The following is a 144,179-nucleotide window of genomic DNA, read 5'->3' on the forward strand; positions in this document are numbered from 1 at the left end:
CCAGCCTGATATTCTACGATTGAATGATTAGTATGTTTTTTCCAGCTTCCCCATTTTAATCACTCAAGATGCTATTACTGAAGTACATCAATGTGTCCTCTTACAGAAGGCGATTTTGACAACGGTCGCTGCCTCTCTCTGCCCAAAGATCAGCAAGCGTCCTTTACCCACCCGGACAGCTCCAGCTGGAAGGTGATAACGGTGTCCGGGCTAAGGAAACGCACTGCTGCCTGTCCCGACCCCCAGAGCGCCTTCCTGCGGGCAGCACCAGCGCTGGGCTGGCAGCGGCGGGATGCGCCGGGAGCCCGCAGGCAGCGCGCCGGGATGAGGGCGGGCGGATCTGCTGGGAAGGTGCCGGCAGCCTCCCCGCCCGCCCCCCGCCACCGCCCCGCCTTCGGGGCAGGGAGGGCTCGGGGCGGGCTCGGCTCCCGGCGGCGGGAGAGCGGGAGCGGGGGCCCGGAACGCCGGCAACATGAATGCGGAGAACCAAGATGTGCTGCTGGATCTGGAGGGGGAGGAGGAGGAGGAGGGGGAGGAGGAAGATGATGATGATGGAGAGACCGGTGAGTAGGGGGCTGGCACGGGGAGGGTCCCGGGCGCCTGCAGCTTGGGGAAGTGGCCCGTGGAGCCGGTGTTGCGGTGGGGAGGGCACAAGCCCGGGGTCGGAGAGGGGTGGCGGGAAGGGTGCTCGCAGCGCAGCTCACCTCCTCCCGCTACAACTTCTGGTGATGTTCGGCGCAAGATGCGTGATCTCTTTGTCTGCGCGGGCGGTGCGTGCCAGGTGCGGCTGCCCCGTGGAGCGGCGTCTCCGCGCTCCGGCTTCCCCGACATCAGCGCTGCCCGGCGGGCAGGGAAGCACCCAAAACTTCACCTGCACCTTTCCCTCTCCCGGGGGGCAATAGCTCGAGTCGGCACAGAAGCAACGCTTGGCAGTAGCAGCGATGCTGGAGCCCTTGTGATCTTTGAGCACTGGCACAGGCTGTGCCAGGGTGCCTTGGATCTTTGGGAAGCGTCAGGAATGCCAGGGCGCCCCGGGCAGCATCCCCGGGCCGATCCTTGTGGCTGGCAGCAGCTGTTTCTCCCCGTCCTGCCGCTCTGGCGTGCCCCAGTCTGACAGCCAAGCAAAGGAGGGTAAATGAAACCACCCCCCTCCAGAAAAACATAACATAAATTGGCAAAGCATAGGAAGATGGTAGTTTTGCTGGAAAAATACAGATACTGTGTCTGCCAGAAAAGCAGACAATGAAATGACCAGAGCAGTTTAAATTCAGAGTATGTTAGTCTCGTCCCAGCAGCAAGACAATGACATTTGTATTTACTGTGGGCATTATTTCTATTAAAGTATTTCCAGAAAACAGCCCAAAAGGGGTTGGTTCTCAGCTGGTTCAGACTGAAGGGTTCTTTTCATTTCACTAAAGAGAAACAGATTTGCTTCAGTTCAGAAGCTGTTTTCAGCTGCAGTACCCAAGATATTATTTCCGAAGTCTATTATTTCCACTTAACTTGTTAAAATGGATTTAACAAACAAGGAACACAGGCAAATGTGAATTAGACAAACAAGTAGATGATAGATTTGTATATATAAATTTTATAAAATAAAAAGGTTCTTGCTCATTATTGTTCATGAGGATCATGAATGTTTTTACTGAGAAGTACAGAATTTGGGGGGGGGGGGTGTGTTTAATATTGAGGCTGAATTTCTGCAATTTTTTAAATGTTCCAGCATCATTAACTCTCTCTGACTCCTGTTGCTTCTATTTAATAACGGCCAGTATAGTTTGACTCATTTATTCGATCAGCCCACTCCAAAAGCATCTAAAGTTTGAGCCTCATCCAATGCCTGTGGAAGTCGGGGGGTGTCTTTCCTCCAACATTACTAGCCTTTGTTTCAGATGCTGTGGGAGTATCCCTTGCTTTACAGTAATAGTCCAAAGACAAATTCAGTTTTCCATATGAAGTGAGGCAGAGGAGTTGTTTGACTCCACTCCATGAATTAAAGGGAGGTTCAGCACTGCAATGTAACAATCAGCACATGCCTTTTTCTTTCCATTCTTCACCCCAGAGAACAACTAAATTGTTTCTTACTCACGACTCTATCAAATCCGTGGTTAGTTCAGCTCCTAGAGCCAGCAAATCATGAGCTGCACGTTCTGCTTGCAAGATAAAGCAGTGTGGAACAACTCATGCTATGTGGCAAAACTGACTAAAAATTGAGTAGTGATGATTTCACAAGTTCTTATGCAAAGCCTGTTGGTACATAGTGCCCAGCTCTATCGCATTTGCTATTCTGCCTTGCAAAATGCATGTGTAAGAGTCCTGAGGGTTTTACGTTAGGTATAATTACAGGAGAGCTGTTTTATTAGTCCATGAAACTTGTAAAGCATCCGTTTACTCCCAGTTTTATTGTACCACTTGCATCTGCATTTTTCCCAAGAAAGTCATCCCTGCTGTAGCAAGCAAGCAGGACTTGCGAACTCTTTCCAGTTCTGTTCAAGATCAATCCCACGTGTTTATAGCTCATTCGGAAAGCATTATTATGGCATATCAAACTTTCCAGACATGGCTCTGGCTCATGCTGGCATACAGGTGGTTTTGGTTATCCATGCTGATGACTAGCAAACCACTCAGGTCAGAAGCAGGCTTAGCCAGAGTCAAGAGAAAGAGCTGGACTCATGAGTCCCAACCCACAGGAAAGTACCACAGTTACCTGCCTGCCATGCATAGCTTTGACATGGTTTGTTTCAGTTAGACTTGTGCTTAAGGAAGAAAGGTTTCTCCTAAGGTCAGGCTTTTTGGACAAGTTGAAACCTTTTTTTTTTTTCCCCAGTGCTTAAACAAGAAGGTCAACTTTTTGTTTTGGAATCAGGCTGTTTTCAAGAGGATTGTTACCTTAGTGGCATCAATTTGTTTCTGAGATATCTTGTTACCAGGCGGGAATGGTGGGAAGGACATTGACCTGAGGTTGCCACAGCATTTAAAATTCTCCAAACCCATTATTTTCTGCGTAGAAACTGTCAGACTGTAAAGTTTTTCTTTCCCTGATGCCAAACCTCCTACCATATCTAAATTAGTTTGCTTGTGTTTTGGGATTTACAGAATATCTGAGTGTGCTTTCCAGAAAACTTAACTTCTGCAGACAATATCCAGAGGCATCATCCACTCTGGCAAACCATTCCACATGAAATACTCTTCTCTTTGTTGGGATATCTTTGCATCTTGCTCACTTTGTTGTCTAGGTTTTGCTCAAATATATCTTCTAGGTGTTCCTTCAGCCTTGAGTGGTCAGCGTATCTCCGTATTTTGATACTGCTGCAGTAATCATCAAGCCATGCTTTATAAGTGACCAACAAATGGATACTTGTCACACAGTGCAGATACTGGCCTGATGTGGATTCCAGCTCTTCTTTATGAAGAGGATTTCATGCTGTTGTTCAGCACATGTTTTTACCAGTTACAGTAAAAATGTCCAACAGTACTGGCTTATTCAAGCAACGTTATTTTGGAGCTGCATCCTAAAATAACCACTTTTGTGCAGCCCACTATACAACTGGAGCCCTGTCCTAAGAGGTGATGTAATCCAAGTGGTGCAGAGCAGGCCCAGCTACCCTTCACCTCATTACTTTTGCTCACGGTTCTCTGCTAGTTTCCTCATGGCATGTGCTGAATTTTACCATATTGCCTAGCTCGAGCTTTTATTTTTTCATATTAAGTGGCTTCGTTAACTTGACTTGCTTCTCATATGACCCTACAAATATTATTGTTACATTATATATGGTACTCTAATATGAATGGCAAGTATACCAACTGTGTTCTACACATTACGCCAGGGTTTGCCTTCATGATGCTGAGAAATGGTCAGTTCTCTATGGAAGTCTTATAAGGTCAATGGAAAGCCTTAACAGATTCCTAGGTTGAAAACTGTGGCTTTGTCCTATGATTTATTAACTGCAATTAACTGAAAATTGGCTTGTGCACTGTCGTGTGTAAAAAATAGTTAACTGTAGTTAACGGTAAAAGTGATCTACTCAGCAGTAGGTGCAGGGATCAGATCATTTTATAACATGCAAGGCTTTATAAGCAGATTCTTTCAAAAACAGTGGTTCTGTTTCTGAAAGAGCAGTATCTTGCTTTTCAGTCTGCTTACAGTAATGACTAAGACTGTCCCAGTCCACTCTTATCACAGCTGGTTGTCTTTTCCTTCTCTGTCTTGCAATCAACCTAAAAATGATTGAGCCACATTTCAGTCATGCACTGCCCTGAAGCAGATGGATGGGGATGGCTATGTCTGAGAGGCTGATAACCAAGAATTTCTGCTACTGATTCTGTGCTCTGTTTGCAACATTGTTCTTGCCTCTATGTAGGAGACAAGGAACAGGAGCAAGCCGGAATGCAGACACATGGTCTCATTTATTCTGATTTGCTACTGAGGCAACAAGAGACTTTTCATGGTGTACTGGCACTTGTACAGGTCCAGGAAACACTGGCTGTAATACTGGTCAAAATTTAAACTGCCTTTCATGCCTTCATGTCCTTCCTCTCATATCTGTTATCCTGATGGTTTACCCACATCACTTCCTCTCTTCTTCTGTATTTTTACGTTCAGCCTTTCCATCTACTTTCATCAAATCCAAGCCACGCTGGAGTAACAACCTTGTCACCAAGTGTGGTTGCATTTGAACAGTGCACTGCTGGTACCAGACACTTTTTCATTCTGATTTAATGATTTTTTTCTTCAAATCTACTAAAACATAAATAGTGGGAGTATAAATATTTAACTACAATACAATTACGGCTTTGCAGCGATTTATAATCATAAACTCTGGAGGAGGCAGAGTATCTCAAGAATCAGGCAGGAATTTATGAAACCGATAAGCTTCACAAATTTGCCTGATTTTCCTTTTTTTTTTTGAAGTTTTTCTACCACAACAGAATTCCCAGTTGTCCACTGAAAACCTCCTGTACTTTGACAGTACTCTCTGTTCTTCTATTTTGGATTTAGCTATCCTGAACATGAGGGCAGTTTACAGATAAGTCTGCAATCTGTAGGAGGACTTGTTGTTTCCCATTATATCAATTTGCACAACTTCAATAGTATTAGTTCTGGCTTTTTTCCTGGTTATCAAGTCATTAATTTGATGCTAAATACTTATCGTGGGTCATTCCTTAAAGCTTTTTCCTCCATTTATACAATCCCACAAGTTCTTCTAAAAGGAAAACCAACATACACACATTTATGCTCAACATCTTAGATTTTCTAAATTACTTTTCAAGCATTTATCATTTTAAACAAGGAATGTTATTAAAATTTATACGTACGAAACAGCCAAGCTTTTGTTACATGGTGCAGAGCACCATGCAGCAGTGCTGTAATGCTACAGTTATTGAATGTAATGCAATAAAAAACCCACAAAAAATAGGCTCGTATCAGCTGGTTTGCAATTAATGCAGTATATCAAATTGCAGACAGAGGGCTTGAATTTCAGGAGACCAGAGGCACGGAAGGGGTGATGTACACATGCCGTAACAGACACTGTATTTCCACTCGAATGGATCTTTCAAAAGTAATTAGGGAAGGATAATGAATAAGATCTGTTTCTACATGCATGGAAAATTCGCTGAAGTTGTTATCATTTAAACCACCACATCTTAGTATTTCTTCATACCTGCCATTTTCTAAGAAACGATGGGTTGCATGCTGTGGAATTAAGATCTACTTTGCGACTAGATATGTGGCAAACCCCAAGGGGGAACTGGTACTAAACCAGACATTTTAGTAAAAAAAATGAGGAAACAAACTCAAGGGTGTTTTTGTATGAGAGCAATTACTTGTCATAAATTAAATAGTCTTTATAATGCCTTCCGGCTTATCCCTTGTAAAGTACAATGGATTTTGTCGTTTATTGTGGTTGTTTGGTGTGGGTTTTTTGTTTTTTGTTTGAGATAATACACCCTAAAAAAGTCAAATAAAGAAGCATTAGCCTAAGTTTGGGATTAACTGGGCTAGGTCAGGTAAAAGGTTGCTCATTTTAGAGCACAAAATAGGACAACTAAATATCCTGTGCTTAACATGAGGTCTTTAAAAACGATGTTGAGGCCTTAAGCATATACAGCTGCTGCAGTTGTATGTTTAACAAGATAATTTATTTAACAGGGTGTGAATGTCAAGGAGGAGGCGCTGAAGAATGGTGCCAGGGGTTGGATTATGTATTGTTCTAAAATTCAGGAACAAAGCTGGGGACCGAGATATTATGTAAGTGCTGAGCTCTGTATGCTAATGAATAGAAAAAATCAGCTTGCTTTTGCTGGATTGTCACTATTGCTACAGGGCATGAGTCTGGCATGGTCCTTTCTAATAGTCTGCAGTACTGCTCTGCAGAATGCATGTTATTAAACTGATATTTGATTGATATTTTTTACATAAAAATTAAAAAATATTCACCAAGGCATGGCCTAATACCACTTCTAACTTTTTAGGGTGTTTAATTCGTATCCAGGCTCACTGTGAATGCAGGTGGAACACTTTACCCACTGAAGAGTGAGTATATGAGTTCACCTGCTGCTCTAGCCTCAATGAGAGCTTGCTAGGATCTTGTGTTAGGGTTCAGATCCGATGAACCTGGAAGTTGAAAGATACAGGCAGTAATGCCACAAACGTGTCAAGCCATCACGAAATAGCTTGGCTACCAAAAGAACTATTCCCCCTACAACCACCAGCTCAAGTTTTCATGGCATTTTGGCCTTTTTGTTCATTGGGTTATGCCAGTGGCAGCATGGTAGGAATGCAAAGCTGTAAAGGACACTGTATCCTTTATCTTCTTATTGCCAGCGTCGGTGGGAAATGAAAAGTCGCAGTCAGGCAAATTGTCAGCAAACAATAGATTTTGTGTGATAGTCAGCCTAAGGATATAAACATCTGAGCACAGAATCCTTTGTCTTCTCCACCCCTCACACTTTAGTTGGGCATCCCACATCTCTCTGAAGGCTCCGTGAACACAAGGAGTGTCTTGGGTGCCTCCTGAGGAGTTATATGGGCATCTGAAAGATATTTGTGCTTGAGTCAATGAAATTTTCTCTAATTGTCCTCACTTATCCCAAACTCAAGCATTTGATTGTAACAGCAGACATACAGACACGATTCCTCGCATGGATTTCAGAAGTGAGGTCCTGAAGCATTACTAGAACTAAATAAGAAAAAAGTCCTCAACCTCAAGATGGCCCAATTTAATCTTTGAGCAGTTCCCACTCCTCTGCAGGATTCGGAATCACTCCCCAGTCTCACTACGTACACATGGGATACCTTCTCCAAGGAAGTCAAGAGGGGTGCTCAGGCCCCACATTTGTGTATACATGGTTTCATACTCTGCCTATGATAACTCACCTAACACAGTTGTTGGTTTATCAGGAATGGACTGCTGAGTGGTGAAGGGTAGGGAAAGGAGACTTACTTGTTCCTTAACATCAGGCAGCCCAGCACATGTTCTTCCATTGTGTGGTACCATCAAATGCGACTATAATCCCTTTTTCCCATTCCTATCCTGCATCCATATGAGAGCATCTTTCTCTTCACAAGCCTTTCAGTTCCAAACCTTATAAATATAGGTGGTCCATCTTATATGGAACAATTGATCTGTTGAAAGGCGTAATATTACTGAATGTAAAATAGGCAGAGTCTAGATTGTTTTGCTAATGGAAAGAACCGTATGAATGTGTGTGTTATGTTTGTAAAAGGATAAGATTCAAACCAGCATAGACCCCCTTAGCAGGAAGAGCCATGAAGACCAAAGGGTTTTGGAAAGAGACCACATTTAAACATTTTTAATGATTACAGATTCAGATTGGAAAATTAACAAAAATATATTAAAACAAAGTGACTGAATCTTAAGAGGTGTAGTTACAAGTCTGCTGGAGCATAAACATCCTTTAACTGATCTTATGCTTCATGTGGTAGAAATTGTATTTTAGTTTCAAAATACTGTATGAAGGCTGAATAAGATTGAACCCTTCAATGTGGTGTTTACATTAAATAGTTTCCAACTAAGCCGCTATTCATCAGTATTCTTTAGACATAACTGAAAATCAAAGTTTTGTAGGAGCAGCCACTCACAGCAGATTTTGCTTTGCTTTTATAGTTTCCCTTCCTTTCAGTTTTCTGCTGATGGATTTCCCCTGACCCCATTAATCTGGTTAGTCAGGTTCTCCAGCATTTTTTTAGATGAGGTTTATCAGGGGACATTAAATATTTGCATAGGAAAGGGCTTACAGGGCAGTCATCAGAATGAGCTGCTGCGCCCCGGTTTGGCAGGAAACAGCCACCACCTCTCTTCCGTTCATGTGCTGCTTGAGAGCACCTGCTGCAGTAGGCTACATGTCTGGTAACTTGAGTGTTCACCGTGTGTTTCTGTCCTGTGGGCTTCTAGCTTGGGTTGACGTTTTGCTAAGGCGTCTGCTTTTCACAGCGTCTACAGGGAGATCTTGGTTCTTGCTCCGCTGCTGCAGCAGAGAGCTGCGACCTGAGCCTCAACCATTGCTAATTTGGGAAATTACAGTCAGATAAGGAATCTTCACTGGGTAGGGAAGAGAATTTGGAATCAAGAGAGGGAGCAAGAAGCACTTGTGTTGACATGCACTGAGTCTCCTGTGCTGTGGCAGTGCTAGTGTCTTCTGATCAGGAGAAGGGGGTTAGAGACTTCAGCAGGTGAGACTGTAGGTTCTTTCCTTTGTGGGAAGAATATTTAACCAGAAAATACCATTTGCATTGCAGATCAAGGTGGAAAGTATAGGGCACAATTCTGAAATGTTGTCTGTGTAGCAATCCTGCTAAATGCTGGGAACTGATATTAGTAATCCAAGGACATGCTGCTGTGATCAGGCACAGTGAAGGAGCTGAAGAGCCACATCCTGCCTGTGGAAAAGCTGGGGTCTGTTGCTGTCAGTGGAGGGAGCTTGAGATAAACACCAACGACTAGAACTCACATTAGTGGAGAGACTCGTGTTGCACAGACTGGGGACTTGACTGAAGGGTCTGGTAACGTAGGAAGTGTTAAAGAAATGGAAAGAGCAAGAACATGGAAGTAAAGGCAAAACACCCATTGAGATTGGGGCACAGTCTAAGAAAGGAAGTAAGTTAAAGGAAAGAGGAAGGAAGAACTCTTGACGGTATTAATTCTGGTAAAGCAGACCAGTGCAGCTGTTCACCTATTTGTCCAGTCAGGAACTCATAAGCAGTGGCATAAAGATTCTTCCAAGTCAGTTCAGCAGGTAAATGAGCTGCAGCAAGGGACCAAGGTAATATAACTGTGGGTGCAGTGAATTGAAATAATTAATCTGTGGCATTTTCATGCATGTTTTTAATATATAGTAAAAATCACAATGTGTTCATAGGTAATTTATCCAGCAGGAAATAAAATACTATATTTATACCATTAATTATTTGCAAAACATTTCCACTGCTCTAGCTTCGGCACTGCCTTTAGAGATAATAACATATAAGGAAACAAGGCTGAGATGATGATCCAGAGGGCTCTAGCATTGCCGGAGAGTTTTATTAGGTTTTGTGCAATGTTAGTAAAATTATTAGTGTCCTCTTTCTATGTGTTTTTTTCCTTAAGTACTCTAATGGAGTTTTTACAGGCATTAATGAACAAGAATGAGATCAAACAATGCACACTTTACCCTTGTGGGCAGTCCTATTGACTACAGTGGGAATCACATTATTTTTTTGTAAATGCTATTCATAGTAGAGAATGCAGAACTAGTCCCTAATGGAGGAAATATCTCTATTAAATCTTCCATCATCTCTGCATAGACTGATTTATTCTAGGAAAAATAATTAAATTCATTTAATTATTCTGCTGTCTATAAAAGACAAGAAGGAATTTGCACAAAAGCACGGTTTAATCTACAACCTTGTAGCGGTGCTTAAGACAAACAGCCCAGCAGAAACTTGAAAATATAATATATTATTTATTAAAAAAAAAGAAGAAGAACTCAATATGACCTGAAGAATAAATAAGTCAGTGCTGGATTTAAAGTTCTCTTTTTTTTTTAACCTGCTCCTTGCTGATGATAAAGTGAGGAAAGAAGACGCTTCAAGGGCAACGCAGTCCCACCAAGTAGAGCTCCAGATGCTTGTGTTAGTTTATTGGCATTTGCAAGAAAGAGCAAAGCTCTCTTTTAGACCTCTTATGCACAGGAGGAGGTGGTTTTAGTTAAAAGTTGGTTATTAAGCTGCAGCTGTGAGAAGAAAAATCTGAAGTGTCCTTCAATTGCTAAAACTACAAAGTATTTCCTGATTAGGAAACAAATGTATAGTTTATTCCTAAACTCTGGGTCCAGCACTGGCAATGTTTAAAGCCTTTGCACCCCCCCCATGCAAAGTAGCTCAAAAATGCTTGTAGGTTTTGACTTTCAACTCAGTATTTTCACGGTCAAAGAAATTAAAAGTATCTTTTTGGGACCCTCCTGTAAACACAGTGTACAACAGCTGAGTGTAGGAAATACTTTAAAGCAAACGTGCTGAGAAACTCATTACAGAAATTCAAATAAATCTCCTCTGAGACATGTAAATTTAATAGCAATGGGTATCATTTTATAAACATATTTCAAACTTAAGATTTCTAATTAGATAGCTCATTGATCCATAGGCACTGAAGTCTAACCAAACAGTGATCTGCAATTACAATTTGGTTAATCATTTCAATTCCCAATAAAAAGGCTCCACAGCTGCCTGGAGGCTTGGCATAGGTGAAGCAAAACATGGGATCAGCTTAGCTGCTAAAAAAGCTGTGTTTGTAGCTGGGGGCCACTGCTGCGTATAGGCTGACCTCCTGTAAATCACAGTTAAGGCACGGTACACCCCCTCCCATGGAACTGGGCAGTGGTTCTGACAGTATGCTTGGGGTTGATCTTGGTAAGTCTCATATCAAAAGCAAAAGTGGCTTGTTTTCTTTGTGTTTCCTGCCTGAGGGCAGCTGATTTGGGTTAGTTGCTCTGGGATTAAAAGGAAACAAACAACAACAACAGCAAAACCCTCACATTATTTTAAGCAATGAAGAAAACTCTTTCAGATTCAACAAGGTACACGGGGATTGGCAGGAGACCGGGCCACATTGCATGGGCAATGATGTGCTTCAGCACTGGAGGGTATAAAAACAGCTTATAAAAACACTTCATTCCTGACCAGAGGGTTAATTCTACAGTCCCCACCAAAGCATTAGGTCACACTCCTGCAGAAAAATCAGCTTTCAGAGATATGCATGTTTATTTGGCCAGGTTCTGGGCGTGCATGGGATCTAAGCAGGGAAGTTAAAAGAGAGCTCACAAAAATGCTAAAGAACTTGAGCTGCTTCTTGGTTTTATCATTTGTACTTGTTAAAATATCAGCAATATTGTGTTTGTTTTAATGGAGCTGATTTGAGTCAGATCTCACTAACAGCTCCTCTGAAATTTCTCAGGGAAAGAAAACACATAAAACCAATGACATTTATGCTCTTTGGACCCAAGTAGTATAGTGCTGCTGATAGCTGTTACATTGCCACGATTTCACATACTCCTCTCAGCCTACAGTAGGGATCCTGTTTTTTACAGGATTACCTGCATCTGGCTCCTGTAGTCCTCACACAACAGCATAAACCTCAGAGGCAGCAGGCTGCTGCTCACCTCTGTGCATCAGTCTGTGTAGGGACATATTACAAGCCAAACATGACACAAACATGAGAACAATCCTTTTGGGTTGAGCGGATCCATCAGCATCCCTGAAGTTATTTAAGGGTGTAAATGTTGCAGTGTCAGCCCCCAGGGACTGTATATTGCTGTTCGGGGGCAGGGGGAGGGTGTCTTTACATCTTTAGGGTCAGTGATTCTCTTGGCCTTCAGGGTTCATAGTTTGACTCCATATGACCAATCTGCCTCATGCAGAAGAGAACCGTCCGTCACTCAGAAGTGACATAAGGTACTCTTAGAGTCCAGACTGCAGTGCCGAAGTGCCAGCCAGCAGGAAACAGGGACAGAGGAATCATTTGGTGATTTAAGTTTTCTGTATTGCTCCACTTTGCAGATATTAAACTAAAACAAAGTCTGTGGCTACAGGAAAGGTGACCACTGAAATCCTAGCTGTGCAAGTTCAGCATGAACGTATATCCCTGTGTGCAGAGGAGGACTCATACAGCAAGTACTTACAGCCTTCAAGGTTTTTGTCTTTGTAGAATGCAGGTAAAAAATATGACAATAAGTAAGATTAAAAAGCTTTTCTTCTACATGATCAGGCAGCTTTCTCACTGTGCTAATGTAGGGAACTGATGTCTACAGAAGTGAGAAAATGTGTATACTTTGAAGGAGGTCAAAATATTGAATTGTACTTGTTTCTTGGGGTCAGGGCTGCCCTTTTTGTCTCTGAAAGTGTATGACCAGAATTTCCCCCTTTTCTTTTAACTAAATGTTTTTGCTTAATTTCATGATACAAGGGAAATGAAAGTGCCAATGCTCTCCTAAATGTGGGGTTTTCCATATCTGTGGATCCTTGTCTAATATGTCCCCTTGATATGGGACAATAAGTAGTCCAGAAAGGCAAATCTCAGCTAAAGGTTTCAGTCTCAACTGTATGTCCCTGCTTTTTAGAATGTACATTGCTATTTAAATCAGTGAAGATGTTTTGCATTATTCATTCTAGGCATAAAAATATGGCTTGGAATTTAGCTGTCCCACCTCAAATATTCCTCAAGCATGTGATAGTTTTGTTTTTCATTAAAGACTAGGCCATGCCTCTTGCAGAGAGCTCAGAGGTGTTTCTCCAGAGTCACCAGAGATACCCTGCCTGGGACTGCCCCTCTCAGTCCCTTCAGTGTGTACTGCAGAGTGGCCGACACAGCTCATACTGTCACCTCCTTGCTGTCACTTTTGATGTTTGCTCCTCCTGAGCCCCTCTCCTCCTCGTTCTCCATTCCACCTCCTCCATGTGAAGAGAGAGCAGCATGTAATCTGTTCACTGTTCCAGCAGAAGATACTGGGAATGATTCCTGTGCTGCAACATCTCCATCAACCTGATACTCCAATGACTTTCAAGAAAACTAATAACCAGTTAGAAGGGCCGAGTGCCGAATCTATCCAAAGTGGAGTTTGCATTTAAACTTAGAGGTCTAAATATAATGTCACTGTGAGTTTTGCTTTATAAATACAGTTAGGCCTAAAAAAAACACAACCCAGTATAGAGGAAGTGGAGATTGGTTTGTCCTTGGATTCTTCTTTTTCTGTATGTTTGCTTGCAGCATTTGTTTCACAGCTTGTGTAGTTTTTCAGGAAGTTATAAATGAGTATGGTCCATATGTCACGTTATTGATTTGTGAAGTCCATGCTTTGGATAAAGAGAAAATTGTCTTGATGGATTTACTGGATCTTAATTTGTTGTCTGTTTGAAGAAGTCTCCTTGATATTATTCTACGGGTCTGTAATCCAGTAAAGTCTTTGGAACTAAGGAGATTATTTGGTTTCAACCAGAAGTTGGAGCTGAAACAAAAGATAGTAGGCAAAATCCTCTGGCTTGTGTTTCAGTGACCAAACTGCATGACCTTGTTGGTACCTTCTTGCCTTACGATCTATGAGCAGGATTCACACATTTGAAAAGATCATTTTTGTTCCTCTCAGCACAAAAAACAGCCCATCACACTTGCCTTTTCCCTACTGTTTTAATGAGATATGTAAGTAATCTTATCTAAGATGAAATGAAAAATAACTCTGTAGAGGCTGCTTGGATTTTTCATCTGAAAACTGATGTTTTACATCCTCTCACTTCCACAGTTCTGAAGAAATGGGTTAGAATCTCAGTGGAAATGAGTTTGTGATGAGGGGTAGGTCTCTCAGCACTGGTCATACACTCATGAAGGTCTATACTGTTGTAAAAACTGAGCAAGCCCTATGTTTCTTACTGTGTTACCGCCATCTGGTATGTTCATAATGTCATAAAACAGTTTAGCAGGACTATAGACACCAAAATAAAATGTTTTTCCATGCTTTCCTAAGCAAACCTTGCATCTCCTCCTTCAAGGTCCTCTCTAAGATTTCATGGAATTACACTGTGGAACAGGTGAGACAGGAGGAAAACAAGAGAATTTCTGTCTGTCTTTTTCCTCCTTATTATCTTGCTGCTTGGTTTTGTTACAGCTGAATTGTATTTAGGATTCAAGACAGTCATTTTTCATTAGAGTCATTAATGTTTAGTCCTGACGTCTTTATTCTCCTGCCTGAGATAAGCTATCAAAATACCTATTTTCCACATTTTTATGCACATTTTATATCAAAAGGAGATTTGTACTTTAAAATTCACCTGCATTCTTTCCTGACAAGCTCTTAGACTGAATGTAGTCACTCTGGGATGGCTAAGTTTCTAGGAACAATTGTTGGAGAAATCTAGAAATGGTACTTTACACCACACTATCATGTGCTTAAATGGTGGTCTAAAGCTGCCCCCACTATTTCTACTCTGAAAGCACAATGATGATGCGTGGCCACACTGAAATCTGGAGTATGACATTACCAAGGGAATGGTCCTTTATGTGTTGCTTATAAACACAAACCTTAAGGTGACATAATATCCAGATACCCAATACATTATTATCATCATTGCGCATCACGGGCTCAAAAGGCTCACGCTATCCCATTGGCAGCACTGCTGATATTTCTCAGGCACCTGTGGTGTCTGACTCGGAGTGTGTAGTAATGTGTAATGTATCCGAGCACTTTTCTAATGTGCCACCTCATGGAGTGGAGGTGAATGACAACTTACTGCTCCTCACTCTTCCCAGCGCTAAGAAGTGTAAGAAGCAGTTAAAGGTTCAAAAGCTGTAAAGAGAAATTTATTCATTAAAAGCCCAGAAGATATGTAAACCAAAAATATCCTGCCTCTGTCTGATTGCATGCAATGGGAGCTTCCCTGCCTCTGTGCCTTCATCTTACACTTCAGGACATTGAATGGGGGTTTAGGCCCAGAGCACCATTTTTCTCCTTTGGGGACAGGAGAGATGATCCGTAAGCACATTCTTATGCACTCGTGTGCCATTGTTTTTCTTTGGCTGCACACATATGCTGTTTCTTAAAAAGCACTGGCCTTGTGAAAAACTGGGGAACAGCCTTACAGTCAAGAACAAGTAGGCATGGGCAGAGGCAAGCTATAGGCTAAAAGCTCCATTAAAACATAAATTAGAGGACTAGGAGCAGGCAGTGTATCCAAGGACAAAACCCAGGAGCGAGTGCTAAGCACTGCAGCTGAATGACCATAGGCAAGTGGTGTGTTTCCTTCTAATATCTGATAGAAAGGACAAGGCACCGGTCCAGCTCACAAGCCAGATGACAGACCATCCATTCCAGCAAGAGGCTGATTGCAGTAAAGGGTGCAGTCTGATGGCGGCCTTACCTTGAAAAGCTAATAGCATTACCAACCTTGCCTAAACTCTAGGCTTGCTCTGGCTAAATGTGCAAGGCCTGATTTGTGCATTCATGTCACCTAAAGCTGGGGGCTCTTTACCAGTAACTGAAATGACCAGGACCTTCAGCACAGCTTCCTTCTTTCCAAGGGAATCCACTACGTTTTTCCACCCTTCTCTTGCAAGAGGACTGTAACGGCTGTTGAGATCTTACCTCCTTCTACTTCCAGGTTCTCAAAGTCCATGGAAAAATGTGTGTATTCACTCTGGGGTTTGTTTTTATTGCCTTCACATTTTCCAAATGTGTTTTGGTATAAATGTCTTGTGTTGAAATTTTCACGTGTCTATTTTGTGTTTTACTTGTATAGTGGGCTTTTCAATGCCAGGCAGAGAATATATTCCTATTTCCCACTAGGCTGCCCACATCGCTGCTGCTAGAAAGCTGCGTGCACACATGCAGCCTTCTTGTTAATGCCTCTTTTCCCAGAAAGTAATTTAGAAACCTCCGTGTCTTCAAAACCACAGCTGTTTGCCATGAAGCTGTCAGACGTTGCCCAGCTGTAGTTGCTGGACATTGTGAATTGAATTGTCAGCAGAAACCAGAACTTTTTGCTCATAGTGAATGTAATAAGCTAAAACACACTGGAGGTTTTTTCCATCACGGTACTGAATTTGCACTAATTACATTATTCTGAACTGACTTTTTAAACGTAATAAATTTGATATGTGAGTTGCTAAGGAAAAGTGTCCACAGTTATTACGATTACTTTTGTTACAGTGCATTTTGAAGTTACCCAGCAGCAGAACAGAGTGCTCCTACACATGGACCACTAATCAAATTGTCTGATTAGGTGAAATTCTAGACTTTCAGCAAAGTTTTCTCATGCCAAATTGCAGTAATAATTGTTCCATCACTTCTCCTCAAGGGAATCACTCAAATGCTTCAGATATAATTTAATTTCTAAACTGACTGTATAATTAAATAATACAGTATAGCCAGAGGTAATCTTTCTCTATATTTATATGTAAATATTACCGGCAAACAGGAGCCATAGCATCCCTAATTGGCTGTGGCTAATTATATAGTATGCCTAAAAAATGTTAACATTAAGGTTAGAAAGTCAAGCACTTCGAAGTTGGGCAATGTCAGCTTTAACATTGCCCAGGCGACTTCAGTTTTCCTGCCATTTGTTTGCATGCATGCTAAGGTTTCTAATTGCACAATCACTGTTCTTTTTTCCCTCTTAAGTCCAATGCCTTATTCAGTAAACTGGTAGTAATTGCATATTTCTTTTTATCTATCATCTTCCTCATTAAGAGCATGGCTCCAAGCCTTGTTTAACTCAAATTATGCAAGCCTTGCACAGCATATATTTTTATTACTTTCCTCTTCTGTGTTTCAATGGTGCTTTTACTACTGAGCACTATATCCAACAGGGATGAGAGTGTCAGGTTGCCTAACTCCCTCTTTAGGGAGAGCTGGAGTTTCAGGAATCCAGACCCCAGTGATAGGAATGCAGGCTGCTGAAGTGATAAGATGTGGAGAATGTAAAACACTTCTGAATGGGCTGTGCAAAGATAAGATGCTGAACAGACTCATATCTCACAGGCAGGTCTCCCTAGAACACATCTACCCTAGAGCCCCTAGAAAATAATTTATTTTCAATCACTTTTGTAAAATCAGCTCTTAACACCATTCTGGGTTTCTGGTTGATGAACTCCCTGTGTTTCATATAAAGTTGTCAAAAAAACGCTCACCAATTACAAAATCTTTGGGATTGATTTTTCCAAAATAAGAGTGTTTCCCAATCTGGCTGTTCCAAGTATCACACCATACTTCTCCAGCTAACTTAGAGACAGATGCCCAGTTCTGCTGGAAAAGTACTAAGCTTCCCAGCTGTAACAAACACCCTGTGCAGTTACCTTGAAAACTCAGCCATGGAAAGCTGGCCAAAACGTCGCTCAAGCAGCTTGCTCAGCATCACGTGTATTGGATCCCAAGCTGGGGCATAGGCCACTTCTCCAAGGCCACACACAAATTATTTGACAATCAGATAATTTTTCTTCATTTCAATCTTCCTACAATCTCTGTATCTTATTCATCTTTTGCAAACACAAGATAAAGGTCTAGACAGACAAATCCTCTCCCCTGGCCAAACCTGGAGTCATCCTCTTCACAGCCCTGTCTTGTATACAAAAGGAGACAGGGTCCTGAAGAAAAAAGAATAACAGTTTGGGCTTTAGAATGAAAAATTACTTCCTTTGTTAAAATCCACCAGCATCCACCACCACTTAATGCTACATCAAGGGGTATCACTGTGTACCTTTCACCTTTTATGCAGTGGGAATCACTTCTGAATGGGAAGACCAGGATCTAATCCCTTCCTTTGTCTTCTTTAAAATAAGCATCGGTGATGACAGTCAGTCTTGAACCAGGACTATTCCAGACTTTGTGAGTTTGAGTTTGGAGTCTTACTGGTCTGATCACTTGCCAGCTAAGATAGTAAAACTCCTTGTGTTCTGCTGAATAATGACCTTGCTGAGGACATCAGAGGGACTACGCCCAGCCCAGTCCTTGGTGACCCCCGGGGGAAATGCCCACAGTGCTTGTCAGTGAGGCAGGAAGCTCCTGTTAACCAGCAGCTGTGGTTTTGGTATATACTTCTGGACCTGAGGGTTTTGGTTACTCCCAAATCCTGTTTTAGGTGCCTATATCCCTTCTTTAATTCCATAGACAGACATTCATTTCAGCAATTACGTAGCTGAGTGCATGCTTACTCTGATTTCTAATTTGTTGTTGAACTTTCTTATCTACTAGAAAATAACTATTTACTCTGAACTTGTATTTAGATACATGTATATAAAGTTAATTAACCATAGAGAAAAGCAATGTGCAAACATGTTTATTAGTTGTCTTAAATACGCTGTTTACATAAGAAAGTGTTTTTATAAACCATTATGCATTTAAAACATTTTATTAAGCAAGGAAAACATTAACAGTAATTTATTAAATTGATAAATCAATTAATTGATGGATTTGTCCTGGTTACTAAGGGCCATACACTGTGTTTGATATGATTTGGCATTAAAACTGTCAATCTTCTCGGACACATTTGTATACCTCAGCAGGAATTTATCTGTAACTTTATATGCCTAACACCCTCTGCGAATCTGCCCTAATGCCCTTTGGGTTGTCAGAATTAGTGGCTCTCATCCTCTGATACCTGGGTATTTATTTACTGCTAGCACAAAGCATCTGCCTCGTCGCCTGATCCCTTTTTCACACTTAAACAGATCATTCTAAGTAAAGAAACTTTTGTTTCGGAACTGGTTCGGAGAAAACTCCAGGAACAAACTTGCCAACAGAGTTTCAGGTTGACAAGCGGGTATTCTTTATTGCGGCGCCGGGAGACACGGGGATAGATAGCTCCTCCTAACGTGTGTCCCCGAATTGCTCTACAGGTCATCCTTTGTACGGTTACTGAGCATATTGCATCATTTTCCCAAAGGTTTCCGGCATGCATACAAAGTGTGGTGGTCTTTAAGGGTCGTTTACTTTTCCCAACAAGCTTAATTAACATTACAGACACAGCAATCATCTTGGTCGCCTACTTATCAGTTAGTTTTAACTGCTCTCATCTTGGACATCTGCTAGTCCGGGATACTCCCCATCCCCAGGTCCTGTCCTTCTATTCTGCTTTTCTCACACCTTTTGTACTGAGGCCCTGAGGGCCTGAAACTATGTCAACTACCTCCAAGCACCGCAGTTGTTTTCCATTACAAAGCCATCAAACTTAACATAACTTAGAACTGATTACATTTTGTACTTTTGGGCCTCCTTGTCTCAGAACCTAGTAGCAAAACTAAAAATCAAAGTTCTCAGTACGCTGGTGCTGGATTCAGTGACCCAGCAGATCCCGTATGCCTCATGTTCACGTTAAAGTGACCGAGGTAGTTATTTTTCTTAATCCTAGAAACTAAGACCTTGCATTTTTGACAGCAGGAAGGACAGTGTTTACAGTATTGTTAAAAAGGAAAGAAATAAAGTTTATATGCAGGACTGCCTCATTTTGTAATGATGTGGCATAGGTTGAATCAATCATGAAGCAGGCTCATTTGGCAGCCAGTATTACAGCAGTTTTCTACAGATGCCATATATGGCTAAAACAAAGCAGCCCTTAAGTGAAAAGTTCATTTGTTGCATCCTTTTAACATATGTAAATTACTTAATAGATTATAATGTGTATGTGGAGAAGAGAGTATGATTCAATCATATTCCAGCCTGAGATTAATGCCTGAAAAGATTATCTCTCTGAAGCCTTGCTATTTAATGATTTTATTCCATTATTTTATAGTCTGACAAAGCTAGCTAGCTATTTGACATGTATGCATTCATGGTAAAACAAAAAGCATATCAAATATTGTTTAAAATTATAGCAGGTAGGTGTGTTAATACATTCTAAACTCAAAAATTGTTTCTATATTTACATATATTGCCTATTGACAGATGAGAGCCAAAATAATTGTTTCTGGCAGCCGTTTCAGATGAAGGTGGGTAAATTGTTTAGCTTCAGAAAAAGCATTTAGAATAGTCTAATTAGCAGCTGAGTTTCTGCAGTGATTTGCAGTCAGCTAGTGTCTGATGTGCAGACTGGATGCAGACAGGTTGGTTCTGGCGTGCATTGCAGCAGTGAAAAACAGGAGCCAGCATTTGCATTTCAGCAGATTACTCTGAATTCACGGAATTGTAACTAAAATGTCATTAGCCCAGTGTTTGGTTTTGAAACTGAAGCTGGGGCTAGTCCAGGTCTCATTGAAATGATTTAGGGTTTTTGCTACGGGTTTTGGGCAAGTGCCCACTTCAAGCTCCAAACACATAAAAACCATTTGACAGTTTGGGTACTGAACTCCTTAAACCTTCCAGCTCAGTGCCTCTTAAATATTTAGGCACTGCTATCAGTGAAATAATTTCCATAAAGTCTTATTTCTTGCTCTATAACTGCATGCTAATTGCTTTATTGTTTTTGGTTAGCGACCCCGACTCTGAGCTGGCTGTTTCAGGACATGGGGTGTTAGACTAGCAATACCCTGTATTATATTTCCAACTGAATGTTTTCCTGTTTAGGGTTAGTCATGAAAGAGTATTTATTTTTGGAAGGCATACCACATGTTCCCAATCCTTTGTTTGCACAGCTGTAAGAGAAGATAACTTAATGGAAAGAATAGTCTTTCAAATATGAAAGAATCATCTTCCAAGACAGCCTTTGAGATGCAGCAGCGTCTATAGCTTCTTTTTGGGTATGCTTAAGCATCTGAAATTAAAATCGATGTTTTTCTTATTACGTGGCATAGATTAGGTTTGGTGTTGATAATACCTGCAGATCTGCTCTGTGTGAGCGCACAGAGAATTAAATTTATTGACAGCTTGGAAAGCCATTCGGGCATTACTAATTGTCATCAGTTTTCTCACGTACTGTAAGACTGCAAGCTACTATAAGAAGAGAACAAGGAACAAGACTTTCACACAGCAGGCAGCTGTATAAATCTCTTATTAACTATAAATAAAATCTTATGAAGTACAGTTTGTTATAAAAATAATTTGATTTCTCTTAAAATACATAACTTTCCAGAAAGTGAAGAATATGGGGTTTAGTAGCATGTATTCTTCAAATAAAGTCTACAGGTATGAAATAAAACTAATTTAAACGCATTCCAATCAAATAACTGAACTTAAAAGAATGACTGCTACTAAATGGAAGCCAGTAGCATTTTGGTGGAATGAGGTGAAACCATTTATGATTTGTGATTGTAATGGCTGCCCTCATACGCGAGTGAAGAAAAGATTGTACCCAAAAGAGCTGGTCTGGAACAGCTAGTCTGGAAAAGTAACTTCAACCCAGACAGGCCTTTACCCACCAAAAAGATCCTGATAATACTCTCTCCAGCTGGGAAGGAGCAAGATAAAAATGTTAGACTTGCATTTTGGAAGGATAACCTAAGACATTGTTTTCTTAACTCCTTGTGTTTATTCATTTACTCTGTGAAGTGAAAGCAATTAGGTTAATATATCATCCTAGCTAATGAGGATTTGGGGTGGGGGTTGTTTAAAATTATTTAGGTGATTAAACAAAACTATGTTATATGTGGCTTCATGTGTAAGGATCAAAACCATCAAGGATATTTCACATTTAATACTGATTTTTAGATTTTTTTTTTTGTTTTTTAACAAAGGAAGTAGCACCAGTAACCTAATGGCCTTGATTAATTCTGGTTTGGAGCTATGGAGCTCTTTGTTTGATTCACATCTTTATAAAGTAAAATACATATTCTTGCTTTTTCAACTCCTAAATAGTTTCTTAGCTCCAACAGTATTCTTATACAATGAACTAAACATATAAAATAAACTGCAGCAAAGAAATATTCTACACCAGCAAAAGCGATTGTGGCTGACAAAATCAGTATGTGAGTCCCAACAGTTTCTGTTTCCAGAAAAATTCAAATGTGAAATAGTTTTACTTCACTTCAGATTTGATTGTGTTACATACGACTTGGATAGTTTATGTTTAAGTGAAAAACAATTTATTCTATGATCAGCCCTTAAAATAGGTCATGATCTGTTCTGGTAGGCTTTTTTTAGTCATAATTATTAGTTAAATTTTGTTTATACAAAAATGTAATTTACATATTAATAATGTTAATACATATTAATAATACATAATTAGCATATTAATACATAAGCCTTATGTAAATTAACAGGAAAGAAAGCAGTTATTTTGTCTAGTCTAAATAGCGTCTATTCAAAGTTTTCTTTGTTCATAGCACCGGAGCTTGTAGTTATAACAATATCTTCACTTCCTGGGCGAGTGTTAAGATTTGGAAAAGCACAATCTTTGCTCAGTAGGGAAACTGCTTCCTATTGTCAGTTCTCTGCCTTTTTGGTCTGCTGGGGCATTTAAGACAGTATGACATAAATCTGTCCCCTTCTTCCCCTACTTTTCTACCCAAAAGCCAGGACAGAATCATATTTCAGTACCAGAATGTTATTATTTTTGGACCAAGAGATGGAGAGATGGATGTTCTTAAGGAAGCTGCTATCTACATAAAGTTGCTTTCAGGACAGCGGCTTTACAGCAGTGCCCTGACAGTGTTCAGGGATGACTCTGGATATTTAGACTGATTCACCAGCTAATGATGCTCTCCCCTTGTTATTATTTCTACATTTTTAATACAGTGATTGCCATTTCTTCACGTGAAACCCTGTCTTGGATATGTCAACACTCATCCTTTGTGAGAAGATGAATCTCTCTGAAATACTAGTTTTATTCCAGACAGAAGTAATGTGTTCTTTTATGAAATAAGGTGAAAGTAATTTAACTTGATTAGATGATGGGCTTTGGAGTAGTTTTCATTCATTACAGGACTCAGTTCATATCCAGTATTTTACCTCATGCCTTGTCATGGCTTCTGAGACACTACCTCAGAGGTGGGGCTTTTTGCTTGGTTGCCTCTCAGGTGCTGCGCATGATGGCATAGAATCATAGAAGAGTTAGGGTTGGAAAGGACCTTAAGATCATCTAGTTCCAACCCCCCTGCCATGAGCAGGGACACCTCACACTAAACCATGTCACCCAAGGCTCTGTCCAACCTGACCCTGGGCAACCCATTCCAGTGCCTCACCACTCACACAGTAAAGAATTTCCTCCTTATATCCAATCTAAACTTCCCCTGTTTAAGTTTTAACCCGTTACCCCTTGTCCTATCACTACAGTAGCTAATGAAGAGTCCCTCCTCAGCATCCCTACACGCCCCCTTCAGACACTGGAAGGCTGCTATGAGGTCTCCATGCAGCCTTCTCTTCTCCAGGCTGAACAGCCCCAACTTTCTCAGCCTATCTTCATACGGGAGGTGCTCCAGTCCCCTGATCATCCTCATGGCCCTCCTCTGGACTTGTTCCAACAGTTCCATGTCCTTTTTATGTTGAGGACACCAGAACTGTATACAGAGTCCAAGTGAGGTCTCATGAGAGCAGAGCAGAGGGGCAGGATCAGCTCCTTCGACCTGCTGGTCACACTCCTTTTGATGAAGCCCAGGATATGGTTGGCTTTCTGGGCTGCCAGCACACACTGCAGCCGGCTCATCAACATCTCAAGTGTGCATCTCGAAACCCATCTTCTGCTAGCATGACTGCAGCCTGCTGAGATGGGGAGATAGTACCAGAGTGTTGGTCTGTTTCCTGAGGATGTGTGTGATGCAGGATCAGCTCTACTTAGAAAGCAGTATCTGGGCAATGCCCACCATCTTTGGATCTTCTTGTTTATCCCAATAGATGGGAACAATCTGACTCCATCCAGTTCTCTGAGTCTCCCCGCGTTAGAACAGATAGACTTTACTAATGACTATTTTTCTGTTCTAATGTGGTGACAGGGCTGTCAAACAAACATTTCATTAAATGTATCTATTCAGATAAAAAATTGCATGTAAATATTTCCTGATACTTCCCAGTTGGTGACGTACTTTGTTATTGTATTAATTTTCTTCACAGTCTACTTAAGGTCCAAAAGAATTGTGTCCAGTTGTGTACTTACATTTTTACTTTTCTATATACAGTGAATGTTGTTGTCTGAGGCATGGCTACATGAGGGCAGTGCTGTGAGCTAAGACAGAGTGTGGGCTTGAAAATCTCTTCAGTTCTTTGGTAAATGCCTGCTACCCCTTCCTCCTTCCTGTATTTGTTGTGGGACAGCATTGTGAACAGCCAGGAAAAGCAGATGAAGTTGATGTGCCCCAGCACTATGGTTTAGCTTTGCAGCTCATTTTCTATAACCATACTGTAATCTTTCCTGCTTACGGAGGAGGCGCCCTGTGCAGCAGGCAGGTGCCACTGAGAGGCTGAGCAGATATTCTCGACCACATCAATTTAGTACTTAGGAGAGCACAATATTGTATTAGTTTATTTTTCACTCTGTATGATCATGATTTGGGACTCACACTTTTTAAAACACCGGTGACAGACAGTACTCTTACAAAATACTCTGAGGGAAGTGAGAGCTCATATCTATAGCAAAGCAGCAATGCCTGGGGACTCCAGACATTGCTTCCTGGCTTTACATTCATGACTGCTCATGAGATACCATGCTCAGTGCCAGTGATCATGTCCTTTGCAATGTCTCACAGGTTTGCTGGGGGAAGTGAAGAACCAGGTACTATGATTTTGGTGTTGTAAAACCTTTTTGATTTCTCAGAATAATTCTGTGTCTATTAATTCAGCTTGCGTAGGCGATTTACAAGTTTAAAGAGTGCTGCTGCCCTTATTTACCTTTGATTTTTTCCATTAGTGAGAAAATTGATGATAGCCAAGAATTTCTTTGACATAAGAAGTTTGGCAATTTCAGGCATGTTTGCCAATGTCTTTGTTTATAGAGCCAAGCCCAATGTTTTTTTCAAACATCAGTTTATCCCAAATCTGTGTGGTTTTATTGTAATTAATGATTTTTTGAATAGTGTATTTCTTTTCACTTCTGCATACTGTTTTTTCCATTCTCAGGCCTCTTAATTAACAGTCTCAAAAAAACTGCTTAATCCCTACCACCTGTGCTTTGGGCAGCTTCTATTATTTCACTATTCAGGCTCCAGGCAGAGCAGCAGCCATGCCTGTCATTGTTCTCTTGTCTCTTACCTCTGCCATAGCAATAGGCAGAGATTGCTAGTAGGAATGTTCATGAAAGCCTTTAAAATTGAATTATTCAGTGGGAAGATCACTGAACTTACAAAACCATTCACTGTCACTATCAATTAACTAATGAAAAGACTGGATGTTTTACCCTGGTTCTCAGGGAGTTTTAGGATGTTTATTCAATCCAGTCAGAAATGCTGGCCAATGTGTGAGAAAGCAACAGCATAGAGAAAGCTCATAAGACACATCTCAGGTAGTACCAACAGCAGGATTCACCTCCCATGGCCTGGCCCAAAGCATGGAATATGCACAAGTTACAAAGCAACAGCATGGGATTAACATAGACTTCTTGGCACTTGTGTGTAGGCATATTTGAGGCAAGGTGTGTAATGTTGACAGTGCAATTCAGTGTCCTGGATTGCAGAATGATCTCTGGGCAGCTGATACATCACTGGTGTATTGGCAGCTCAGATACAGTTGAGATGTTTTTGTAAAGTAGCACACACAGATTCAGTACTTACAAATTTTACAAGAGCATCTTTTGTTAGGACTAGATCAAAGACCAAAGATCACTGAGCAAGAGCTCAAAATTCATTATTACAATTCAAAGGCATTAGATAAAAGGTTCTGACAAAAGCAGTTGCCAGGATTCACTGAAGATAGAACTTGATGTACCCATCAATTAAAATCAGAGTGTGCCGGAACACATCCAGTAGATTTCTTGGTTCCCTCACACTTTTGCTTTACTTCTCTGGGTGATAGAACATAAGCATCTACACTTGATACGCTCTGACCCAAACATTAACAGGAGTAATAATGTTTCTGAAGAAGAAATAGGTAAGCAGAACTATTATTTTAGGATAAAAACCTAGCACACTGGTCTTTTTTGGATGCAACTATGAGAACACTATGACCAGACTTACACTTGGAGGAAAATCTGGAAAGGACCTCAAAGCTCATTTACGCCATCCTCTTGAGGTTCATGCCAGATTCAACTTGGCCTAGATTGTTCCAGGATATTTCATCTACACTGAAGAATCGTTGATGTTGAAGACCTCACATGGCCTCACCTCCCTTCCCAGGCATTCTCTTCTACCGGTCTCGCTGCTAGAAAGCTTTTCCTAATGTCCAGCCCCAAACTTTTGTGCTGCAGTTTTCTTTCTTGTCCTCCACACTTAAATTGCTCTTACCCTAAGGTTGGAAGGGAGATGGAAGAAATAAACGAGGTGATTTCAGGAGTAGGAAAGACACTTTTTGTGGGTGCAGCTTTTTCTGGCAAAGCTGAGTTTCTGCAGGTACCATTTTTGTATTTCTGAGAGACCAGAATGGTCACTTCCAGCTAAAAATGGCACAAATTGGCACAACTGTCCTTGCAAACCGCTGCCGGAAGAAATCTTACCTAAGTACACATTCAGGTAGTGTCAAGGGCTTGTATTTTTGCCTTTAAACAAACATTAATATGTATTTAATTTAAGTTCAGAGCTAATGTCCCATAAAAAGTAAGAGGGGAAGATACCTTATGCCTAGGTCCTTTCATTGGGCCAATGGCCCAGGGACTGCACTGAGCAGTAGAGTAAAAATTTCAAGCGAAAATGTGTTAAGAAGCTAAATATTGATAAAATGATAAAATGTGCATAACACCATGTCATGGGGAAGATACTTTGGACAGAGACACTGAGGCAGAACAAATTGGCTTCATGTATAAAATTCTCCAGAGGGTTTTCCTGGCCAGCCCCAGATCCATCAGGATTTGAAAGAACTGGAGTTATCTTTCCTGCTGTGAATGCCAAGTTTCCCTCTTCTCTTCAGTTCTGGCTGAAGGGATTTCTAGACAGCACTGATGAGGGGTGTGTAGTTACACATCGTAAGGACTTAGCAAGCAGTCTATTTTAACTCATGAGTCTCGTTACTGCAATTCTGTGGGTGGCAGATGCCTTTGTATCTGTGTCCACATCTGCTTGTTCTATATAACAGCACACAGTTTCAGAGAAAATGTTTATATTTCAAAGCAAGATGCTTATATTTCTCCTTCACTCTGCCCATTATATGTGGGCACAAACATTCCTTCTTCTGTGGGTTTTAAGAAGCACTTTATGTCTGGATATCTTTGTGTCCAGATAGCAAATAAAGAATGCCCTAAGGAATGTAGAGTGATGCCCATTACACTGATAGCAAGAACACATATTTGCCCTTCTCACACCAGCGTGAGCTGAACCATTAAAATATAACGATGCACATATACATCAATCTTGCGTTAGCTGCTAAGGTATAGTCATGTTTTCAAGTCTTCAGATTACGGTCTCACCTTGTGACTTTTGTGCTGCACTAGTCCGCATTTTCCTGCTCTATTTTTAAATGCTGGCAGACGTTTCTAAAGACATTTGTGTTTTTGAGAGCTCACCGGCTTTGATTATTCAACTGGGCCAGCCTTTGGGTTATGACTCGTATATTTCTGAAGCGATGTTGATGGAAAAATTCATGGACTTGCTTTTGTCTCCTCCCTAGAGCATACGCTATCACCATTGTAGAGATCTGGAAACTGACAGTTCAACATCTGGAACAAAGTCCCTACCAAATTCTATAAACAGTATTTAAACCAGAGAATTCAGGTGCACAGAGGCCATGAGAAGATTCTATTGATTTGTAAAGAGCACTGGTCTTATGCTCTGTTTTTAAGCATTTTGACACATCTTCAGCTGGTATAAGTGAGCATCATCAGTGAAAAACAGCTTTTTAAACATTCTTGAGAATTTGGCTATGTATCAGTTAAGCATTTAAGATAAAATAAAACAAAACAAACCAGGCATATTAGTTATGTTTGTCCTGGCATTGCATGTAATGGGTGTTTAACTATCCTAAGTATACTATAGATCAGATTATTTTACAGTTTGGGCATTTTCTTTTAGTGTTACAGTATTTTTTGATAAATTGAGGCTATCCTTTCCAGACAACACTGGCATTTAGGCATCACTGATGTCCATGACCCTTTCCTCAGTGGAAGATAGTCTTAGCTGAGACACCTCTCTATTTTAAGGGTCTAAAAATAACACATGGATGTTATCTGACTTCTTAAGAGACAAAAGTATTTGTTAAGAAACTAAAACCAGTACCTAGCAGCAATTCTAGAGCTTCCGTAACTTATTTCCAGCAGCTTTATTAGGATGAATTTGAGTGTTATTCAGTGCTTGATCTGACGGCCAGTTTTCCCAGCGTGTTTGAAAATTGCACCATGGAGTAGTATATTTCACAAGATCATTTTTATTTTATGCAATATTTTCAGGGACCCAATTCAGTTTGCACGTTGTTCATTTTTAACAGGTATTGGAGAAATGTGTGAGGAGTAACTGGGGCATCAGTACGCGTTGAACTCATCGGTGTGTTATAAGGTCACGTGAAAATAATTCCTCTTACAGAGTGAATCTAATAGCATCATTGCCTGTACCACATCTATTCCAGGATTTCTAAAGAATTCCCTGGTACTGTTATTTGTTATTGCCTGACAAGTACAGTCAGCATCAGGAAGGGCTATCTGTGCTGGTGGAGCCTGTTCTGGTAATTCATTGAAAGATAAGCATAACTACTGCTGGAGCATGCATAGAGTTTGTGGAACACCAGTTAACACATACTAGCAATGGGATGATTTACATCACTGTAGCTTGGTCAGGATGCTCTTCTAGCATTAGCTTGTCATCCTGGTGAAATTTGGCCACCTTGCTACCTGCTGATTGTAACTAACTGAAGAGTGAGACACAAGCATTCTGTTTCTACACTACTAAATAAGAGCAATAAAATGTCTTCTCCACAAACCAGTAATAAAATTAAAAGTAATAATTAAAAAAAAACCCTACCACACAAAATGCTAAAATGTTTTAATTTTTTATGTTTCTTTTTAGTCTTGGAACTGAACAAGGTGATTATTCCCACTTATGGAACTGTGCCGGATCAGCAAAACCTTCATACTCCTGAATGGGTGGGTACTTCTTTAACTATAACTATCTGTAATATTTTCTCATACAGATATGCAGCAGTCAGTAACTGTTCCAGAAAAATAGCATTCCTTTGCTTTAACATCACATGCAGTTCATCTGTGTGACTGAATCTGAGTTGCTGTATTTGTTTCCCTAATGGTACCTAAAGTCATTGATTCAGATGTGAAAGATCAGATTGACACAGGCACTGGACTCAATTAAAAGTGACCAATATATATTGACCATAAACTGATACACAAACACACACCCCCTTCCTCTCTATTTATAATTTTGTACATGCATGTATAGGATTTCTGTGTGTGTATATAAGGATAGTTATGAACACACCCTATGTATATGCACTGTAGATTAATGCATACCCAGGAATTAGTTGTCTAACCTGTGAGTTCAGGATTCATATCTACAGAAAGCTTAGAGACACCAAAAAATTCCTGACTTCAATCAGAGACTGAAAGGGGAAAGGAGAAAAAAGACCTGGAGTATCCATTCCCTTTACCCAAAGTTCAGGCTCCCCAGCTCACCTAATGTTTTCTGCAGCTAACAGGCTTCTGGCTCTAGCTCAAGATACCCTGCCTCAGATCTCACTTTATCTCTAAGGGATGGCCAGTTGACCCCAACAAGCCCTGCCATGGCTTTGCCAACCTGATGCCCAACTGGCATACTTTTTTCCCCTAGAATGGTACCGGTGTGGTCTGCAGTTGCACAAGGAGAGAGCTATAAGCCTGGATTAAAAAAGGTGTATATTTATCCTAAAGCTAAGGGAGCAACTCCATATAAATCAAAAAGCCTGTTCAATATTTCATTACTCTGACGATGGAGGTTAGTGTTGCTGGCTTTGACTGTGTGTCTTTTCTAGTCAAGCTACCTCTACAAGTGCATCAGTGTTACAGGAGAACAAGGTGTAAACAAAAAGGTTCAACAGTGTCAAGAATATCGCATTGGACCAATTAATTTGAGCACCTAAGATCCTCATGACTATTTTCACATAGAGAAATCATTCAGGAAAATACTGTAATGGTGCCACCAAGTAATGAGAGCTGGAGCTGGTTCCCAGTCAGCCAAAGCATTGACATTTAAACTCAGCTATTTACAAGTAACTGAAACTGTCTGTGCATCTCTGTTGCTGTCTACTAGACCCTATTAGGATCCCACTAGAGGATCTACTAGGTGCTCCTGGAATGCCAGCCTGCTACCACTGCTGCTGGTTATCACTTTAGCTTGCAAAGAGGAGGTCCCCTGAGACTGTGGAGGTCCAGGTCCTGCTGACTTCTCTGCCTATAAGAAAATACACTGTTTTCTTTGTATGACTGGGAGAACATATAATACAATGAATAATGAGCTAAATAGTTAAAAGATGTAAATCAAGTATTCAAATTCAGGGGTTTAATTAAGCTTGCCCTGTCTTTAATGTGGATATTATGATTGGAGCTGTTTAGATAATTTATTTTTCAGCCTGGCCACCCAACTGAACGCTATTTTTGATTCATATAAAATTGAACAGGAAAACAGACTCATAAAAGGAAGAGACAAAGGATTTCCATGTGGTAGTGCATTTTGAAAGCAGTGTAAACAGTGGGATTCAGTCTTTATTGCACTGAGATACCCCAGAGTCTTGGGGAGCTGCTCTAGCAGCTTTGTTGGCAAACTGCTTCTCACACTTATGTGTCAAGGAGGTTTGTTCCTGTTTCTGCTATAGGAAACAAATATCCAAAGTACCAGGAAATGAGTTTCTTTCTGGAGCCGGATACCCTCACCTCCCCTGCCACAGCGTTTTGCAGCGCGGTGGTTTTCGTTTGAAACTGCTTTGGTGTCTGGAAAAAAGTTAACCATTTTTTGGAACATGAGGTGGAACCAAGGGCTTCCATTTCCCAACTGACTGCCCTGACCAGGATGTTAAAAAAATCCTTCTTAGACTCTCTTTGTGATTCAATTAGTTTAATTTTTCTTATGTATTTCAATGAAGTGAAATGGCATCAAAACAGCTGCACTGTCATATACCTTGTGGTCAGGACAGTCTCCTCCAAGCAGTCTTGGCAGAATTTATTTCTACTGAAAATCAACTGTCAAAATCAAGTTTTATTTTTGGTTACTCATGTTTAGCATCAGCTGTAATTTCTGCTCGGTTTTAGCAGCATCTATTCTGCAGTGTTCCTTCCTCCTCAGGTCCTCTTTGTCAGCCACTGGGCAGTTTCAGTGGTTGGAGGGGCCAGAAAGATGAAATTGAGAATGAAACTGAGATCTACTGAGCCTGTGAAGTGGATGTAAATTGTAGCTAGAAATGGAAATGGACACTGAATAGGAAGCCTAACCTTAAACGATTGAATAAAAGGGAGGTACTGTGCCTGTTTAAACTTAGAATATGCTTTGCAGCTGGAACTTTGATTTGATTTTACAAGTTGTCCTGGAGTAGTCAAAACTGAGAAGGTTATTGGCTAATAAAACCAGTCCCACTCTTGTAGTGCTGTCTCTAAGAAGAGGAAAATATGCTAAGTTTGCAGCAAGATCCCTACCTCATTTAGCGTATGACTGGGATATTAGTCTCCAAAAGGCTCAGATTCTGTGAGGATGTTGTTTGCAGTATTTCAGTGAGCTGGAAATGTGGCAAGATGTTGCAGGGACAGAATGAAAGGCTCTTATGAATAGAGAAACTGAGTTTGGTCCTAAATAATTGGATTTTATCCCTGTTTCTGTTCTGAGGTTTCTGTGCCAGTCCTGCAAAATCACATCCATCTTTTTATTTCCTGCATGTCAGAAGGGAACGTCTGCGGCCCTGTTTGCATTAGTTCAAAATAGTCACATGCAGGCATGAAAATGAGTGTATTGCTCTTTGAACAGAGAGAATTGCTGAGCTCCCGGGAAAGATGTCACTGTCTTGGTGTCGCAAGCTGGAACTCCAAATTTAGCAGACAGTCAACAGGTTTTGGCATTGATCTCTAGATGCCTTACAACATGATCACTGTTAAAATGAGGGTTATATTGTTACTTTCTCTCCTGGGGGATCTTGTAAAATTAAATTTCTCAACATTTCTAGAACATTGAGATTCTATGAGGAGAGTACCACAGGCACAGTAAGAAGGAAATCCCCGTTTTAGGGGTTCAGGTTATTTAGATGAGGTGTAACAAGAAAAAAAAAGAAAGACATTGAATAAAGAAGATAATAAGGAATATTCCAGAACTACTACAAGGAGTATAGAAGTATGGCTTGTGGTTGTGCAATTAAGTCATGTATCATAAAGAACACATACAAGGAAGATAAAACTGCATAGACAGCATTAATTCAAGCCTTTCACAGCCCTCATGTTTCATTATACAGTCTTATCTACTTACAGGTAGATAGTTTGAATTTGGATGTAAATGTAAGGTTTCTTTTGAGAGTCAATATCTGCAGAGGGAAGGATAACTTCAAATTGTCTATTACTGCTGCCCCTCAAATATAATTTCTACAGCGAGAAGGCTTTTCAGGGAAGTCCGAAAGAGGGAATTTCCCAGCTTTCTCATCCCAAGAAAGAAGGGAGGTGCTGAAAAGCAGGTTTCCAACAGAATACTGTCTTCACCTTTCCTTAAAAGTAAGACCTTTTGTCTCTCTCTGATCAGGAGTGACTGGAATTCATCTGCAGCCAGCAGCGACCTGGCGCTCAGACAGGAAGTCAAGTGGGTGTCTGGTCCAAACTTAGCTCAGGGGACAAGGCATCCCGATGCCTGGCCGGTTACCAGCCGCTTTCTGCTGACAGAAATGTATGACTGTAATGATGCCCCGTATTTTTCTACTTCGCCTTTAGTCTCGGTTTGTTTCACTTTGTTACCTCGCAAAAATTTCTTTGCATGCTGAGGAAATGAAGGAAAGAAACCAACCCCACCTTCTTTTGATTAAGTGCTTGCTAATAACCTCATTGTTGCTTTTAGAACTAAACCAGTTCTCTGTTGGTATTAGCAAACATGAGTCACAAGGAAAAATGTTAAAGGCACAACAGTTTTATGGCCCCAGGGAGACAGACCAACATTAGTATGTGATACACAAATAAACTTGTATCATCCGGGTCTTCTACATATATCTTACATCTTCCAGAAGTAAATGCTTTGTGTTGGTCTTCATGTTAGAAAGGTGTCTCTATTGGTCACTCAGAACATAAAGTAATAAAAGATCTTGTTATATAGTTATGATAGCAAGAATATATTTCTGTAACACTTTCTTCAGTTGATCTCCAAGCACTTCACAAATAATTGTGTTTCATGATATCCTGGTAATATAATTTATTCCTTTTTATTTGCATGATTTGAAGTTTCCTGAGGCCTGTAGAGAGAAATAACTGTGCTCTTAAACAGACACTGCAATTTTCACCTACGTAAAACCCACAACTGAAGTATAACCTGCTGGTCCCCAGCAGGAGGATTTTTTGCAGGTGCCTGTCAGCAGAGGAGATGTTATACAGGCTCTGCTCCACTTTCTTGTTCTCCAGTACTGATTTATTCCCTGGCACGCTGCAGCAAGCTGTTTTGAAGCATATCTGAAAATTATGTGAGGTCGCAGACAAGTAGTTTATCCCTCCAGTAATGATTACATTTGGTGCTATTGACAGTCACACCAAAGGCTCATGCGGACAAAATAAATCACTTCTTTCCTCCTTCCAGTTAGAAAAGTCATTCCTGCAGAGTCTCTTGTTATTTAAAAGATATCAGCTTACAATGCTGTGCTTGTCCAGGGTGTAGTAAACAATAAATAACTGCAGTTCCTGTGCACATATTTTTCTTCTTGCCTTCCCCTGTGCTGCCCTTCCCACCATTATCCCTACTGAATATTTAACAGTATGATGCCCAGAGCAGTGTGGAAAAGTGCAGACAGGTTTCTTTGTAATGCCACCATTTTTCCTCCCCTGGCATGGAGCATCACTGTTACTGAAGGGAGCTCTCCGCTAGTGTGGTCTTCTTTCATCTGCTGCTGCAGGCATCACATGTAGCCATGACTACAGGAACAGTCTCAAGAGTAAGACATGGCAACTCCCCATAGATAAAACGCATGCAGAGGAGCACATGGTAGTGATTGATGTGATTGAATCAGTGCAGCACTTCCCAGCTCCAGCAGGATCCCACCAGCTGTGTGTACATCCATTGGTAGTGAGGACCCAAGCAGTGGGTCTGTAGAACAAGGCTTTTGGTGCTGAGGAGCTGGTGCCTGCATTATACACATTTCTGGGCTTTTTGTTACCACTGGCTACCTCCTGTCTCACTTCATGGAGTGAAGACCCACTTATGCTTACCTGGTCTGATCCTGCTCTGAACTAAACACCCACATGAACGTGGCCTCTCAGCTAGATCGCATAGGTGTAACCTAAGTGTTCCAAAAAGCTTTATCCATGGACAGGCTCCCCTTTCTTTCAGAATCTTTCTGTTAATAAAGCAGCTAATAGTTCCCTGTCTCTCAGTGATAGGCAAGAGGTTGATTGTACCGCACTTGGAAAGTTCAAAAGCACTGCGGAGTGCGTGCTAAATATAATTAGTATTTTCCAGCTAAATGTGTTACATTTTTTTTAATTTATTAATGATGTTAATCAGTATTAACCTGCTGTCCACTCGGGTATTATTATAACATCAGAACGCACAACCCACTGCCTCCATCAGTACTTAAAATGTGATTATGTTGAGGCTAAGAAAATTAGATAGTGCAGTAGATAGACCTCATGGTTTTTGCTTCCAAAACAAAGAGGTATCAATAGGCCTGTTCATTATTTTGGGTTATAATTTGCTACTGATGCTTAAGAAAAAATACATATTTGAATTTCAGCCCCATTAACTCATGTGCGTGCACACAAGCTTGTGTGCATTTGTATGATAATAACATTTGTAATACTGTCAAATAATATTACATATTTAAAAAAACACAAACATTGTCTCAGAGGAATTATTAACTTCAGAACACAGCACATCTTTTTGGCTTCCAGTCCTGTTTTTCCCCTGGTAATTATGTTGAATAATATATGATTTTTTATTGCAAACTCTGCAGTAGGGATTACAAGATACACCGCACATCTAAGTTAACGTGGCTGTCAGAACCTTAACTATTATATTCCCTTTTGAGTTTTACTTCTTATTTTTAATTGAGCAACATTTAATGTTGCATTAAAATTGATTTGTGCAGGTCTTAATCTTTCTCTTGTAAGTATTCAGATGTAATGAATCAATTTTTTATTATTTTATTGTTACATAAAGTGTCCATGGATAGGTCAATTGAGCAATGCCCTCTTGATTAAAAGAAATAGAGATCACATCACAGTATGAACTTCTGTGTGTCTGGATTCATGAAGTTCAATATTGATTAATCTTTCAGCTATATTCCATTATATATATGTACAGTTTTATATATATTTATATATACATATACACATAAATGAGTATGTATATCATAGCATGTACATGCTCATGTGAATGCAATCATGTATGTAAGTAAATTCATGAGTCCGAATACTGATCAACAGGCAGTCTTTCTCTCTGGTTATTAACAATCCAGTTAAGCCAGTTATCACTATTGCATATTGGTTTTATAAGCTTAAAGAAGGCTATGTTTAAAGGAAAAAGTATTCAGACAGTGGTGTAATCACAAATTATGGTCAAAGCTTGTTAGATCAAAACTTGATCTGATGTTTCCTCTCTGCCATTTCTTTCTTCTCTCTCCTGTGGACAGATCATACAGGAAAAGATGCTCAGAGGGCTGGAGCTCTCTCTTCTATGAAGAGAGGCTGAGAGAGCTGGGCTTGTTCAGCCTGGAGAAGAGAAGGTTCAGGGGAGACCTTAGAGCAGCTTCCAGTACCTAAAGGGGGCCTACAAGGAATTTGGAGAGGGACTTTTTACAAGGACATGTAATGACAGGACAAGGACAACTGACTAAAGGGTAGATTTCAATTAGATATTAGGGAGAAATTCTTTACTGTGGGGGTAGTGAGGCACTGGAGCAGGTTGACCAGAGAAGCTGTGAATGCCCCATCCCTGGAAGTGTTCAAGGCCGGATTGGATGGGGCTTTAAGCAACCTGGTCTAATGGAAGGTGTCTAATGAAAGGGGATTGGAACTAGATGATCTTAAGGTCCTTTCCAGCCCTAACTATTCTATGATTCTGTGATTCTATGAAAAAGAGCAAAAAACTGTAGGAAAAAAAAAACCACCTTTGAAGCTATTACTACTTTTATGCTTTCAAGTGCTTGAATTTCACAACTAAACTCGGTCTCTTTAAGCAGAAGTTTTTGTAATGATTCTAAGATTCAAAAGATGAAGAATAAAAAATAAAACCTTCTGCTTTACTTAGGGGCAGCATTTCCCCTCATTATTCATTATCACAAGGTTTAGGCTCTGTGTTTCCGTCATTGCAGCATGGAGTAATTTTAGCACAGACCAGAGCCTGTTGGTGTCCCAGGGGAGAGCAGAAGCAGCAGGGCTGGACTCTGCCTGGCTGGGCTCAGCTCCCATCACCCTCTCTTTGCTGCTGCCCCAGCACCAGCCAAGCTGCCTCACAACAGGGCTGTTGGCTGTTGTCGAGGCTTTTTGTGTGATGGGAATGTAGTCAACATGGAATCTTCATGATGTGTTTTAAACAAGACTGGGAATGCTCACAGCAGGACTGCATTTTACACCCATGGCTAGTCCTCAGTGGGAGGATAGCTTGTCAGGGTCAAGGGATTGCTTGATCTGACTATGCCAACTCTAGCTCTTAAGAAGTTAGAAATTCACATCTGTGACTTGCTTTGGGGGATAGACGTACTCAGGGTCATTGTGGTCTGGTGATGCCGTCTGAAACCTGAGAGTGTTTTACTCTTAAAACGTTATTCACAATGTGCAGTTTTACGTTGATTTGGTGAGTGCCTTGGTAGTTTCTGAATCCTAGTCCAGGTTGTGAAATATATGTGTATATTGGCCATATGTCAGCATATATGCATATATATGCATGCATGTATGTGTATCAGGAGCTGCTTGCTGTCAGATTTGTCACAGATCTTTAGGCACAGGTGGGATTCAAACTAAGCAAGAATCTGCTCAGACTGTTTGAAGCAACTATGTTAACAGGACCTATTTGTGTCAGGTCTCAGCCTTTGCGCATACAACGTGAAAAAACAGTGAGTTTAAACTCCCCTGAGTTTATCTAAAATACGGAAATTTTGTCATAATTATGGGGAGATACATCTTGGTCGACTGTTTTGACTCAGCCAATAAACAGTAACTAAATAGTCTGCTTGGAGAGGTTTGGAATAAAACTCTTGGGAGTTTGTTTTGGAAACACTGACACATGCAGTTCCTAAAGCACTATATGCTCCCTGGAACAGGGGTGCTCCTGACTGAAGACTGGCATTCTTCTTGGTTACATCACAGTTGAAGAACAACCGTTTCAGTCTGCACGTAAGGGGTTTCTGACACCATAATCACATTCCCATGTGCTGTCCTGTGGATCAGACATCCCAGAGTTCTTGGGAACTGGCATCCCTTATGAAGTTTGGTCTGCACTGATGGGGAAATTCCAGGCATACAACATCTGGGAATCTTTTCCATGTCCCCAGAAGCACAGCATTTTCAAGAGATTACTCTAGGTCATTTCACCTGGCCTGATCCTGCCTTGGGCCACCCTGCATGCCCAGCCATCTGGAAGCCAAGGCTTGTCTGCGGTTCTGTATGGGAGTCTTGAAGGTTTTGGAGATCTTACCATCTATAATGCAATGCAATCATTTCTGATATTTGATACCTAACAACTTCAGCATCAGTGCCCTCATTAACACCATGGATAGATTTGGCCAAGTACCGGAGAGTTCAGTGCTCATTATATAACATGACAATTCTGATGACCTGAAAGGAGGGCTTGTGGCATGTGATAGTACTCTAAGAAACTACAAAATCATTACTTGTGCATACAGGTTCCCCTGTCATCAATGTGTCTGTATCATTTAACATGTGAAATAACACATTAAGATGTTATTAGTGGATATGACAATCTGTCTTACTTTCCTCTGGGGACTAGACAATGGTTTATGGATATATTAACCCTTTTGATTTTGGCGTCTGTTATAACATGATGGATGTGTGGCATACAAAGATGTTTTTTGCTTGCTGAGATGTTTTGAATATAAAGAGAAATAAACCCACATAGAATGTGTCCATTTTGAGAGTTCATCTCCAGCCTGGCCATGTTCTTTGTTTTCGGGGCAATGGTGGGTTTGGGGATTAATAATTGTAGATATGCTAAAGCTTCTGGCAGGTAAGGGAACAGATGGGAATGCACTAATTCTGAGACTGTGGTCAGGCAACAACATATCTTGTAGACTAACAGTACCTGCGATGGCATAGAAATTACTTGACAGATACATTTTTTGGTGAAGGTGCTGAATCCCAATGCTCCTCCCATTGCCAAAAGCTAATATACTATTTTTAAAGAACAAAATTGGGTCAAAGTTCTGTTGATTTTATGTCATGCAGAGACCTGCCAAACTCCTGGATATATTTTTTTCCCTCCATTCTACTCCATGCTACTTTTGTCTATATTGTTGACATGTTGACATGTTTTAGGGGTGGACATGGCAGTCTTGGCATAATGGTTGGAATTGATGATCTTAAAGGTCTTTTCCAACCGAGTTGATTCTATGATTTCAGGCTTCTTGTTATATGAGTTCCCTATGAACTAAATTTCTCTGTTCACTGGAATATTGTGTAACAAGAAGAAAGTAAGGAACTGGTAACAGAAAGTCTGCACATTAAGCTATGTTACTTGCCTTCCAGGTGGATTTTGATGGTAAGGCTGACTCCTTGTTCTTCAGTGATGGGCAGCGAAGAATTGACTTTGTTTTGGTGTATGAAGATGAAAGTAGAAAAATGACTCATAAGAGGAGTGATCGTAAAAAGCAGAAGGTAAGTTATTTTCTGTATAAATCTAATTTGTTGCTTATGAGAGCAGGAAGGACAATGCCTCACCCAGAATAGTGATTGCATTGCCGTGTCTTCGGAGTGCTCTTGGGAGCTGGGAGACTGAAGCCCATCAAATTGAGCTGGGAAAAGGAGTGAGCTCAAGCCAGTAGGTTGCTGGGTAAACAGGCAGTATGTTGCACACTATGCTTGTCAGACTGTGCTATGTGACCTCAGAGCATCCTCCTCAGTGAACCCTTAGGAGATGTGAGCAGCAAAATGCTGGTATCAGGTTCCTAGTTAAAATTGGACACAAGGTAATCAGTCTAGGGCAGCTTTCCATACCCACAGTGATTGAATTAGGCCTTTAATCAACTTCAGTATTAAAATCATAGTATTCAGAGAACCCAAAGAAGGAGGCAACTCATCAGATGCTCCAAATCACAGTTATGAACATAGCTGCTGACGTTCTACCCAATAAAGTACCTAAGTAGTTTATGGGACATAATTGTACACCATTTTGCTACCAGAATTTCTTCCTGTATCACTCCTTCCCTTGAAACTTCAACAGCTTGCCCTTCCTGGGAACCTTGCAAAAGATTTCTGACTCATGCCAGTGCCTACTGTGCTCAAGACCACATTGGACAGAGCTTTGGGTAGCATGGTTTAGTGTGAGGTGTCCCTGCCCACGGTAGGGGGGTTGGAACTAGATGATCTTAAGGTCCTTTCCAACCCTAACCATTCTATGATTTTATGATTCTACTTGGTGCTTCTTAGCAACCATGAACAACAATCATAGGTTATTTTTAATTACTCCAGTGGACTATATTCATTATGTTGCAAGGGCCACAAAACCAAGCTTATCCATGCCACTGAGATGTTTTAATTTTGAACTGCCTGAGAAATATCCATCCACAGGATTGTAGTCCCCTTGGCATCTGCACTCTCCCACCCACATGCTTCCTTCTCTGATACAGGAATTCTAAATGTGCAGCAGCAGCCTCTGGTAGAGGCAGTGAGGACAATGGTATCACTGAAAGCATCTCATATACAAATAGTCATTTGCAGTTCAGAAAGAGAAAAACAGGAGTAAAAAGGCCTTTAGCTAAGTTGGTTGATATTCATTACACAGTGTTGTCATTGGCAATAACAGGGCAGCCATAAGGAATGTTGTTAGGAGGGTTTAAAAGAGTCCTGCAGTGAGTGGATGTTGCATTATCCCTGATCACAAGATCAGCAATAAAAAATAATTGAAAGACGTAATTAGAAACAAAAAGCTGCCCCTTTGGAAACAATTGGTTTTAGCAATTAGCATTTGACATTTATGTTTGCAATATTTGGCCATTGCCCAAATGTACTTAAAAATATAATGAGTGACTTTTCCAAGCAGTGATGGAAATTAAATGTGAACCATAGAGTAGTATTTTTAGTGCAGCATTAATGTTAGGACATTACCAGAATGAAATCACGAGTAATAAGACCTGGAGATTGTGGGTAATGCACTAGATGCTTGCAAAAAAAAACCAAACCTTGCTTCCATAGGTCTCAATCCTACAAAGATCTGCAGCCACACTGAATCTGTGGCATGCTGAGGAAGCAGTCTACTTGCATGCAAAAATGTGAGAATGCAAGTATATGTGAGAATGAGAGTGTACTAGACTAATGATGGGATACAGTGAAGACTGAGTGGCTGGGGAGCAGCTCTGTGAAGGAGGCCCTCATGGTCTTGGTGGACGTCAAGGAGCAAAGTGGCCAACAAAAGCTGTATAGACAGAAGCACAGCCAGGAGATTGAGACACGTGACTGGGGTGATATGGACTCCAAATGTGCTTTAGTCATCCCAAAGACAGAAAAGTCCTTCATCTCACTTGAGATTACTTGCTGTGCAAGTGGAGGAAGCTATCTGTGCTGCAGATGTTCACTTCCTAAGCAAATGCTGTACAGGCACTGGCAGCACTGATATTTTTCTTCCTGTATGTCCTCCTGAGTGGGATGCAGGACATTGCTTTAGGACCTACCTCACACCCACAGTAGGAGTGAAAGGACAGAAACTGAGAAGTACCAAAGAAACATATATGAATAGAATATTTGAAAAGGAGAAAGAAAATACATATACCTTATGTCTGAGATGGAAAGGAAGAGGACATTTTTGGTACAGTTTTGCATCCTTGGAATTCCATGGAAAGGAATAATTTGGCCTAGCACAGTTCCCAGAGTGGTGTGGGGATATTGTTGCCCAAGATACATACAAATTTTATCAGTCTTAGCATAAAACCAATTTGATAGCTTATCTTTACTGGTGTTTATTTGGTTGTATTTTTTTCTGGGACAAATGACTTCTACCCTTGTGACCAAATACAACCAAAATGAGCAGTATTCCCATTTACTATCAGCTTTAAATCCTGCATACATCACTGTCTGTCTGTGATCAATGATGAACTGAAAATGCCAAATTTTATAAGCACTATCTTGTATAATTCAAGGTGCTTTAAGCCTAAATCGGTTCTTCATTCATGCTACTCTTTCTTTGACACTCCTGGCATTTTTATAGAGCTATTATCCAGAGCATTATGGTTCACAGAATTTGGAATCTCGAGGTTATCAGTAATAGCAGATCCAGATCTGGTCTCATCGGGTGAAATCCTCACCTCAATGAGGTCAGCAGCAATGTCTCCACTGGCCATGTGCAACGTTGCAGGTCTGTGAAATGTAGGGATCAGCAATGTAGTCACTGGCACGAATTCTTTCTGATGCACAGTGCACCCCACCTGGTTGCATGACATGGAATTTGGGGCAGAACTTGAATTGCTAGTGGACAACTACAGATCGATGTTTCTGATGTGAAAAGTTCTGTGTGCTGGACTGAGTGGTTTTGTGTGATACCAAGAGTGAAGGAGTTCCCAGATGCTTACTGAATTCAGTCAGAACGATTTGAAATTTCTATGATTTGAAAATCAGACCTCAACCAAGTTATCCAATGTAACTGGATTCAGAGAAACAGGGCACAGATCCATCTATTCTTCTGCAGCAAGAGAAGAATCGGGTCCTGGGACCATCATTACATTTGATTTGAATGGCTTTCTTTTTCAAAAGAATTGCATAAGTGTAACTGAGAAAATGACCCAGCATTAATTTATAGTAATTAGCAGTATTCTTGGGAAAATGTCTAATACAGAAGGAATTAACTGAAAACATGGGGCTGATTTGGATAGAAGAATCAAAAATACGGAATTACAGATGCAGTGGCGCTGTGCTTCCCTCTTTTTCATGTTTCCAAAATCTGTTTTAAAGGAGGCAAAATCAGATTAAAGAAATGGCACCCTCATGGAAGTTTCTAACATAATATACAGATCCAAATGTTCGCAGATACAGTTCACATGTACAACTTAATTCAAACTCCAAACCTTTCTAAGTTGGTTTGCAATTAATTTTGCAAGCAATAGCAAAAATCGAACTGTCAGAAGCATATTCCAGAAACTGCAATGCAATCAATTAGAATTCCTACTCAAAGTATGGGTTTTGAACCTACAATTTATGTACCCTATTTGTCAGAGTAGGTTACCATCAGAACAGGAATTAAATATAACCAGTCTTCCCAGGAATGCTCCAAAATGACAGTTTTATCTGTTGGGGTCTGCAAGGAGCTCACTGTTGAAAGTTAAAGGGTCAGTGCCAGAAAGATGAATTCAAAGTAAATCGATGCAGAATGTCATTCTAGTCCATCTGCTTCCCCTCAACAGAAACTAAGAGAAAGATCATCAGTAAATTAAGTAGGAATGTAGGCAAAACCTTCATTTCCAGGATTGAAATAATTTGTGCTTCACAAAATTAGATTTTAATTTTTGTTTCAAATTAAATGCAAACTATAATTCACAGAAAATATTACACACTTTTAAGTACTGTTTTGCAGAGAGCCTCAGCAGGGTTAGAGGAGTTTGTATTCCTAAGCAAACAATGAACAGTTCCTGCTTCCAGACTTGTTTAGTTTAGATAACCAACAGCAACAAAAAACTTGGATAACTTTTCAAAAGCTAATTGTACTTTTCCCAGTGTTTAGCATGTGTCATACCTGTGGTGAGAGAACGATACTTGCATTTACAGAGAAGAAGGGTACCTCAGTGCCATTTTATGTGGTGATTTTAGGCAGTAGAGGATGGCAGGCTTTACATGCCTGTGGTATGCTCAGTCAGCAGACTGAGGAAGTCTGATAACAATCAAGAAAAGGACCTTTAGCACTGGGTGGAGGGCAATCACACCTACCCTGATGTCTACTGGATGGACTGGTTTTGAAGCAGGAACTCACTGAAATAAAATCTCTGTTCCTGAGGCAACCCCAAATCTGAATTTTACTTCTTTGACAATTGGATAAAAGGGAGAATGACAGAAGTCAAATGGAAGGAGGGAGTTACTCTGAAGTTACTGCATACATCCATAGGACCAGAAATGGTCTTTCCAAACAGGGTGACTAGAAGCCACTGTTGAGAGCAGGGCTAGACTACAGTATTGCCAGTGCTGTGTGGTCATGAATCAGGTTTCAGAAAATCACGAGGCTGCTTAAAATCAGAGGGTATCTCAGAAAATATGTATTTTGAGTTCTTTGGGTTTACTTTTTTTTTTGTTGGCCTTTATAGCATATTTTGCTTCACATTTTTATTATCTTCAAACTTAAGAAGCTTACAGAAGCAGAGCTTCTCAAGCAATTAATTTCCTAATGTTGACAACTGGGACTTTCAGGAGAGCTTTCAAAGACCACCAAAGAAACCATGAGACTTGGTAGCTAATGTTGATACAGCAATCCTCTCCACTCCCTTTACTTGATAGCCATGAGATTGGCTTCAGGCCCCGTGCTCTTTCTCTTCTTGACTGTGATTTATGTGTTGCCTGTCAGGTAATGCAGAGGTGGATATTCAAGCACTCCTTCCTTGTTAGGAGTTTTCTTCTGAAGTCACACAGATATTGTTGTAGGGAACTTTTCTGTTTGCACAAAAGAAACTAAAGATATAAGTGGGCATCCTCCTATCACTTCTGTCAATCACAGCAAGTGCTCCCTACCACTTAAGCAACACAGAGAAAAGAACTGCTAGTGGTCTGCTACCAGTTTCCAGATTCAGAGTCTTGTTAGTCTCCTCAGGGTTGGAAGACATGAGGCACTGAAAGCACTATGGTGTAAAAGCAGCTCGCAAGAGCTAGCCCTCCTACATGCCTGTAATACTTGGAATTTACTTACTTACTTGCTTTCAGTTCTTTAAGATTGTATGTTCTTATGCATCCTGTAGTGTCTTTGTCGACTGGCTAGCCATTCAGTCATCAAAATCTGTCAGGTTGCGCTTTACCATCATCACATTATCATTACAGCTTAGCCTTGCTGGTTGCTGAGCAAAATGCCAGATACTGAAATAAAGCTGGGACAGTCTCTACCTTCCAGCCTAATAAGCTATCATATCTTTATGCTGTATTCCCCAGTCAATGCAAAACCACTATAGACTCCTCTGGGTAAAAGACTAGCTCCTCCATAGATCATCATACACATAATTCAATCATTTATATAAAATAGCAAAGCCCCTAATTAGCAAAGCCTCCCAGGGGCTTTGTTCCCCAGTACTTGCATTAATGCATTATTAGAAACCTTAATATTGTCAACATTCCTCTAAGATTTTGAGGGAAAATTAATTTGGGTAACGCCTTGCCATAATAAATTATTAAAGCAATCTGAATTATAAGATAAAAAAAAAATCAGTATTAGACTTCTGTAAATGAGAATTGCCCTGCTTTGTGCTATCTAAGAAGAAACAAAGCAGTTACTTAGCCTTTTTTATTTTCTGAAACAAAGGAGAGCTTAGGTTGAATTATTTTCATGATTCGGTATTATTCACCTTACAAAAAAATCATGTGAATATGGAAGAAGCGAAGAGGTAGGATGAAAAGGCAGAAGAGTTAATAGTGGTGTAGACAAACAATTCCTGTCTTGCGCACTACATATATTAACGATCTGGTAAGGGGATTGAGTTACGACATAACAAAAATTGCAGAGAAAATCAGTACATAGTTTATTCAGAAGCTAAGACAACTGTGAACCTTTATCTTTGAAGGAAAATGGAGAGCACTATTACCTATGAAATTTGAAAAATGAAAGGAAATACGTTACCGCAAGGAAAAAACTCATTAACATTTGGGATTCTAAGTTAGTGCTGTTAGTACAAGGAAGAGACTTAGATGTCACAGGAAACAGCTATATTGTGTCCTCTTCAAGCTCAGCTACCATCAGAATTCTAGACAGTAGAAAGTATGAGGTATATATAAGTGTGCATATTACACATATATATATACACAATGTTATATACACAATGGAAAAATACGAAAAGCATGCTACTGTCACCAATAGCAAGTGGATTAATGGCACATGGAGAGAGGCCTCCATGAAGACCCCAATCAAAGTTTGGGATTGTGGTTTTATCTTGGCAAAATAGAGGAATAAGGAGAAATGTAGAAAGTATTGATGAAAGAAGAAAACAGATTGGAAGATTTGTCTCTTCCTGTCCCTAACTCAAGAAGAAGGTGATATTCACTGGAGCAAAAAGGCAGAAAGCCTGAAACAGATTTGACAAGTACCTTTGAACAAAATATGAAATTGGTCCCTCATGAACATTGCTACATGCAGGTGCTGCAGTTGAGAACTAAGGAAGTTTAGAAGGGGAAGGCTGTTTATATTATTGTTCAGGTTTGTGACTTTTAATTCCAAGACTTGCTAGAGTTTTTTGGAAAATGTTTTTTTTCTGCATGGGGACTTGCAGCAGTCTTTAAACATTAAAGAACTAGATGAAACTTATGTGGGGATACATGACCTGTGCCGGGAGAACTCCTGAGGATTTCTGCCCTTTTTGCTTAAGCATTACCCACCTAGACTGAGTGGGTCTTGGGTCTAGTCCTGAAGATCATTTGCCATGTATCTACCAAAGTTCCTAAGACTTTATGTAAAGGGTCATTCATTGACTTAGGTCCTCCACAGGCCTGCATCTTAAGCACAGATCTTAAGGCAGTTAGTCTGACTATAGAGAGCCAGGTGACAGAAAACATTGGATCATTCTCATTTTAAGTTCCTTTAGTGGTAGGTGCAGAATCCATTAAGCACAGGGCATATAAACAACAAAAATATTGGTCAGTGGAATGAAAGCAATCTGTGAGTAAGAAAGTAGTATCACCCAGTCACTCTAAGAACCTCGCTGCATGCCTAACCTACCCTGCTACCCTAGTTCACACATAAAACCATCAGTTCACAGTGTATTAATGTCATCTCCTTCTGGCAACTGCTCACAGAGGCCCCTTTCCCAGCCCAAGCCACCTGCAGGTGCTCCCCCCTAACCCATGCTGGTACTTTGACATGCAGCCAGTAGGCCAGGGAGAGCTGGCCACCCTTGACTTTCATAAACATCTCATTGTGGAAGTATCCAGTTGATGCAGATGGCTTTCAGATTTGATTAGTCCATATGAAGTTTCAAAATTTCTTGTAAATGCTTTATGGTGTTGTGTATTTTGAGGGGAGAGGGGCTGTTTGTCTGTGTGGTTTTGGGGGGAGGCCATGTGTGTGGAGAAGCAAAAAGATTGCCAAGATATTTCAGATATTTTTGTAACTCACTACCTGCCAAGTTCTGGTAACTGTGAAGTGAAATTAAAGTGATCCATGAAGGAAAACTTGCCATATCCTTCAGGAGACATCAAATGCTTGTAGAATAACACCACTGACTCTTCAAGTACTATAGCTCTCGACTACTTCCTTTGGGGATGCTTATTCATAGGTTAAAATGTAGAAGGCTACTACAATTTGAACCACTGTGTGAACTCATATGATTATTGTGAAAGAAGAATAAAGTTACAGGCTGCTGGGTCAAAAGTGGTATGAAAGCTCTTGAGATGAAGACTTTCTAAAGGACAAATTAATGCCGGGAGGGAGGCTGCCATCAAAAATTTGATTAGAGACTAAAGATGAAGGAGATCACAAGTTTCAGGGGTAATTGCTCTTCAAAATTCAAAATTTGGGACACATTTTTACCTCTGCAATGTACCAGAAACTAAGAGGGTGAATACTCTGTAGCTGCATTTGAGGACAATGTTGCATATGGGCAATGTTGCATACCAGACAAAACGCCGGATCAAGATCAGTAGGTAAGACTGTACCTATCAGCCAGTAGCTGTCAAGTGGGCTATAGAGGTAATGACCCAATGATTTTTTTGGGAGGCAATTCCATTCTTCTGTGCATACGTATTTGTGAAACTTGGAACAGATGTTTTATGGTGTTCAATACCTTTTAACAGAGGAAGAGACAAGTATATGAATCAAACCTGATAAACAACGGCTTGCAACTTGAAGCAACGAGATCGGTGAGTGCTCTTCCCTGTGTGAACGGCCGTATCTGAGAGCAAAGCTGCCCCTGTGGGAATAAGGAAACTGGATATATGAATTTACTGTAACATTTCTCTCCTCAGGAGAAAAAAGCCCATCTTTTTCCATCAGTAGTGCCTCTGTTTTCTGATGTGCAATTTTTAAACTTTGTGTCTGTTCTTTCCTCTGCAAAATGATGCAGATGGTAAGCTGGGAGATTACATGGAATTGTGTTTGTTGGATGGGAGGTTGTGTTTGTTCAGCACTTGGAAGCACTGGCTGTACTCTGAGGTTCTCCCCCTATTATGGCCATGTAGGACATGTGGGAAGCCAGTGGGTGTGCAGGGCAGAATGCCCCTGCCAGAAGAGCAATGCAGGGCTCCTACACATGACCCTGCTCTTTGCAAGGCCTGGCACCACGCAAGTGATTGAGACTATCATGCTTTGTGTATTTTTGGGCTGCGATGCTGCCTGCAGGCAGTTCAAGAGTGCTGTGATAATTCACAGCAGCTGCTGGAGCTGCTGTCTCTTGCAGGAAGGGTTAGAGGCCCTCAAAGCCCCTTTCCTTCCTGCCCTGCAGGGTTGCAGTGCTCCATATGGGTCTCCCCGTCCCAGGCAATCATTTCCAGTCTAAATTTGTTGTTGTTTGGCAGTCTACAGCGAGCTCCAGAAAAGGTCATTTTGCCCCTTTCTCCTAAATTAGACTCAGAATCTATGGCGTCATGGTATTTATTTGGTTTCTGCAGTGCAGACTCGTGCTGCACATCCAAGGATGTAGTCTTGCTCTTCGCATTCATAAGTTAACCGCTTACTGGAAGTCTGACGTGGCCCTCTTGCTATACTTACATGTCACTATATTTACATGTTGCAGTTTTCAGTAGTTCTGCCATGGTCATGACTGAAAAACTTTTGAAACTGGAAGTTTCCCCAGGCTAGATCAGATATCTGACTGATGTTCCAGAGCCAGTGAGCTATGTAATGTAATTTCAAGTGGCTGAGACCCAGTAATGCAGGGCATCAATAGAAGTTCTGCAGGTGATGTGCAGACGGGAGGTGAGGGGCTGTTAATGTCCCCACTGCATACTGGTGCTGGTTAGCACATGCAACTGGGATCAAAGTGCCCCACGCAGTCTTTCTCAGCAGTCTTAGCTGATTTCCCTTTCCCTCTCCCCATTCTCACTATGAAGCTGAGAACTGGGGTCGCCCAGGAGCATCCATGTGTGCTTAGACTACTTCCATCAAGTCACATCACATTGGGGTTGTACTTAAACTGCTGGGGAAACACTGACAGCTCCAAACCCACAGCGGCCATGCCAGGCTATATGGAGGAAGCATTGCTACTCTTAAATTGCTTTGTAAAATACTTTGCAGATATGTAAAAAGTACATTAAAAGAACATTTAGCTGTCTTTCTTAATATACCTTTATATGCCTTTATATGCCCGAGTGTTTCCACCTCGTGTCAGTGCTTTTACAGAAGTCAGTGGTATATTTCCTAAGACAGAAAATGAATGCAACTTTAAGTTGGTCTTCTATGAGCTGTAAAGAGAAAGAAAATTCTGGATAGTTTAAAAAATGTTCTGAAAAGTCCTTTGCTTTCATTTTGTTGAACATGTATTTTTAATATTCTTTCATTCCAGGTTTTGGATGAAAAACTTATTTTTGTGAAAGTGCATGCACCTTGGGAAGTGCTGTGCACATATGCTGAGGTTCTGCACATCAAATTGCCCCTGCAACCCAATGACCTGAAAACCCGAGACTCAGCTTTCAACTGGTTTAGCAGACTCTTCACAGTGGATGAAAATATCATCAAACCTGAGCAAGAGTTTTTCACTGCCCCTTTTCAAAAGGAGCTTTTGTCCAGCTTTTATGTCCAAGACAAAGACACATTTTTCAATCCTGCAACTAGAAGCCGAATTGTAAGTCCATGGAGTGTTTTTAGAATTTGATCTTAAAAAGAAAAGATGTGTTTAATCAAATCAGTGCAATTACCTTCATGAAAGCATCCTGAAAAATTATAAATATTTGGGATGCAGTAGTCCTGTATCATTTATGAGTCAGCCTGGACAATCCAGAATGAAAATATACCTTACATTTATTCCATTTCTCTTCCACCTGAATTTAAAGGAGAAATTTGAATGGTTTATGTTCTCCATGCAGTTAATTTTGTTAGCACTGCTTACCCTTTCCTAAACTGAGTATATGTTGAGACAGGTATAGCTGTGATCACTTTCAAGTTGCAAGAGACACCAAAATATTTATCAATTTCAGGTTCATTTTATCCTGTCCCGTGTGGAATATGCAACCAAAAACAATGTGAAAAAGTTTGGCATTAACAAATTACTGGACACTGGAATCTACAAAGCAGCATTTCCCCTTCATGATGTAAGTCCAGTGCTTGAAACTAAAATGTATTTTAAAATGGAGATCTGAACTATATCTGTGGGGTTTATATCGAAAAACAGAAGCACTATCGATTGCTTTACTCCTTGACTGGTCATTATATCCACATAGTTGAGTAAGACAGAGTTTGGCTGAAGAGATTTTCTTTCAGAGCACTGTTGGTTAAAAATGCAGCTCCATAACTGAAAAAAAAAACCAATATATTTCATTTAAGAGTTGTTAAACTTGTATTCACTGGGAGATGTAGTTCAGTAAAGTGCCTGGCCTAAGTGGTAATTCCCATGGCGCACAGTCTCATCAGTTCTAAATCAATTTTAACATTGTCCCCTTTTTTAGTACTCAGTTTTTCAGTATTAAAGTTCCTATCAATCAAATATCAACATTGTTAATAAAGATGTAGACTACAAATCTCATCTTAGGATGTGTGACAGTCTCACACAGCAATAAACACTCCCGCAGTGCCCAAACATTGCAACGTACGTGCAGGAAGACACAGGCCTCTACTGGCTCTGTCCAGGTAGTCCAGTACCTCACAGGTGATGTCAGAGTCATGCAGAGAGAATCTTAACAGGGATGGATTTCAGCTGGCAGTATTAAGAAATCCAGCTTTTGTAACTACACTTCTGACACTTTAAAAAGTGTCACATCTCATTTCAAGAAGAAAATTATACTGAAAATTTTTGTGTATACAAAGGCTACCAATAGAACAGAAAAAGAAAACAAAGGGAAAAAGAAATCAGATTTCAGAGTATTTGCCTAAAGAAAAACTCCATCTTAAGCTGTGCATGGGATACAGCAAGCAAAGACTGAGGGCTGGCTTTCTGCATTGTATCTATTATACACCCACACCCCACACACTTCCTCCTGAGTTCTGTGTCCGAGGTGTGTTCTGCTGTGAAGACACCGAGCACATGAGAGGTCAGGAATGGTAGCTGCTTCAGCTCTTTGGACTTGGCTTAAAATATTCAGGAGGCCTACAAGGATTTTAAGGAAATCTTTAAGGCAGAATCAAGACAAATCATGTTTCTTGTAAATAACCCGAAGCTTTACAGGATAGAATTAATACCATTCATGACTATCCATTTTAAGGTTTCCTTTTAAAGATTAAAAACCTGCCTTGCAGGCTACTTCTATCATGGCATGGGGAATTTGGACTCAGTATGACTAGTAATTACTGACTGTCTTTTTATACAATTACAATTATATATCATGGCTCCTCTGAAAATCAAGATTAGATGATAGATTTCTGTCACTTGTCTTGTTGCATCAGAGATACAGAATGGAAAAGTCCCTCAAATAAAACAGGCTTTATTGAAATAGATTTTCAAATAACCTAGTAAAACCCACAAGTATTATCTCCATGTGAACTCTCTTTTGAAATTAAAACAGAGACTAGAAGCCCTGGATTTATCCCTCAGACTTTCCAGCCTTCATTCCAGTACAGTATTATTTTGAGGCAAAGGATGTTAGCATGCTAAAGCTACTTGAAATCCATTTTAATTTAGTCCTGTTCTCTAATTAGAATGGATCCTTTTCTGTTTTCTATTCCTAAGTGCCAAGTCACTGACATGTGCTTCGATTTAATTTAATAGTGAGTCTCTGTTATTTTCACCTCACATACGTAAAGTGTTTGCTTTAGCTTTTGGTTCCTTTCTGACCTTCTATCCTGAAAGCTGGTGCTTTTCCAGAGCTGCCTTCCTGCTCCTTTTCCTGGCTTGCAGCAGATCAGACTAAAAGGCTATTCAAAGCTCTGGCTTCATGGCCAGAGCCATAGGGTCTGCTGAGATGACAACTGATCTGTGCTGGTTAGATTAATGGTATCTTCTTCTCATGCTTTTTCTGTTTTGCAGTCTAGTTTTAGGCACCTGTCAACCGATCCCAACTGCCCAAGTGAACGATACCTTCTCTACAGAGAATGGGCTCATCCCAAAAACATTTTCAAACTGCAGCCCCTGGATTTCATCAGGTTGGTGTGATTGAGGCTGGAGTAATGAACTAGGAATTTACTTAGCAGGTCTGGTTTTGGGAATGTCAAAGAGACACAGCTCAGTTCTGAGGGCAGATCCATGCACCTATATCAATTTATGCACAGGAGCATACTTTGAACTTGGTTTCATGATAAGCCACTTCCTGAAAAAACAGCCAGTTAAAATTTTTCTTTGCAAGGTATGCTTTTTCTCTCCTTTTCCATTCCCCCCCCCCCTTCCTATCCTCTTATAAAGGCATTAAAGTGGTGATAGAAATACCCAGCTGCAATACTGCAATCCCGAAGTTCAAACCGGAGGAATATGACAATATGAGTTGGTACAAAATGTATGAAATGAAGAGCCATTTGAAACAGAAATATGAATTTACTTGCATTTCAGGAAAAAAAAACAAACAAACCTTTCCCCTCCACAGGAAATACTACGGCGAGAAAATTGGAATCTACTTTGCTTGGCTGGGCTTTTATACTAACATGCTGATCATGGCTGCGATTGTAGGAGTTGGCTGTTTTCTGTATGGATGCCTGACAAAGGACAACTGCACATGGAGGTACCTGATCAGGCCTTTTTTAATATCCCATGCAATTTTGATCAGTCACCTATAGAGGGGGACTGTGCAGGGTTTGCAAGACACTGCGCAGTAAGAGGCAAAATGAAAGGGCCTGAAAACAGCAGTTCTGGATTTGAAAGTAAAGACACAAAATATAAGAAGAGTAATGGATGTCCATGGACCATTAGAGAGATAGACATCTGTGAGTTTGTTATTTCCTCATTTTATTTATATTTTGCACTAGGTTCACCACACCTAGTGTAGAAACACAAAGAAAGGAGTGGCAATCAGAAGCCATAGCATCATTTTCACTGTGGTCGTTCTGGAAGAAGGTATCCAAAGACCCCCAAAATTTCTTTCCTCTATTTTGAGGGAAGAATAGAGAATGAGCAAGCACAAGGGGCCTTATCTGCCTAGGATATATTAGGATGTGATGCATAGCCCTCATCAGAATATGACAAATTCAACTGTGGCACAATGACCTTGAGGTCATCACTGTGCTAAATCATCTACAGACCATCACACTGTATACACTCTTCTGGAATGGTGTTTATCTTTAGAAAACATGTTGAAGGGCTGTTCCAGAGCTCCACTCCTCTGGCTAATGGAGTATAAACCCATTTAGCCTTATGCTAGTATTATCATTTAGTTAAATAGTTCATCTCCCTTCCTGGTGTTTACTGATGTATTTATAGAAAGTAATTACACCACCTTTCAGCCTCCACCATACTAGGTTAGCACGTACTGGTTAGATGGCAACTCTTTTGCCATCTCTTAAGAGACAAATCTGCCATTCTTTGTATTGCCCTAGCAGCCCCCTCTGTGCTTTTTCCAACCTGATCCTTTGTAGAAGACCACAAGGACTAGGTAGCTATTTTGGTTCTGCAGCTGTTCCTTGCTCTGGTAGGCAGTGTTCCTTTCCTTCTCCCCCCAGACCTGCTATGGTAGTGCGTGTGAGTTTCCTGTTGAAATGTGAGATCTTTGAAGAGTGGTTTTAGTTTTGATGGGAGCAGTTTTGAGAATTACTACCATGTACGAGGGATGGAAACCATTTTCCTCTTATGTCATCCATTTTTGAGATGAGGATTAAGAATGGAAATGGGGATATATTGCCAGGCTGGGGTGGGGAATTCCTGAGAGCAGATGACTGGTAAATTATTTCTCAATTCCCTGAGATTATTGTGCTGTCCGTGCGTGCAAAAAAAAAAGGACTAAAGAATTTAGTGTTGGTAAGTGACTGACTAGTTTTGTTTTTAGCCAAGAAGTATGTGATCCCAACATAGGAGGTAAAATCATCATGTGCCCTCAGTGTGATAAAGTATGTACCTACTGGAACCTCACCATCACTTGTGAATCATCCAAGGTAACTACATTTACAGCTTATAGACACACTATTGAACTTTAGTTGCGCTTTCTCTAGTACTGCATATAAAAAGAAGCTGTTACTCCACTAATGATGTCCTGCAGAATTGCTAGAAATAGTCAAGTAATTGTTCCTTTTGATAGGACGACTGAACTTGGGAAAGTAAAAACAACATCGATTTCTCCAATTTGATCTAAGATGAAACAAATTGTTGGTTTGTTTGTTTTTTTTTAATTTCACAAATATTTGATACAGGACTACAGTGGATTTTTAATTGAAACACTTTGTTCCATTTGGAGATACTTCCTCATTTGGGGGATGGGAAATTCAATTCCTAAAGTCTTGATTCAGTAGCTGTGGATCAATTTTGCTAAGGAAATTTTTTAAGCATGTTTTGACATTTCTAAATTCTGCCCCTTCCCTCCCCAAAGATGTTGTCTGGATCCATACCTTGAATTTGACCTGTGTTACCAAGGAGGAGATGGGAACAAGGAGGTGTTGTTGTGGGCCATGATAGAAGTTCTGATACAGCCATGTCCTGTTAGCCATGGAGGAGGCTAACCTCACTAGGGGAGCCTCACCTTCTTTCTCCATTACCTCATCTCACTAGGCTAATGTTAGCCTTTTGTTATTCCTTTCCATAGGTTCAGTCACTCTCAAAACTGCAATTTTTCTGCTATTTGCCAAAAATATTTTGTCCAGCTTTAATGTGTTGCTTCAATGCATTTAAAGGGTAAAAGAAATAAGAATACAGGGAAAAGGCTATGATGGAAAGAAAAGGCAAATTGAGACCACAGAGGTATCTCATCACAATGTGTTTTCACTAACTGGCTTGATTTGTTGTCATCCTGCTCATGAAAACCAGATGTGTCCATTGCCTTTTTGTGGGTGTATTAAAAATACATAACTCTATACTGAGCTCCCAGACTAGAAGCACTGTTTTTCCTCTTCCTATGCAACAGATGGGAGGAAGACTGACAGCACACCATTTTACTATCCTCTTGCTGCACATTTGGCTTATACTTTTAATTCTGGGCTTTGCATTTAATTTCCTTAATTTACTGTGGAATACTGTACATTGACAGAAACTGAGGAAACACAATCAATAAAGGTTGTTTATTAAGCTACATAAAAGCTAAAAATCGACATATTCAGTAGGCAGCTTCTGTCCTGGGTTAGTGTAGAAGAAAAAAAAAAAAGGTTAATTATATTTTAAGCCTTTTTTCTTTTCCATTTTTCCAGAAACTCTGTATATTTGATAGCTTTGGAACACTGGTGTTTGCAGTATTTATGGGAATATGGGGTAAGTCGATTTCAACAACTGTGGTTTGTCATCTAATTTTGGCCAAGCCTCCAGCATCAGCCAGATAAACACAGATGAATTTGAAACAACTTTATGTTCTAGCACACAGGAATTCAGCAGTAGGTAGTTCTATGTAGCAGAAGATATCCACATTCACAGGAACTCCCTTTTAGCATCATAAGAAAACAAAGAACTGTAGAACTTAAAGTTGGTCTTTCAGTGTCTGTTTTGTTTCGTTTGACTTGGAGGAAAGTCCAGGAGAAATCGTTAGAGCTGCCTCATGTTCATGCAGCAGGAGCCACCACATGCTTAAGTATATCTGGCAGAGGAGCTGTTATTTTTCTGAAGAGCTTTGGAGCTGCCTGTGCCTATTAACAGCTGTGAGGCTGCACAAGGCAATTGGAAAACAGTCATTTATTACAGTTCCCAGGAAATTTGTTCCTCCTGTCTTTATTGAAGAAACTGACTGTAAAAAGTGTGACTAGTGGTTACAAAGCACTAGATGTGTCTTTTAGCGGAGAAAACATAGCTGAAACCAGGATGTTTCCCATGGGTGAAACCATGTGGTGCTGTATTCCAGGCATATGGCAAGGTTCATTTTCCCAGAAATGATTTTGTTTGTTCATATTAGCAACTTTGTTAACTGGCCTTTATCGCACCGTCTTACCCAGAAATTACCAAAGTAAGTTCAGTGTTAGGTCTGTACACAGGATACTTTGAATAAAATAACTCATGTAACATTTTAAACTCGTATGTATGCTGACAAGAATACATCATCTTTGCAAAACACATTTTTATTATCCTAAGATCCTAGAATCCTAGGACAGTTTGGGTCGGAAGGGACCTTGGAGGTCATCTACTTCCAACATCCCCTAAAGCGCTTCAAATAGTTACTGCTTTAAAGTAATGTAAGATGAAACATATAGTGTCAAAAGAAGACTTCTTTAAAATGCATGCTAAAATCAAAATACTAGCAGGAAATACTCTATATAAAAGTAAATTAGAAGTTTGATACTAATGTAATCTTCTCCTGTCATAGAAATAATTTATTTGCAATTTGCTTTTTAATTAAAATTGTGTTTCCTGTTTTGAAGAATGGTTTCAAAATTAATAATCACAAACTTAAGAAGCATGGTTATAGTGATGGCTGCAAGGTCTGTTAGTATTCTTGTCGTAAGTTCACTATATAAGGAGGTGAATTGCATTACAAATCCAGTCAAATTCAGATATTCAGTCAAAATTGTACCGAATCCAAATGACCCATGGTCATGGTGCAATTCCAGCTGTAATTTCCACCTTCCTCTAATACTTTTGTAGACCTCCTGGTCCAAAACAGTTAAAATATTAGTAGATTTTTAGATCTATTATTGCATAATTATCATCAATGCACTTTTAGTAATTTCTTCTTTTTTAGTGTATTCCCTTCAAAGATCTTAAAGCACCATAAAACACCAGGGAATCTTGTCTCAGGCACTCATTCTCTATACCTTTTTGCTCTGGACCAACACTTCTGCCACCTATCCCATGATGGTATGACTAGATCGGCAGCTTCCACTTCACTTGCTGCCATCACTGATCCCGTCCCTGAACATAAGCATTTCTTTTCAGTCCTTGCTGTCACAGTTTCAGAGGCAGAATACCTGGGCCACACTGAGTGGCAGTGGTGAGGGACACGTGAAAAGGGTCACCACAAATTACCGGCATGAGGTGGAATTAGTGCTTGGATGTCCTGCCTCTGAAATGTCATTTGTTTCCACTGTTAAAAAAGCCCACTGGTTGAGGAAAAAAGGAAAATGTCAAATCCAGCAGCAGCTCCTTCCCTGTTCTGAAAGATGCAGCTTGGCTGCTGGCTGATTTTGGCTAGTAGAAGTTTTCTTTGTACTGGGGCTGAAGGCTGTCCCTATGTTATGTGTCTTTCTTCCACTGTTAGCAGAAAGGCTGTCACAGAAAAAGTCCCTGCACTTCTGGGGTCTCCAGCAGCAGCTGGATTTGCAGCTGGGGCAAACCAGTATATCTTCCTGTGGTTTGGGCTGGGCAGCAGTTAGAGGTTTATGGGAAACTAATCTTGCTCTGCAGGAGAAGGCAGATGTGGTCTTATGGCCCATTGCTTGGAATGGCCTTTATGCTGCTAAGTATGAAGTAGCTGAGAAGTCCTTGTGAAAGAGGCCTGTGAATAATCTGGGGAAGAGAGTTTCCTGGGGTTCTGCCTGTGTGTAGATGCCAAGGTCCTCTTACAGCCCAGCCCATGGAATTTTCTGGTTTTCAAATTCTTCAATTTGGGGTTTTTTGGAAATAAAAATATTTTGGAAATAACCTTTAATGTTTTGAAATGTAACTGCATGCCATTGATGTTTCATCATTCAGGATGAAGTCCAAACACCACTTTTAGGGTTAATTACTCCCAGAGAATGAACAATGCAGTAATGGGATACTAACTCCTCCTGGAGTTAGTGCTGCAGAGCCACACCACTGATCTGAGGATGCACTGTCTTCAGTAACAGAGCATCCAGGGGTACCGGGGATCATGGTACTGACACCCATTGTCGTGTGCACCTCCCAGCCTTCTCAGTGGGCCTCTCATTGCCTCTGCTGCCAGACCTACCCACATAATGTCTCAGGACGAGGTAATGAGTTTGGCTGGATTCATGTCTAGCCAGTACTCCTTAGGCATCTGTGCTTCCAGTTGTAGGAGCGCGGTCCAAGGGAACTAACTGATGGCCCAGCCCAGAGAGTTTCTAAGCTTCATGCCTAGCAAAAACAGCTGCGGCCTCATCAGATTGGTGCTAGCAGAGAAGGAAAGACAGCTGTGTTTAAGCACCTTCACCTGAACCATCATTGGTTCTTGTTGCCTGCAAATGGATTATTTGTCCATGTAGAAACTGCAGATTCAATGAACGTTTTTCCCTGCGGCAATTTTTGGTGTACTGAGTTTTTCTTTTCTAGATGTCCTGCACTCTTCAGTATTTTCTCTTCACCTATCCAACCAATTTGCTTTCTTATGCATCCTGTGACAAACTTTATCAAAAGGAGTCTATAATACAAAATCCAAAGTTACCATACTCTAGGCTTAGCCAGAAAGCAAATAAACGTATATGCATTCTTTCACAGGTGCTTACAACACCATTTACCTCAGGTTTCTCTTATTAAAGTACCTATGCATCCAAAGCAATAATTGCATGAAGGAGTAGATCCAGTTATTTTCACCATTGCATTAGCCAGTTAGCCATGGGGTTTTATGCCATGTCTGTGCAAAGTTGCATGGAAAACCAAGCCAAATGTTACAGCACAGGGCGTCAAGCAGTGTCCAGTACTCACATGGCATTGTTCATTTTGTCTGTCTTCTGGATAGTTACTTTGTTTCTGGAGTTTTGGAAGCGACGGCAGGCTGAACTGGAGTATGAATGGGACACAGTTGAGTACTTAGAGCAAGAAGAACAAGTTCGCCCGGAATATGAAGCTCGGTGCACTCATGTAGTGATGAATGAAATCTCACAGGTAAGAAATATTCCGATAACTGTTGATGGCTACTGCAACAGACATGTTGTGAGAGGACACTATGAAAATGGCAAATCTGGACTGGAGCTGTGTAAATCAGCAGTGTTTCAAGGAGTTGGCCTGGAAATAGTGAATTTATAAAGTACAGATGCATGGAAGGGAATTTACACCTAACTGTAGGCATCTTAAGGTAGGAGCTTGAGGAGCTTTGAGGAGCTTGCACTGCTTAGGTTCCTGTGTCATAAATAAACAGAAGCAAGCATCATCCCCAGCTTAGGAGACTAAGTCTACCTTATTAAATTCCCCAAGAAATGCTTCAGTGTCACTGCCAGAGGCCAAGATCATAGAGAATTTGCTATCTTTGCCTAAGACTGCATCAGGAAAAAAGGGTGAAATAGAGGGAAAGATGTTACACTATATATTATGCCAAGACAGGGTTTTTTAATCTTAAGATGTTTCTGTTTGAACCCTATATAAATAGGTATTGTTGCTAAGTGCATGTGAATGCAATTATGATTAATAACAGCAAACTCACAGGGACAAGGATAATCCTCATTTTAATGAAATAGGATTCATATTTATGAGGATCTTAGTGCAGATCTCTATTTGTTATACATTTTGAGTAGCTTTAGCTTTTGTGGCTCACTTCAGCTCAGCTTCACTTTTTATTATTCTCTGTCAATATATCACCCTAGCATTTATCTGAGCATTTGCATTGCTTTCACATTCCATCCACGTCATACTAATGTTTACTAGAGGGCACTTGAAAAGTTTCAAAATTAACTGCCATAGTTGAAACTATCCTATATATGTCTTCTTTTAATATCTTGTACTACAAAAAAAATGGTTCTGTTTAAAAGCTTATAATCCTTCAGTGTATAAAGTCATAGTTGGAAAGTCCTTTTCAGACAATTCAAAGAGTGAAGAATATGCTAAGCCATAATGATTTTGATCCTCAGAGATCCTATAAAGACTCAGTGAATTTTCACACCACTATTTTGGGTAGACATTTCCTTGGAAAAGCCATTCCATTGTTCCTATGGGATAAATTGAGAACTGCAGAGATCAGGGACCGGAATTTTAGTGCCTGCTAGTTTTAGCCAATGAGGTTTGAAAGGTAATGGCCTTGGATCTTGGATCAGCCAAGAAGGATGTGTCCATTCAAAAGGACTATGTGCCCTGTCATAGCTGAAGTCAGTAAGACCTGAGGACACTCAGCCTCTATAGAAGTCATTTATGTTTTAGAATGGGCAGCCAAAAAGAAAACCCACAAAAGATACCTGTAATCAGGCAAGACTTTTGAAATCATGAGTAAATGTGAGTTTCCAGGGTAACAAAGCAGGAAAGGAAACAAAACCAGGGACTTCCTTCCCTTTTTCTGTCATTATTATAGTAAAGGGTTTGATTGAAGCATGCAAAAAAAAAGTTAAGGAAAAAAAAAAATATGGAGTGCATCCTTGATCTGTTCTTAATCTTTTACAGCAAGAAGAACACGTGCCATACACTGCCTGCGGGAAGTGCATGCGGATGACTTTCTGTACAAGTGCTGTCTTCTTCTGGGTAAAGTTCTTCTCTTTTTATTAGTTCTTCTCTTTTAATTTAGACACCTCTCTAGCAAGTGTCTTAAAAAAAAAGATCCTGAGCTGAACGAAAGGTAACAATGGGCCAGATTCAGCTGGATTGCCATCTGATTCATAAACCAAGCCCAATAGGTATAGAGCCACATGAAGAAGGTAGCCGTAGTCACCAAATGCTCATTAGCATAGAGTCAATAGAAAATGCACATCAAAATATCCTGCAGCTGTACCTTGTGAGTTATGCTTGCAAATGCGGTCCACTGACTTTTCCCTCATTATTTTAAGACAAATGTTTCTGCTTTTTGTGGGGGAGTAGGGGAAAGACTTTGGTTTATATGCTCTCCTCCTTGCCAGTTTCTATCTTGCTTGTTCCAGCCATTTGCTTCAATATCGTGTCTCACAGTCCTGGACGTCTTTCAGGTTTTTCGTTTCACTCCACAAAGCAAATCTGGGTGCTCTCTAATCTTTCAGAGCTCCTGCTTTAATTACAACTAAAACTTCAAAGCAGTCCAGTCACCCACGGAACAATATATAACATGGTGATCATGCCCAGAGAGGTCACTTTGAAAAACTCTGTGTTTTAGCATGCTTTGTGTCCTCCTTGCCTGTAGCACAAACAGCAGCTGGAAAAGATCTTGTCCTAGATGACAAGAGACAGATAGGAGATAGAGCGGTGGCTGGCAGCCAGGGGAGCCTCAACGTTAACACGTCTGTAACACAAAGGAAAGAGTAGTTTACTGTTGGATCTAAATAGGCAGGACTCCAGATTGAAGGGAAGAGATTTGGTCTGGGTTTATCATTTGTGCTACTTCACTCATTATGTGCAGGGTAAGGGGAGGCAGGTGGATTCATGGCAGTTTGCAGAGACAGTGAAAAAAGTATTCACAGATCTATGGACCTCAATCTGAATAGTAGCTAGAGAAGTAACAAGAAATAAAAGCAGGAAGAGAAGCAGAAAGAGAGGAGATGGCAAGCAAGATAGGGTGTGTGGATCATTATTACAACTCCTGCAGACCACACGACTTGACCTAAAATTTGTCTGTTCTTTTGGAGGTTATGTAATCTTTAATATTATCATGCAGAAGGAAGGAACAACCCCCTATATAATCAGTGCAGACTTGCTAGTACATTTGCCATCCTATGCCAATTGCCCAATGTCAAAAGAGGGAGATTTCTTCCATCGCATGCTTTGATGCGTAAGATTTGATTACACATCTCATTATCTTTGCTTACATCAGTACAAACCTTGTTATTAGACATAAACCAGAGCATCTCTTTTCTTTGCTGCACATTGACTACAGTGCATAAAAAAAAGGCTTCTTCTATGGATTCTATATTTAGTGCTTTCTACCATATTTGATCATCCTCTGGCAATGGAATGACAGGCACATAGCTGGTTTTCTTTTGCCTACTGTAAAAAGTAGTTTCAAACTCCCTTTTTCCTAAAACCAGTGGTTTAACATTAACGTCTTTCTTGCATTTCCTTGGCAGATTCTTTTGATTATTGCTTCAGTTATTGGAATCATTGTCTATAGGCTCTCAGTTTTCCTGGCATTTTCTGCAACGTTGTCACAGCACATTAGTGGAACAGACGCAATCCGCAAGTACCTGACTCCACAGACAGCCACTTCAGTAACTGCTTCACTCATCAGCTTTGTAGTCATTATGGTTCTCAACATTATCTATGAAAAAGTGGCAATCCTGATTACTGACTTCGGTATGCTACTGCTGTTCCTCAGATAGAAACTTGGGGTAAAACAACAACAAAAATAGCATTTATATGTGCAATAAGAATTCAGTAGATGAACACCTGTGCCACATGTTTCAAGATCTTCCAATCCTGAAATCACATGATACCATCTAGAAATTTACAGATTTTCTCAATATCATAGGAATATGATAATGACCTCTTTGCCTGAAAAGTCCTTGTATAGGCAGCATGAAAGATCAATTGTTTACAGTATTATGCTTGTGAAACAGACAAAGCAAGGAAAATTGCTGTAATAACCAAGCTTTATGAAAACAGATCAGTAACGCATAACACATTCAATTATATTAGCTTTTGTTTATGGGGAAAATAGCTATTTTCTTGGGAATAAATGAAATAAGGTCACTGTTCCAAAGCTAGATACCATTCCCATGTCATTAAATAGATAAACAGTCACAAATATTATTATTCTTTATATCCAGGCTATCAACATTAAAGTAGCTATGTGGAGTAGTGCAGCATTTTAATATAGTTTCATTTAATACTGTTTCATCAGTTCAGAATGTTACATTTGCATCTTTCCTGAGTATGTCGGATTTGGGTGGTTTTTTTTCACTGAGTTATTGGCGTTTCTGCTTGTTCTTTTTCTCTACCGTCAGAGAACAAGTTCTTTCCTTATTACAACCCATATAGTTTTAGAATTAGCATAATGGTTACAGTATACTTGGGGATTATGTACAATCTAATTTATAATGCTCTCAGTCATATTAAGGCATATAGGGCGTATGCATCTCCAGCTGAGGCTCTAAGGCAGTTTGTAGGTTACTTGTAGGTTGGCTTTTGTTTTTATTTTATCTTTTTTAATTGCAGAGCTTCCAAGGACACAAACTGATTATGAAAACAGTCTGACCACAAAGATGTTCTTGTTTCAATTTGTCAACTACTATTCTTCATGCTTCTACATAGCCTTCTTTAAGGGCAAATTTGTAGGCCACCCTGGAAATCCAGTTTATTGGCTAGGAAAGTATCGCAATGAAGAGGTAAGAGTGCATGGTATTGTTTGTTTTTAAACAGCAGGAGCCATTAGTCCAGGCATTCTGCTGCAGTTAGGATTGTATAACATACTTGTACGTTATTTAACATGAGGGTTCAAAAAGTGACTGCCTCCTAAGCCAATTGCCTCCTTCGTTAGCCCTAATATTAAAAGAACATGACATGAGACCAGTTGGGCTTAGAAATATATTGTACGTACCCAGACAAACTCATCTTCCCGTGGTTCAACAATCTGTGAACTGGCTCACAGAAAGAGAAGAACATGAGCAGAAGCATTCCTATTCTGTTGGGTGACACTCGCCTGGTGTCAGCACAGTACAGATCTGCATGACTTCACCTGGTATTTCTGTCTTTCACTACTGACCCGTCAACCTGTCATATGTGACTATATGTGGACTAGAATTGGCTTTTGCATACCTTCCTAGAAAGCTTTGGCTAAATAGTCTTCTTGTATTGCTTTAAGAAATGTTACCATAATAAACCAGGAATGCACTATTTCAAATGCTTCATTCATGCCTGAAAAGATACCCAGCTTCACAAATGTCTCCTGTCTCTCCCAACCTTCAGTGTGATCCAGGTGGATGTCTCCTTGAGCTCACAACCCAGCTTGCCATCATAGTAGGAGGTAAAGCAATCTGGAACAACATTCAAGAAGTGCTTCTTCCGTAAGTTCAAACTATTAAGTAATCTGCTCTTTCATATTTGAAAGATAATGGTTTTGCTTGATGTGTTCAGGCATTTGGTCACTAAATTTGATAGGTGTGTATTGTATTCTAAACGAACAAGCCTAGTCTTTTGGGGCCTTTTTAGACAGTATGTGTGTTTTTGGTCTGGTAGCTCTGAGCTCCTGTGTCTGTCGTTCTGGCTCATCAGAGATGCTTTCCTCCTCTGCAAGTCAGACTCAATGTGTTTCAGGTTGGATATTTAAAACTGAGGTAGTAGAAGTTCTGAAAAGATTAAAGATTGTTGTTTAATGTTGAGTGGAATGATACATTGTTATATATTGGGCTTTCAGAAGTCATGCATAAGTTACTATTTTAACTCGTTTAGTTTTGCAGTTATATTTGACATTCATAGTGCCTATATTCTCTCTTTCAGCAAGGCAGGTCTCTGGAAGGTCATGTTTTAATGTAAAAAGTAAGCAAAGTGCTAACCACAAATGCCTTCCCTTTAATTTAGGTTAAGATGCTATCCAGGACTAATTTCCTTCTCCTAGAACCTATATTATGCTGATCAGCGGCTGTTAATGTTGCTTGGAGTAGGGAACTCCCAGTTTGCTCACACCCTCCTGAATGCCATAAGCACCAGCCCACAGCATTGTATTCCCTTTGACTGTGGTTCTTCCAAACCCACAGACTGTGCTCCTTTGCTGCATAGTGACCCCACTTCAAAGCATGCCATAAATACTGTTAGGGTTGAAGCTAAGGTGCTTTGCTGGCATAGAGTTCCTCCAGACCCCAATGCTCCATATATGCTGCTGCTTGCAGAATGGACCTTTAGACCCATCCTTCTTTTCAACATCTTTTACCTCAGGAAGACTCCCTAGACTGAGCATGCTTGCAGATGTCAGCTCCAGCCACAGAAAGAGACTCTCCTTCTGTGTACAGGAAATAACTTTATCTGACCAGAAGTTTTAATTCACTTCCTAGGGTAACACTTAGATGTTGAAATGCTGAGTATCGCATCTAGATCTGGTTCTTCTTATGTTGCGTCTCTGCAAGTATAAAGAGAACTCTTTTGTGTTTTTCTCTGTTGATAGACATTTGCTCCCACCCCCTTTTTTTAGTATGGTTATTTGACTGCTGAAAATGGCTACAGCCAGTTTATCAGTTTTCTTAAATTCTCATACAAGCCTTTCAGATGGGAAGATCAGACTCACCTCAATCCCTGGGAAGGTGAAGGAGCAGCTAGTCCTGGAAACCATTTCCAGGTACATGAAGGACGCAGAAGTCATTAGTAGTCAGAAGTCATGGGTGACCAACCTGCTAACCTTCTGTGATGAAATGACTGGCTCACTAGATGAAGAGAGAGCAGTGGATATTGTTTATGTGGTCTTCAGTAAAGCCATTAACGTTTTCTTCTATAAAAGCCTCATAGAGAAGATACTGAAGTATGGACTGCATGAGCAGAGAGTGAGGTGGACTGAAGACTGGCTGAATGGCCTGTCCCAGAAGGTGATGGTCAGTGTCATGAAGTCTAGTTGGAGGCTAGTCATTAGAGGTGTCATCCATGGATCACTATTGGGTCCTGCCCTGTTTAACATCTTCTTTAATGATCTGGATGAGGAGATAGAGTGCACCCTCAGCAAGTTTGTTGACGCGAAACTGTTAAGTCAGATGGTTGTGCTACCACCCAGTGGAACCTTCACAGACTGGAGAAACGAGCTGAGAAAGAACTTCATGAAATTCAGCAGGGGAATGCAAAGTCCTCACCTGGGGAAGAACAACCCCATGCTGGGGACCATTCAGCTGGAAAGCAGCTCGTCACAAAAGGACCAGGGGTCCTGATGGACACCAAACTGATCACAAGCCAGCAATGTGTCCTTATGGCAAAAAAGTTAATGGTATCTTCAGTGTTGCCAGCAGGTTGAGGGAGGTATACTCAGCACTGCCCACACATGGGGTGATGGGCTCAGTTCTGGGTCTCCCAGTACAGGAGAGACATGGACACACTGAAGTCCAGCAAAGGAGGCACATGGATGAATAGGGGACTGGAGCATCTGTGAGTAGAGGCTGAGAGAGCTGGGACTGTTCAGCCTGGAGAAGAGAAGGCTCAGGGGGATCCCATCAGTATGCACAAATGCCTGAAGGGTGAAAGTAAAGAAGAGAGGGTAGACTAATCTCAGTGACCAATGCCCAGTGAAAGGACCAAAGGCAATGGGCACAAACTGAAAAACAGGAGGTTCCCTCTGAATATCAGAAAACACCTTTTAGCTGTGAGGGGACTGAGCACTGCCACAGGTTGGCCAGGGAGGTCATGGAGGCTCCATCACTGGTGATATTAAAAAGGCATCTTGACACAGTCCTGGGCAACCAGCTCCGGGTGGCCCTGCCTGTGCAAGGAGGGGTTGGACCAAATGACCTGCAGAGGACACTTTCAACCTCAACCATTCTGTGATTCTGCAAATTTTGTGATCAGAAGGAATTCATCTGTCTAACCACAGGCCTACATTTAACTTGACTGTTTGTTACCTTGAATTTCATACAGTCATTCACCTGTACGACATATAAGCCACAGTGATTCTGATATATTTCCCTTTTATGTTTATTTATGGTTGTAAATAACTGCTTTCAGGATAAGGCAATGGAAGATTATACTCATGATTGAAGGGCTTTCAGTAATTCAAGAACATAACTAAATCCACTGTTCAAAGCTATAACGGCACAAATGTCAATTTTTTCCATTTACTGAACTTTTTTAGGTTATTTTACCAATGTTAGTGGTCTTTTTCTCCCTGGCTGATAGTTGGGTTAAGAATCTAATCGGAAGATACTGTGCAGCTGCTAGATCAGAAAAAGTCATTCCACGCTGGGAACATGACTACCACCTGCAACCCATTGGAAAACTTGGACTGTTTTATGAGTATCTTGAAATGGGTAAGTAGCAGTTTAGTTCAGATTCGCTACCACTGCTGGGCACAAACATACTTCAAAGAGAATCTTCATACAAGCAACGCTTATTAAATGCGTAGAATAGAATCATAGAATAGTTAGGGTTGGAAAGGACCTTAAGATCATCTAGTTCCAACCCCCCTGCCATGGGCAGGAAGAAATGCCTCATGCATAGGCAGAGGAAACATCAATGTTTTCCCAGATAAATTTTGGTGGTCCATTACAGGTAGTTTTTCATGTTTTTATTAAACAGCTAAGCCTTAACCCAATTTACAATTAGGAAACAGCACATGGTTGTACAAGGAGGAATATTGCCGCTTGTTTGCCCCATCCTCTGAGAAATGCATTCAGAAGGCAGATCACTGCCATGTTCGGGTGTTGTATGCAGAGCTGTGTGTCACACTGCTCTGCTTGGGGTCTGCAGTCACCAGGACTTGTCACTGGTCTCCTGGGAGCTGGCAGATCTCTGGTTTTTTGCCACCATCTCCTCTGTGACAGCACTGCCAGCATGTTTGTTGCAGAACCTGGACACCAATAAGATGATTGTTAGTTCAGGCTTTCCAGCATAGCACTGAGACAGTCATTAGATTTCCAGGTCTTTGTGATGAAGACATAAGAAAGAAACGGATGTTTAAATACCCAGAATAGTTCCTCTTGATGTGTTGTGACTCGTAACGATTTCCTGTCCCCTTCACCTAGCAGGTTTTTCAGTATTGTTGTGCTTTTATATTGTCATACAGAGGATTCACTAGGAACCAAGCTACTCTTTATTGTATCTCTCTCTCCCACATGTATACATACATGGTCATACATGCTTATCTCCACCAAGTGAAAGCCTCATTGATGTGTGTAACCTCTCCCTTTGACAGTTATACAGTTTGGCTTTGTCACTCTGTTTGTGGCATCGTTCCCCCTGGCTCCTCTTCTGGCCCTTATTAACAACATGTTGGAAATCCGGTTGGATGCGTGGAAGTTGACAACCCAGTTCAGGCGCATGGTTCCACAGAAGGCACAAGACATCGGTGCCTGGCAGCCTATCATGCAAGGCATAGCCATTCTAGCTGTAGTCACCAATGTAAGTACAGTACCAACAATTGCAAAAGGCAAAATGTCTTCACTGCAGGTGTTACACCCAAATGTGGGAATGCCACATGTGGCAATGTAGCTCTTAAATGATCCTAAATGAATTATGAGCATCAGTGTCTTAAGACTTCAGCCCCTGTGAAATAGTGACTTTCCAGATGTTTTGGTAACAAAATGTGAATACTGTCTATAATATTATATCTAAAGAAAAGAAATTCTATTTAGAGTTGCTAAAGTCTTCAGAAAAATCTGTTACATATGAAGACTGTAGCCCATCTTTCCTAAAATTGTAGTGAGTACTGTGAAGATCTTTTTGGACTACTGCTAAATGCATGAGGTTTGAAAAAAAAACAGGTTGAAGTTTAGCTAAATTATAATTGATTGTTTTTTCTAATTGTTACAATTCTCATGGTCAATGCCTTCATATTTGAATTTGGCTTTAAGTAATTTTGCACTTAAAACAGAAATTCAGCTTCTTTCTTGTATACTTAAATATACAATGTGGGCTCAAAATTGCAGCACTAACATTTTCAGGTCAGAATGATGAGAGTTTGAAAACTAATGTTTTTCAGTTGGATTTAAAATTAGTTTTAAAAGTTTATTTAAAATATTTAGAATTTAGTTTTTATGTCTAACAATGACATTCAGACCTTTCAAATTTCCCATACCTTGAATTTACCAAGATCTTATACATAGCCTTCATTGTGGAGAGAAAAAGAATCCATAGGATTTTACCACTGTGCATTATTTGATTGCTTATTCATAAGCAGTAGCTAATACATACTGTCTTTCAAAAGATTCTCACTGCTGGCCATTCTAAAAGAGCAGTGACCACTGGTTACCCCTGCAGGGACAGTAACACCACAGACTGGCAATGGTTAATAGCCTTTTTCAACAAGATCACCATTTTCTACTGTTAACGATGAGATTAGGGATTCCTTCTCACACACTTAGATTGTCACTTCCTCCAGGTCCTCGTCCTTGCATTAACATACCTTACTGTAGTCAGTAGGAGCTTTTAGGGAAAGTAGTTGAGTCTGAAGACAAACGTTCATCTTATCCCAAGTTTCCACAGGAAGTTCATGCTGTTTGGAGAATGGTGGTCTTTGGGAAGGAAGATGGAGCTGAGCACTCTCCTGTAGATATTAACTCAATTAGGGAGCTTATTTCAAGTAAAAGAGTAATTCAAATTTCAGTAAGGGCATGAACTTGTATTCCTGTATCTCAGGCACCTTCTATGGTCATTAGGTTCTTGGCTAGTGTGGTGTCTCAATCCCAAGGGTTCTGCCTTATGGAGGTCATATAGGGATAAATATGTGCACCTCCTTTTTCCCACACCCAGATGAGTGTCCCTACACATTCCTCTCACTTCCCCTTCTTCATTTTAAAAAGTTTGTTTTACCCCTGGAAAGATGAGGCTACATTTGAAGAATGGACAGATGAGCTTCCATGACCTGACTGTCTATTGGGTTATCATCTTCTCAGTAGTTGGTTTTCATTATTCTGGGGGATGGGGGTGCTGCCATATAGAAACAGGAGGCCAGGGTGGATGTCAGTGATTAGGAAAATTTTCTGTCAGCCTCAGCTACCAGATGTACTTTCAGGTATTTGAAGGTCTACCAGAATAGCCATTATTCATGCGCAGAACTTTATTTTGCCCTGTAGCAATTCAAGAGGTACAGCAAACATAGCTAGGATGTAGAGAGGAGACTTGGGAGGGCATAAAGGCAGAGAATTAAGCACAGAGAAATGTCAGAAGAAAAAAACAGAACTTGAGGATGAAAAATTTACAAGAGAATCTGGGAGCAGACAACAACCTGGAGCATATGCTCCATCAGTTTCACACTGCTCTGCAGAGGCAAGTCGAACATAAATCCAGCTGTTCCACAGACATGTGAACATCCAGGGCCTGGTAGTAAATCCGGTGTTAAAATGATATAAAATAATTTTTTAACGTTGCAACTTTGGTAACACGTGTTCAGATCATCAGAAACGTCAGGTGGAGCCAGGGGTTCTTTGGGGCTCTTTTGGTTTACTGCTTGTGCAAAAAAATTGTTAATGATAACTCTCCTAGCAAACGATGCAAATCCCAGCAGATTCCCATGCAAATTCACAGATGCAGCACAGCTTCCTCTAGCATAGCTAGAAGTAGAGGCAATATTGGTGCATCAATAACCTAGTTTGAACTGTGCAGCTAGAAAACTTGCAAAATAAAAGGTAAAAAAAGTTCCTGGTGCCCTGGAAGAAAAAGCAAGTATGTTGTGCCATTGGATAACTTAGATGTCTTTCCTAAACAATCCAGCTGGATGTTGTAATACCACTATGAAATAAGCTGCATATACATAGAATCATAGAATCATAGAATAGTTAGGGTTGGAAAGGATCTTAAGATCATCCAGTTCCAACCCCCCTGCCATGGGCAGGGACACCTCACACTAAACCATATCACCCAAGGCCTCGTCCAGCCTGGTCTTGAGCACTGCCAGGGATGGAGCATTCACAACCTCCCTGGGCAACCCATTCCAGTGCCTCACCACTCTAACAGGAAAGAATTTCCTCCTTATATCCAATCTAAACTTCCCGTTTCAGTTTGAACCCGTTATCCCTTGTCCTGTCACTACAGTCCCTAATGAAGAGTACCTCCCCAGCATCCCTATAGGTCCCCTTCAGATACTGGAAGGCTGCTATGAGGTCTTAAAATTACTTTAACATATTGTTATAAGTACCTTAGACATTGTCTTTGTGATACTCAGGATAATGTTAAAGAGGCTTTGGTGACCTCACAGTGACTCAGACATGCCTACACTCAGACATGCCTAGGCTTCTGTCAGGAATGTACTCATGCCGTGCTTTCTGCAGACGAATGACCCAGCAGTAGGTGTTTATCACTACCCAGTCATGGCCCACCTGAGGCTAATCTGAGCTTTGCAACTTTTTTTCTCTCCAAATTCCTCCTTACATGCTACACCCTCAAGGCATCACTAAAAACATGGAGTCCTCGATGTGCGAAAGTGTATTTACATCTTGGTTTTACTCTCTGTCCTTGACAGGCACTCAGCCCCAGTGTTCACATGACTCAACTGCAGGCATGTTTCTTTCAGATTCACCCTTTTTGGAGATGTCAGATGCTAGGTATAGCCAATGTCAGTGTGAATGCAGTGCATGTGCCACTGGCTTCAGCGGGCTGTTGGCGTGCAAGGGGCACAGCACCAGTGACTGTCACGTTCAAAAGACCCTGCTGCAGGAGTTGCAAGGATCTCAAAAAGATCTGTATTTCTTGCTGATGAAGTATGGGCTATAAAGCAAATGCTGGAAGCGGTTTTATTCTTTTATGTATGCTTTTTTCTTGTTTGACATCTAATATCTACTATAGTTCATCAGTCTTTACCATCCCTGCCTTGATTTTTCCTTCACAGAAAGTGTTTCTTCTTTTCTATGTAACTTGTTATAGCTGATTAGAATTCAGGTAGCGTATCATTTTTCCCCCCATACATTACCTTTCCAACACCCACTCGTGACGTGTAAGCAACTTTTGCACAAAACTATCAGTTTTCAGACTTGCTGCTCAGTCACCGGACTTGGTATTGCATGATACCAAAGCATCTGTTGTTGATTTGAAGACTGATTTTAATTAGTTACGGTATAAATGGAAAACTGTGTGCAGTAACGCTTGGGAAGTAGAGAATGTGCTATTTGTTTGTAGCTCTCCAGTGCAATACTCTGAAATGCAGCCCATAATTCAGGAGGAAAAATTCTTTCCCTTTGAGAGGACGCTGTAGGATTAGCTTTCATATTTCTGTCCTTGCAGCTCTCTGGAGCACATCTGGAGATCGTTCTGGGAGAGGGAGGAGAGTGAGACAGGGTTCAGATTTAAGATGATGAGAGACCTAGGGCCCTGCAAAAAAACCTCAGTAAGAGCAAATATTAAGTTGTGTAAATACCATATTTCAGCATCTTTCTAAATGATACAAAGCAGCAGCATCAAACTTCTTTGATCCAAAAAGAGAAGGGATTTTTTTTTGCCTTACTGTTCATTTGCTACTAGTTCATTTATGGTCTGACTGGATGAGCTAATGAACAGAAAGAAATTATGTTTAAATAAAACTTTTTATGCTTGTACTTCAGTTAAAAACAGAGTAATTTAGGTGTGAGGTCGTCTCCCTGCAACTGCAAGACACAGTAATATATATTTCTTGTCAGCCAAAAACACCTACTCTACATGTAAATATAAACAACACATAATTTTCACTTCACAGTGGCATGTAAAAACAGTTAAAAACAGTTTTAAAACTTAAAAACAGTTTTTGAGAGTACATGCCAACTACATTTGATTTAAGCTCGAGTAAAGCACAGAAAAACCTCTTACCCTTGAGAATTTTAAATGAGTTTATTTTAGTCTTAGGACACCTCTCTTTTTTTCTCTCATCAGCCAAATTAACTTCTTCTCCACTGAACTCAATTATAACAATTTTCTGGAGAACCAGATGTAGAGCTTGGACAGAATCACAGAATGGTTGGTGTTGGAATGGACCTCTGGGGATCATCCAGTCCAACCCCCCTGGCAATGCAGGGCCACCTAGAGCAGGTTACACAGGAATATGTCCAGGTGGGTTCGGAATGTCCCCGGAGAAGGAGGCTCCACAGCCTCCCTGGGCAGCCTGTTCCAGTGCTCTGCCACCCTCAGTGTAAAGAAGAACATGAAGAAGGTTTTCCTCGTACTCAGGTGCAATCTCCTGTTCTCCAGGTTGTTCCTATTGCCCCTTACCCTGGGCACCACTGAAAAGAGTCTGGCCCCACCTCACTGTCCACTCATCTAACCCACACTTTTTGACCACTTTGATGACCATGGTCTTAAAGTATTGTTTCTGCAACTTTTATCTTAACAAGAGTTTAGCTTCTCAGGTACTGCAAAGTAAGCTAATTCAAAAGGCAAGACATTAGGATAGCATTCATCACTTGGCAGTGGTGCTACCTGAGGTGGGGTGGATCTTGCACCTTTTTCAACTCCCTGCCCTTTCCTTTCCCTGTGTCTTCCCCTTGTTGTTGTCTCTTGTGTTGTGCTGGTACTAGCCCTTTGACAGACATTAACCAGCTCTTATGCTACTATTATCACTTAACTTGTTCCCTTCCTCTGTCTCATGCCCTTCCAATGGCTTTTTTCTGCACCTTTTAGGCATCTCTACCTAAGCCTCACCACCCCCCCCCCCTTTCTGCCTTCACACCTGTCTCTTCCATGTCTTTGCTCTGGTTCTTCCCATCCATGTTGTTAGATGTTTTTTGACATTTTAATGGGCTAAAGGCTTCTCTTTCAGCCCTGGAGTGCAGCTTCACACTCCTCCCTAGGTGCTGGGCACCCAGATGTTGATATGAGTTGGCGGGGCAGCCTCTTGCTAGGCACTCAGCTGCAGATCTTGCCAGTGGAAAGTCTTTCTCACAGGGAAACCTTTTGAATTTGCAGTAGCGGAGGAGGAGATTGGATTAAACATAATTAACCTGTCCTCCAGAATAGGATGTTTTGGGAAGTTCATGAGTTTAGAAAAGGCTTCCAAACAAACCCACGGATCCAATTTCCTACCCAGTTTGTGACCAGCGGGCTGAGTAGGACAGGGACTCTCCTGGGAACAAGATAAAAACAAATGGTCACGTCATATGTAAAACAGCACTATGCAGCTGCCACTGGAGAAAAAATTAGCTTGGCATCAACAACACTTTCCACATGTAGTGACATTGAAACTTATGAGGCAACAACTGCCAAGATGAATTGGGCTGGCTAGCACGTCAGAAAGAGTGGAACGTTACTAGGGTCAAAGATGGTTCAGCTATGTATATAATTTATTTAATTCCTTCACGCAGACCTCAGGGTTCCTGGTGAAACTGATTTTACATTACTGAAGGACTCTTCCTTTGTTTCCACGAGTTTCATCAGGCAGGATTTCTTTAAGCATCTCACAAGCACATCTGATAGTAAGCATGTTTGCTGGAGGTTACCTTGGAGTAGTTTAAGGTGAGTTTGGCTGCTGACCTCCACTGCATGCTCATGAGGAAAAAATGGATTGCAGTGTAACTTTTCTAAGGCATCCAGCAGAGCTAGCGTAATCTAAAATCTGTACAGAGTGCACATTCCAGAAACAGAGTGTTTTATGCCCATGAGTAACTATGTGCTCATTTACGGAGGGAACCACTGGAAAAGTACGTATTTTCTATTAAGGCTTATTTCTTAAACGCTGCTCTGCTTTTTTGTCTTCTTTTTTTTTCTGAAATGCAGGCTATGATCATTGCTTTTACGTCTGATATGATTCCTCGCCTGGTTTATTACTGGTCCTTTTCAGTCCCTCCTTATGGAAGTCACAGCAGTCACACTATGAAAGGGTATATAAACAGTACACTTTCTGTCTTCAATATATCAGACTTCAAGAATGCAAGCAAGCCATTTTCCCCATGGTTTGTAAACCAAACATGCAGGCAAGTGTCAAATAACCATTCTTTTCCAATAACAAAAATAAATATAATTGTTTAATATCTAAATCATCTAGTTCAGTTAACGATACCTGGTGAGAAATGTTAAAACACAGTAAAAGCCAGCATATTCTGAATGGAAGAACTGACTGAAAGTATTCACCCGTAAGTTTGTGCTACTCAGAAGATTCTGACTTTTATTTTGGCTTTCTCATAATTGATAGTCTTAAAAAAAATAAAAAGGGCACTTTAAAAATTTTCTAATGATTTCTTAATATAGTGGCAAAAAAAAAAGATGTTTCAGCCAAATATAACTTACTCTGCAGATAGGATTTTACCCATTACTGTAGTTAACGTGCAACTGTTCCTGGATGCGTTAAGCAGGGACATGTCTTGCTCCATCCTCTGGCCACAGTGCCTTACTGCAGTGATTCCTGAAAATAGTTCCTGACATTCCTGCATTGCTTTCAGATACCGGGATCTCCGCTACCCTCCTGGTCATCAGCACCAGTATGAGCATAACATATACTACTGGCATGTCATTGCAGCCAAGCTGGCATTCGTCATTGTCATGGAGGTAGGAGTATGAGATTTTGAGCATTACTTACTTACCCGAACTTCTCTTCCCTCCATGCAGAAAATCCTTCAAAGACATTCTGTCCAGGCACAGCTATCAGAGCTGGTGATAAGTGCTAACATGGGCAAGAGCTTGGGAGATGTAAATTAAGTGTAGCACCATTAGAAAAAGAGGTCTGTGAAGTCATTAGCTCAGCTGAGGATTGCCCCACATGTTTGCAGGTTCTTTTCTCAAGAATTGTTAAATTATTTTTAGCATCAGAAATAGAAGGGGCAGTTACACCAAAAATATTTTCACATATACTTAGACAAGTTTGTGCACAGCCTCATGAATGCATCTACATAATACATATTCACTAGCAGAGTGAAACTGATAAAGATGGTCAGTGCAAGAGGTGAGTCTCCAGGTGAGCATCAAAAAGCAATTGCTCATTCCTCTGGAGCTACATCTGGGTTTATGAAAGATGGGAGTCAGTCCGAGGTGAAGGGAGGGGAATATAGGGCCTGATCTAGGGACTATCAACATCATCAGAAACATGCAACTGGTTAGATCAGAATTCTTGTGGCAGAGAAAAGTCCATTGCCCAGAATCATTTGAACAAGCCTAAAACAAATTGAAAAGAAATTGTAACCAGTATCATCATGGAGGGGAGAAGCACTGGGTACCCACGGTTCCCCCAAAGCAGGCAGAGAAGTCCTTGTTAAAATCAGGATTAGAAAATCAGAAATTCTTGTTTATCAGACAATTATTCTATTCATTAGTCGTATCTGCTTTTTAAGACACTGTTTCAGTATGATGAAAATAAAACAGAACCAGCTTAGAGTCTTAAGAGATAATGTTACGTTTTATTCTTCATAATAATAATAATAATGTCCTGTTCAGCCTGACTGACATGTTTTCATTTTCACCTTTCCCAGCATGTCATATACTTTGTGAAGTTCATTATTTCATACTTAATTCCGGATGTATCACAAAAGACCAAGAGCCAGGTCAAACGAGAGAAGTACCTAACACAGAAACTCTTGCATGAGAACGATCTCAAAATTGTGAAGAAAACCATGGGCAAAATAGCCGACAAAATTATCCAAGGAGTTGACAGCACTTTCCGACCTAAAGCTGACTAAGTACTTTTTTATATGGAATAACAGTATTTAGCCAACTAATACCTGTCCAAGTATTACCAATCGCTAACCAAACACTTTGGATTAATTCCCTTTACTAAGCATTGTTTCTTGCAGCTGTTACCTGCTCATTTACCTCTTGCCCTTGGACAAAAGCAACCACTGCGACTCAGAGAAGAGTTACCAATTTTTTAAACAGCTTTAGTAGGACATACTTTTTTAACATGTGAAGATAAAAATTGTCTATCATCTCACGACGATGAACATTAATTCTGAAATACATAGAGTGCTTTCCACTTTAGGCAAGAGCTATTAGATCTCTCCTTTTGACTTGAATAAAACCTTAAGAGCAAGAAAGATTTGTTGTAAGAATAACATCATGCCTTTTGAAAGAGTTGTGATTGCTTGCTAATGCAGACCCCAACTATAAAATGAAGAGAAAAAGACAAAACATGAAGGAAAAAGAAGGAAAATACAACTCAAAATCATGTTGTTAAGCCATTGAAATTGACATACTAAGCGCTGTTGTGTGCTACACTGAATTAGCTATGCATACTGAGACTTAAATGGATAACAAGATATTTCAATTAATCATGGACTTGGATCACAAGAAGCAGCAGGACTGTAAGCCCATCCTGTTCATCAATCTGTCTGTAAACAGGAGAATTGCCTTTAAAATCAATGCACACAAACTGACTTTACAGCACTCCAAGTGAGTAGAAAACTCAGGCGTTTTATCTTTCCTTAGTCAATGTACTTTCATTAGTTCACTTGCCCATTCTGCTCTCAATGACCACAGCCTTGAAGGTCTCCTACTTGTAACAGTAATGGGTGTTAAGCTCCTAACAGTAATGAGTGTTAAAAGTCTTTTCACGTAGTAAATCAATATTTGTGGAGGGCTGTCTTTTGTGTTTCTCCCATACTGTGCCTTTCCTTGAGATTTTGACACAGGAAGAATGCGCAGCTGGACTTGTTGGGGTACAACATTGCATGATAAAGTGAATTCTGACAAGACCATGAATCTATTGAAACTCAAGATTGGAATGAACCATTTAATATGCCTTAACCATGTTATGAAGCTTTAAATAACGAGGAAGGATGTTAGAGGTGTGGATGCAAGTGCTCGAGCCATCAATCATCTTCAAATTAGGCTGCAGATCTGCTTGGCTATTTTGGCTCCAGTTGCAAACTGGGAGATAGGGAATTATAGATTAGGCATATATGGAGAGCTCTGCTTTGTGTCTGCACCAGTGATATTCCAGGTTATCATTTGCTTTCTCTTTTAACAGCTTTAGTGGACCAATTTCTGAAATCGTGAAAATCAGAATCTTGTTAAAAAAGCAAAACTGTGCCCGTACTCTGTAAACCAGGTGATTGCTATTGCATTTGTAATTTTGTACTCTTCTTAAATGTAATAGATATGCAGAACTTTTAGTCAGATTATTCATATAGCTTTTTATATGTTAAGAAGTTCATTTGCAGAAACTAAGTAGCATTTATAAGCATTTTTGTTCCATTAATAATGAGAAGGAATGATACATCTGAATTTTGTAGCAGAACTTCCAGATACTGACTGCTGTGTACCTCAAGTATACCCTTTGAATCAGAATAATTTAGATTGGAAAAGAACTTTAAGATCATCAGTTCCAACCAGTAACTAGCACTGCCAAGTCCACCACTACACCATGTCCCTAAGCACCACATACACAGGTCTTTTAAATAACCTCCAGGGATGGTGACTCGGGCATTTCCCTGAGCAGCCTGTTCCAGTGATTGACAACCCTTTCAGTGAAGAAATTTTTCTAATATCCAATCTAAACCTCCCGTGGTGCAATTTGAGGCTGTTTCCTCTTGTCCCATCACTTGTGACTTGGAAGAAGAGACCAACACCCACCTTAGCACAACTTCCTGTCAGGTAGTTGTAGCCAAGGACAAGGTCTCCCCTGAGCATCCTTCTCTTCAGGCTGAAAACCCCAATTCCTTCAGCTGCTCCTCATAAGACTTTTGCTCTAGACCCTTCACCAGCTTCCTTGCTCTTCTTTGGACACTCTCCAGCACCTCAATAGCTCTCTTGTACTGAGGGACCCAAAACTGAAGTGCAGCCTCATCAGTGCTGAGTACAGGGGGAGAATCACTTCTCTAGTCCTGCTTCCCATGCTATTTCTGATACAAGCCAAGATGTTACTGACTTTCCTAGCCACCTGGGCACACTGCTGGCTCATATTCAGCCAGCTGTTGCACAATACGCTTCCCACCATCAACAGGATTTAACTCCATTCACCACCACTCTTTGGACCCTGCCATCCAGCCACTTTTTTACCCAGCAGAGTACACCTGTCCAAGCTATGAGCAGCCAGTTTCTCCAGGAGAATGCTGTGGGAAATGGTGTCAAAGTCGTTACTGAAATCTAGGTATGTGGGTCACCTTGTCATAGGAGGAGATCATGTTAGTCAAGCAGGACCTGCCATTCATAAACCCATGCTGACTGGACCTGATCACCTGGGTGTCTTGCACATGCTGCGTGATGGCACTCAAGATGATCTGCCCCATAACCTCCTCCAGCACTAAGGTCCCCAGATCCTCCGTTCAGCCCTGAAGACATCCTTGTAGACCTCCTGATCAGTCTGCACCTCCTTCCAAAAGTCATAAACTCCTTTTTGTCCTGAGTTCCAGCCAGAGCTCTCTGTTCAGCCAGGCCAGTCTTCATCCCTGCCAGCCCACGTCTCAGCACATGGGGATGGGCTGCTCCTGTGCCTTGAAGATTTCCTTCTTGCAGAATGTCCAGCCTTCCTGGACTCCTGTGCCCTTCAGGCCTCCTCCCGAGGGGCTCTATCAACCAGGCTCCTAAACAGCCAAGGAAGTCTGGAAGACCTCTGGAGGTCTGAGGTAGCAGTTCTGCTGAATCCCCTCCTTGCTTCTCTGGCAACATTTAAACCAGAAGAGGTAGCACAAGAGGGCGGCCTTTCAGCAGCCATGGTACACAGACTTCCACTCAGCAAGACTTTGCATGATTACATGGAAGAATGTGAGAGGAAAGCTTGGTTCAAAATCAGGGAAAGATGAAGGAAACTCACATAGGTTCCAGAGAACCACTTGCATTTCTGACATTGAAGGACTGAAGCTTACTTATTATAATGCCCAAAAAACTTTGTGTAGGTACCAGCTGAAGACAAAAAAGAAGATGAAGGACAGAAAAATAAGATAGACCATCACAATAAAGGGCAGTCAACCAGAGAAGCAATGGGACCAGTGCTTCTTTGCACAGGGGACTCTACCCTTTACAATTTGTTTTGATTTTGTCAAAATCATGACAAGTCTTTAATTCACCAGGAAATTGGGCAGATGGACAAACACTCAGAAGATTCTAAACAAGACAGCATTTCTTATCAAAATACATCTTCTCAACACTGATTTGACCTTTCCCCAGATCACAAGAGGTTGGGGTTGGAAGGGACCTCGGAGGTCATCTGGTCCAACCTCCCTGCTCAAGCAGGGCCATGTAGAGCAGGCTACCCACATGTCCAGATGGCTTTTGAACATCTCCAAGGATGAAAACTTCATAGCTTCCCTGGGCAACCTGCTCAAGTCATCTTCACAGTGAAAAAGTGTTTCTTCATATTCAGAGGGAGCGTCCTGTGTTTGTGCACATTGCCTCTGGTCCCGTCACTGCACAATATACCAAACTTTGGTTTAAAACAAACCTCTGTCAAAAAAAAACCTGTTTCATAATACCCTTTTATAGTGAAGTACTCAGGGCTTCCCTGGGCAAACTTGACTTGGAGCCTTGATTTTTATCTTTGAGCTGGCCCTCCACCATTTGCACTTGTGTTCAGCTGAGAGATAACATTTTCTTACCCCCATCAGTGATCGAAACCTCAATGTGCCTTAAATACCTTTCCAGGTATTGCTGCTTTTCAGGTATTTGCTGGACGGGCAAGGAAGCATCCTGTGGTAAAGGGGGGAAAAATGCACGACTATTTCAAGTACTTATTAGTCTTAAGAAAGTATTAATTGCCCTCTTTGAGAGGTAAAGAGAGTGAGAAATGCATTGAGTGCCTTGCCTGGGGTCACACTGTGAGCCTAATTTTCAGGACTGCCTGGTCTTCCAGTAATTATTCCTGTGGCCTCTCACGTTCCCTTCTTTTAAATCAGTTGGAGCATTTCCTAAAGGGGGAGTTAGCTCTCAGTTTATATTGAGAGTTTACATCCCTGCCTTTAAAATATGAGATTAAAAACATGCTACATCTGCGAAGTGTGATCTATGACTTGGGCTCCTCCCATCATAAAATCATAATCAGTTTTGGATGTGTTTCCACGTTACCACCTTTGTTCAGAGCAAGAGTGTGCTTCTGAAACTAGTCTTCCACTTGTCCCACTTTCTGGGCAGTGCTTCCCACCACAGACTGGGCTCCAGGCACGTGGGCTGAATTGCTCTTGGTTCAAATTGAACCAGAAGGCAGGCTGTAGATATGCACTTAGGGGTCTCTGACAGGTACTTAGTCTGAAGAGCTGAAACCAGAGCTAGGCTGAAGAGAGTGGTGAGTACTGCATGGGCATCACCTAGTCAACATCAACTGTTTTGCTCCAGTGATTCTGAAGCACCGCGCTCCCTGCTAATGTAGCTGTAACATTTAATTTCAGAAGACATTATATCAGGAATTCAGTTCAGTGTGCCATATGCACAGTGTTATCCACAGCGCAGTTCTGAATGAGAGAAAGATGAAAACCAACAGAGTGCCTAATAATTGCATTTTAATAGTTTGATTTAAGCTGTGCAATTTCTGTAGCCGCTACCTCCAAATGCTGTAGGCAGGGAGCTCTGCAGAGGCATCAGAACAAAATGCTGGGGCTGGGGGGCACTTGCCAACATATGAGTATTTGTAACTTTATTTTTTTTTAGGCCAGGTCACTTGAACAACATCTAAAGATCTGCTTGAAGGGAAAATTAACATTTGCTTTACACTATGAATCAATTTTACTCTTTTTTTTACACTTGATATATAGGCCAGACTCTTACTTTGTACAGATGTGTTGACATCAGGGTGAATTTTGACCAGTGACCATTTGATTGCCTTAACACACACCATAAACTGCAGACCATTGCCACTAATGTAGATTCTGTGTATGTTGATAAAATTCAGAATGTAAAAAGGTATTTTTTGTATTTTTTCTAAGAATGTTTGCTGTTAGTTCCTCAATATTAAAATTTCTTTATATTTATTGTCATTAAATAAAGTCTATTTTAAAATAGCAATACATCTGATGTTGATTAGCATTGTTTTTCCATGAACAATACTGCTGCTCCCAAATGCCACATTTAACTTATTACGATATCATCCCTGTCTAATTTCCATATTCCTCCTGTTTTTCAATCTTTTTCCATTAAACTGTTACTAGTACTGAAATTTATCTCCTGTTTTTTCTGCATCCTCTAGATGGAAGTCATTCCTTTCAACACCAAGTCAATGACAAGGACCATTATGTTCTCATACAAATAAACAGTTTAGGTCTTTATACCCTCTTACTCCTGTCATGATAAACCCTGTGTTATGTTTCAGAGTCATCATTTATTTCTTCATCTGGATTGAGTCTGTGATGCTCCCACCTCCAGGCATTCCACACTGTGTCTCTCCCTGCCAGCCAGCCACCTGCTTCTGCTCTGACTCTTCCTCTACTTCAAGGAGATCCTTTCCTAAGACTTAGAGAACAGGAAGGTTAGACAGTAATTTTAAACAGAGACCTTCTTTGCACTGAGTGCGTTGGTTTTATTGCCCATAGGGATTTCCAAGATCTGCTTTCAGTAGCTTTATGATAGCTGTGGAAGCAGAGGTACTACCACTTTCAACGTGTTTTCTGCTGACTAAGGGCGATGTGTCATACAGATGCCAGTACCAAAACTGTTCTCTTGCATTGATTTGTCAGAGCGAGAACAAAAGAATCTTTGTGATGAAGCGTAATAAGGGTTATTTTCCTACAAGCAGAAAGATATAGTATCATTATAGTCCAAATATAATCTAATCTGGTTATTCCAAGCAGTCCTAGCACAGAGTATGGAAGCGCATGTGTGAATACGTGTCCTTTACCCTTTTTCAAGCACGCACACATGCACACACTGATGGGTGTTCTGCCAGCTATAAGGAACATAACTCCCAGCTTGCCTCACACTGCAAGATGCTCCTTTCCAGTTAAGAAAAAAAAGTCTCCAATCCCGCTGTATTGAGATATGTTATTATTCTCTATAAATATGTAGGCTAAGCTGAAGAGAAAGAAAAAAGAAGAATACAGACCCCAAAGAAAATCCCACTGCATTCCATGGTGCAGGGAGCACAGGCCAGGACATCAAAAAGCCACATCTAGCATATAAAGAGAGAGTTTACAGGGGAAAATCAAAAAGAAACTAACATTCTTGAGCTGTGCAACTTGAGGGAAATTACAGCCAAACCCAAAGCATTAACACACAGTATCAGGGATTATTATTTTAATAGATATTCATGTAGCATCCATGTAAGCCTCTCACATCATTTCTCAGCTTCTGGGTGGATGTCACACAGCAAGTGGCTAAATAAGCTGTGCTGGGAGCCACAGCCACCTGCAGCTATTGCCTTACCTCCCCATTCTCTGGGATCCCTTTTGGTCTCCTGTTACAGCTGCATTGTGCTCATTCATGCAGTCACTTTCTAAACCGGTCTGGCTGCTCGAAGTGAGCAGAATTCCGTGTAAGCCTCTGTGGCAAGGACACAGGATCCATGGCAGGATCTTCTCTTGCTGGAGCCTGGCAGGCTGGTGGAAATAGTGACCAATACCCATACCTGGTCATTCAGCCCCGAACACCCACACCCTCCAGCAAGGGTCGATTATGGTTGGGATTTGTCACGTAGGCTTTACAGAGCTGAGAGCATCCCAGGTACCAAGAGGTGAGCCAGGGGTTAAGGTTACTTGTCCTGTGAAAATACTTTGGTGTCCTTGCCAGCATAAGCAGGGGGGCTCTGCCTCCTCCCAGCACTCAAGGCTGCCTTGTGCCAACCCCTCTGTTTGTGCAGCTGTGTGCTGGGCAGGGCAGCGCGGCTGTGCTGGCACAGGTGCCTGTGCTGCCTAATGTAGAATCAGCTAGGTTGGAAAAGACCTTTAAGCTCATCAAGTCTAGCAATTACCACAGGACTGCCAAGTCCACCCCTAAACCGTGTCACTGAGGGCACCATCTACATCATCTTTTTAACACTTCCAGTCAGTGATTCCACCACTTCCCGGCAGCCTGTTCCAATGCCTAATCACTGCATGGGTGTCTGTGGTGGCGTGGCCAGCCCAGCAGGTCATGCAGGCTGGGAAGTGAGGAATGAGACAGTGGGACAGTGGGAGAGGCAGACCAGCAGCTGGGCAGCCTTTGGCCCAAGAAATCTACCAAAATGCAACCAAATGTGCTCCTCATCCCAATATTATTTTAATGAGAGTTCAAGAGACTTCCCTGCCTGCTTGAGCTGGTTATCCAGCTGTAGGAGCAGGACTGTGCCTTTAAGATTCCCCTGCACAACTGTGAACGGGCAGGGCTGGTCTTGGCACCTGGTCCAGGTCCTCTGAATACCCCTATTCAGGGTACTTATTGTGCCTTGAGCTCAGGCTTCACCTGAAGCCCAGTGAATTTTTCAAGTTCAGACATGCCTCTGGGTCTTCATAACTTTATGTAGAAGATTATACAGACAGCTAGACTGTCTGTGTACACTTATATGACCTTAAGCTGTCATATAAGTGACCTTATACGCTGTCCTAAATGTAGTTTTGCAAAGAATGTGGCCTTGTTATTTCTGAGATTGCCAAAAGTCACCTGGCCTCTGAAAACCCCAGGGTGACCAGGCAGTTTTGGGATGGCAGCCTGCAGAAGCCTGCTGTGCTGCTGGAGACAGAGGTGACACCAGACAGGGGTATTTGCAGGAGGTTTAGGCCAGAGGCAGAGGTCACGGGGCGAGGGTGACAGCAGCAGCTCCATCCTCAGCCATGCAGCCTCCAGGTTACAGCTCTGACAGCTATGCCAAAGCAAGAGCTGAAAAATTCTTGCCATATCTACTGTTAATTAGTAACTATTTAGTTAGATTTGGGGAAGGCAAAACCTGATCTGCCTCTTGCAGAGTACCCTACTTCCATATTAACAATAGGTTAGAGACCTCGTACAGCTTTTAAGGAGATATTAAAGTATCTCTTTTTTTCCCCCTCTTTAAAAAGGTATATACAATAGGTACAATGCATATTGTATCACTGTGTTCACACACAACTACAAATAATAGAAAAAGACTGCATTTGTGCTCCTCATAACTTAAAGCATTAACTGGGAGGGATAAATACAACACATAAGCTGAACTGATTTTCTCTCCTTGTCAACCTGCTCCCATATTTTTTCTGCAGTGATCTGTAAGGGGAAAAAAATGTCACCGTCCCCCAAGAGGAGACATTAACAAATCCTTTCTTATCTTGCAGCTAAATAATGACATCTTATTGACAGTGCAGCAGAACAAACAATGTCTTATTGAAAGCTCCAGTGCTGGAGGATTTGGGCTATCCTCAGGACTTGAGACCAAGTAATGAAAACAGGTTTTGCTACTAAATCAAAGACAATGACTGCTCTAGTTCTCCAATGGCCTTTAGCAGTCCCAGGCACACAGAAGGTGTGCATAGCTCACCAAGGTATCACCTGTACTACAAACTCAATCAAGTACATGGACCTCACTATAAGAAGGATACCCAAAGCCTCAAGCAGTTAAAGTATGAGCTATGGTACATATGGGAATAGTGCTGGAACCCTTTCTCACTGCTGTTCTTGACATATGCATGGACCTGCATTTCCAGGCCCATCCATTTCTTACAACCCAGTTTAGCCTTATCAGAGTTGAAGGTAAGTATTTGTTGATTTCTGTACCTCATCAAAATAATTGAACCAGCTGTGGACATTTTTCATGAGCAAACACCAGTTGATTTGGGTTTTGGTTTTCACATCTGTGTATGATCATCTTAAAATTATTCATGCACCTTTGCTCTTTAGCTGGATTCTCCTTCTTTTAGGCTCCTCTCAGCATCCTGTAGGTAAGGAGAGATTTTTGCAAATCATGTGTCAGTTAGGTCCATTGTATGCATACAGCTTTGTACAGATGAAAAATCAGTCAGACAGAAAATGTAACTGTGCCTCTCAAATACATCCAAGCAAACGGGAAACAGAAATGCAGTAAGCAGATATGTTGTGGAACTGCAGCCTACAGTTTTCAACTAATCTAAGCCACCTCTGTCACAGTTCAACCACCTCCCTGTGTCCCCCAGCAAGCTTTCCTGCACGTTTCTCCATTATCGTTTGTGTTCTGTGTTCATTTGACATCCTGGAGAACCAGCTCAAGATGCAAAAGTGAGAGAGACCTAAATAAAACCATACAAATACTGATCATTTTTCTGACAGTCTAACACACTGAACCAGCTCATTGAAGGGCCAGATGGACACAATTATGTGTCCGTGCTGGTGCATGGAAAGAGCAGGGCACCGTGTCACAGCACAGCAGGGGAGGACAGCAGGACCCACATGGATTGCTTTAAACTTTTATGGACCCGCATTGTGGCTGGGGAGGTGGAAGAGGCAGATGAGGGGGCCTAACATATTTCTGCTACCAAAAGTGCCCTCACTCCCCCTCTCCACCAGCCTTCGCTGTGCACTTCTGCATGGCATTCCTCAGTCTCTTTGTGAAGAAAATTCACCAACCCAGCAGAAAATTGCCCCCATTTTTACCTACTGAGTTTTGCTCTGGATCAGTGCGTCAAACCAGCTCATTACAGATCCAGCTAGCACCAGAACCTGTGCAAGGGTGAGGGAGCACACAGTCGAAACCTGCCCTTTCAGAGGTGATGATGTATTAGATCAGATGAGCTATCCTCAGTTTCGCATGGGGTGAACTGCATCTCTCACAGCTCCATTACTCCGCAGAAAAGTAACTTGATGTGCAAATGCTTTTTTTCTCCTTATTTGTGTGTTTACAAAGCCAATGCATCACATTTGTAGAGCACATACATAATAGACTAAGACAGAACATGAACATACATTAAGAAAGTGCTCCATTTTTCAGTATTAAATTTAACAGATCTTAGATTAAATACAACTTTTACTGTTGAGTAAACAAAGATTAATATTAAACCATGTCTGTGCTAGAGTAATATGTGCTGTCTTGACTTGTGAGTACGCATCTTCTAAATGCAGAGCTGAGGCTGGAAGGAAAGTGAGAGGGGCCTGGATCCAAATGAAGCTGAATATCCACCAAGGCTTGGCTGGGAGGATCCTGGAGGACCTGTGAAGGAGCAAGGCTTGCTTTCTGAAGTGGCTTCTCAAAGAGATGCTAACAAAGCCGGCAAAGAGCTGGCTCAGGAAGACCACTTCCATTTTCCAGATACCTCTCCTCAATTAAAGTTGACTTCTGAGGAAAATAAAAACTTCTGAAATATTTAAATAGACTTTTTAAATAAAGAAAATTCTACAACAGCCGGTCAGGACATTCCCAGTGGTTCTGCTCCCATATTTGCTACTATAGCTTCTACGTGGCTGTTGGTTCTCTACGATGCTGTCCTGGGAGATCATTCCTGATTTAAAAGGCAAGAAGTGAGCTGAGGATTCAGACACTCAAGCCCAAAGAGACAAACTTTGGCATGGTGGATAATAGGCTCTCCAAGTTTCCTCTTCTTCACCCAGAAATAAGATATAAGCATGCCTCAGCCTTGACTATGGGGTGGATTGCTTTCCCCACCTCCAGATTCAGGACTGCCTGTTATGTGCACATGACCTAATAAACATACTCTGATTTGTCTTGCTTTTACAAAACTTAGAAATCCCTGATTCACCCACTTTGAAATCCCAAAATGAGTCACATTTGTGCAAAAATTCCCAAATCCTTGCTTTCTCCTGCTGTTTCTGATTTTCACTTGGTCTTGCAAAGAAAGAAGACTGACTATACTCACACTTTGTAGCTTATGATCAAAATGGCACCAGGACAGTTCTTCTCTGTCCTGCTCATAAGAACACAGCAGCACCACATCTAAGTCCAGCATCTCCCCCAGTCATCCTCTGACATAAGCCTAAACACTTAATACTCTTATCTTACTAGCTTTTTTTACTTTATCTTTCCAATGTGACAGGAATTTCATCTCTTTAAATATAAGCATCCTTTGTCTTTAAATGCCAACAGCCTCATCTGGCCTGACTACAAATAAGATGTTATGAGGGTGGCTTACTTTCATTTCACAAATGAGTATCATAGCTCCAGAAGTATGAAAATCCTACAAATTAATGTGTTGCTCTTTGCATTGATTTCATTTATTCGTGTTGTCTGCCCTTAAGTAGGATTCTGACTTGAAAGGTCAGAGTATCCTGTGGATAAAATTTTTGGTTGTCCAGTCCTGGAAGGGTTAAAAAATTGCAATCACATCATCTGAAAACATAATTTACTACTTCAAGAACCTTCACTGTTGAATTCATAGACTCCTTAAGTTCACATTATCTGATGATTTATCCTCAACCATACTTCAAATATGTGAACAGAAGCATTACGTTTGGTCACAGTTTGTAAAACTTACAGGTAAGTCTAATCAGATCTTTTCACTAGTTCCAGCTGCAGGAACATAAGATACATCACAGTTCTTCTTGATGCAGAGAAACAACTTTCCAAGGAAGAAACTTCACATTCATAAGCAAGTATGATGAATAGCACACACACTTTTTCTCTAACAAAACCACTGTAGCTGTTTGCACTCTGCACTTTCAAAGCATCTTCTCAGTTGTTGGCATGTTTCCATGAAGAACAAATTTCTCTAAAAGCCTCTGGAAATGAACCTTGCAAAAAGATCTGAAAAGCCATCTTTGGTCTGTTTTCCTCTTTGGATTTGACTGACACAAAGGTCAAGAAGGTGCATCTCCATTTAGTCCCGGTGAAACAGAACATCGGTGGATTTTTATCTTCATGAAATAAAAACTGCAGAGCAGATGATCACAATTATTAATGAGCTCCAGATATATTGAAAAATGAAGTATTAAATGGATTCATTTCTAAAATTCGGGTAAGTAAAGAAACACAAGAAAGGACACCAGTGATATGAGGAACAGTCCCATGCCTTGCCCTTCTCTAGAGGATCCCATCTCTAAGGTGACACACAAATACATAGTGCAGGATTAATTTTCCTTTTTTTTATTTTTTACTGTAAAAAAAATTATATTACTGAATATCTCAAGTAATGGCTGAGAAAGCAAACTGTACTTTTAGGCTGGTGCTGATCTTGGTGCGTGTACAAGCCCTGATGCCGCCCTAGCCTCTCTCCCTGGGCAAGGGGACATGCCTGGGGTCAGGGCATTCCTCCAGCCTGGCTGATGGCACCATCCCTTACGAGCACAGTAAGAGAAATGGGCAGTGAGGGCTGGGGGAAAGGCAAGTCACAGAGCCAAGTTTCACCTAAATCAGCATGATAATCACATTTCTTTGCAGAACACTGTCCTGAACAGAGGTTGTTCTTAGCCTGATCCTTAATAAAGGGGATAATAGCTCATGAGAACAACAGACACAGGAGGTGTTTCTAGTCAGCTTTTGTTCTTGTACTTGGCCAGTTTGTGTGCAGCCTAAGGGTATAAATAGAGGAACTATAGAGGGGATTAACAGACTTTCTTTCCAGCACAGCTCACGTGCCAAAGCGATGACTCTATTAGCATTGTTTTCTCTGAAAGGTTTGTTTCAATCAGAAGCACAAAGGCACCAACCTCTTTCCTGAGGCCCCTTTTCTCCTCTGAAGAGGAGCAAGACTTCAATTACGGATCTAAATACTTTGGGCTTCTTCCACCTGGAACAACTCAACCAAATTTTCCACTTCCCATTTGCAGACCATCATCAGGGACAAAGTATCTAAGGGGGTTTTACACCCCTACATGCTCCGTATCAGCAGAGTTACTTTTTAGCATTTATTTGATGAATAGGCTGTTAGTGATGACTCTGGCCTTTCACTTACCTGTGGGAAGGAGACAGCATGTAAAACATCTCCTGTGTACTGTCACCCCAACAGAATGTGATAGAGGTTGGGGTAAACAGGGATTTAAAGGCTAAGCCTCACCTCCCCAAGTCTTAGGGCTTTGGAGCATAGGCATCTATCTCTGTGCAAGCCACCCTAGAATCCTGTTGTAATTAACAGAGAAAATCTGGCATTTTTCAGGTGTGACCCTTCTGATCCATTTTGATTGACACTGGGATATGGTAAATCACCTGGAGGTAAACAAGAATTGGCTGAGCTGTCTGCAGGTGACCAGGCAAGGTTGTATTTCTGCTTCTGTTCTCTATCACATATGGACAATTTAATTTACTAAGCCCCCAGCTTCTCAGGTTTTCTTTGTTTGTTTGGTAAGCACAATTTAATCTTTGTAAAGCTTTTTAAAAATGAAGTGTTCCCTTTTAAGGGATAGATCTCACACAAACATAAATGTCATGGAGCACATGGAGAGGCACAGAGGAAAGTGCAATGAGTTCCCATAGGGTGAGCAACATGACCACATCCATCACTGGAGGAGCAGCAGGACCTTGCTCTGCACTAGGCACTTTATAGGATCCACCACAATGTTTGCACATGTGATTAAATCTGATCACAAGTTTAAACAACTCTTTGGACCAGCTCTAGGTTGCCAGCACACCAAGGACAGAGCCCTTGCAGTCCACGGCTAACAGATGTATCATTAAGCAACTTGAAAAATTGATCCTTTTGATTTTGACCATCCATGTGGTGGGCAAGGTCTCTCTTGTGTACCATAATCAGCTGTGTGATCCCATCTGATATGTACAGTGCTCAATTTAAGTAACTAGAAACAACAGTCTGCATGACAGGGTAATCATTCAGCTCGGGTGCCTCATGCAACGCTGGATGCAGGCAGAGAGCCACTAAACAGCTAAGTGTGAATTACTACACCATAACTCAAAGTCAGTGGTATCCTTTATTAATCATTCATAGAGCTGTGTATTATTAATATATGCAGAAACAGCTGCCTCTCTTTCTGGTGGAATTTGCTTTTGTGAACAATTTGGAGGAGACCAAGGAGATGAAGCAGAAGCTGAGCAGAACCTTCCCAAATGAGGAGGAGAGCTGTAGAAATAGGTAGGAAGATGGGTTTTTCCTTCATTAGGCTGTTTTTAAGCACACATGGACCAGATCCTTAGCTGGTATGAAAGAGTTTGCTCCCAGTGCTCCATTGCAGCCAGATATATTGGCACTCCTTGAAAATGTCTGGCACATGATTATTTAAGTATAAAGAAATAACCCCAACATACTTCAATTACAAGCCCAAAACATACACTGAGTGTACAAGCACATCAAGTGGGACATGTGATGCACTGCAATAGCAGTAAAACTTGAATGTTCCTCTTCAAACGTGGCGCCAAAGTGCTTTTTCTGCTCCATGATGAATACATTACAGAGAAGAGGCTCTATGTATGTGTTTATTAAACAAATACTGGTTTCTTATTCACTGGTCCTTGTCCTTTGCTTACCAACACATGGCAGCGGCCTTCTAGGACTTCTTCCACTTGAGGACTGAATCTCTGAACCACTCTGGAAGATTAGAAAGCACTCTTGGTTTTACAGAAATCAGCTCCTCCTATTTAAACACCTAATTTCATGGCAATTTTCATAGCAAGCATTTCCCACCATTTTTTTCTTTTCAATCTATTTATGGGTCTGCTCTCTGCAGCACCTTCCCATACAGCAGGACGAGCTTGTCTAATCTGCTAACATTATTTGCTCCATGAAAATGCAGCTTTAAGGAATTAATTAACGACCTCTTAGCTACCTTTAAATTTGAGTAAAAAAAGAAAAACACTTTCTTTTTTTGCAGGAGCTGAATGGGAAATATTTTTTGTCCCCTGAGAGTTTCTAAGAGTCCAAACTGGTTTATATTCTACAACCCCAGGCAAACCCAAGACCTTGGGAAATTTTCCACAGACAGATTTAAAAGCCTGGAAAAGGCGAGAGAGTAAAGCATTTTCACCTGGGATTTGAGGAAAGCAGACTGAGGTCCCTATGCCATGATAGTATAAACTGATGTTGTTAGAAGAAACTCGGAGAGTCCCTCCCAGCTAGCCCTTATCCCAGGTACCATCCAGTACCTGCCAAGTTTGAAGGCAGGGAAGGCTGATCTGAGCCTTCAGCATCCCAGGGTGAGCCTGGACACTTACCCATGGCAGGAAGAGGAGAAATGCTCCTCCCTGCTTCTCCATTCCCTCCTCTGCCACCATCTCCTCCTCTTTCCTCCCAGCTTGGACCAGAAACACTGCACTTATGCCAAGATGCTCTCTGCAAGGATTTGTGTGTATTAACAGAAGAAAAAATACATATTTCACATTAACAGATTCAATTTAGATTATTAAGCTTAGTGATGATAAAAAGAGTGAAAGATGTTCACTCCATAGAAAGTGTGTGAATGAGCAAAAATTTATGTGTATATATATATATATGTTCATATTGAGCTATAGATCTCATGGTGTAAAAATTAACATAAATCTACAAATCCCTAAGACCAAGGTGTTGCTGCTAAAGTACATCTAGGCCTACCTTCTCCTAGCTTTGTAATGAAATTTGACTGAAATAAAATAATCCAGATTTTATGTGACCCTTCCCCATTAGTGACATCAATATATGCCCTGACAGAAGTTAAAGTCCAAAAGCTGATACTGGCTAGAACTGAAAACATCAGTTACCAAACAAAGTTGGTTTTAAGATTAATTTCGCTTTTAGGCTGATTTTCGGTGCTCTGTTTCTGTCAAGAACTGTGTTTGGTTTTTATTCTTCCTGGGAGGTTGCCTGGATGTGCCTTATATATTTTATATAAGTCGTAGAAGGGTGAAGAAAAGTTCCATCACTTTTTGCATCAATCAGCAAAAAGGTTACATGGACGTTAAGTGCTTTTTAAGATTCACATTTGTAAACTGTTGGAGGAATTTTTAGTTAAGACATCTGAGTGCTTTGGGATCTGGATGTTAGGTATGTACCAAATGTGACTGAACAATTTTTCAGGATTGTAAATTAGGAAAAAGCCCAATACTCAAAGAATCTTGCAATTAAAAAGAAAAGACTTGGATACTTACATCAGTTACAAAGGTATGCACTATTTTCTGATATACAGTTTACAGTCGTTACTGATGTTTTAGCTTAGATATAAAATGAGATGTATGACACCACATGGAATGAAGTGCTGATTTGCATTGCTTTGTAAAGACTGGGTTTATTTTAAAACCTGTTTTCATCATCTAGTAAAACCCAACTCATTTTACTGATAGAAGCACAAGTATTTTCAGTTTTGGGAAGCATCAGGTTGAAGCGTGGTCCACTCACAGGGAGCAGCAGCATGGGTGCCTGCAGAAGGAGTGGGCTGCCAGCTCCCACTCCTCCCTCCGGCGCACTATGGATGTGGTTTGGGTCAGCACTAGCCACTAGCATTTTTAAATGAGGAAAAGCAGAAGGGAAGTACTCCAGTGCCTGGATTTTCTTTCCATGAGTTATGGCCATCTGAAGTCAAGTTTTCAATTTAATTATTAGGTTTTTTTTAACAAACTTAAGGTCCCATCCATCGAATTCATCATTACCAGCTTATGGCCAGCATAGGTTCACATACTTCTCCCAAGTAACAAATGATAGGACAAGAGGTAATGGCCTCAAGCTGCACCAGGGAGATTTAACTGGATATTAGGAAAAATTTATTCACCGAAAAGGTAGTCAGATATTAGAACAGGCTGCCCAGGGAACTGGTGGAGTCACCATCTCTGGAGGTGTTCAAAAACCAGACAAGGCCCTCAGTGACATGGTTTAGTGGTGGACTTGGCAGTTCTGGGGTAAAGGTTGGACTTGATGAGCTGAAAGGTCTTTTCCAACCTAGTTGATTCTAATGATTCTGTATGTGGGATCAGAGCCACAAGACCCAATACTGCAAGTTTCCACTGTCCTTCCAAGCTCCCAGCCTGAGACAGAAACCAGCCATGGCACCCCATTTATCCTGGCAGATGGTGGGAGCCCTGTCTGGTACTACCACTGACATCCTGCACTTGGGTTTTCCCCTCTGCCGTATCTGCAACACCCCTGAGCTGTTTCTGAAGGCTTTTCCAGTGCCGATGGCTGTGTTTGCAAGCTGGTTTTCTAACCATGCACTGTACTGCTAAGGGAACCAGCTCTCTGGGAAGTTTTTCAGTCATCCTAGATACAGCTGACTGGAAACTTCTCAACAACACCTATTTCTTTTCAGGAAAGAATACCAATTCATCAAAAGGGAAACCCCAAGCTGAAATCTGTTAGTGGGAGCAGAGTAGAAGAAAAGAAAACTGACATTTTTTCTCTTGAGAAGGCAGGATTTCTGCTGAAGTCCTAAGAGACAAACAGCCCCAGCCCTGCACCCTGCACCCTTATCTGAGACAGCTCCACTGTGTACAACATCACCTGGAAAAAGCAGCCTGAGGTTGAGTCCCCAAACCATAATCCAACCACAGAGCCTCACCTGAAGCTTTCACCAAGCCGTGCAGCGGCCCCACCACCTCGTCCAGCCTGTGCTAGGATCTGAAACACCATCAAAAACAGAAACAGGAGTAAAGAGTGGATAACCCACCCTATTTCCAAGGCTGGTATTGGGATGGCTCAGAGCACATGCATTTGCTGCAGGCTGTGGTGGGGTGAAGTCAGCCTCTCCTCTGCCCTGGAATTTGACCCTGCTTACCAGGAGGTGTCTGGGGGGTTTGGTTGTGGAAAAGTCCCCTCCAGTGCCCAAGATACCATTTGCATGTAAGGCACAACACGTGTAGCACATGTGTCTCTCATCAGTATTGCAGTGAATAAGAAGACTGTAAAGGGACTTACTCTAAGCTGTGTGACTCACCCAGAGCCAGGCACCATGTCTTTCTTTTTCCCAAACTCAAAACCAGGAGGTGATAAGAGACTTTGTTGCTTTTTCACGCCTTTGTGATCTATTTCTTCAGAAACATCTCTCTAGGACTAGTAAATGGTAATTTAATGGGCTGTTTCCTCCAATATCTACTATTTTACTGGCTAAATGCAACACGATTTACCGGTCTGAGGGATTAAGAGCTATTCCTCCTTGTGTGAGGTAAAGCCTGGAAGTCACATACCACCCTGTTCATCCTCTAAAGGTTCAGTATGGAGTTTCACTGAGCTTTCAAAAGAGAGGATGAACAGAAACAAGGCAGCAACTGAGTTATTTTTCTCTACTCATTTATCTGTCATGCTTCTGATTTTAGGTGCTTCCTTTTTAGTGACTTTAACCCCTCTTAGCTTTCAATCTTTCCTCGTTTTAGCTCAAGTGAAACACAGCTTTAATAAAGCTCAGAATTACCTATACTATCAACCATCAGCGTGTCCCCAAATGACAGCTTAGCAGTGCTAGTGATAGTGGGGCAGGTCCTGCTGGTAGCTGCAGCGGGGTACGTGAGGAAACCCCTTCTGCTGGGGTCCTCATCGCTGCTGTTAATAGCAAGCCTGATGGATCAACAAGCTCCAGAGTTGCCCATATAAGCTTTCACAAAGGCAATAATGAAGTTATTAAGCAGCTTGTTTCTGCCCTCTGCAATAGGGACCTTTTTGATGTGATCTAATACAGGGTCTATTTCTAAAATGCAGCCTACATTAAATGTGGGCTGCAAACTGATGTTGTTAGTGAAGGTATTAAAGACAAACAATTACTAGCAACAGTCTTTCAGCTGAGTACTAAACTGTATGGAATGGAATAAAGATGAGGGCATTTCACAACTGAGGCAACACCAGTTACATTATAAATTTCAATGTGCTGCCATGCTACACGAGTTATGTTAAATTATTTTTCCTATATTTCCTGAACCTATCAGCTGTTTCCTCGCTCTTTAAACAGGACATTCTCCCATGCAAAATCATTAAAAGCCTATTAACATGAAAAGGAAAACAACTTTGAATGTTAATAAAATACAAATACAATTTGTTGAACTTGTCTTCCCTCTTATTTTTGCCAGACACATTTGTAGAGAGTGGCTGGTATGGCAATAACCATCCCTCCTCATGGGCAGCAATGCAGGGCTGTTTTCTAATGTCATTATAAAAATAATTTGCAGATATCTTCATAAATTAACCTTTGCATCCGTATTCTGAAGAGTGGCTCAGGAAATGTCGGAAGTTTACCTAAAAAAGTACTGCAATTGTTGCATGAAACTATTATTTTTACAGCTGACTTTGCAAATGATCTTTCACTTTTTCACATACATTACAACTGGAAACAAAACAACCGAAAACCAGAACAGGCAACATGATATCTGGGACCTAAATAAGCATTCCTACACTCAGTCAGAAGAAAGCTCATCCTATGAGCTTTAGGTTACACAAACCTGCTATTTTTGTCTGGGTATTAGAAAGGCAATTCCTTTACAGTCTTCTTTTCTACTACTATTTTTGTCCACACATATACCCAATTTTCACATAAGCATCTTAAATCCACCCAACCCCCTATAAACTGAAACTGCCTAAATTCCTTAGATAAACTCACCTAGTCAGGTTAGTGTGTACAAAGGCCTCTGAGAACACAAAGAGGGGCAGTCACAGAGGGCTATCAGATAAAGCATCCTAGCTTCTACTTTATAGCTGCTATACCTCTAACAAACTGCAAACCGTTTCAAGTTACACAACATTAATTGGGTCAGAAAATGAGAAAAAAATAGAGCAGAAATGTAGCAAAATAATATAGTAAAAGGAATTTAAAACTAAAGGGAATGTGTCTGTGGAGTGCATCCCATCCAGCTCCAGCTGCTTTGCTTTGGACTGGGGGGGTACCCCAGTTTTTGCAGGGAGCTCACCTGCAGCCTCAGCTGTCACTGGAGTCAAGCTGAAGCAGCTGAGGGAATCACTGCAGCTGAGTCTTTTGATATTAAAAGTAAAGACTCTCTGCAGGAGGGAAAAAGGGAGTCCTTTACACACCTACAACCTGTTCTTTTTGGGGGGAGGTTGTTGATACTGTGTTTGAAGTCACAAGCACTGTAAAGCTCTGTGTCTAGGGCTCTATGTTACATACTTAAGCTAAAAATACTTTTTAATCAGAGAAGGCAATATAACATCAGTTAGGCAGTGCAAAGGCCAGTCTGGTCGGGTTTTTTTCTTCCCATGAATGCTTACAAATTTGAGTTTGCTTTGAAAACTAAAATGGTACTTCAAAACACAGGAGATTTAAGAATAAAATTCCCATTAGCAGCTGTTAACAAGAATGATCACTGTAAATCCCTCCATATTAAGACAAGAATAAACTCCCCGAATTCAAAGACTCTCTAAGGAAGAAAGAGAAGGTAAAAAGAAAAGCCCCAGAGACTCAGAACCCCCACAGGAGCAGGCTGGGAGCAGGGACCCACTGCCATCTTCAGGGCTCTGTTCCTGCAAGTGGGTCCTGATGCTCCGGCACCTGCCTTGGCTCTTCCCACCTCCCAAGTGACCCTTCCTGTTTCCCAGATGATGGAGCTTCTCCCTGTGGGTGTTTGCTGGGCAGTAAGGGACCAGCTAGGGTACCCAGGCCCCAGGCCCAAGAGATGCATTTTCACCATTTCTGGGGCTTGCCAGGTTACAAACCCAGGTGTGCAATGAACGAACCACCAAGGACATGACTCCTCATCCCTGCTACTGCTGAAGCTGTGCAGCAAAGAATGAAAAATTCATGGAATAAAGTACACTGACACAAAATTGAATTTACTGAGGAAGTGCAGCACTATCACTGGCTGCTTGAGGAATTCATTTGAGTGAGTCCTCAGAGATTGCTGCCACGGTTGTTTCCTATGAAATACAGGGGCACGAGGTGGCACGTTTTTAGGACTTGGTCTCCTGATATGTCACCGTCACCTCCAGAGTTACCAAAACCCAAATGAACATGGTAACTGATGACATGTTTCTGCTGCCAGTCTGCTGTAAATGTGTGAGAAACTGCTCTGGCTCTGACCCAGTTTCATCCCTCTGAGGGATATTGCTCTACCCAGTGAGCAGTGAGATACTGCTTCCACGCCGACCATGGGGTGTGTACACACGCTACGTTGACTCTCACGGCTCAGATGATGCAGGATAATGGCTTGACTCAGGCAGCTGTCTCCCCAGTGTGGCTCAAGCCCCAGACACCTCAGCCTTGCCTTTCCCTGTGAAGCATGGTTGCCGCCTGTCTTTGTGCATCCTCCTCTCTGGTGCAGGGAACCATGCATCCCACAGGATCAGCCAAGCATCTTCCCACTTGCTGGCACAGGCTTTCAGTAAGCAAGAGGCAATTAAAGGAAATTAACTTTTCCTTCAGCAGTGAAAGCAGTGGAGGGCAGTTCTTCTGTTTCCCAGATGTGTGTTGTAATCCTGTAGTGTGAAACAGGGTACTTCTAGCTGTAAAAGGGCCACTGAGTCCAACCTTCATTCTTGGAAAGCAAGCAGCACCAACAGAGCAAGAGATTCTTAACCAGTTCATCACTTATCAAATTGCCCATCCTAATAAAAGCAACCTACTGTATAAATTGAAACACTGATACAGAAACAGTAGCCTAGGCCTCTGACACTCCAGCTGAGTGACCCCAGCCAGCGGGTACAGTCAGCCTGCTCTGGGCTGGGTGTGCTTTTCTGAGACCAGTGCATGTTTTAAACATGGAGACTAGACTACTTTCATCGCACAATGCCATATAACCTACCTGCTTATCACAGTGGTTGTAGAAGATGGATGTATAGCAAATTGTGAGTTATCTCAAGCAGAAGTAAAACACAACCCCAAAACCTGAGCTTGGTGTCTTGCAGCTAAAAGCAGCACCCAGTCATCACTCATTTCAGTTGGAATCAGGCAGTTCAGATCACCATCCCAGCAGATGACTATTCCAGGTTTGTGTCATGTTAGGTTTTTGCCTGCATTGTGAGTCACATCAGCTCAACAGAGCCCAAAGCCAACACCAGCAGTAAGCACGAGGTGGATGTAGGAATGGTGGGGTGTGGAGTACTCCCTCAGTTAGTGAAAGCAATGAGCTGCTAGAAAACTTCAACACGTCATGTAGTTTTAGTCTATTTCCATTTATAGCTTCAAACTTTGATGACTTTGGTGTTACATTAGCCCCTAACTGGTCCCAAAAGGTACTAGGTGGTCTTCTCAGCCATATGAATGAGATGTAACTAAGGATGGAGTTTGAAACAGCACAGGAGGACCTCTCTTAAAAGCACTAACCCCTCTCTAAAATGAAAGTATTTACAAAAGCTTCTCTTCTGGACAACAAAAGGTTGTCCGAGTCAAGGCTGGAGCTATTTCCCTACTGGGGAAGAAATTAATTGCTATGGATTCTGGGGGGGCTGTACAGCCCTGGTGCTGGCAGATGCAGAACCAGGAGCACAGGAGCAGCTGTCCATCCACCATGCTATGGTCCATCCCACCCTATCCATCCCACCCAGTAGCCAACAGACGGTCAACATTAGATGTGCATTAAGCAGAGGTGGCATAATGAATGTGCCATCTAAGGATTCCTCCTAAACTCCAGTTGCTGCCTGCTGTTGCAAACATGATAACATACCTGTTAGCAGTAAGCAGGGGCAGATTTACACCAACAGGCTGAGAGGGCAGTGGCTCTCTAACCACCATCTGTTGGGCACCCATCATGGCTTACAGGATGGAGAAACCAGTGTGCACGGCTGCACCCAGCTTTTCCAGCAGCTCTTACAATCCAGGAAAGTCTTGTTACAAAGCACAAGCTCTTCAAACGTTATTTGTTGCCTGGTTCTGTAGATGTGTATTACATGGAAAAGTATCTCCCTCTCCTCTGGCATGGAATATTCTCTGACTTTCTGTGAATACCCCTATTTTCACGGGTGGGAAACAGGGACAACAGCTGCCCCTGTCCTGCTTTTCTATTCAGCCTTTATACCGCAAAAGGCAAAGAAGCACAGAGCAGAGAGCTTGACTGTGCAGTCAGCTAGCAGGGAGAGGCAGGTAGCAGCAGCTTAATCTAAGTTCATTGTCATGGACTTCTAAAGGTTCTTTAGTGGATCACAAGGGGTGTGCGGATGAGTCCTTCTAGACTATTTATTATTTTGCCTCCTTTTTTTATGTGTCCTTTTTATTTGTCTCATCTCTAAGGGAAACAACTCCAACCTTATCAGTCTCCCTTCATATGAGAGTTTTTCTCTGCTCCAACGTTTGTCACCCTTCCCTGAACCCTTTTTAATTCTTTTGTTATTACTTTGAACAAAGATGGATGGAACAGCAGAAGCAGCAGCAGTTCTCCAGCCACATGACTTGCAAACTACAGAAAATCAAGTCAAGGCTAAGCTGAACTCTGGAGCAGCAATAGCAGGGTCAGTGGAGTAACCTCAGGAATGAGCGTACTCCTCTTCAGTTAAGTTTCTTGCCAAATTCACTTTCCTTAGTATTGTTTAGGCTGTGGAAAGCAACTGTTCCTGACAACAGGTTGTCCATAGTGCGTGCAACTGAAGTCGTGTCAAACATATTTTAGCTGGAAATGTGGATACACACAAGCCATACTAAGCAGTTAAGTAAAATCATGTCTAAACCTGTCTGTACGGCATTGCAACACCTGACCGGAGAAATGATCTGGCCAGCTCAGACTCCTGTTCAGATCACTGCCAAAAAGAAGGGACAAGAAACACACTATAGGGGCCTGCCTTTTGTTCACGTGGCTTTTGTCATCTTGTACTGTCTAACAGGGTTTAGATATTTTTATTCTCCATACAGAGACATTTCCTTGCTTTTATTTTCACTAAATCCTTCATTTTGATGCATCAATCAATACCATAAATTAATAATACAGCACTCAGGATGTGCTGCTTTTCACTTCCATTTCAAATTGCCTTGTTTTGGCATTATGCTCAAGAATAAATAGGAGACCTTGATTTTCTATTACATTTATTGTTTTGTTCATCTTCCACTCCATATTGGCTCTATTCATACATTTACTTTTTTATCTGCTTTCTGAATCAAGCAGCTGTGGTCTCTCTTTATACAGAAGTATTGCCAGGCTTTTAAAGGATGCCTGTTGGTGTGGCAAGAATCTGCTTTGTCCAAGTACTCTGCAACCTAAAGGGAACCTGATGCAATACAACCAACCTCCCGTTAAGTATAACAATGAATTATCTTTGTGTAAGTTCTCAGGCTTTGTGGAGTTTCAATCAGGTGTACAAATTTGGACCAGTGTCTTGAGCAGTGCCATCCTTCCTGCTCCCGTATAGTTTGACCTAATCCCATGGCAGCTGACAGAAGCTCTTCCAGCCCTTCGCAGGTCCTAGGGCTCTTTCATCCATTGGTTTAAGGGAACTGTTGGAAAAAAAGGAAGACGGAAGCCCAATCAGATGAAATGAAATGAGATGAGTGACATAACAGGGCAATGCTGGAACCACCACTGGTCAATCTCATAGCAACACCTTCACACACTAGGCCTGTGAGATTTTCCTTCAGGCAGATGTGTTTGACTTGCCAGTGGCAATAATTGCTTCCTGTATTAAGGATGCATAGTGCAATATGGTGATTTGTATTATGAATATATCTGTACAGTTACAGTTAAAAGTAACCAACAAAAGCCAAACCAGATGTCTAGTGATATGTGTGTTAGTGCTGAGCTCAGACAGGTTTCCACAATCTTGAATTTTCTTGTCCAGAACCAAACAAAAGCCGACAGTAGCCCAGTTTCATGAAAGTGATGCAGGTTTTATGAACCCCTGGATACAGACTACTCTGCAGATGCAACCACAGCCACCATGCAAGTGCTGGCCCCCTCTCTTACTTGCACCAGAGCCCCCACATCCTTCTCCACCATGGGGCTGGGCTGAGCTCAGCTAGAGAGCTGACCTTCTTCTCTATGCAGAGAGCAAAGGGCTACACAGACACTACCTGCCAGTTCCCAGCTGGACTCTGCTGAATAAGAGCATCACAGATCTCTGTCATACCCAGGCAAAGGGATATTCATGAATTCTCACTTTAAATCTCATTCCATTTAAAAAACTGCTGTCCCCTTGAGAGTTTTTTTTTCAGTACTTGCAAACCTGCCAGGTTTTTTAACATATAAATAGGAACATTTAGTAAGAAAACAGGGACATGATTCTAACTCTATCGAAATACATGTGATAGAAAGAGCTTTTAGGAGAAAAAGAATTGAAAAGATTCACTGCTTTTAAAGAATGGTTAAACCCCATCTTTCATTAGAGAAAGACCTAGGAGGAATGGCTTTGATCCCTCAATATTATCAGAGCAAAGGGAGTTAATACCTACTTCTAGAGTAGCAGCATTAGCTTTTGTACAGAATTCTTTAAATGACTTCCAGGGCCATTAAAGTCAATTGTAAAACACCACTGCCTTTACCTAACCAGAATTGCCCCAGCAGATCAGTCCACAAAAGGCTTTAGATGTCGCAATATCAAGTGCTGAAATTATGAACTTCTGCTACTTTCGGCCAGCTTCATCCCACTAACTTTGGGAACCTTAGCCGAGAACAAAAATCTTGCTCAGCCCCTCCGAGGTCAGTGGAGAACTCCAGGCAATAGTTTAGGCTGTTATGTGGGATGAATCCAAGATTTTGGACCCCCCAGAAATAACCTGCCTGGGGGTATGTTCCTAGGTTCCCTGTTGAATAAATGGAGACATATATGGAATAGCATCTGGGAAGGCCATGAAAAGGAATGGGGAGCCCTCTCACTGAGCTGGCACTAAGGGGATGGGGGTAAAAGCCTCTATTCCCTCAGTCCCAGCAAGCTGCTGGTGCAACCTTCTTACTTTTCTTGCTTTCTAGAAGCAGCGAGGACATCCATACAGGTCTGTGGGAGCCTTGGCCACCCTGCTCAAGGCAATTTTAACCTAATCTTGTAGCCAACAGTATCAAACTGGATGGTGCTCTCCCAGTTTCTCCATAGTAAATTGTTCTAGTTTTTATCAAATGCTTATATGTCTGTTGTACTTGCAAGGCAGAAAGCTCCTCTCTAATCTAGTGTTGTGGTTTAAGCCCAGCTGGTAACTCAGCGCTACACAGCTGCTTGCTCACTCCCCAGAATGGGGAGGAGAATCAAAAGAATGCAAACTGTACAGGCCGAGATAAGAGTTTAATAACTAAAATAAAGTAAAATATAGTGATAATAGAAAGAACACCAATAATAATAATAATAATGACAAGAGGAACCAACAAGAGAAGAAAGGAAAGCTCAGAAAACTCAAGTGATGCACAATACAATTGCTCCCCACTCACTGACGGATACCCAGCCCAACCTGAGCAGTGATCTGCCCTTCCCGGTAACTTCCTCTGGTTTATATACTGGGCATGATGTGTTGTGGCATGGAATACCCCTTTGGCTAGTTTGGGTCAGGTGTCCTGTCTCTGCTTCCTTCCGCCTTCTTGTTCCCCTTCTCACTGGCAGAGCATGAAACTGAAAAGTCCTTGATTGGGGTAAGCATTACTTAGCAACAACTAAAAACATCGGTGTGTTGTCAGCATTGTTCTTAGACTAAAGCTGAAACACAGCACTGCACCAGCTACTAGGAAAGAGGAAAATAACTGTTACAGCTGAACCCAGGACATCTAGGCACCTAGAGTATGAGCTGAAGAGGGCTGCATTCTGTTTTCTGCTGTCATGATTATCACTTATTTTACATGAAACATTGACTGGAGAAGAAAAAACTTGATCTGAAAGAAGAAATGATCATGTTTAGTGGATATGGGAAAACACCTAGTTGCCCTAAGTAATGAGACAGGGTTGGTCATGTCCCAAAACTATCTTCCGAGAATTAAGGACTTTACTGGCAGAAACACTGGGGCCTGGAGACTTAAGATCCTGACAGGGTCAGCCAGCACCAGAGACAAGATTTTAAGTATTTAATTATGGATTGATATCCCCATATGCATATATGATGTGCTGGAGATACTGCTGCTTCCAGCTTTCTCTACAATATGAATCTTAAGGGGAAGTCCAACAACCGCAAAGAAAAAGGATACCCTGGACTCCTTTAGTCTGGTTCCTCTCCCACATGTAGATGGAGGCATACATGTAGCACACTGCCATTAATAAGTCAAAATTATATAAACAACTGTCAATTTTGAACAACACAAGGAATGCGTTGACCTGCTGTCTACATACCACTCGCACTGGCATAGCATGATTGCAAAAGAAGATAAATAAATGGGGTTTTACCTAGTGGTCTGAGATCTGTTTTAAAAACATAAATGCCACTAAGAGGCAAGAGTGTGCCACCTCTGGGATTACCACCTAAGGTTGTTTGGAAGACTGAGAAGCGGCTAGATAAAATAATGACGACCAAGGTCATCAGCTGCATTTCATGCATCTTCATGCATTTTTGTACTGGAAAAGAAGTCTTCTATTCATTTACATGTACTGTTTGTTGTTTTTTTTTTTCTGATTACAGAGCATTACAGAATGCTTTTGTGCAATATATTCCCTATTTTATAAAGCTCTCATAGAAACTACACACACACTTAATATGTATATAAACATAATTTATAATAAGATAAATAATTCCTTGACTTCACAGTGGAAATTAAAATCATCTGGCTTTCAATAATGAAGAGGAGAATCAGATACAGGTTAATGAGAAGATTTGTCTGATTAACCTTCTCCACAGTCAATGGCTTCTAATGGTCCATCAGTCATCCATGCCTAAGTAGTGTTGCCAAATGAATTCAATCCATGCCCAAGCATGTATTTATAGAAGCAACCATAGGTCACTAAATAAAACCTGGAACCACCTGTTAGTCAATGAACATCAGGCAAACCATGCCCAGAGCATTCAAACACCTAGAGCTGCACTCTGCATGACCGAATTATTAGACATTACAGTTTCACTGGTATTATATACCCATGTGAGAATTGAATCACATGAGAAAGAAGGGTCACAAGCAACAAGAAATCCCCAGAGATTTTGACTTGTTAATAGACACGATTCTTCACAGCAGTGACTGATAGACAACTGTGCTTAGCAATTGGAAAGTGACATTCCTGTGTGTAAAATTAGTAGTTGGTTTTAATCCAGTTAGCAGCAGTGAGAATGTAGCTGTATTATTAAACCCTCTTGTGCTCTGATGGAACAAGGGCTGGAGTTTGAGAAGCTGAAATAAGAAGGTGAGATGATAGACTTCATTCCCTCTCTTAATACTTTGATTAAATTGTCCCCATAGGACAGTGTGGGGAATTTCCCTTTTCCTCTGCCTTTCCAGCATCTGTTACAAAGACAGATACAAGCCCTTTTTCTGAAGATACCAAGTAAATACCTGAAATGTCATTAACTCTTCTTTAAAAAATAAAAACAAAGCCAAAACCACAATGTGCAGGTGGAACCCAGATGTTGTTCTACAGTGTTATCGGTACCAAAGGTCATTTTGGGAAAAGACTTGTGAAACCATTTAGGATTTTTGTTGCCATGCTTGAGGACATAAATCAGGCACCAGCTGCCAGAAGTTAAGAACTGTCCCTGTGATTCGGTTACTACATAATGTATTCATAGGATCTATTCAACCTCCCTTTGAAACATACGGTGTTGACCACCGTGCAAGAAACAGTAATGGACTCATCAGACTAGTGCTATGAAGACAGGCTGAGAGAGTTGGGCTTGTTCAGCCTGGAGGAGAGAAGGCTCTGGGGAGACATCATCACAGCCTTTCTAAAGGGAGCCTACAAGAAATCTGAAGAGGGACTTTTTACAAGGGCATGTAGGGACAGGACAAGGGCAATGCCTTTAAACTGACAGAGAAGAGATTTAGGTTACATATAAGGAAGAAGTTCATTACTATGAGGGTGGTGAGGCACTGGAACAGGTTACCCAGGGAAGCTGTGGATGCCCCATTCCTGGAAGTGTTCAAGGCCAGGTTGGATGGGGCTTTGAGCAACCTGGTCTAGTGGAAGGTGTCCCTGCATGTGCCAGGGGGGTTTGAACCAGATAAGGCCCTTTCCAACTCCAATCAATCTATGATTCTATGGTTCTATGTTTCTATGATAATTAATAAAGCAAGGACAACAATTCATTGCCAGTAGTTTATTGCCTAACTTGATAGGGTTTTTCTCTTTATGAACTGCCACAGACTAAGGTCCAAACTTTCAAATATGACTATTATTCCAAATTAGTTGTGATTCCCACAATAAAAATCTCTTACATATGAGGGGGTTCATTAAGATAAAAAGTGTAGACTGCATAAGTAGGCTTTTCATTGTTTCAGGTTTCAGTCAGTCTCATATGTTCAAATAAGTATCATAGTACAAATTGAAAACACTGAATAATCCAAATGAATATGCGATGAAAAACTTTTGAAATAAAGAACATAAATGATGCCTTTTGTGCACACTGGTGATGCAAAGTTGCAAGAGATCAAGTGCTTATAAACCCAAACTGTACTGTGTGTTGAATTCCAAGTGCCAGACATTCAAGCCTGGGAGCATTTTTTTTGCCAAATTCTATCTTTTCCACAAGCCTGGCCAAAGGACAGACCCTGCCTCTCACCCTGCATTACTGTGCTGTCTAAAACCAGATTTTGGCTTCGGTGTCAGGGGTACACCCATCACTACTTGGCCCTACCATCTGTACTGAGGGAAGCATCTAGCCAACAACTTGGCTCTTCAGCACCACTTTCTTAATTATGTTTTGCTAATTATGTTATTGACCTTCCTCTGAGGAAGTTCCTCTCTTGTGAGAGCGATATTAACTCAATTAATTTAAAAAACAGAAGGTGTTTCTTCTTTTTTTAACAAAGCAGAGAGCATTCTAAAAATGGCATGGAAAGGAAGGGTACCACAGCACAAATGCCCCTGCTGCCTACATTTGGCCATCTCAGACTAATGGAAATTATTCTCTTTCTCGTTACCAAAAGTATAGATTGTGAGCAGAAATGGGCAAACTATGGGTCCTGGGTTCAGCAGTAGCAGTCATTTTTTCTCCTCCTTAGTAGCTGGTGCAGTGCTGTAGTTTTGACTTTCAGCCTGGGAACAACTCTGATAACACCAATGTTTTTAGTTGTTGCTCAGTAATGTTTACTCCAACCAAGGACTTTCTGAGTCTCATGCTCTGCCAGGGAGGAGGGGAAGTGGGAGGAAGCAGAGACAGGACACCTGACCCAACCTAGCCAAAGAGGTTTTTCCATACCACAGCAAGTCATGCCCACTATATAAACTGGTGGCAGTTACCCAGAAGGGCCAGATCACTGCTCGGTCGGGCTGGGTATTGGTCGGTGGGTGGTGAGCGGTTGTATTCTCTCCCCTTGTTATTTCCTTTATCATTATTATTATTGGTGGCAGCAGCAGTGATTTGTGTTATACCTTAGTTACTGGACTGTTCTTATCTCAACCCATGGGAGTTACATTCTTTTGATTCTCCTCCTCATCCCTCTGGGAGCCGGGGGGGAGGAACAGGGGGGAGTGAGAGAGAGACTGCATGGTTCTGAGTTACAGCTGGGTTTAAACTGTGACACTATCTCTTTGCCATAATAATAAGGAAATAATATGTGCCTAATGTAGATCATTGCTTCACTTACTCTAAACTGCTCTAAACAGGATATTGTTCTTTTACAATATAAAAAGTATTTGATTGATATAAACAACACATAGGACAAATTGCTAGGGGGCAAGTAAAGAATACATTCTGGTAAGCAAAAGGTAAAGTCATAAGGAGACAAGTAAAAACCTTTTGAGAGACAACTGGCTAAAGGAATCAAAAGAAGTAGTCAAACCTTTCTCAAACAGGCAGCCTGTCAGGTAGTCAATGAGGCCCACAGGTCTTCAAGAAAGGAATAGCAAAGTGGACTCTAGCCAGGTAAGAGCATCTCATGGAGATTCCCACTGCATCAGCTTTCCTGGTGACAACAAATAGGAGCAGCTCAAAAGTAGTAGGGGAAGATTAATAAAATAGGTAGGTAGTAACGAATCAGCGTGACCATATGGTATTTACCCAGGATTGTAAAAGCTCTGCTAACTGCAGTGCACAACCCACTACTTAAAGGGTACTAAAGCAATAAAAAAACAGATGTGAACATAGCTTTGGAAAAGAAAGTTAGAAAAGGTCCAGAGACCTACAGATTCATAAATCTGACTTGGGAACACTGACCTGGGAAACTTACAATAAAGCATAGAACTAAGACACAGGGCAAATGAGTACAACTGGGAAAAAATACTATGACTTCTGTAGGGAGAAAATCTTACCTCATAAATCCACCGAGCTCCTTGGAAAAAGTCAGTGAGAGCGCAGATTGCAGTGGTGCTGTCGATGCAGCACACTTGTGTTTCCAACAGGGTTTTGACAAGGTCCCTCCCAGGAGGTTTCTAAATAAATAAATAAAGCTTTTGTGGTCAGAAAGGGTAGGCACAAAAGGTCATTTTTTTTTCAAAAAAGAGAGATTTCCAGAGGAGGCTCAGCAGCATCTGTGAAGTTGTGAGCTCCATTTGCCCATAAATCATCCGAGAAAGGTGAATGGCAGCGTGGCAGGGTTTGTTGATGGTACAAAATAGTTTAGGGCAATATAAACAAAAGCTGACTTCAGTGGGACAGAGACCACTCGCAAAATGACGCACGTGGGAGTCATCTAACCACCAACATCTACAACATAGATCTTAGAGAAATCAAGAGTCACTTGAGGCTCCTTTTGTACTCAGTGGAGAGAAACAGGCACTTTTAAGGCTCGATTCCCCTGCTCTGTCTGGGATACAGACATTAGAATCAGACAAATCACAACCCTGAAGATGCCTCTTTCTGCTGCCTGTCTCAGATGCCATTCATCTACATTTAGTAGGGTGAACACGCTCTGAATATGCAGGCAGTAAAATAGCAGACGAAATTCAATGTCAATAAATGTGAAGTAATGAATACGGAGGGAAACAACCTTAACTAGACATATATAACTTAATGGATTTTAAATTGGCTATTACCTTTCAGGAAAGAGAACTAGGAGTCACTGCTGGTAGGTCTGTGGGAAGCTCTCAGTTCACTGTTAACACCAGCCAGAAAGACTCACAGCTTTGTCAAGTGTCAGTGATCTGGAGACTCTGAGCCCGTAATAACACAGGTACAATTTAGGACAGGTCAGAGAGGATTTTTATTAACTGTGATTGGAGGGAGAGACCATTTGGACGGCATTACCCCCTCTGCTCCCCAGTGCTCTGCCAAGTGACTGCAGAGACCTAGCCTATAGACTGTGCCAGTATATAGGAACGGGATAAAAGCCAAACCAGAAATGAAATGATGGCATTGTACAGATGGTGTGAATTTACCCATCTTATGGTGACAGTTCAGGTTCTATAATGTGAAAAATCACTGTAGAAATGATACAGGTGTAGGAGAAAGACAAAGGGGGTGGTCCAGAGGTTGAGACACCTTCTGTATGGAGAAAAACTACATCAGCAGGATTCATTATTTGGAAAAGAGACATTTAGGTCAATAAAATCAGAATTGATGTGGAAAAGATGCTTACTTATTCACTCTTTGTTGTAATTCTACCAACATAAATGGAAGGAAGAAAATTCTCAGAATGGGCTTGTCATCACAGGCACATTGACAACAGCATATTCTGAACCTAAGCTAGCAAAAGCCCTGATACACTGAAGTGCACTGCAGCCGGCTCCCAGGGGGTGGTGTGTGGGAAGGAACAGCAGAAGGAAGATGTTTAGGGGAAACCATAGATGAGAGGACAAACAAAAAGCTAACAGAAGGCCCATCAGACCCCGTGCAGCTGGAGAGCAGGGGACTGCCGAGAAAGGCTGTACAGAGTGCAGGGTTCGGAGAGCTGGGAGAAACATAGAGCTTGGAAAAACCCTGTGCATAATGAAAGATAAGGCAAACAAACATGTGGTTTCTCAATCTACTGACAGCATAGAGTCTAAGTAGACAGACGTGCGGGGCTGTTGACTGTGAATCCCAGGGAAGCCTGTTCCCTAGCTGTAGGTAGATTATCCAGCACTGCATTTAGCACAAGGCCAGTGAGTAATCACCTGGGGCATCACTTAGGGTACAAAGTTTAAAAGGGTCCTAATAATGCACAATGAAACAGAAAACTGACAGAGTGCAGGAAACACTGAAACTCCTGTACATCAGAACTGTGATTCTTCTACAGCAAGCAACCTCAGAAAAGGTCTAAAAACCTGAATTATACCTGATATTTTGCATACATTGTATAAATACATATCATTTTTGAGAGTCTGAATATAGGCATTTGGGAAGATGTCTAAGCTACTGATCAAAGATCAATTTTTAAGAACTGACAAAGCTTCAAATCTGGCAACGTGCAACAAAAAATTGTGAATTAGCAGTTTCTGTGTTGAAGGTCTTCCAAACACAGAGGAGACTGAAAAATGGCAGGAGAAAAACTAAAAAGAAGTACAAATCTTCTCCCATGTCCTTCACAATGGGTGAAGCACTATGCAGGAAAGAACAGCTCTATGCAGGAAAGAAAGCAGATGTGTTTCCAGCTGTGGCATCCACTTAGAAAAGTATCAGATTATATTCTGTGCTGCTTGAAAGAAACTAAAAGAGCCAACTCAGTATCCAACAGACCTGTACTAATGGAGGATTGGACGGAGTATTTAACCCACAATCTTTGCAAAGCTTGGAGAAATGCACTTCTTGCTGGAAAGAGGCACAACCTTGATTTTCCTTATGGATCCTGTAGTACTTGTTCCCAGAGCAGGAGCAATAACAGGCTGGGCAAGGGGACGGTGGTGGTGGGACAGCAGCAGTGGTGGCACTGTCTATGGTGGCTCTGCTTCCCCACAGGTCCCACCGCACCACGACTGACATTGAAACGTTCAGCACATAGGCAGGAATTTGCCTGGCCCCTCCATTCACAGAGCATGAAGTCTCTGCATCTTTCTTTTTTATTGTTTTCTTTAGCCTCTCCCTTGTTCAAAGGCTCATGCTGGATGATCTAAACCCTTGTGGTTAACAGCTTATTTAATGAAATATTGATATTTTCTTTTTCCCTCATGCTTTAGGAATTGGTCTTTGAGCACTTTGATGAAGTACCGTAGTTTCCTCGAACTCTTTTCAAGGTCTAACTGAAAGCCTAAATCCTAAACTGAATGTTTCCTATTAAATTATATCCACATTTCCTACAAGTCCTATAAAAATAAAGTATGATCTTGGTGGATCTCCGATGAAGGAGAACACCACAACTTTTCCAGTTTCTCCAGCGGTAGAGGTCCATCTACAGCCACACATGGAAAAATAGATGAGTGTGGTTTTGAGAGGAAATTACCCTCACCAAAAACCAGAGGAGTGAAGCAATGAACTCTGTAACAGTCACTTGGTAACTAAAATTAAACAAAGTGGAAACAAGATGATGTGCTTATCTTGAAGAAAAAGAAGAGTAGCATGTATAATTTGGATAGTATAAAATAAATGCAATTAGAGAATATATAAAAGGAATGTGTACATTACTTCTGATTACTGATTTATAAATTCAGTGCTAGAGATGAAGATGCACTAGGAACTAACGTACACCCAATTTGATTAATATCTTAAAAAAATTGGAAACAGAAGGCTATCAGTAATTTAAAATCATAAACAAAAATAAGAGCATCTGTAGGGTTCTGAAACAGATTTTAACTGAATGTAACCTGATGTTATAATAAAAACATCTCTAGAGAAAATTTTTCAAAATACCCATGGTATTTCCCATTAGTATTCATCACAATGTAGTCTGAATGGAATCATAGTAAAGAGTAACAGTACAGAGGAGGTGTAACTCCAAACTGATAAATTCTGCAATAAGGTACCATAATCTGAAATACTGCCTATACAAAGCACATTTTAAATATTTTTCAGTTTCCTTCACGGGTAAGTTTCAGATTTAATGATTCACATGAAAATTTATTTTGAATCTGATTCTACTTTTTTTCCTCATATGAGTTCCCTGGGATGAATAGGAAAAAAAATAGTTTTTTTCCTGAAAACTTCTGGAACTTTTCTGTACCAGATGAATTCTTTCTATGGAGCATCAAAGAGACTGAATATATGCTGGAAGCCTTTCTGAACCAGGATTTTCACTTTGCCCAGTGGAAAGCATCTGGCTGCATAGCAGTTTTAACCAGCTTTAAAATTTCTATCACCCAAGTACGAATAAATGGGCTCTTAGTTAGAAGAGTTTGTGATACTCAGCCATCTTTAAACTTTGTTTAAATTGAGATAAACATGGGTTCAGTGCACATAACTGAGGTAATATAAAAGTGTAGCCTACACACTAATGCCAACTTGAATCAGCTGAGGATCTAGTCAGAAATATTGTCCAGAGCACCCACAGAAACCTTGCACAGATTGCCTGTCTGCATATTTTCAGTATGCTCTGTAAGAGATTATGCTGGAGAAAGTCATAGGTAAATGCTGTTATCTCCTGTGTGTTATCTGCACGGGCAAACAAATGCTTTATGTTTTTTCTCTTTTAAACTTTACGTAATTAAGGCTTGCTGCCATTAGCAGAGAAGTCTGCGTAGGTAAGAGGTAAAGTATTTGTTAAATACCTTCAGGTTACTCCTTTTTTTGTGATGTGAAAATAGGAAAAGAACTACCCATCCATGTCATGTGCTGCAGCAATGAAGCTGCCAGAAAACAAAAGGCTTTATTTGTGGAAGAGAAAACACAAGTGTTGATTTACTTCACTACAATACATAGAAAAACAAGTTAAACAGTGGATAACTCTTTAAATTGGAAATTCAGAGCCATATCTGAGGAAGTTCCCCACTGGTTCTCTCCATTTGCAAATTACAAACGTGTGTCTGACAGTCAAGACTTCTGCTCAAACTCAAAACTAAGAAACAAATTAGATAGACATAAAATACAATAGACTTCAGGAAACATCTCAAGGTCTTCCAAAACTTAGACTAAAACTAAACGTCACCAAGGAAAGAATCAATAGCTTTGCCTTGTTTTTCTTTCCTTTTTTAATCTCAATCACTATTATTAGTCACCATAAGGAAAAGACAAGGCATTTTCCTTCCCTAGCTAGGTTTAGAATAACGTCTTTGGCTGGTGGGTTTTGTGCGAGAGAGGATGAGAGGCAGGGGAAGGTGTTTGTTTTGTAAGTACATCACATGCAGGTCTGAGCTGAATGACTAGAAGAGTCATCCCCAGAGTAAGTCATCCTCTGAGAGTTAATTAGTAGACCTGGCTTGCTAACAAAAGGGTAAAATGCACCTTGACCAGCTCCATAATAAAAAAAAAAATGGAAAGGAAGGTGGTATTGTGATATTGTGATATCGAATCATGAAGCCTCAAACATCCTTGCAGTGAGTTGTAAGGGGTGGTGGTCTGTGACATGCTTGTCACCCCAGTCATCTCTGTGCTGAAACTCTACCCTCATGGCAAGGAATTTTCTGGCACTGATTTGTATGACTATTGCTCCCAAGGTCACTAAAGCCAAGGCAAAAATGCCCCAAATCCCACTGACTGCACAAAGGGTCATCATGTGCTCTGCAAGAGCCCCATTGCACAGGAAGAGTTGTGCCCTCATGATGGCACAGCAAAGCTGCTGCTACCTGCTCTATGTCGCATGCAGAGGCAAAGTATGGTGGCACAACAGGCACAAACACAGGTCTTGAGGACACAAGATAGCCAGGATGTTGAGCAGGGCACCGTTCTAGTAGGATGCGCACAGCAAATGCCAGCACAGGCTTTGTTCTGGGGCTAAATACCCAGCGTTTCTCTCCTGCCTCTCCCTAACAATCTCCAATTCCTCTCCAAAGCCTCCCACCTGCATTCCTGAGCTGCAGGGGTGACCTCCATGGGGCATTTGCCTTGACATGGGATGTGGGGAGCCCTCTGCACACATAAAACTTCAGAGACCTTGGCGAAGGCCATTCCTTCACCTTTCTCCCACTCCCATTTCCAAATGCAGCATTAGAGTCCCTCCTGTCTTCCCAGCTGATGAAATATAGCTGTTGTAAAATGCTCGCTAACCACATTTAGCAAATGGAGATAATCAAATAAAAATTAAACTATACTTACTAAAGAAATGCAGTTTCCAAAACACAGACTTTGGCTAGAGACTGTGTTTTGCTTAAGAGCCTGCCAGGAGATCTGTGGACTGTTTTGTAAACAGTTCTCAAACGGGTGTTTGTGGGAGAGACACATGGGAAGGGGATGAGAGACAGATGGACATATTCAATGTATCCCAAGGGAAGTTCATCAGGAAAGAAAACACTTGAGAGCTGCTTTGATGGGGATCTATGAGAACTGTGTACAGTGGAAAGGAGGTGAACAGGGAATTGCTGTTCATTGTTTCCCATTGTTTCCTGCTACACAGAAGCTAAGCGACAGCCTCAACTGTATGTTTAACGCAAACAAAAGGAAGCATTTTTCCAACATAACACACAATTTAATTTTGTAATTTCTTGCTACCAAAGTTATAAATGAGCTTTAAAGGAAATTAGATGAGTTTGTGAAGGATGGGATTACCAGGACTGTTTAGCAGCATGGTTTAGGTGCAATCTGCAGCCTCAGTCATCCAAACCCAGTAACTGCTGAAGATGAGACGGTGTCCTGGGGTAGCAGATGGCATTCCACACAACAGCATTCTTCATTTGTATTCTTTCTAATACTCAAACCCTAGGCATTGATACCGATCACTGTTAGATTCTGCATCATGTGACAGAGACATAATTTGCCCTAATTGGTTGCTCTCGCATTCCAGAAGACAATCCATGGATCTTTCAGGGTTCTTTCTGACCTTTCAATAGCTGAAAATCTCATGCAGTAAGCCTGAGTTCAAAACAGTCCACTCTTCTACTCTATTACTTCCACTCTCTTCCTTAAAATAAACGTCTTATTTTTAGTTTCTTTCTTCCCTTATACATAAAATAGGCTTGTGATCAAACTCATAGATGGTTTGAAATACAGAGGACGGTTTATTGAATGCTAGGTTGTAAACCATGTTCATATATTTATCATTTCAATGACTACTTTTAATGTTTTGCTTTGGAACAAGGGAGAACTTCTTCACAGCGGTACTGCTTGGACCAAGCAGGGTGATGCTCCCCAGCATCTGCTATATACTGACAAGGAAAAGTTGGCTGGGGACATGACAGTCAGTGGTATCCATGGTTGTAGTGACCACCTAATACTGCGAATAGTCCAAGATCCTGTGGGGTAAGTGGAAGGCACAGCACAGACCCTGGACTCCAGGTGAGCAGACTGCTGCTTGCTCAGGGACTAGGCAGGTGGGATCCCATGGGGCAGCTCTGAAAGGTGCTCAGAAGATGTGGCAAGCCTTTAAGGACATCCTCCAAGTATGGCCAGTACCCACCTTAGTATTGAGAAAGACAGATGAGTGTAACAGGCTCTGGCTTGGCTTGTGGCAGAGCTGCAATCCAGAAAAGCAGCATAAAGGAGGTGGAAGAAGGATAGACTACAAAGGAGAAGTTTAGAGGTATGACTCAGGCAATGGTATCAGGAAAGCCAAAGCTCAGCTGGAATTGAGACTTTCAAGGGATGCCAAGGGCAAGAAGTGCTTCAGGCACTACATTAATGATAAAATGCTGAACAAGTTAAATGAGAGCCCATTGCTGCCTGGGTGAGTGAACTGTGACAGCAGACACCAGTAAGGGTGAGGTTCTCAGTGTCTTCTTTACTGTAGCCTTCAGTTACAAGGTCTCCCAGGGTTCAAAGGGAAGTTCTGCCAGCAGTGGATAAGAGTCACGTCAGGGATTACTTACGAGAACTTCACCCATACAAGTCCATGGGACCTACATCCAAGGCTGCTGGGAGAACTGGCTGATGTCCCTGCAAGGCTGTTCTCTATCATCCTTAGAAGGCCATGGAGATCATTGTGGGGTCCACAATAACTGGAGAAGGGCAAGTGTTTCATCCATCTTCAAAAAGGCACAAAGGTCCATCCACAGAACTGCAGGCTGGTCAGCCTCACTTGTTCCCTCAGAAAATACATTTGATGAGTTCTCTTGGAAAAGCCTTCTAGGCACATGAAGGAGAAGAAGGCGACTGGGAACACTCCAGGGCTGCATTAGCCAGTAGATTGAGGGAAGGGATTATCCCCCATTTCTCAGCACTTTTTAGATCACATCTTGATAGTGAGCCAAGAACAACATGGAGAAGCTACGAGTGAGTTGAGCAGAGGCCCTCAAGCTGGGTGTGGGCTGGAGCACTTGGCCTTTGAGGAGAGACATAGAGAAATAAGAGGCATTCAGACTGGTTGGAAGGAAATACCTTTTCCCCAGCAGGCAGTGGAAGAGGCTGCCCAGAGAGGCTGTGCAGTCTCCATCCATGGAGTTTTTTCCAGATCCAGATGGATAGATCCCTGAGTGACCTGGTTTGTTCTCATAGGTGACCCTGCTTTAAGCAGGAGGTTGGATTTAGTGACCTCCTGAGGACCCTTTCAGCTGGAATTATCCTATAAGCCCATGAGACTGATAACAGTGACAATGCCTCCTTTCACTTAATGCTATAGATTTAACTATTTTTTCTCTCCCAGTGATTTTAGATTAATTGCTTTAGTTTTTGAAATAAATACATTTTGATGTATGCTTTTGTGTGAATGATGATTACTTTTACCGTCCTAACTTTTGACTATTAAACTTGAAGTCCTACTATGTAGCACTGCCAATATCAAGTTTAATTGCTATTTCCAGTTACAGCACTGTTGCCTGTTACTGGAGTTTCCTGCTAGGGCAGGAGATGCTGTCCTCTGCTTTCGAAAGACAAAGCATAGATCCAGGCTGATGGGCGAGAGCTGAGTGCAGCTCTGGCACCATTAAGCTTGGGCTCCCTAGACACCCCATGCCCCCTCCTGCAGGAAGATAGTTACAACATATAGTAAGGCACTATGGACCTCAAAGACCCTCTCTAGGAAGCTTTTGGGGACAGCAGGAGCTCTTGCTAGAAAAGGGTGTTTGTGCTCTTGTTACAAAACATTCTTATTACAAAAAGGGGGTGTGTGTTGGCTTTTAAGCTATGGTGAGGGACCTTAGCCCTGTGCAGGAGAAAGGTGCTTCTCTGGACACGACCTGTCTCTCTGCTCAGGCTCAAGAGCTACATACCATCTTTAAATGGCAAACCTCACCCTGGAAAGAAATGCATGCAGGAGCTTACTGTTCCAGCTTTCCCACATGAGTTTTTCTCAGAGAGGGAAACATGTAAGCCTTAGGTTATTCACAGGCTGGGAATAAATTACTTCTGTCATACTGCTTAGGCAATTTTATCTTTCTGAATTATATGGAAAGAAGAGCAATTAGCTTTGAGACTATTGCTCCTTTCATGCATTTCAGCTGCCCATTTCCCATTCTTCTTTATAGGGCAGCTAACAGTAGATATTTTACTCAGACAACTTTTAAGAACTGGAATTGTATTTTCTCTTTACATTTTCCCCACTTCTCAGGAGGCTGTGCAGCACACATTTCATACCATACCTGGTCTGTCTCTTTCCTTTCATACTCTCAAATCTGTGTGCATAGGATTAGTTTTTGAAACATATAATCCTTTAGCAAGCAAATAATGGGCTGATGCATGACAGCTGCAGGTTGTTGGCATTGTCTTTGCGCTCTTGAGACTTATGACTAGGGACAGTTTCAGTGATGTTTTCCTGTTGCACTAAACAACCTGATAGAGGCTGAGATCAGATACACCCAAGTTTCTATCTTCTTGCATAAGAAATGAGTTGCAAGAATCCACACATTTCCTGGCAATTCAGTGCCAAACCCTGATGCTTGCTGTAGAGGATCTGTAGAGCTGCAAGCCTGTACTCCTCTTCATCGCAGACTTACAACCTCACAGTTCTGCCCTTCTCCACTGTGCCAGGTAGTGTTTGACAGAAATACCTGCCTTTATGCAGTGCATCTTTTGTGCAGGATTAGACATTGAAGCCTGGTAGTACAGAAATCTTAAGAAAAAACTATCTTCAAAGTGAAGGATAGCAGAAAAATTATTAACAAATGTCATGTCAACAAATACACTTAATTGCAAACTCTGGTTGCATGGGATGCTTCTTGGGCCAGGAATAGGGTGGGCAAGATTATTGCAAGATGTTCTAATAAAGCAATGTTGTCTTGGAATTAAAAGATCACTGCTGTGGAATTGATCTTATTGTCTTGGAATCCATGGGGATTTTGTACATAAGGAAAAGCTACTGTACATTTTTCCATAGTAAATCTGAAATTAGGCTAGCATGTAAAGCATATTTCAATTTTGCTGCGTTAGAAATGTCCAATTTTAGAAGAAAGAGACTGAGAATGATTACTGGTATCTGTATTTTGGATTATCTTCTTCACACTGATGACATCCATCCCTATGCAGAAGCCTGCACAAAGCCTATGGGGCACTTGTGGGCAGCCTGAACTGCTTTATGACATGAGATCCAGGCTTGGAAAAGGATCGTTTTGCAAATGTAATTTTACCTGCTGCATCCCCTTTGTCTTTTCCCTGCCTGTCCCTGCGTCCTGTGTTACAGCCAAATGGTGTTTCCCAGTTTGTCTGCTGTGGCTTCCTGCTTGTTAGATGGTTAGCCGTGACTTCCTGTACTGTACCTGCTGCACCATGTGGGATTCCCAGGTGGTCTCTCCTCCAGGTATTAGGCAAGACCCACGCTGCTTACCTCTTACGGAGAAGCCTACAAAATATAGCATCATTTATGCTAGAAAGTACAACATAATTTCAATGATGCTGCTTGGTTTGGACTTCCTTTGCAATAACAGTAGGGGAAAGTAACTTTCTTAGGGAGAAATTCTGGTTCCCCTGAAGCCATTAAACATTATTAGTACCAGAGAGCTTTTGGGAATTTCTGTGGCACAGAGTAGATCTTTTGTATACTGCCAAGTCAAGACCAGAGTTATTATCTGGACTCTATGAGATTTCTGAATGCATAAAACCCATTTTTGTATTTTCCCCTTTGTTTGTAATGAAACAGAATGGGACTATGGTATTTTGTGCGCCAATGAAATGACACTTGGTATTTAGTAAATCTCAGCACTGATTAGCTTTTTTAAATGCCAAGAGAGGTTTATTGATGGATCATTTTGTGGTCCTGGTATTAAAGTGCTCGTAGCCTCTCATTTCAAACAGTTTTTCATAATAATATGAAAACAGTTCTAGATGTGTTTTAGGCATCAGCCAAGATGTATCCAAGTGGTGCAATTATCCCATGCTGTATTAAAGCAAAACAAGGAGCACTGATAATATCCTGACATAAACAAGGATTCTAGAGAAAGGATTGGTTTAAGTTTACTTTTATTTTTCCAGATATTCACTAAACAATGAGAGGTATTTTTCTGCACAGGTTTTATTCTTTAGTTTTGGAGGCATGACTAGCAGATGCGATATGTCTGAAACCAAGAGGGACTTAAAATGTTGGTTGATTCAAGATACCTGCATTTAATGAATAACTTCCAATAAAATCAGATTGCACAGGGCTGAATGGCAGTCATTGCCGTGGGGCTCTTGCAACCTGTGGTCACAGTCCTCTGTGAGCTCCAGGTATGCGGACCTACATATAGCCTGCATGGCACTGATTAAACCATCAGGGTCTAAAAATAAATAGCACAGACAAGATGATGGAGGAAAACTGGCTGAGACATTAGTGCTTTCTGACAGTAACTTTGTACATCAGAAATCACTGTAGATTTTCTGATCACTGTATTTCTATAGCTTCTCCAATTAAGCTGTTCTGTAAAATATTACACAGTCTCTTGCTGAGAAGGATCCAGGACATGAGGGAGCCTTGGCACTTCTGGTTGTTATCTTCTTTAATGTATCCTCACTGCAGCTAATCACACAACTTTCCATCCACCTTACATCTGGAAGAATAGATTTACGTATACAAGACAAAGGCTTTAAATCAGTCAGCGTAAGCCATGAATAACTTCATTAGAATCAATATATTCAGCCAGTGCAGTTTAGATAAGGCTCAGCCAGAAGGACTTTTTAACTGTGAGCCAGTCTCAGTGCTGCCTTGCATGGTGAATCATACACAGCCTGATACATTTTAGGCTGGGCACAGATTTTAAATCAACAGGTTGTTGATAGGTTAATGGATATCCCTTTTCCTTGATACTTTCCTTCACATTAACAGTTGGAGAAAAAGTTCAGGTGATTGTACACTGTTATTTTGTAAAGGTAATATGGGCTGCAGAGTGCTTTATATAGGTAAGTGCACTGGCACCTTGCTTTGGGTTCACTCTGCTCCCCACAGCTTGTAAGCACTGTGAAACTACAAAAAACACACAGAGAAAAATTACATTAAAAGGAATCTGGTGAGTTAGGTTGGACAGAAGGAACTCGGTTTCTACAGCTTGCCAAAGAGAAGGCTCAGGGGAGACAAGATCATAGAATATAAATACCTTCAAAGGAAGGGGATTATCAGAAGATGACAAAACAAAAAGTAGTAGCTTCAAACTAAGGAACACAAAGTACAGTGCAGTAATTAAGCCCTGAATGGAGTATGGTGCCAATGAGTATGGGTCCAAGAGGGAGGAATGAGGTTAGAAGACTTAAAGTGATAGAGGAAGACAGGATTACAAGTGTAATTAATTCAGTGTTTTGGAAGCTGTGGGATTAGGAGTAGGCAAAGGCAATATCCTTCCTCTCTCCATAGAAGAGCTCTGGAGTCTGCTGCACACCGCCCACCAAGCCAAGATGTCCTTGTCTTCAGCGGTCTTCTTTGTGAGGGTAGCACTTGTGAGGGAGAATCAACCTACTAAAGCAGAGCCATCATGAGCCTGCACACCGAGTTCAACTTCTGTGTAAATCTGCACCTGCTGAACTGCCCCAAGGGTGGAGGTGAGGTTTTGGTCTGATCTGAACGTTGGCATCATGTTACCCCAGGAGGCACCAGAGCAGGAACACCTCATTCTTTAACTTGCTGCTTCCACTGTGACTATTGACGACAAAAAACCCCAAAGAATTATCTGAAACATCACCATGTGGAAAATATAATTGAAGTTCACTGATCTGTAAAGCAGAGACGTTCGGGAAACTGATAATGGGGCTATTTTGGAATTTTGCTTTGTCTACACACAGAATGGTGTGTCTATAATAATAGTGGGTGAGGGCTGGGATGCCAGCCTCCAGAAGAGCTCCTAGAGAAAAAAGGAGGGGTGACCTGGCTGGCCCAGCCACCAGGGACTGACACCAAGGGGTGAAGCAGGGGTGCTCTCGCAATGTGGGGTGGGAACTTCAGACCTCTCAGACCAGTAAAGCATCAGGAGCTGGGAGGAAGCCCTGGACTGTGGATGCATGATATGCTCATCCACTGCATGGGCACCTTGCTCCCTCTCTAATCAATCTATAAATATACCTTGTCGCTCAAGGTCAGAAAAGGGGGAAGTAATGAAAGGCAACCATCTGTCCCCAGGTCCTCCTGAGACTGGGCAGTGACACTGAGACACTTGGGGTGCTTCAAACCCCAGGGCTCAGATTTTGCAACCCATTTCTCCATCTACCCACAACATGGGCTGCGTTTCCAGGAAGCTGTGATTAAGCTTTTTCCTTTTACTTCCCAATCATCTGTGAGAGTTAAAGGCTTTTAAATAAAATGTGCTCTGTGTGGTATTTAATTAGTTAATGCTTTTAATGTCTTACATCATTTTAAGATTAATTGTACTTCTTTTCGCTTTATGAAGAGCTCCAGATGTGCAAAAATGAATCTCCATTTTAAAGGAAGAAGGAAGCATATTCTGAAACAAATAAAGGCAGATAAATCATTGCTTTCAAAAGACAAAGAATGTCTAAATTATTGACAATAGAGGGTCCAAAACAGTTATATGCCCACAGCCACCATCTATCCTTTCTCCCGCTGAAGCAATGTCAAAGGTGAGGATTAGTTCATCATCAAAATAGTTTTCAACTTCAAAATAATTGCTTATTCTTCTTGTAAAAATGTTGTGGTCAAACAGCAAAACACCTTGGAAATACCAGAAATAGAACACGGGTTCACACAAGAGATCACACCTTTCAGATACATGTTTAATGGTCTTTAGGAACATTTTTAGTTAAGTCATTGGCTCTAAATCGGACGTAAGCTTAAAATATTGCCATGAATTAAAATATGTGCTTGTGTTCTGGCTAAATAAAGAAAATCTCAGAAGATGGCAAATTACCATACTCAAGAACTATTTCTAGAAAAGCAGCGCCTGATTAGTCCACATTTTGATCAAGTAAACAGAGGACAACCAATTCTATAAATAATATTGGGGTTTATGTCAGTAAAAATTAGCACGATGCGATCTTTACAGTCTCAGTTGTTTTCAGATTAATTGGACTACATAATGAAAGTAATTACACGCTGATATTTTGGTGCATGTCTCAGTGTATCTTGGAAGGAGTCCAGTAAGTTGTCTGCCTATATCTGATTTATAGAATAGCGATTTGTCATTTTAAATTGCTCCTTATGAGCAGTAAGCATGAAGTATTTGTATAAATAGTAAATGTCTTTTGACTTGTACATTTCTGTGCCCCCCAAAAAGATGTCACTCAGAATAAAGTACTGCAAAAAAAAAAACAACCCATGTGGCTTATGGACAAGAAACACGCTCTTGAAGCTAAAAAGTGAAAACTGGCCTGATATTCGACATGCCTGTGTATGCTGCATGTGTGTGTACAAATCATGTTACATGAACGGAAAAAATGCTGTGTTAAACATTTTTGGGATAAACAGCCTCTGCTGTGTCAGGGAATCAAGGTAGATTTTTTTCCCAAAATGTAGCAGAGCTGATAAAGAAGAAGTGTGAGAAAGGCTGGCTTTAAGACTGAATGAAATCAGGGCATGACCTGGTGAAGAGAATAATACTTTACAGCCCTCTGGGTTTTCATGCAGGATATAGGGTCTCTTCCACCCCATCCCTTAAACAAAAAGATAAAGAAGAGAGAAAATTGGAGACTCAGAGGCTACAGCCTTTGGATACGTACCTGGGGAAGACAAAGGTTCGTGATGTTAATAGGAATGTTTCCAGTGCCTTCAGCAAACATCAGGCAAGAACTTGGAGAAGGCACTGGGAGCAGCACCAGGATGCTTTCAGGAGAGGAGGTGACAAAAGACAGGGGTGTGGTGGGAGACCACCCTGCATTAACCACCAGCAGGCTGGTGCTGCTTTCAATCCCTATGATCATTCCCATGAATGACCTCCCTTTCACATGAATGACCTCCCTTTTCTCTTGGAGGAAGTCTTCCCTGCAACAGTGATACATAACATTCATCAGGGGCTGAAACAGGGTCAGCAGCAACCAACACAGCTCCAGACTGGGCATTTTAAATTTAGCACGGTCTATCCTGCTGCAGTAACTGCCCTGCCATGGTGACTTGTGAAATGAATCCACCTTTGTCCTGATGAGCCTTTCCAATGCTGCCACTGTTGACGTTGCTCCCTCCGCAAAGATCATGCTCTGGGCTGCTCAAGAGCCACATGCTGTTTTGCTCCCTGATGGGCTGTCACCCCAGGTGAGGGGACCACCCTTCAGTCTGTTTGCAGGTCACATAAGCACTCAGCATCACTGCAAAGGACCAGCAGGACTTTAATGGTATTTCTATTACAAGCAGATCCTGCCTTTACCCTCTGCACCCCTCCCTTAACCTCACTAAGATGAACCTAGGTGCTATGTTAACAAGTCTAGGCCTTCATTTGACTGAGTCAAGCCATTTCCCTGACTCATTTCAAGCCTGATTTTGCACATTTCACAAAGCAAGGCATTCACCAGTCACCTTTGTGCTAACCAGGAAGTTGGGAAGAGACGAGTGTCCCTGGGCCAGGCAGAGGACAAGCCACCCAGACCCTTCCTCATGGCAGCCTGTGCTCCCCACACAGAGGGGGTTGCACCTGCATTCTGCATCACCCCACCGCCTCTACCTATGGGCATGGTGGACCACTTAGTCATTCCTGAGTTAAGTTCAATTTCATTAATAGCCATGGTCATTTGCAACTTCTGCTACAGTTATGCTGAACGTGGTATTTTCACAATACCTGTTCACGTTCTAATTCACCTGTCCCACACACCTTTATTCGGGTTCTTAGTTGTACACATATTTTATGTCAGGTAATGGTAACGGCGCATTTGCTGGTGATACTTTCTGTCTTGAATGTTTTATGACCAGTATTCAGGTGAAAGTTAAAGACTAAAATCTCAAGAATGCACAAAAAGAGCTTGTGAAAATTGTTTCTGCGGATAAAATAAATGACCTTTCTTCTGCTGTTTACACAGGAGAAAAAGGTTTTTAAACTATGCTTTGTATTTAAAACCAGAGTATTATACAAAAGAAGCGTTAATTGTAGTCAGCAAATTGACAGATTGCTTCTGGCCATCATGGGCTTGATTTCCAAAGGTATTTGGTGCTTAATAAAGCAGTTCATTACCTTCTGGGGTTTCAGAAATACTGCAGTAGGCCTGATGCACTGTCTCTGTCAAAATCAGTGCCAGTAAGACACCAAAGCACTTCGGAAAATCAGCCATACATGCAAGAGCATCTTTGTAAATACATACAGATATTCTTTAATTTGCAGATTCAGATGATGGTTTTCTTGTCCATTCGGGGTTTTTGTTTTGAAACTGGAAGATAGAAACATTTTCCTGCTTATTTTAACTCAGTCTCTCAGCCTTAGATGAAGTAACACAAATGAAGAAAACATTATGTTTGCATCGCACAGCTAAAATTTCCTCTGGAAGTAATTCAGAAAAGCTTCTTCCATACCGCACAAACTGAAAACGTTCCAAAGTAAAAAATATTAAAAGAAAAAGAATGTAAAAACCCTCTTGATCCATTTGGGAGACTTACACAAAGTGATACACAATATTGGACAAAATGATTTAACTCAGGGTGGCCACAGCGATAGAGAAGATATTTTTCTCATTGGACAAATGCACTTTGAACTCATTAACATCTGGGAATAATCAGAGTAAATTTAGGCCTTAGAAGAATTTGTCACTGCCATGAACGCAAACAGTATTTTTAAAGACAAGTGTATTCATTTTCAGTTGAGACTTCCAATTTAAAGGAAAAAAAGAGGGCTTTTTTATGTTGGTAAGCATGACCATAATCTCTGATGTTTATGGGCTGTACCTTGAGATGAAACGTTTTTTAATTAAATGTGGCAATATCTATAAATCTGAAATATTCCCAAACCCACACGCTCTGAGTAGATGATGTTATGTACTTAGAGATACGTCTATAGTGACAAGAGCACTAGTCCTGCAGATGGCAATTACTACCTTATGCAACACAGGACATGACAACACGAGCAGTGGGGTAAACAGCTATAAAAGAAGACAACCACCCAGTGGCTAAAATGAGTGATTCTGAAGGAACATGCATCTCCTGTTGAGCTCACCCCAACAAAAGCCACAGGCAGGCAGTGTCATCCTGGCACCTCAGATAGAAACCACAGCTGGTGGAGCTGGGTCTCCTCCAAGCACTTGGATTTTGGGAAGGCAGCAGGATGAGCAGCATGGCTGGGCACTCCACAGCCCTACAAGAACTGAGGGAGATCTTCAGGCCCTTTAGTCTCCTTCTGCTGGCATGGATGTGTGTTAGCAAGGAAATTTGTATCCAGGCAGATGTCATTCAGTACAGTCATTGCTGCTCCAATACAAAGTGAAATATATTTGTTCCTCACAACCTTCTGGTGTGTGTTTCTATTGTCCCAATCTTGCTTTAATGCCTTGCCTAGGATTTTATCACTTCTAATAAACAAATACTCATTATAAAGACCATTCTGCCCATGCAAGTTCTAAATCAGAGTAGCAGTTACCATTTATAAGACTTCAATGTTCAGATAGACAAGCTGCTACCCAATATCATTTAGATAATGTGTTGGGGCTGAACGTAACTGATAATAAACTAATGTGGATTCATTATGATGACTCAGACAAACAATATTACATTATAAATTCCAGGTAATATATTTCTGTTTAGAGTTGATGTGGTCTTGCTAAGAAAAATGGGCATCTTAAAATGTTGTTCCTTTGGACTGAAAAAGCTGCTTCAATTCTTAAAGATAAAGATTACTGAAAGACAGTGCAAAGACCTCTAAAAAGGCTTAAAACTGAAGAGAAAAGGGGTGAAAAAAAGAGCAGATTTTTCTTTTAATATGCAAGTGACTTCCTTGCTATCCTATCACAAGAACATTGCTACCATCTAATTCCGAGGTTGCAGGTTGGTGTCAGAGATCTCGGGAATCCAAGCGTGTAATAACGTGGGTACAATTTAGGACAGGTCAGACTGGAGTTTTATTAACCATGATCACAGGGAAGAACACTGGGACAGCATTGCCCCTTCTGCTCCCCAGCGCTCTGCCAAGTGATTGCAGAGACACAGGCTATATACCCACTGCGTCAAGGAGGCAAAAAAAGAAAAGAGGAAGAGGTGAGGAAAACCAATCATTTTGATATTAACAAAGCCAGGTATCCATCTCTAGCAGGGATGGGCTCCTTCAGTAGCTTGCTTGGAGCCACAGCTCCAAGAAGCACTCACACAGGAAATAACATAAAGAATTGGAGGGATGGCTCTTGGCGGAGCGTGTATTAGGAAGCATGCCCCACATTACCTTCAATCAGTAGGCAATGTGGGGAGGGGAAAACAAACATAGACTGCTAGCTCGTAGTCGAAAGGACTGTTCTTTTAGCTAGGATAAACTTCTTAGCCAGACCTCTCAGATGTTAAGTATTAACAATTTTTACCACCACATTGATAAAACATGCCTCAGGGTGCTGACTCTTACAGTTTTGTCATGTACAGTCAACTCTGTATTATCACTCATAACAATCTGCCTTTTTTATTTCCCCCTGACACATGCAGCTGGGGAGTGAATGTGCTCATAGCACAAACCTGTTCTCTGCCACGTGCTGGTGTAATCTTCCCAGTCACAAGAAGTTCACTGGGTCATGCCTAGCGAGTGAAATGAAAAAGTCCTCATTGCTGCTGCTCTCCCTCACCTCCTCCCAGACACACACACCAACTATTCTGATGATACCTCAGCATATAATAATGTCTTCTATGCTGCATTTTCCAATGTTTATGGCCAGGTTTCCTAGCAGCAGGTTGTAATCGGAATCTGGCTGTGAAATAAACAGGTACAAAATGACTGACAATTCCCAAAGACGTAAAAATAAGCACATTTTAACCCTATGCTGTTAAAAGAGTTCCTGCACAGTTCCTACAAAGTATTGTCTTTGCTTGAAGCTGAACAAACACTTCTAAATGAGGCCCTTCAGCTACTTTTTCTTTAAGTACATGCTACATGAATTATAAGCTTATGAAAAATGTCACGACATTATTGCACTTGGGATATCTTTGAGCACAGTCAAAGAAACAGCATTTGTACCATACTCACACAATGCTCCGCCTGTACTCTGTAACTTACTTGCTCTAACAAGTATATACTGATAGTTTCATTTGTGGACAGGACTCATGTTAAGATGACATTACAGTCTGTGCCTTTCTCACATCAAATTCACATAACTAAAACCAAAACAAAACTGCTCCTGTGAATACCTTACACTGATTGCACAACTGGAAGAGATCAGCTATGCGAACAGCGAATAACACTATTCTTACTCATTCCAGAGAACTGAATAATCTGAAAACCACCATTATGTGCATTGTGTACATTGTATGTAAAGCTTATTTCTACTTTTCATTTGTCATTATATACTTCCATATATGATTTTAACAGTGCAGTCTTCATACAAATACTATAGACTAGAGCCATAGAATCATAGAATCATAGAATGGTTAGGGTTGGAAAGGACCTTAAGATCATCTAGTTCCAACGCCCCTGCCGTGGGCAGAGACACCTCACACTAAATCATATCACCATCCATCCTCTCTATCCCCATATCTCCTCATATAAAAAGATAAAAGTTCCTGGGTGTCTTACCAGGGACCGTGACTCTGCAGAGAATTAGGGGTAGAAGTGATTTGCAACTCCCAGTTTGAGAAAAGCAATTGCAGACTGAATGGCTAAGGCTCTTTGTAGTTAACGCTGCCAAACTCTTCCCATTAGAAACCCTTCATTTCAGTCTTTCAAAACCCTTCCAGGATTTAACTGTTGGGGCTGAAATTTTCCATGTCTGTTTTCCAAAAGAGCATCAGCATAAATTGTCCAGTTGTTTCCAATAATAAAGTCAACAGAAAATATATTATTTGCCAATCATACTATTTAGCAGCGATTAGGACAACAGTTTTGTCAATAATTTCTGGCAGTATGATGACTTGAGGCAAGGAAGCGAAATTTGGCATTGGATACTTGTCGTATGATGCATCAGTCTTTTGTTGTACATCTATGAGTGTGGAGGGGTATAATGCTCAAACGTAGCCAAGTTATAAATAATTGAGAAAATATATGATTGCATATGCTTAGTAGGAGTTGATAAACTAGCATTTCCAAGGATTCTGTCCATGCCAAACCTATTTTCTTTCTGACCCCAGGATCAAGGAGGCTAAGACAAGACTTTCCCTGCAATTGCTCTTCCCAGATGCACTGGCCTGGGAGCCAGACACAATACCAAGGAGGTTACACAAGGTGGTTGCATTGATCAAACTGCTCCCTGTGGAAAGGGAAAGGCATTGGTCTCCTTTCCAGCCCTCTTACCCAGCTAACCTCAGAAAGACACTGCCCCAAAGCTGTCCCGCCATAGGCACTGACAACCCCTTTGCTGTATGCCCAGCTCGAGCAGGAGGCTGCTTTTGTCCTGCAGGAGCACAGGGCTCTCACACCCACAGCCAACACTGGGGAGGGCTGTGCTGTGAGCTAATAAAGCCTGAGGAACAGTTGTCTATTGTTTTCTTACTCAGGGTCCAAAATTTGTAGTTAAAGTTATTATTTATATTCTTCTGCTTCAGCTTATTATCTGAAAAATGGGACTAATAATACTCTTCATTGTAGCAAAGGAGTACGGCAATAAGTTCATTACTGCTTGTGAAACAGCTGGGTACACTAACGATGAACATGAAAGAAATGGTCATAAGGAAATAAATAATTCTGCATTACAGCAGGTTTGCACAATGTGAAATGAATAAGGCATTGGATGCTCAGCGAAAACAAGGATAAAATCAAACGCTGAGTTCATTAACGGGCCATCTATATGAAACATGTTTCCATGCCAGGTGTCTGACTTTAAAGACTTTCAGCACAAGAGGCTCATCATTAAGGACAAAAATAATAGTACATATTCTCTTAATTAAATACTGATCACAATGCACAAATCCAATGGAAACTAGTTAGAATTGCACAGATTTAAAGCCAGAAAAAAATCCAGAATCATGTTTTACTGACTGACTTTCAAAGCTTTGTGTCCTTTTAACAGTTTTTTATTAATTTTTTTTAATGCATAATGTTAACACATGCAAATAATAACAAAAGGCAGGATGGCTAAACTGGAAATTATAATCGTACAACTTTAAGTGCTTCTGTAATCCTAGGAGCATCATTTAGACCATATAATTTTACAATATGTAAACAATACTACAAGCAACACCGAGACCTGCTTTTATATCTTATAATATATTCCTGAAACCTAGAAGAGACAAGATCAGCCTCAAAACTCCTATAGAAATCAGAGCTTTAATGTAAAGAAATGTAAACAAAACTCAGGATGACAGCAGTGACACGTTTTCCATTTTTTCCTGACATCTTTCTGGGGGTGATGTGATTTAGCACTGAAATGCAATCCAACGACAAACAGGAAAAATCCCTCTTTGATGCAATCTCACAAAGCAGTCCTCTGTAACAGCAGGTTTTCCATGAACACAGGGTGACAGCCGAAAAAGGTCAGGCTAAACCTTTACCCGAGGCAGTCACTTTGGTTTAGAGTTTCTTGCCTGGCAAGTAAGAGGGCCAAGGTACCAGGCTGGAGATCATCCACACCATTTAATCTTTCCTATGTCCCCCAGCCCTGCTGCCCACACTGCTGTCCCAGCGGACTGTGACCCCCCGGGCATCCTCACCTGCCCCCTCCATGGCCTGGGGAACCCAAGGTGTGCCTTCAGCTTCACACCACTGCAAGGGCACCATTTCAGACACTTCCACCTCACAAAGGCAACCATAAACCAGCTCTCAGGTAGGGTCATGGGGGTGCCACAGAGCATCTGGGAGAGATGCAAGGCCAAGGGCTGTGTAGGGCAGATGTGGGCAGCCTGTGCTGGTGGACAAATGGATGAGGAGCCTCTCCGGTCTCACTTTGTTTAGCAGTGCAGGGGTAGCCCAAGGGACCTCTCCATCTGAGGTACCAGACTGCTCCACTGAGGACTTCCTAGCTCCGTTCCTTCAGTTCACGCTTCTCACTGGGCAAGCTGACACCCTTGGAGCCCCCATTGCTCAGCTCAAGCCATCAGCAACTGATATGGATACAAGCCCCAATGGCTTTCATCCTTCTTACCACCACAGGCTTCAACAAAAAGGAGGTTTCTCGGAGTTTCCTCTCTTTCATGTGTCCTTTGTGATCAGGAGATTCCAGTGCACCAGGCATCCTTGTGTGACCCTTGAAGGGCCTGAACTTGGAACAGGGATTTGGAGCCCACGCTTAATAATTTAATCCTATGACTTAGAATAACAAGATTTCAAACACTTCTGTGAGACTTTGTTCAAAATTTTCCTTGTCAAACATTCACATAATATTATAAATATGGTCTGTGCTGTACAAACAATATTCATGCAATGCACTGGGATCCGGACAGTGACTTATGCATGTCATATACCCTCCTGCCATGTGCATTTTAAGCTGCATGTGCAAAGTAACCTGGTTATCTCAAAAGCTGTGGTATAGTTTGGGCTCACCCGCAAAGTCAAGAGCCATTTGTAATCATGAGGAAAACTGAGCTACAGCATATTTCTGACTTCAATACAGAAAATGAGTACTAACCATCACACTACATTTTGTCATCACTTAGTTTTTTTTCCCAGAATATCTGAAGATCTTTTTGGATATTAAATTTGCTATTATGATTGATTTTAATGCATCAGTCATATATTTCTCTTCCTCTTCCAAACTCTACTTGATGAAGAAACAGGAATCTACTGAATAGGGAAAAAAACTGTGTACTCAAAGTGAAAAAAAACATGTACTCTCAATTCTGAGGATGCAATGAATTAATATTTTCAATTTACTAATATAATAAAATCAGTCTTGATTATTTTCAGGTTAAACATACGCAATGAGTTTCCAGTGAGACAGCTATATTTATTAAGTATAGCAGGTCACTGAATAGATGGCATTACTGCATTGCCTGAGGTCCCAAGAATGTGCAATCACCCTCAATTACTACTGACTCTGTCCTGCAAGGTACTAAATGATTTTGTCTTTCATTTCAGTAGTAGCCAAAAATGTTTTGCATCCCTTAGGAATAAGCCCATGAAAGAGCCTGCTCTAAATTAGTTGAGAAACAGCTCCATGAGATATTTTACATTTGTTTTTAATGAGAAAAGTTCTTCCCACCAGAATAGGACAGCTACGCCTACAGAACATTTGACCCATCGATTTCAGAATATCCTTTGGTTTTTGAGAGTTATCCCGTGCAGAGACATTAACTTGCTGTATGTGCACTGTCCAGTCTTATTTTGTTTCCGAAGGTTGTGATCTGAGTGCTTACAAAGTCACCATAAAGTGATTTATTCCAAGTATACTATCCACAATGAACCAAAGTCACTGTATTGTATACACATTTGCTCAAATATTGATCACTGAAGCAAAGAGAATTGTCAATCTGCAAGTGATCCACTAGAGAGATCTGTTATTATAAAAGGTCTTAGTAGAACACTAGTCACTCTATAAAGGAAAAATCCATTACACTACACATTAATATTGCAAAGGCATTCCCATTTTCTGTTTCTTTTTCCCATTTTAGCTTCTTCACTCCAGCTGAAAAGTGCTTTTCCTTTAGGAGTTTGTTCACATACTTGATCACCAGGAGCTACGTGAGCTTCAGAGTGCCTTGCCTCCTCTATTCTACACTAGACATAAGGTTTCAAGAACTGATTTTGCTGAAATAGGGATGATCAACACAGGCTCCTCCTCAGCTTTTGGGTCCACCTGGGGACAGTTGGATTGACTGTTGCTAGAGAAGAAAGCTTTGTATCAGCCAAATATTTTTGTCAAGATGTTCACCAAGGTCAATGGAGCTGGACGTCATTAGAGCAAAAGATGGCAAATGCCACAAGAGAGAAGAATGACCTTTCATTTATCTCTTCCACAAACAAGACTTCTGAAATTCTTTGAGCATTTGCACTGATTGAAGCACATTTTTCCAATGAAAACTGTTTTATTTTTTTGTGCTTTGCAGATATTTTTAAAATCTAAACCTCTGTAAATTTTAGCATTTTGAGCAGTCAGCATTTCAGCAGTCATGTTTCGAGCCACTAGAAGTAGGCTTTAGCAGCGGTTTTAGAGGTGTTAGGTACAACGCCTTAGTTCAAGCTAGACTTATGTTTAAGAATAAATTGGCATTTTCTACTTTGAAAAAAAAGTATTTAAAAAAACAAACCCCAACCTAAACTTTTTAATCCAAACGTCTTCTTTAGAGATTTTTTAGTACAAATGTTCAAACTGCATAATTAGTTTCTTCTATTTCTCATTTAATATTTATCTTAAGATTATTCAGCAAATCAAGAATATCTGTTCAGTCCAGGAAGATAAAGTATGAGGTCACTGATGCTTCATTTGCTTGTTGTTGGTTGTTGTTATTTTCAACTTGGTTATCAGAGAGTTATTGGATATGAGAAGGTAAATTAAATGTCAAGTCTGACTCGCACAAAGTAGACATGCTGTCTATTTTACTGCCCCACTAGTTCACACAAGGTGAAAAGTGTCTCCTAGCTGGGGATGGGGAAGAGGATTACTCCTGCAGCAGCCATTCATACACTCTGTGAATCTACCGCCTGGCATGAATAAAAGGTGGAAGGAGCTGCAGCATTTCACGGGTAGGAGAAACTGAACTGTAATCATTATAACCCGTGTCGTGACCCAGCTTTGTAGCAGCACTAGAGAAGTGGTTGGTAAGATCCTTCAGCTGTTGAAGAGCGCAGGGTACGCACAGACAGGAGGGAAGGACTGAACAAGTTGTGCCATCCACATCGCCTCCTGCTCCGACTTGTACCTGATCATTCCTGCCACCAGGAACTCACAGCTCAGAGACCAAATGTTCCCTCACGCAAGACCCGCAGGTCCCACAGACACAGGCTGCTCTGCTCCCATAGCCAAGACATGAATGAGAATGAGTTTGTTACGGATCTGGAGGTAATTGCCAGCACTCAGCCACCATGCCCTGAATTTCTTTTACAATATAATGTGCAAATTCCCTTTATAACGACTTCCTGGTTCAGATCATTTCAGACGCAGTTTGTTTGCTGGAGTACTTACGTGTAGTATACACCTTTACTTAATCAGAAACCCGCTAATTTCTGTGCTGTGCTAATTATGTCAGAGCAAAACACAACATGTTTATGCTTGTTCTTGTCAGCCAGTTTGAGAAAGTGGTTCCCTTTGAGTGACTTTATCACCTAGTTTCTGATGTTTTGCTGTGGACTACCTAACGATTACTTCCTAAATTTCTTTGGAGCTGTGCATGTAGTTACTTGCAGGCAGTGCAAGTATAGTCCACACAGGGGCAGGGTCTTGCTCACAATAGCCTGCACATACCCAAACTGCAGAGTAAGCTATAATAGTATCAGTGGCTGATATCTATTCATACTCCACATGCCTGTGCACTACATGTGTTGACTTGCAGCTCGAGTCATGTAATGATGAGTTACATGTGTGATACAACAGGAGTGGGAAGAATATATAAGTGTATATATATATATATATATATATATAGGAACACATCCAAATTAGTCTTATGGAATCATGTCTATGATATAGTTGCCTCACCACAGCTGAGGAGGCTTCTTGCCCTAGGAGGTCCTTTCAGCTGTGTAATAGTAAGGCTGAAAATGAAGCTCTCCTTGGAACAATGGAGTGTCTTTTACAGTTGGAGCGCTGGATTCAAAATTTGGGTCAGCAATCAGCAAAGATACATAAAAAAATCAGAAACTACAAAAGGCCTGAGTAAAGATAAAAGCCTTTACTGGCATCAGGGCAGTACGACCACGTTTCTCCCAGCCCTTGCTTTTGGTCCTGTTTTTGGTCCACCCCATAGGGTCTTGTGCGGAGATGAAGCATTGCTCAGCAGAAGACTTTTACTGTGAAAACAGCATTATCTATGTATTAGAAGGGGCAGCCTGGATGGATCTGCAGGAGCAGCAACAACTTCATAGAATCATAGAATAGTTAGGGTTGGAAAGGACCTTAAGATCATCAAGTTCCAACCCCCCTGCCATGGGCAGGGACACCTCATACTAAACCATCTCACCCAAGGCTTCGTCCGACTTCACAGCATAGAGAGCAAAGGGGAAACGGTACATCTCTGTTTGCCATGCACAGGTCTGGTGGGGGAGGAAGGTGGTGTTGGTGGGGTTGCTTTTTATGAGAGAGGTGAAGGTAGGAGGATCAGATAGGTAGGAAAAGCAGATAACCCAGGAATTTCAAGAGTTAAACTGTCTTCAAAACTAGTTCTCCCACTGAGATGAAAGGAGGAGCTCACAAGTGGCCCAGCTGTAGCCTCAGCCCTGCAGCTGCACACTCAGGTTTCCCCTCCATCAGGGATTTTATCATCTACGCCTTCCCAAGCTCAGTATAACTTTAAATGAACACAGTTGCATGTGTAAGTAGTGTCTATATGATGTGTTCAGCCTTTGTTCTTCCACAAGTCACATTTCTACCAGGTATTTTGCACTTCTGCTTCTACCATAAACTTTTCTCATACAATTCATGCGCAGGGACCAAGGAGTAACCTTGAGAGAAAGTGGCAGACGTGCATGAGATCTGAAGCACCCAAAGGCTGTCTCAACAGGGTACAGATCTGAGCGGCTACATCTGCTCCCCTGAAGATGCGGGGTTCTATCCCTGTGTTTGTGTGTGGCTATAAACCAGGACTCTACCTCAGCAAAGCAATGTGAGACATTGATAAGTAAATGCTGTAACCAAGGTATCACATTCGTGTTTTGGGGGAAAAAAAAACCCAAACAAAAACCTACCAGTAAAAGCTATTGAAACGCGTATGTTTACGAGTAGGATTTCTGTGTACGCTCTTGCTCTATTATCTCCATACAGCCGCCTTTCATGTTGTCTGCTGACAGCATTTGATGCGTTTTTCCTCCTGTGCTTATTTTTAGTTGCCATAGGAACTTTCTTATTTCCTGTCAGCTGATGTTTTTACTTAATATATTAATTGTATAAAAGGGTGTTGATTCTGGTACTCCAGGTGCTGAAAAAGGCTTTATGAAGGCAGAACACACATTTCAGTTTACTAGTCTTTTATTCATTTATTTCTATCAATATTTAGTTCAAAAAGCTGAATACTGTAATAACAGCTGTTACCACATCAGGGGAATCCAGAGTAGGTCCTCTCCAGCCTTTTCTTCTCATTTGATCTACGTTTCCCTCCCACGACCATAAATACACTTATTTGAAATAGTATCTTTTGTCTGTTTAGTTTGTAGCTTCATTCTTCCTCACTCCCTACATATCCTATTCTTTTCTCTTTTTCTCCCCCCCCCCCCCAAATGCAAATCTGCTGTTCAAATGAATGGGAGTGAAAATAAAAATTTCCACATATAAAGAAATACAGCCTGGAAAAACATTGGGATCTGAGGGTGATTTCTTTTTAGCAAAGCCCAATTCTTCTTCTCTTACCTATAATAAGCTACTTTGCAAAAGATTATTTTTCTATTAAATTTGTTGTGTGACCATAAATCAATAAAGAATGACTGGAATTGATCGAGGACTACAATAGCTTAAACTGGAGCTTTCTCTATCCACATCAACTATAAATTTTCCACACTTCCTCTCATGACCTGATCACATATTTGGAGAAAAGACCCGATCAACATAGAAATTTACATTTGGATTAGCATTATATGGAATGCCAATGCAAGAGTATTCCAGACCTTCTGTGGGAAAACTTAGGAAAATAGCAGTAATGTATGTGAAGTTAATGCCTGCTATAAGTTTTTACATATCCTTTTTTCCATTTCACATCACTGCTCTTCATGAGATGGAGGAAATCAGGCAGCTTGGAATAAAGAAACCAACAAATAAGCTAACATTTATAACTTTGGAAAATAATACCACCCATGTGACTTCAATTATGCAAACTTCATCTAAGGTTTCATTCCATGCATCCTAAAGACAACTTGAATCTCCTCACCAGCTGCAGGGGCTGCTGCATTAGTGCCACTGAACGGGTTAACAGGAGTGTTAATGAGCTCACCTGGGCACTAGGAGGATAATAGTCTGCTCAGGAATGTACCCAAAGCATATGGTGTGTGCTCTCACTGAGACAAGCACTGTCAAGTGTTTTAGTTGCTATAACTCAATAGGCAAATGATTTTCAACCTGATCCTGGAAGCTCCTCCAGAAAGAGTCCCTTCTGCAGAAGTCCTTCCCAGCAGCCCCGGCCATCAGCAGAACCATCATCACCCTGACTTGGTTCAGTGAAGGAATTCACCCTAGGATAAGCTGTCCCGCAAATGGCAATGCTGATTCTGTTTAGCCCTCGCTAAATTAAGGAAGACTATTTGTTCAACAACGCAAGCTTTTATTACTCTAACAAAAGCAAAATGTATTCAACATCTGTCTTCTGAATAGGAAGAACTGAAGGTTTTAGGAACTGGAAATTTATTCTTTTAACCAGTTTGTTCTTGCAGAAATGGTTTAAAAAAGGCAACTTCATAAAAGAAAGTGTACATGCACATGGAAGTAGTTTATTAGAGAGTCATAGAGAAGATAATTATGCTGATTACTTCACTGCAGGTCTGGGAGAATCACAGACCTTGAATATTATTTTTTATATCCAGAAATCAAAATTTAAAACTGGCCCCAATAAAAAAATTCTTAACTAGAATTTGTCCATAATGCCTTTTCCCAAAATGAGACTTCTAGTTAAACCCAGAGTCAAATAGCTACCATTTTCATAAAATAAGTTATTGCCCCCAATGACTGGTAAGTTTTAATAGCTTTTTAGGAATATGCTACCAGTCTGATCTATATTGAAATATGGGAGAGCTAATCTGTAAGTGCAGCCAAGCCAAATTGAAAAATAACTCCCAGTTCAGTGATACTAATACGCAGTGGCATTTACAGCATCACTTTAAATTTGAAGGAAACTGCAAAGGTATCCAGCTCCTCTGGCAAAACCACGGCACAAGATCTGGGAAGAAGCAACCCAGACGGGCAAACCACCTGCAGCTGAAGTCGACGCTGAGTTTCCATCCCCTTTCCATAGGACTGACTGGGTCAGTCAGCACAGGAAGAGCTGGGCGGTTTTGGAATCCAAACCAGGAACTGGACTGGACTGGACAGGACTGGAACTGGGGGCTGGCTGGTCCAGACAGTGCCCCATGGAGCTGCCTGAGTGGCCCCATGGGTCTGGAGGCTCTGACGTCACCCAAGAGAGAGCTGTGAGATGGGATCAGCTATGCTGGGGTGCCCACCCAAGCCACATCCACCTGGGAAGGAAAGGAGGGAGGAAAGGAGGATAGGAGGAATGAATGAAGGACAGACAAAGCCAGGTTCACCATGTGACAGAAGTGGGAAAGGTGAGCAGGAGAGTAAGCCTAAAAAGTCAAAGTGAAGTCAAAGGCCATGAAGACCAAAATCACTGCTAGAAACAGAACCAGAGTACTGCTTTTCACCTTTTTCACCTCACTGCAGCGACGATGGGAAAGGACTGAGCCATAGCCACCTTGCCTTGGGGCTGGCATGAAGCATGAGAGCACATCTGCTTTCTCTGCTGAGCAAAATCTCTGTAAGATTCAACAAAGGATGAAGTGAGTTATGAGAACCACACCACTAAGACTGAGACATTAATAACCTTATGGCAACATCCGAGGATACTCTTGTACTTACCAGAGGACAAGAATCAACATCATCCTCTCTAAGTTATACAAATGAAAGAAGGTTATTTAGTGTCCATCTGGTTTTGTTCAAGAGATAGTAAATAACTTTTTCCTCAAATGTCCAACAAAGGCTTTCAGTTGCTCTGAGCTGCCAGACAACAGGACTTTTCCTACCTTACAACTGTCCCCTTCCATGCCATCTGAGACCAAAATGAGCATTCCCACTTATTATACCTCCTTCGTTAGGGCAGTGTGATTGCTTGTTTGTAGAACATGAATATTAGTATAGTTCAGGGAATAAAAAATAAATAGGCACTATCCAGCAGAGGGAGCACAATAACATAAAAACTCTTCAGCTGTGAGGTGAAGAACTTTTTCCTATCAAAACCCACAATATTTGGCAATCTGAGTTCCCTGGTTTAGAATACGGGTTGGAAAAGACAGAATTTAAATAAAAACAGAGAGCTGGGAGAGAGGAATATCAAACAAATGCAAGTGATAAAATAATTGATTTCCTGTTATTTTCATCCATAAGAAGACAGATGTAACTTAACTGCTGGAAAAAATAAGGGTTAGTAAGAAGACATCAAGGATGATCTGAAGAACACTAGTAACATTTATTTGAAAATGCTGATTTTAATTTAAATAGAACTGGCTGCTCTGTCTGAAAGACTCAAGTGCTGCTTTCAGTTTGACTGTGTACTTCCTCTTGTTGTTAATGAAGTCATACGTCACAGAAATAACTGATGCACCCATTCACTCAGTTTTATGTGTCATTTTTAGAGCCCAATATGACAGAAATCTCACTAGGTATATTCTCACCTCTGTGACTGTTACACTTTCTAATCTAATCAAGTTCAAATAATTGTGATTAAAAAAGAGTTAATACCTATTTTATAGGAGACAATCATAAACCAGAGAAAAAATACACCACATTCTGACATGACTTACATGAACTACAGCAATTAAAGCAACAATTTAACACTTTAAAATTGTTGCCATCTTGAATGCAAACATTTCTCAGGGTTCATTTCATTAATATATTTATACCACGAGATTTTTTAATTAGTACATCTAAATTCTAAGCTCTGCCACTGACTGTTATTTGACCTTTGGCAATTCAGAGTCTTTCTAAGAGAGTTTATGTAATCTTTGTAATGAAAATCATATTGATTTCACAGCTGGGTAGAGTGTAACAGCAGCTTTGCCTGCTGGTGGAAAGTGGTTGAAATGAAAACATAATTTTAAAAGGAAAGAGAGAAGGAAGAACTGGATGTTCTGATCAGAAATGCTAACTACAGCTAACTCGAGGTAGAACATACTCAGTTTAACTCTTACATGTTTTCCATAGAAAAAGCCAAGTGTGATGAAGACTGATTAGTATTTTTCCTGATAAACAAACTGAATTCTTTCCCCGGTAAGATTAACAACTGAAACAGAACATCTATATTGCTAAACTTTGAAGATGCCCCCATCCATCAGGTTGTTCACTTTGTTGTACAATGTCCTAAGGAAATGAGGTTTATGCAGGATCATTATCCATTTGCTCAACTATTACCCCACTTTCCCTGGCAATTTTTCAACCTCTTGGACAATTTCAACCAAATCTATGAGCACAGTGGGAGTCTTAGAGATGTTAAAAACTTTTGACCATCAGATTCAACTGAGACTGGATGAGTTTAATGGACACTTACTACCTTTGCTCATCTCACATGTCGCTAGTCATTCTAAAAATAACTCCAAAAGTAGACTGAAGGCAAAGCGTTGCAAGAGGTTTCTTATGCCCACTATAGACACAGCATCTATACCCTAACAGGACAAGCTGATCCACAGAAAGTAAAGCTGTCATTCTGGGAAAAGGTCTGAAGAATTATTTCTTAAGCATACTGAAACTCAGACTGTTTATCTTATACACTTTTGTATTCCACAACACTTGCAGAATATCTTATTTCATTAGTCAAATATAAATTCATTTATTTTTACATAATTCTATATTAGCAATGTCTTAAGGTCACAACAAATTTATTAGGTTATTTTAGAATTATGATGACTTCACCAAGGTTATTAAAATTGCAGTCAAAACTGCCTACCTTCAACAATGTCTTATTAAAAGTTTCTTACTGCTTATCACCGAAGCATTCTCATGACCCTCCACAGATACAAAAATCCAGCAAATTAACTTTTAGAAGGTTTTATTGTCTTCTTTCCAATTAACAAATACAAACACCTTTTGCTATGCCAAGACAATCCCTCATCACCTCATGACAACCAATAAAATGTCTAGTACAGGCAAGCTTCTTAAAAGCCCAGCTCATTTTCATGTACTTGATGGCCACTATCAAAACCTGCTCTGTGTTATGAACAGGTATGGATAATGACAAGAAGCAGAAGAGTGAAAAAATTAATTAACCCCAGCCACACATGGCCACAAATATACATGTTCCCAGACCTCATAGATAAACCCATGTGTGAGAAGACAAGCAATGTGAGCTACCTGTGAGATGAACCCTGTGGTGTGAACTACCTGAAAGGGTCTGAGGCTCACCAGTTCCACCAAACATAAATGATACATTCAGTCTAATGCCAAGCCCCCCAGAACTGTGGAAAAGAAAGCTCAAATGGGAGGAAACTTTGAAATCCACAAACTTTATAATATTTATGAAGTCCTGAGTACTACTGAGGTTGAAAGGCACTATGACCACAGACATGGGGAATAACAGACCAGAATCCAAACTCATCTCTTTTTTTCTTCCTGTAAGGATTGTGTATCAAGCAGATAACAAAGAATCAAACATCCTTCTGCCTGTCCCACACAGTAAGCAAGACTAGGATTGATATTGCATTGCCCCATCACTGGGAACGAGAACCACGCCAATATAGGAGTCTTACAGAAGTTTGCACAGGGATGACTGAGTTGCAGAGATGCAGGATATCACCCTAGGTACAGCTGGGCAAAAGAACCAACAAAACCCAAGCTGGAGTTTTGGGGAAGGCCAACGGTGGCTTCTGAAATACGTCATTTTAATGTTCATACTTCTAGGAGTTACTGCTATACAAATACACTGATGATAATGCTCATTATTTGATCTTAAATTTGAGACATTTTAAAAATCCAGTCTAAGAATTATTAGTCTCAGACTCGAAACTTGATTGAAATTTAAAGTCTTTATGGAGAACTAAGCTATTTAATCCAATTTTCTCTAAAATTTGCCTCTTTATTTTTAAGTCTCATTAAGGTTCATGAAAATACAATCACATACAATCAGTCTGAGACATCATGTAGCACACCACAGTATATTAAAGCGTTATTTTTAAAACACAGGTTTATGTTACTATACAGTAAACCCTAGCAGAGTCTTGGGGAGAGAATTAAGCCCACGCATGCGCTCTAGAAGACTTCCGGCATAGCTACATCAATGAAGGTACATGTGGGGTGGATAACTTCATGGGTTATGAGTACATACTGTTGCTGACACAATGGTTCATGTGAGTGGGGGTGTGAGGTACTTATTTAAAACATGCCACTCTGAGAGGTGGTGCGATTTCCTCCAAGATGTACTGTCTTTCTCCAACAGCAACACGCCTCCATCACGGGACCCTGCTGACAAAGCAGCTCCAGACACTATGGTTCTGAGGGACACAGCACTCCAGTACTAATTCTTACATCCCAGCTGTGCACTTCCCGGAGCGCTTGGGTTCTGCTCTTCCCACGGCTTTATGCTGGCTCCATCCATCAAGTATCGCAGTGATTTCCTCCTGTACCATGGCATTTGCAGTATTTTGTCTCGCAGAAGACATATGACATGTCCTGGCAGCAGAAAAGAATTTAATATTAAAAATGAATGTGAAACTGCCTTTCTGAATTCCAACAGGTATAGCATTTAAAAATCTCCACTATTTAGGAATGTCTGTTCAGCTGCTGTCAAGGTATATATTCAACTTTTAAAAGTTGTTTTTTTTCCTGCTAGGATAAACTATGGCTACTACATTCTAGAGAAATATAAATCTTTTTTTTTGTGGTAAATGCTCTTATCATAAAGCTCTTGGGTATGAATTTTTTTTCCCCTGAATGCAAAAATTCACATGAACCTGCTTTGTAAAACAAAGTTTAGGAAGAAAAAAAACCCAACAACCAACAACCAAAAAACCCACTACTTAGGAACAAAGAATTCTTTACCCACAGACCATTATGGACCATTAAGGATGCACCAAACTGATACTCACTTATCTAGGTTAATGGCCATTAGGAACCATCAGTTGCTATGAAACTGTTTAAAATCCATTGTGTCTATTGAATGTAAGGAAATGTACCTGTGAAACCTCTTTGAATATGTGCCTGATCTCCATTAGAGAACATGAATGCCCAGAATAGAGGTGCTGGTTTTAAAAACATAACAAAAACCTATAAAGATTCTCACTTCCTGCAACTATCTATTTCCTTCAGAGCTTCACAATTAAAAAATTTATTATTAAACTTGTTTTCATTTTAATGTGTTTTTTTTTTTTCATGAGAACACATGTTCTTATAAGTTAAAGCCATGAGGAATCTAAGCATGTCAACAAGTTGCTGAATGGTGCAGAGATTCCCAGGGGGCTGGGCCACTGTTCATCCTTTTTTTATGGACAACTGTGAACTTTTGTGTTGTTAACACTCAGTGTTTTAACATGTTCTAGGAATTTGCTGGGGGTCACGTTTTGAAAAATACCACTGGCAAAGTGCTATTGAGCTTCATTTAAGCAGCTGTCTTCAACCAGTAGAAGCTACATGCTTTTGAGAAGGCAGAGCATCTTCCCTGTGACCTATTAACGAGGCCAGATTCCTTCCAATAACTGATCAATTTTACTTAAAGTTAACTTCAGATAACTCTACCCTCTGCTGAGATCTACAGGGCGTGTACGTCTGCAGGATCATAAGTATCCAAGCTTAACATTTACACTTTAGTGAAGCCTCCAAAAGTTTGGCTCACTGAACAAGAGGCTACATCCACTCAGTGCATCAGTTTTGACTGTTGCAGACTTGCAGTCACCTAAATTCTGATATCACTGGTTATTTCAATGGCAGAAGAGGATTACACCTAATATGTGTGTATCCATGGTACATATCTAGTCCCATTGCATGTCTCTGGTGAGACAGCGAAAGGGAGGAAGGAGGTTTGAAGTAAGCCTGGTGCAAGGTGATGTGTCCAGGCAACCACATTCAGTCCATGTGCTATAAACTTGGAACCTGTGAGTACACTGATCTCCTGAGGTCTCCATCTGAGATCCTAGAGGAAGGACAGACAGCATTTCCCATGACACAGGACCAGCTCCACATGGCTCAGTGGCACCAGGGGCAGCTCGCTGCTCAGCTCCGACTGCTGATGGAGCCCTTCCTCAGGACCAAGATCTTCTGAGGTCTAAGCGTCCAAAGGGGAAAGAGGATCCAGGCAGCTGGCAAGGTGCTTTGAGTTGGGCATTGCTGCCCTGAATTTAAACCGATTTCTCTGATCCTGGTGTTGCCCAAAGAAGATGTTCCACAACTGAACAGACTAAACTATTGAAAAATCAAATATTCAAGAAATAGAACAGCAGAGTCAAATTTCTGTGATGCTCTGCAATACAAGTGCTATGCCCCGATCATATTACAGGCAATGCAAACAAACTGCATTCAAGTTATAATGTAAACTGTGGAATATAAAGACTGACCAGAATTAAATACATAAACAGATTCAAAGCTCTGTGTCAGAAGCATGTGCTTCAGAATCATGATTTACAAGCAGTCGGTCAGCCCCATCAGCACATCCATTTTATTCTGGGGGATTCAGCCACAAAGACAGTTATAGGGACTTTTAAAGTTCTCTCTGAAATGTCTACTTTATCCTTTATTTTTCTTAATGGATTTCACAAGGTACATACAATTTTTGAGAACTAAAGTGCTACTTCTAATATTTCCAGTTAAACGAAATCTTTAAAATAGAAAGAATGATAATATAAAAACCTAAAACTATATTTAGTATTCTGAATGCAATTAGGGTAATTTTATCCAATTGATTTCTGAAGTTCCCACATGAGTGATCTACAGTGGTATCATTCAGAAAGTAATTTTAAACAAATGAATTTTATCACATTATATGTTTTTCCCTATTACAGCCAACTTCCCAAGTACTTTTGTGCAATTATCTAAACAAAGGTGCATCAAAAAGTACTTTATTCCAAGATGTATTTCCATTTTTCATTACAGGATCACTGGAGTAATAGCATTGTTTATTCATTTTTCTACAGAAGGATTTTATCACTGCTTGAAGACAAGGATGAGATAGTGTAAGAAGAATACATGAAGCCTATCTTTTAAACTACAGTTTTACTACTAGAGTAAAATATACAGTAGAATTAGAAGGGACCTCTAGAAGACATCTAATCCATCCTCCCCTCTGCAAGAAGCAGTTATTCAAGCACTCTGATCTTACAAATCTCCAATGGAGATGGAAACTCCAAAAGCTTGCCAAGCAATCTATTTCCTATCCTCACCATTAAAATTTTCTGTAATTTCTAAATAAATCTTCCTTGCTGTAATTTAAGCCTATTACTTCTTGTTCTATCAAACACAGGCAAGGGAAATAGATTGTTCTCTTCCTCCTTGGAGCAACCTCTTGTGTTATAATGTCTTTGCTCTATCTTTTCTGTGTCAGCCTAAACTAACGTAATTTATTCAATTTTTTTCTTTTAGGCTATAATTTCTACACTTTTGATCTTTCTTGTCATTCTCCTGTGGACTGTCTCCAGCTGATTCTCTTCTTCCTTCAAGTCTGGAGTCTAAAACTGGACATGGTATTCTAACTCAGTATGAAATTAAGATTTTCTAGTCCCAGATTTCACCTAATTACTTAAATAATGAAGCCAATCATCTCCCAGGAGAAGGAGACAAATCAGTCATTCTAGTATATAGTAACTGTCCTGCTGGAAACCAAAGCTGAAAGTTAGATTAATTAAAACTCAGTTCAGTGAAAATCAATCTAAAGAATTTCGTTTTCCTTTTGGATTTGTGTCTTAAGCCTGATTGACTGAACATTTACAAAGGCACAAACTCTGGTTCAAGTTTTCTTGTGCTGTATTACTTACATTAATTTTCTGGTATTCAGTAAGAGAAAAACTCTCATGAAGACTCTCCCCCAGTAGAGTTTGTTTGTTTATAAGAGCATATTTCCACATACATGAAAACAAGAGCAAGCATGAATTCATAAGCCAAATTTCTTTAAGAGACCAGGCAAAATAGTTTCCTTACTGCTGTTGAGAGCTATAGAAGCAATGCCTTATTACATACTATCTTGCTACATTGATTTTAGATCTCCTCGTTAATTAAAATTTATTAAAGTTTTAAATGAGACATGTAGGTGAGAACATGTTTACTCTCTTTCTTCTTTTCTGTCCTCCCTCATTTAACTGCTCTACTCTCTTCCCAAGAAAAAAAAGACCCATGCTTCTGAGAACAGGATGCTGACATTCAACATACTATCATTTATTCCATTATTACAGTGATTCTAGAACTAAATTCCATTGTATTTAGGTGGAGTCACTCACGGATTATGTAGAATACTCATTATGCAAAACACAAGGTCAGCCTATTTATTCATTCCTGGTGCACTACTTATGTCACCAATGACGATACCAATTCCAATGCAAAGAGTTATGATTGCAACTCTAGGATTTTGGTCA

General features: G+C 41.0%; 2 protein-coding genes and 1 long non-coding RNA gene across 4 annotated transcripts in view; 1 reads left to right on the plus strand and 2 right to left on the minus strand.

Annotated features, from left to right (window-relative positions):
• The first annotated feature begins 406 nt into the window (after positions 1-406).
• Positions 407-75,962, plus strand: ANO6 (anoctamin 6). 2 transcript variants are annotated; one of them, XM_062612633.1, is made up of 20 exons: positions 408-563; positions 28,980-29,056; positions 38,822-38,950; positions 47,255-47,320; positions 48,961-49,239; positions 49,592-49,705; positions 51,574-51,689; positions 52,124-52,258; positions 53,516-53,621; positions 54,864-54,924; positions 58,274-58,419; positions 59,902-59,979; positions 61,488-61,713; positions 62,575-62,744; positions 63,325-63,422; positions 66,223-66,353; positions 67,238-67,443; positions 73,717-73,913; positions 74,379-74,484; positions 75,402-75,962. In XM_062612633.1, the coding sequence occupies exons 1-20, from the start codon at positions 473-475 to the stop codon at positions 75,606-75,608; spliced, it is 2,739 nt and encodes a 912-aa protein (XP_062468617.1). In that variant the 5' UTR covers positions 408-472; the 3' UTR covers positions 75,609-75,962. The 2 variants fall into 2 exon arrangements, 1 of the variants encoding a protein (XP_062468617.1); XR_009963588.1 differs by lacking the exon at positions 73,717-73,913 and having other exon boundaries at positions 407-563; positions 75,402-75,539.
• A 23,534-nt stretch (positions 75,963-99,496) lies between these two features.
• On the minus strand, positions 99,497-121,277 carry LOC134160563 (uncharacterized). Its single transcript, XR_009963600.1, has 5 exons — positions 120,151-121,277; positions 107,511-107,627; positions 106,788-106,907; positions 106,319-106,441; positions 99,497-99,921 (listed from the first exon to the last, which is right to left on the minus strand). It is a non-coding gene; the product is annotated as an uncharacterized LOC134160563 (long non-coding RNA).
• A 17,385-nt stretch (positions 121,278-138,662) lies between these two features.
• The window catches only part of LOC134160586 (uncharacterized), a 29,621-nt gene continuing 24,104 nt past the window's right edge, over positions 138,663-144,179 (minus strand). Inside the window, exon 4 of the mRNA XM_062612734.1 lies at positions 138,663-140,295. Within this exon, the coding sequence (XP_062468718.1) occupies positions 140,221-140,295 (75 nt within the window). The 3' untranslated portion in view covers positions 138,663-140,220. The remainder of the gene's footprint in view (positions 140,296-144,179) is intronic.

Source organism: Pezoporus occidentalis, unplaced genomic scaffold, assembly GCF_034315485.1.
Source record: "Pezoporus occidentalis ecotype Australia unplaced genomic scaffold, CSIRO_AGI_Poc_V1 ctg100, whole genome shotgun sequence".
Taxonomy (NCBI): Eukaryota; Metazoa; Chordata; class Aves; order Psittaciformes; family Psittacidae; genus Pezoporus; species Pezoporus occidentalis.

What these genes read in the sequence shown, in the direction of transcription:
- ANO6 (XM_062612633.1), top strand. Translation starts at nt 473, where the DNA reads ATGAATGCGGAGAACCAAGATGTGCTGCTGGATCTGGAGGGGGAGGAG. An exon ending in TGATGAATGAAATCTCACAG is followed by an intron (nt 58,420 to 59,901) that starts GTAAGAAATATT and finishes AATCTTTTACAG; the next exon opens with CAAGAAGAACACGTGCCATA. An exon ending in TTCTAGCTGTAGTCACCAAT is followed by an intron (nt 67,444 to 73,716) that starts GTAAGTACAGTA and finishes TCTGAAATGCAG; the next exon opens with GCTATGATCATTGCTTTTAC.